This window comes from Anomaloglossus baeobatrachus, chromosome 9, assembly GCF_048569485.1.
Source record: "Anomaloglossus baeobatrachus isolate aAnoBae1 chromosome 9, aAnoBae1.hap1, whole genome shotgun sequence".
Lineage (NCBI taxonomy): Eukaryota > Metazoa > Chordata > Amphibia > Anura > Aromobatidae > Anomaloglossus > Anomaloglossus baeobatrachus.
Window position 1 is genome coordinate 194,236,196 of NC_134361.1, and position 143,504 is coordinate 194,379,699.

Genomic DNA, 143,504 nt, shown 5'->3' on the forward strand with positions numbered 1-143,504 from the left:
GTCATTTTTAATACACAAAAAATGTAATAACGAAACCCAAAAATGATGGCGGAATTAGGCTCCCCCCTCCGTTTACTGGTAATGTAAATGAAAGTTAAAAAGAAAAAAAAAGGTAAAAAAAATTCTCTTTTGACTGTAGATGTATATAATAATAATGATGATAATAATAATAATAATAATAATAATAATAATAATAATAATAAAGTTATACTTTTTGGAAGAAAGGGAAAAGAAAACAAAAGCAAAAAAGGGATTTAAACAGAATCGAATGAAATTATTTGCTTTACTGACAATTTGGTGCAACTGGTAAATCTGAATAATGAGATGGTCATAACCTAGATAGTTTGGGGATAATGGCTGATAATGTGACGCCCTGGACCCCCGGGGTCACAGTATAACACCATACACATACACACACACCCTTCCCTGGTAGGGAACACCCGTCAACCAAAAACCCTTGTTGCCTCCCTCCAGGTTCTGATGTCCACACCAGGTGGGGCGGAGCCAGGCGGTTGGCCCCACCCACCGAGGAGTTCACAGGCCTGGAGGCGGGGAAAAGCAGTGAGTTGAGTGGGCAGTGGAGAGGAGTGAAGTTCGGTTTTGGAGTGGAGTTGGAGTTGAGGAGTGAAGTGGAGACTGTGTGTGTCTGGGTCGGAGCCCAGGCACCATCAGCAAGGTCGGCAGACGGTGGTGGCCATCTGCAGGAGTTAGTGGACGTCTGCGGAACCGTAGGACCGGGGTCGGGCGTTGGCCCGCCGGTACCGAACCGGGGAGCGGAGTGAAGCTAAGCACCAAGGCAGGGTACTCAGACCCCGACTAGGCTCGAAAGCCGCCGTAACGGTCAAATTACCTGATTGCGGTCTGGACCTCAGGGGTTCATTCCCACCCAAGTCCCATCAGAAGGCAACAGCCCAACCCGTCCGGATAAGAGCCACCGCCAAGGGCCAGAGATCCAAGGGCCAGCACCTGCGGGTAAAACGGGCTCTCCCGACACATACAAGCTGGGGAGCGGACCACCCGTGGGAATCCATAGGGGTCAAACACTTACACACAGGTGCAGGGAAAGACAGCCGCCACCAACCCGTCCAGGGAAAGGTGAAGAAACCACAGCCGACTGCGGGCCCCGTCCATCCAGCCGTTTGGTTTACCAGAGACTCTGTCATTGACTACCTGAGTGAGTACACCAGTGCCATCCGGCACAGCGCTGCACTGCTGCCCTGCATCCGCTGCTCCCCGCCGTCGCTCCCGGGTCCGGCCCCGTGCTCGAGCCACCGAGGAGCAGGAGCACCGGACCCGAGCGCCAGCGATTCCCAGGCGAGTGGCGTTCCCAACCCCTCCGCCCGCGACAATAACATGGAACAATAGCTTGCATTGTGCAGAGTCCCCTAAGCGGCTGTCATGTCTCCTCCCATCCAGCAGGTGGCGCTGTGGTGACGTCTCCTCCCATCCAGCAGGTGGCGCTGTGGTGACGTCTCCTCCTTCCCAGCAGGTGGCGCTGTGGTGACATCTCCTCCCTCCCAGCAGGGGGCGCTGTGCTGACGTCTCCTCCCTCCCAGCAGGTGGCGCTGTGTTTACATCTCCTCCCTCACAGCAGGTGGCGCTGTGGTGACGTCTCCTCCCTCCCAGCAGATGGTGCTGAGTTGACGTCTCCTCCCTCCCAGCAGGTGGCGCTGTGGTGACATCTCCTCCCTCCCAGCAGGTGGCGCTGAGGTGACGTCTCCTCCCTCCTGGCAGATGGCACTGAGGTGACGTCTCCTCCCTCCTGGCAGACGGTGCTGTGGTGACATCTCCTCCCTACCAGCAGGTGGCGCTGTGGTGACGTCTCCTCCCTCCCAGCAGATGGCGCTGTGGTGACGTCTCCTCCCTCCCAGCAGGTGTCGCTGAGGTGACGTCTCCTCTCTCCCAGCAGGTGGCGCTGTGGTTCTGTCTCCTGCCTCCCAGCAGGTGTCCCTGAGGTGACGTCTCCTCTCTCCCAGTAGGTGGCGCTGTGGTGACGTCTCCTCCCTCCCAGCAGGTGGCGCTGTGGTGACGTCTCCTCCCTCCCAGCAGGTGGCGCTGTGTTGACATCTCCTCCCTCCCAGCAGGTGGCGCTGAGGTGACGTCTCGTCCCTCCCAGCAGTTGGTGCTGTGGTGACGTCTCCTCCCTCCCAGCAGGTGGCGCTGTGGTGACGTCTCCTCCCTCCCAGGAGGTGGCGCTGTGTTGACGTCTCCTCCCAGCAGATGGCGCTGTGGTGACGTCTCCTCCCTCCCAGCAGATGGCGCTGTGGTGCCGTCTCCTCCCTCCCAGCAGGTGGCGCTGAGGTGATGTCTCCTCCCTCCCAGCAGATGGCGCTGTGGTGACGTCTCCTCCCTCCCAGTAGGTGGCGCTGAGGTGACGTCTCCTCCCTCCCAGTAGGTGGCGCTGTGGTGACGTCTCCTCCCTCCCAGCATGTGGCGCTGTGGTGACGTCTCCTCCCTCCCAGCAGGTGGCGCTGTGGTGACGTCTCCTCCCTCCCAGTAGGTGGCGCTGAGGTGACGTCTCCTCCCTCCCAGTAGGTGGCGCTGTGGTGACGTCTCCTCCCTCCCAGCATGTGGCGCTCAGGTGACGTCTCCTCCCTCCAAGCAGATGGCGCTGTGGTGACGTCTCCTCCCTCCCAGCATGTGGCGCTCAGGTGACGTCTCCTCCCTCCAAGCAGATGGCACTGAGGTGACGTCTCCTCCCTCCCAGCAAGTGGCGCTGTGTTGACATCTCCTCCCTCCCAGCAGATGGCGCTGTAGTGACGTCTCCTCCCTCCCAGCAGATGGCGCCGAGGTGATGTCTCCTCCCTCCCAGCAGATGGCGCTGTTGTGACGTCTCCTCCCTCCCAGCAGGTGGCGCTGTGGTGACGTCTCCTCCCTCCCAGCAGATGGCGCTGTTGTGACGTCTCCTCCCTCCCAGCAGGTGGCGCTGTGGTGACGTCTCCTCCCTCCCAGCAGATGGCGCTGTTGTGACGTCTCCTCCCTCCCAGCAGATGGCGCTGTAGTGACGTCTCCTCCCTCCCAGCAGATGGCGCCGAGGTGATGTCTCCTCCCTCCCAGCAGATGGCGCTGTTGTGACGTCTCCTCCCTCCCAGCAGGTGGCGCTGTGGTGACGTCTCCTCCCTCCCAGCAGATGGCGCTGTTGTGACGTCTCCTCCCTCCCAGCAGGTGGCGCTGTGGTGACGTCTCCTCCCTCCCAGCAGATGGCGCTGTTGTGACGTCTCCTCCCTCCCAGCAGGTGGCGCTGTGTTGACATCTCCTCCCTCCCAGCAGATGGCGCTGTAGTGACGTCTCCTCCCTCCCAGCAGATGGCGCCGAGGTGATGTCTCCTCCCTCCCAGCAGATGGCGCTGTTGTGACGTCTCCTCCCTCCCGGCAGGTGGCGCTGTGGTGCCGTCTCCTCCCTCCCAGCAGGTGGCGCTGTGGTGACGTCTCCTCCCTCCCAGCAGGTGGCGCTGTGGTGCCGTCTCCTCCCTCCCAGCAGGTGGCGCTGTGGTGACGTCTCCTCCCTCCCAGCAGGTGGCGCTGTGGTGACGTTTCCTCCCTCCCAGCAGGTGGCGCTGTGGTGACGTCTCCTCCCTCCCAGCAGGTGGCGCTGTGGTGCCGTCTCCTCCCTCCCAGCAGGTGGCGCTGTGGTGACGTCTCCTCCCTCCCAGCAGGTGGCGCTGTGGTGACGTTTCCTCCCTCCCAGCAGGTGGCGCTGTGGTGACGTCTCCTCCCTCCCAGCAGGTGGCGCTGTGGTGACGTTTCCTCCCTCCCAGCAGGTGGCGCTGTGGTGACGTCTCCTCCCTCCCAGCAGGTGGCGCTGTGGTGACGTCTCCTCCCTCCCAGCAGGTGGCGCTGTGGTGCCGTCTCCGCTGCTCCCAGCAGGTGGCGCTGTGGTGACGTCTGCTCCCTCCCAGCAGGTGGCGCTGTGGTGACGTCTCCTCCCTCCCAGCAGGTGGCGCTGTGGTGCCGTCTCCGCTGCTCCCAGCAGGTGGCGCTGTGGTGACGTCTCCTCCCTCCCAGCAGGTGGCGCTGTGGTGACGTCTCCTCCCTCCCAGCAGGTGGCGCTGTGGTGACGTCTCCTCCCTCCCAGCAGGTGGCGCTGTGGTGCCGTCTCCGCTGCTCCCAGCAGGTGGCGCTGTGGTGACGTCTCCTCCCTCCCAGCAGGTGGCGCTGTGGTGCCGTCTCCGCTGCTCCCGGCAGGTGGCGCTGTGGTGCCGTCTCCGCTGCTCCCGGCCTCCTCTCCCGTCCTCCGCTCCCACCTCTCCTGACGTCTCTTTTGCCGCCCGGCGGGGTCTCCTCACGGTGCAGCTGTCTCTCGGGCGTCGCTCTCCGCTGGCAGCTGCTGGCCTCCTCCTCCGGCCTCCTGTCTCTCCTCGCCCAGCATGTCCGCCTCTGCAGCCCTGACATGAGCTCCAAGAAAGGTGAGGACCCCGGGAGGACGGCTGAGACCCCCAAACTCAGCATGGGGAAGGGAGTGTGTGTGTGTATATATATATATATATATATATATATATATATATATAGATATTACATTATATAAATAAGGCATTGCCAGTCTTGTACTTGTAACCTCCAGGCCATTATATCCTGTATCTGTAATGTTCCTCTATATAGCCCATTAACCCCATCCTGCGTTATCTTACCACCCGTCAGCATATTCTGCTCCATATATACGGCTGACAGCGCATACATATATATTTATACACATTTGTAAAGTTTCCTCAATCTTTTTTAACCCTTTGCTGGACTGGGTGCTGATTTACCCTTTTACTCTCTAGTTTCAGGTAACAGTTCAGGAAAAAAGAGCAAAAAGAAGCAAAAAAAGCAGAAGAGAGCGACCGAGCGGGAGATCACGGCAGCTCCGGAGGCTCGAAGCCCCAGCATAGACAGCCAGAGCGGGTACGTGCCCCCCGGCAGCTGGGAAAGGCTTCTCTATCATGTGTATAGAAATACCAGCCATGAATGGAATTTACATATGTATATGTGTGTGTGTGTATATATGTGTGTGTGTGTATATATATACACACACACATGTGCACACATATACATATATAAACACACACATATATATTACATATATACACACACACACACATATTATATACACACACTGTGGTGTAAAAGTAGGTATACTTTAGATGATACTTGAATTCTGATCATGTTGACAACTGTTACTTGTTTTATTGAAGACTCCTATCATATCTTTAATAAGTCCCCAATATATATATATATATATATATATATATATATATATATATATATATATATATATATATGAGACAAGATAGATAGAGATAGATATATTATATCTCTATCTCTATCTTGTCTTATATGAGTACCTGCAGTTTATATGAATATGTGCTTGTACGTATGTAATCTGCAGCTGTGTGTGTTTGTATGTGTGTATATAATGTATGTGTGTGTATATATGTAATATATGTGTGTGTGTATGTATGTATATGTGTATATATGTGTGTATGTATGTATGTATGTATATATATATATATATATATATATATATATATATATATATTTCTTCTCTATATGAGTGCCTGTGGTTTGTGAATGTGTTTATAGGTATGTAATCACACACACACTCTATTACTCAGTAACATCTACTATTAAATCCTTCCCCCAATGGTTTGTGCACCACCCAGCCTCCTACCTTGATGTCACATATTGCTAGACATCATTACATGTTCTGCATTTTGTCTGATGTACCCTAAGCCCTCCACTTCCAGGGGGACATGTCTCAATAACCTGCTCCCCACAGCTGTCCATTAGTCCCCTCCCAACTCCTTACAGATTTGGGTAATAGCAAGCGTGCCACTGAGAAGAAAGGTACCAAGCCACTGTTCCACTCCGTGGCGGGCACTTTCGGGTGCAGAGGTTTATTTGGGGGGTAACCCTCGTATAGTCCTCTTGGAGCAGGCGGTATATAGAGGTAATGCCGCCAGCACGCTGACTTGGTAACTGACACATGGGTTGTGGGTTCTCCAGGCTTCGCACGCTGGATCCCAGCCCCCACAGGAGGACGGCAGCTGCGGGGTATTTATAACCCTGATGCTGCTGCCAATCTATGTGCGAGCTGTGAAATCATCACCCACCCATTCAAAGCCAGGAAATACATTGCAGTGATTTCTGCGTGCACGGCTGGGATACAGTAGACCTACAATATCATGACCTGTCAGTGCAGCGTGTGTGTACATATATATGGATAACATGACGTGTGGAGGAGGCAGGGGGGGATGAATCTTATCCAGCTATAGATGTGACTGCACAGTGATGATCCTGGTATTTGCAGATTGCTTAACTAGAAATTGCTTTTCGGAGCAATTGTAATATTCATATGTAGTTCTGAGGGGTAATTTAAAGGGACTCTGTCAGCACTGTTCAAACTAAGCACAAGCGCTCTGTGTATCATAACATGGCCAAACATTTACCAGCACCTTCCCACCTACTTGTTTTTCTCTCTCCCCCCTCCCACCCCTTTTCTTTGATTGACAGCTTTGGTTTCACTGAGCCAGAGAAAGGTAGAGACAGGGGAAGGTGCACTGAAATATTTGGCTGTGGCATGATGCACGAATTGCCTGTGCTTGGTTTGAGCAGTCATCCTGTACTGATAGTCCCTTTAAAGGGATACTTAGGATAGGTCCTCAGTGTTTGATTGGCAGGACCTTACATTTCAGGATAAGTGGTGCATAGCGCCTCTTTCACGATTTGGTCACATTGGTTCTGTCAAATATAAAAGGCTATCCCCATGAGAACAATCCGCTACATTGGTAGAGGTATGATTGCTGAGATCTCAACTCTTCACTTTGCGGGGGAAGGGGGGGGGGGTTTGACCTCAGCTTCGTTCGTTTGGAGGACACTGTACATTTGTCAGTCCCATAGAGATGAAAGGAGCGCATATAATTGACTGTTTTCCATACTGAGGACAGAAGTCTCCTATGGTGGCAATCGTGGGGGTCTCGGCAATCGGACCACCACCGACTACATCGCCTGTAGATGGGTGATCACCGGTTCTTAGATGACCAATGTTTTCTCCACATCTCCTGTAGATGGCTGATCACCAGTTCCTAGATGACCAATGTTTTCTCCACATCTCCTGTACATAGGTGATTACCGGTTCTTAGATGACCAATGTTTTCTCCACATCTCCTGTACATAGGTGATCACCGGTTCTTAGATGACCAATGTTTTCTTCACATCTCCTGTAGACGGCTGATCACCAGTTCCTAGATGACCAATGTTTTCTCCACATCTCCTGTAGATGGCTGATCACCAGTTCCTAGATGACCAATGTTTTCTCCACATCTCCTGTACATAGGTGATTACCGGTTCTTAGATGACCAATGTTTTCTCCACATCTCCTGTACATAGGTGATCACCGGTTCTTAGATGACCAATGTTTTCTCCACATCTCCTGTAGACGGCTGATCACCAGTTCCTAGATGACCAATGTTTTCTCCACATCTCCTGTACATAGGTGATCACCGGTTCTTAGATGACCAATGTTTTCTCCACATCTCCTGTAGATGGCTAATCACCAGTTCCTAGATGACCAATGTTTTCTGCTGATCCCTTTGTGTGCTGGGGTATTTTGCAGTCTGTATTTTGACCACAAGTTGTCATAAAATAGCTGTAAACTGGGTGTTCTAAACTCAGACTGACTTCTGTCATCGAATACTTTCCTGTTTTCCACTTTTATTAGCCTGACCACAAAGGATTGGACATGTCGATATCCAGCATGCCTGATCCCTCTTTTTTTTTTTTTATTTTTCCTCCGTCACAACGTGAACCCTCCATCTGGAACAATTGATCTGACAGGCGCAGCTTCTGTAGTGTCATGTAGCTAGTGAAGGCATTGTTCCTGACGGAGGGTCCTATCCATACACTTGGCTGGCTGCTTGGGTTCTGAGGACATTCACCCCAATATATATGGCCTTTAGCTCTCGGGTCACAGAGTAGTCTATGGGAAGACACAAAATATATGGAAATGGGACTGTTGAAGTTGTGGTAATACCACGATTTTACCGCGGCTTGCTCACAGCCAAATGTGGCCACTGTGGAGAGATGACGAAGGGGGCTATCACGTAGGAAAAAGGGGATTTTACAAGTGGAGAGACAAATGATCATCCAAGCTATGGAGGACGAGGATTGTGAGGTTTCTTGTGTTTAATTACAAGAACGATCCTGACCTGCCAAATGCAAATGGACCTCACACCTTGATCAAAGTGAGGAGAGCCTGTGAGATCCGTCCCACTCCCCCCTTTATATACCTTAAAAATAGAAATGTGTTATTGCACCCAAGCACAGAGTGAAGAACTAGTCAGCGTCCAGATGAGCCGTCACGGGACCATCGCTGATCACTATCCGAAATAGCTTTGTCCTAAAGGTGGGGGCAGCTATTTATCAGACTTCACCCCCCACAAAACCATCCTAACTCAGCTGTGTATAAGACTCTTCACACTTGTGTTTGGTGTCTGTGATCTATGGGGGATAACCCAACATTTTGTTCTTTTGCTCCTTCGTACAGTAGACCCTGGCCAAGGGCGGACGACACATTGGTGCAACCTGTGGCCCAAGAGGTCAGGGGGCCCAATTCTACCTCCAAAGCTGGTGTAATTGTGCATTGAGGGGGTATTGGACTGTAAAGGGCCCCTATATTTCTCTCGCACAGGGGCTTCTCCTGTGTCTGTCCACTACTGGTCATGACTTCTGTAGCCACCATGATGGAGATATGAATACAACCAAGGATTTTCTTCTTTGATGGAAAAATTTGATGTGCATTTTCAGTTTGAACTTTGTTGGATCCACAATTGGATAGTGATGGGATCTAGGAAAGTGACCGGGGAGAGCCAACCCTCTACACAAACTGGAAAACTATAGAATTAATGCCCTTGGCTGGGGAGGTAGCTCGACAAGGAGTAAAGTTGGTCCAACCTGCCGATTTCGGCTGATGGTCTGATGTGTATGGGGTCTGGCGACTCTCCCCCCCAACAGAAGGTTCAGGCCTTCTCGTTTCCGATTTATTTATTTTCTTCGGCGCTCCATTGGGAGACCCAGACGATTGGTGTATAGCACTGCCTCCGGAGGCCACACAAAGCAATTACACTAAAAAGTGTAAGGCCCCTCCCCTTCTGGCTATACACCTTCAGTGGGATCACTGGCTCACCAGTTTTCTGCTTTGTGCGAAGGAGGTCAGACATCCACGCATAGCTCCACTGTTTAGTCAGCAGTAGCTGCTGACTATATCGGATGGAAGAAAAGAGGGCCCATATAGGGTCCCCAGCATGCTCCCTTCTTACCCCACTTGTGGTTTGTAAGGTTGAGGTACCCATTGCGGGTACGGAGGCTGGAGCCCACATGCTGTTTTCCTTCCCCATCCCCCTGAGGGGCTCTGAGGAAGTGGGATCTTACCGGCCACCAAGCCCTGAGGCCGGGCTCCATCCACAGACCCATAGAACCTGCTGGATGTGGAGCGGGAGTGCCGTTCAGGGACAAGGCCCTGCAACTTTCAGGTACTCTGTGTCCCCGTATGGCAGGCCACGCACACCCCAGGCTTGCTGGGTGTGCTAGTGCGCCGGGGACTGTAGCGCTGTGCGCTGGGCTTATAGTCCCCGCAGATTACTGGGGGACTTTATGTGTGTGGATCGCCGCGGCGACCGGCCCTGGAGCGGCGGCGCAGCTGCGACTTGTAGTGCGCCGGGGACGCGCCGACCGCGCTTTTACGGCGGCGGCGCTTCTAACTTTAGTCCCCGGTTTTCTGCGGCCTAGCTCCACTTCGTTAACGCCCCCCACCCTGTCAATCAGGGTAGGAGAGAGACGTTGTTCAATCGGCAGCGCCGAGGGCTGGAGCACGATTTACATGCTCCAGCCCTCTCACTGAGCACAGTAGGACACAGGCTTCGCGCTTTTTCTCTGTGCACGCCCTAGGCCCGCCCCCAGGCTTGCAGCTCCCCAGGACGACGGCAGCCATTATACACATGCAGTCTGGCTGGAGAACGGACGCAGGCTCTGGGGGACCCAGGCTAGGGGTTTTTGGCGACCACACACCCGCGCTAAGCGGGCGGTAAGCAGCACATACGTGCGGCCCCACTAGTGCCACAGTGTTATATTTTTCGCTGTACCAGATATATTTATATACTGCACTGTAAGGTCGCTTCTTGGCTGTACACCCTATATTGCTTTGAGGAGACAACAGCATGTCATCCGCAAAACGCAAGGGTGCCAAGGCAGGGCTGTATACACGGCTTGTACAGCATGTGGGGCTAATCTACCAGCAGGCTCCAACGACTCTCATTGTGTGCAATGTTCAGTCCCAGTGGCACTTCGTCAGCCAGAGCCTATTGTGGTGGTAGCCCAGGCAGAGACGCCTGTGAACCCTGCCCCGGTGACGGGGACAGAATTTGCAGTCTTTGCTGATAAAATGTCTGTGACTATGACAAAAATCCTGGAGACCTTGCAGTCCAGGCCAGTTGCTCAGACCATAGACACTGCTGTGTCTATGTTCCCCGGTCCCCCTCAGTTGGAACTAATCCGTACTTCAAGGGGGTCCCAGGCATCACAGGCTGAGGGCTCTGACTCCGATGACAGTCCCAGTCCGCCTAAGCGAGCTCGCTGGGAGAGACCCTCCACGTCATCACGCGGATCAGGGTCTCAGCGAGAAGGGTCCCTATATGATGGTTCAGAGGTGGGTGATCAGGAGTCTTGTCCTGACGCCGCACTCAATTTGGATACGCCAGATGGTGACGCCATGGTAAATGACCTTATAGCGGCCATCAATAGGCTGTTGGATATTTCTCCCCCAGCCCCTTCTGCAGAGGAGGCAGCTGCACAGCAGGAGAAATTCCATTTCCTGTATCCCAAGCGTAAATTGAGTACTTTTCTGGACCACTCTGACTTCAGAGAATCCATCCAGAAACACAATACTTATCCGGACAAGCGTTTTTCTAAACGCCTTAAGGATACACGTTATCCTTTTCCCCCTGACGTGGTCAAACGCTGGACCCAGTGTCCAAAAGTGGATCCTCCAATATCCAGGCTTGCAGCTAGATCCATAGTTGCAGTGGAGGATGGGGTTTCACTTAAAGATGCCAATGACAGACAGATGGACCTTTGGTTGAAATCTGTCTATGAAGCTATTGGCGCGTCGTTTGCTCCAGCATTCGCGGCCGTGTGGGCGCTCCAAGCTATTTCAGCTGGTCTGGCACAGGTGGACTCTCTCATACGTCCAGCAGTGCCGCAAGTGGCGTCCCTAACTACGCAAATGTCTGCGTTTGCGACCTACGCTATCAATGCGGTACTGGACTCTACGAGCCGTACCTCAATGGCATCCGCCAACTCTGTAGTTTTGCGCAGGGCCTTGTGGTTAAAGGAATGGAAAGCAGATTCTGCTTCTAAAAAATGTTTAACCAGCTTGCCATTATCTGGAGACAGACTGTTTGGTGAGCAATTGGCGGAAATCATTAAACAGTCCAAAGGTAAGGACTCCTCCTTACCCCAGCCCAGATCAAGCAAACCTCCACAGAGGAAGTGGCAGTCAAAGTTTCGGTCCTTTCGAGGCTCGGGCAAGCCCCAATTCTCCTCGTCCAAAGGGACTCAGAAAGAGCAAAGGAGCTCTGATTCCTGGCGGGCTCACTCACGCCCCAAGAAAGCAACCGGAGGTACCGCTTCCAAGGCGGCTGCCTCATGACTTTCGGCCGCCTCCCTCCGCATCCTCGGTCGGTGGCAGGCTCTCCCGCTTTTGCGACATTTGGCTGCCACAGGTCAAAGACCGGTGGGTAACAGACATTTTGTCTCACGGGTACAGGATAGAGTTCAGTTCTCGGCCTCCGCCTCGGTTCTTCAGAACTTCCCCACATCCCGACCGAGCAGATGCCCTTCTGCAGGCGGTGACTTCTCTAAGAGCAGATGGAGTGGTGGTCCCTGTTCCTCTTCAGGAACAAGGTCAAGGTTTTTACTCCAATCTCTTTGTGGTGCCAAAAAAGGACGGCTCATTCCGTCCTGTTCTGGACCTAAAACTGCTCAACAAGCATGTGAACGCCAGGCGGTTCCGGATGGAATCCCTCCGCTCAGTCATTGCCTCAATGTCTCAAGGAGATTTCCTAGCATCAATAGACATCAAGGATGCTTATCTCCACGTGCCGATTGCTACAGAGCACCAACGCTTTCTACGCTTCGTGATAGGAGACGACCATCTTCAGTTCGTAGCTCTGCCATTTGGTTTCGCGACAGCCCCACGGGTGTTCACCAAGATCATGGCGGCAGTGGTAGCAGTCTTGCACTCTCAGGGACACTCTGTGATCCCTTACTTGGACGATCTACTGGTCAAGGCACCCTCTCAAGAGGCATGCCAACTCAGCTTGACTGTTGCACTGGAGACTCTCCAGACGTTCGGGTGGATCATCAACTTCTCAAAGTCAAATCTGTCACCGACCCAGTTACTAACGTATCTTGGCATGGAGTTTCATACTCTCTCAGCGATAGTGAAGCTTCCGCTGGACAAGCAGCGGTCTCTACAGACTGGGGTGCAGGCTCTCCTTCAAGATCAGTCGCACTCCTTAAGACGCCTCATGCACTTCCTCGGGAAGATGGTGGCGGCAATGGAGGCGGTTCTGTTTGCGCAGTTTCATCTGTGCCCACTTCAATTGGACATTCTCCGCCAATGGGACGGGAAGTCAAAATCCCTGGACAGGAAAGTCTCCCTTTCCCAGACGGCCAAGGACTCTCTGCAGTGGTGGCTTCTTCCCACCTCATTATCACAGGGAAGATCCTTCCTACCACCGTCTTGGGCGGTGGTCACGACAGACGCGAGTCTGTCAGGGTGGGGAGCAGTGTTTCTCCACCACAGGGCTCAGGGTACGTGGACTCAGCAGGAGTCCACCCTTCAGATCAATGTTCTGGAAATCAGAGCAGTGTATCTTGCCCTACTAGCCTTCCAGCAGTGGCTGGAAGGAAGGCAGATCCGAATTCAGTCGGACAACTCCACAGCGGTGGCATACATCAACCACCAAGGGGGGACACGCAGTCGGCAAGCCTTCCAGGAAGTCCGGCGGATTCTGATGTGGGTGGAAGCCACGGCCTCCACCATATCCGCAGTTCACATCCCCGGCGTAGAAAACTGGGAAGCAGACTTCCTCAGTCGCCAGGGCATGGACGCAGGGGAATGGTCCCTTCACCCAGACGTGTTTCAGGAAATCTGTCGCCGATGGGGAAGGCCGGACGTCGACCTCATGGCGTCCCGGCACAACAACAAGGTCCCAACCTTCATGGCACGGTCTCGCGATCAAAGAGCGCTGGTGGCAGACGCCCTAGTGCAAGATTGGTCGCAGTTCCGGCTCCCTTATGTGTTTCCACCTCTGGCACTCTTGCCCAGAGTGCTACGCAAGATCAGATCCGATTGCAGCCGCGTCATACTCGTCGCTCCAGACTGGCCGAGGAGGGCGTGGTATCCGGATCTGTGGCAGCTCACGGTCGGCCAACCGTGGGCACTACCAGACCGACCAGACTTACTGTCCCAAGGGCCGTTTTTCCATCGGAATTCTGCGGCCCTGAACCTGACTGTGTGGCCATTGAGTCCTGGATCCTAGCGTCTTCAGGATTATCCCAAGGGGTCGTTGCCACCATGAGACAGGCTAGGAAGCCCACGTCCGCTAAGATCTACCACAGAACGTGGAGGATATTCTTATCCTGGTGCTCTGCTCAGGGAGTGTCTCCCTGGCCATTTGCATTGTCTACCTTTCTTTCTTTCCTGCAATCTGGGTTAGAAAAAGGTTTGTCGCTCGGCTCCCTTAAAGGTCAGGTCTCGGCGCTATCCGTCTTTTTTCAGAGGCGTTTGGCACGCCTTCCTAAGGTGCGCACGTTCCTACAGGGGGTTTGCCATATCGTACCCCCGTACAAGCGGCCGTTAGATCCATGGGATCTGAACAGGGTACTAGTTGCCCTCCAGAAGCCGCCCTTCGAGCCTCTGAGGGAGGTTTCACTTTCTAGACTATCACAGAAAGTGGTTTTTCTGGTAGCGATCACATTTCTTCGGAGAGTGTCTGAGCTGGCAGCGCTATCATGCAAGGCTCCCTTCCTGGTCTTCCACCAGGACAAGGTAGTGCTGCGCCCCATTCAGGAGTTTCTCCCGAAGGTGGTATCCTCTTTTCATCTTAATCAGGATATCTCTTTGCCTTCGTTTTGTCCTCATGCAGTTCATCGGTATGAGAAGGATTTACATTTGTTAGATCTGGTGAGAGCACTCAGAATCTACATTTCCCGCACGGCGCCCCTGCGCCGCTCGGATGCACTCTTTGTCCTTGTCGCTGGCAAGCGCAAAGGGTCGCAGGCTTCCAAAGCCACCCTGGCTCGATGGATCAAAGAACCAATTCTTGAAGCCTACCGTTCTGCTGGGCTTCCGGTTCCATCAGGGCTGAAGGCCCATTCTACCAGAGCCGTGGGTGCGTCCTGGGCATTGCGACACCAGGCTACGGCTCAACAGGTGTGCCAGGCAGCTACCTGGTCGAGTCTGCACACTTTCACCAAACATTATCAGGTGCATACCTACGCTTCGGCGGACGCCAGCCTAGGTAGAAGAGTCCTGCAGGCGGCAGTTGCCTCCATATAGGGGAGGGCTGTCTTGCAGCTCTAACATGAGGTATTCTTTACCCACCCAGGGACAGCTTTTGGACGTCCCAATCGTCTGGGTCTCCCAATGGAGCGCCGAAGAAGGGAATTTTGTTACTTACCGTAAATTCCTTTTCTTCTAGCTCCTATTGGGAGACCCAGCACCCGCCCTGTTGTCCTTCGGGATTTTTGGTTGTTTTTCGGGTACACATGTTGTTCATGTTGAACGGTTTTCAGTTCTCCGAGGTTACTTCGGAGTGAATTTGTTTAAACCAGTTATTGGCTTTCCTCCTTCTTGCTTTTGCACTAAAACTGGTGAGCCAGTGATCCCACTGGGGGTGTATAGCCAGAAGGGGAGGGGCCTTACACTTTTTAGTGTAATGCTTTGTGTGGCCTCCGGAGGCAGTGCTATACACCAATCGTCTGGGTCTCCCAATAGGAGCTAGAAGAAAAGGAATTTACGGTAAGTAACAAAATTCCCTTCTTTTTTGTTCTCCCTGGAGAGATGTCCGGCAGCGGCTCTCCCAACCGATCTGAGTGCTTGCGAGTACGGCGGAGTCGCTGGAAAGAGCACTGTCAGCCAAATAATGGTTCGGCCAACAGCTATGTAATGTGTTTCGGGTCTTAGGGGTCTGGGGTTAAAGGGAATATGTCAGCAAGTTTTTGTCACCTCATCGGAGAGCAGCATTATGTAGGCAAAGAGGCCCTGATTCCAGTGATGTATCACTTAGATTAGTGGCTGCAGCTGTTCTAATACAGTGAAAGATATGAGATTGTGTATGTAGCTGAGCTCTGGGAGCTGCCCCCGCTCACACCAGGCATTCAGTGCACATTTCCATAGACAGAAGCTGCTAATCACAAAAGGGGGGCGGAGTCAGACTAGCGCTCACTGCTGCTGAGATCCACTAATGATAAAGATAAGAGGCTTAAGCTAACATATTTCAGGTAAACAAAAAAAGGCTTTGCGATAAGACGCACAGGGCTGAAATCTCTGTTTTAACTATTGCAGCATGCTGTCTTCAGGTTACATTGCAGACATCTGCTGACCGAGTCCCTTAAATCTTTGCTGTGAGTCAAACCGAGCTGTTTAAATTAAAGGGGTTGTCCAGAGAAAACACATCCTCACCTCTCCACAGGATAAGTGATACTGATCGGTGAAGGTCTAAGCACTGAGACCTGCATCTGGGAATTTTTTTTATCATTACAAAATATAGAGACCGGTCTTTTTTTCACCAGACAAACCCTAATAATATTTGGGTTCCCCTTTTGGGTGCTCTGATTTCTTCCTGCACTACAAAACGTGCCGGCTTTCCATTTTATTTCCCATAGAAAGCCCGTGCTTCTAACGAAAAATTATGATGGGTACTGATGTAAGCGAATTCTGCCTTGTACAACACCACGCAATATGTGTGCACTATACAAATACGAGATAATGGAAAATGAACGCAGCCGGAGTTATTTCACCCATACGACTGTTTACTGCTGCGGATTGGCATTAATCTAAGCAAAATTACCGGCTAATCCGGAGGTCTCTTTAATTAGACATTGTTGATTAATGACGTCTGACCGCTCCAGTATTCAGCCGTCTGGTTCAGATAAATCTGGAGACGTTCCATCTCCTTCACTAACTGCAGCCAAAGTGGCTACGGACCAAGGCTCGCAGATAGCGGCCAGAATAGAGATAACTGAGGACGATGACTGGTTTCTGCCTTACTTTGTAAAGTACATGACATAAAACGGGCAGCTAGATCACTCTTCATACTGCAACATATGAATGGAATCTGTCAGGTGATTTTCTAGTACAATACTAATGTTATCTTTAAATTGGGCTTAAGGAGACCTTTTCAGGATCAGTAAGTTTTTTTTATTCTACCTTATCCTGTTATCTTGTTGTAAGTTCCATAGAATTCAGTCTCTCCTGTACACTAGTCAAGTGTATGTAAATACAATTTCCATATTCACTGCTCCCTCATCCCAGTGGATTTACTATCCCTGCTGAGAGGTGGGAGGGAGTATGGGTGGGGGCAACAGTGCAAATTCAGTTCAGCTTTACTATCACTGAAGCCAGCACTGAGAGATGGGAGGGGGAGCAGGGCATATGCAGTTTGTATTTACGTACACTTGACTAGTTACTACTTCACACTGAATTCTACTGAGCTTACAACAAGATAACAGGACAAAGTAGAGCACTAAAACCTATACTGAGCTTACAAGATAACAGGACAAGGTAGAGCACTAAAACTTATACTGTGCTTACAACAAGATAACAGGACAAGGTAGAGCACTAAAACTTATACTGAGCTTACAACAAGATAACAGGACAAGGTAGAGCACTAAAACATACTGAGCTTACAACAAGATAACAGGACAAGGTAGAGCACTAAAACGTATACTGAGCTTACAACAAGATAACAGGACAAGGTAGAGCACTAAAACGTATACTGAGCTTACAAACAAGATAACGGGACAAGGTAGAGCACTAAAACCTATACTGAGCTTACAACAAGATAACAGGACAAGGTAGAGCACTAAAACTTATACTCGGCTTACAAGATAACAGGACAAGGTAGAGCACTAAAACTTATACTCAGCTTACAACAAGATAACAGGACAAGGTAGAGCACTAAGACCTATACTGAGCTTACAACAAGATAACAGGACAAGGTAGTGCACTAAAACGTATACTCAGCTTACAAACAAGATAACAGGACAAGGTAGAGCACTAAGACCTATACTGAGCTTACAAGATAACTGGACAAGGTAGAGCAATAAAACTTACTGATCCTGAAAGGTCTCCTAAAGCCTTATTGAAAGATAACATTAGTATTGTACTAGAAAATAACCTGACAGATTCCCTTTATTGGACTATACCCATGTCTGCTTACTTGACAGAGACTAGTTACAAGGAAAACTCTTTGCATAACTCCCATAGAAATTAATGGATGTTGCAGAAGCCATGTAACAAAGCTACATTGGTAGTTGGTTTCCTAGGCAAATACCTCCTCACTTGCTTTAGAGCTTGTAATAAACTTCTCAGAAGCTGGTCAGATCGCCAGCCAAATTTTGCCCCCGCCCCCCTCCTCCGCAGTTGACTAGGAGGCACAAGACACCTAGTCCTGTAGTGCTAATCTCCTGTTGGTAAAACACTGAATTTAGTGAAACTGCAAAACGCAACCTAGTAAGTGACACGTTGTTTGGGTCTCAGCCCCTACATCATGCTGCTCTCGGATTACCTGACAAATACCTAGTGATGGATTCCCTTTAAGAGATGGGCATAACAGCAGAAATATGCTGACCTTGTAAAGCTTTCTTGTATAATTTGAAGGCATCTTGGGCGTCTCTGGCACTCACTAGGCCCTGCGGTGTCATGCCTCGTCTGATGCTTAGTCACTGGGCCTAACACTGTTATGTCGTATGTCACTGTGGTGTTGCAGGGACTAGTAAGTGCCAAGGATTCTGGGCGCAGACTTGCGGACCAGTTGGCACGGAGGACTGAGTTGGATTTCGGACCAGAACACCATGAGTAGAATTGTCCATCTCTACTAATCCTACTAGGCTCATTCATGGAGGAGATACTGTATATTATGTAGATGGTCAAATAGAAAAGCCTAATGATATTTCTTCTGTTTTCTTACAGCATCATTGACCCCAGCCTACAAGATGTGCCCATGTCCCCAGGACCCCCTCCTACCCCACCGACACCAGTGCTGCCTCCTCCTGGGCCACTGGGCTCTGACAATGAGGAGCAGGAAGATCCCGGAGACTATTGTAGAGGTGAGAGAAGATCTTAACAGGTGGGCTATTGAGAGAGAAAATATCATAAATGGGGGGGGTACCGCACTGGGAACCCTTAATTGAAGGGAATCAGTCAGCAGAAGGTCACGCCCCAAAACTATTTGTAGCTCTTTTAGAGACGAGTACAGCAATACCTCTACATGGCCAGTCCGATCCTCCTGAGAAATCAGTGTTTGTATTGATATGTAAACGAGGCTGAAGAGCTATGGTAGATCTGAAGCCTCCGTCACTCCAGCTCTATTCTCCACCTCCTACTGCATGACTGACATCCTTTATACAGGCAAATCAGCAGTCAGGGAAGCAGGAGGCGGCACCTGATGGGGGAATAGAGCTGGAGTGACGAAGGCTTCAGATCTACCATAGCTCTTCAGCCTCATTTGCATATTAATACAAACGCTGATTTCTCAGTGACGGAGGAGCGGACTGGCCATGTGGAGGTATTGCTGGACTTGTCTTTGAAAGAGCTACATGTGCATATAAAAGGTTTAGGAGAATAAATCCTGCTGACGGATTCCCTTTCTGAAAAAGAGAATCTGTAAGAAGCAGTGGTGTCTTCCCCGGTAGACAGGACAGAGTATGGTACATTTTATTATAAGTGATGTCTTGCTGGGAATTCCCTAACTTGGCAGACCTTATATCAGTTTTATTTATGGTCGCCATAGACAGATACCAATGTTTTGAGAGGTATAATTTGTGTACGCTGTACGATCGGTGTCACATATACCGAATTTTTGTTTTATAAGACGCACCCCCAAATTTACAGGGAAAAAAAAAATGGGTCCGTCTTTTATAATTCAGTGGTGTATTATCGGAGGGGGGGGGCGGCAACAGTGTTAGAGCAGGGTCACACAGAGGCAGGGGCGGTGCTGCCGTCAGTGCAGTGGGTGTCAAATGCTCGCTGCGGACGGCGGCGCTGTGAGGAACATCCAGGAACTGTCAGTGGCGCGGGCTTCAAATAAATGTCGCCCAGAGTCAGTGCATGCGCAGATTGAGCTATCGGGTCAATGACCAGCAGAGAGCTCATCTACGCACGCTCGACCTTCGGGCACCATTTTCCTTAAAGGGAACTTGTCACCAGATTTGGGGCCTATAAGCTGCGGCCACCACCAGTGGGCTCTTATATACAGTATTGTAACATGCTATATAAGAGCCCAGGCCACTGTGTACAACATAAAAAACACTTTATAATACTCACCTAGGAGGTCGCTCCGGTGCACAACAGTCAGATGGGTATTGCCATTCTCTGGGACCGGCGCCTCCTCTTTCGGCCATCTTGGTCCTCTTTCTTCTGAAGCTGGCGTGTATGACGCGCCTCCTCTTTCTGCCATCTTGGTATTCCTTCTTCTGAAGTCGGCGTGCATGACTCGCCTCCTCTTTTGGCCATCTTGGTCCTCTTTCTTCTGAAGCTGACGTGCATGACGCGCCTCCTCTTTCGGCCATCTTGGTCCACTTTCTTCTGAAGCCGGCGTGCATGACGCGCCTCCTCTTTCGGCCATCTTGGTCCTCTTTCTTCTGAAGCCGGCGTACTTGACGCGCCTTCTCTTTCGGCCATCTTGGTCTTCCTTCTTCTGAAGTTGGCGTGCATGACGCGCCTCCTCTTTCGGCCATCTTGGTCCTCTTCTGAAGCTGGCGTGCATGATGCGCCTCCTCTTTCGGCCATCTTGGTCCTCTTTCTTCTGAAGCTGGCGTGCATGACGCGCCTCCTCTTTCGGCCATCTTGGTCCTCTTTCTTCTGAAGCCGGCGTGCATGACGCGCCTCCTCTTTCGGCCATCTTGGTCCTCTTTCTTCTGAAGCCGGCGTGCATGACACGCCTCCTCTTTCGGCCATCTTGGTCTTCCTTCTTCTGAAGTCGGCGTGCATGACGCGCCTCCTCTTTCGGCCATCTTGGTCCCCTTTCTTCTGAAGCCTGGGTGCATGACGCGTCTTACGTCATACACAGTCGCCGGCATCGAGGTGCTGCGCAGGCGCACTTTGATCTGCCCAAAGTATTGTAGTCCGCCTGCTCAGGACCTCAATACCGGCCTGTGAGTATGACATAGGACTCGTCATGCACCGAGACTTCAGAAGAAGGAAGACCAAGCTGGCCGAAAGGGGAGGCACCGGTCCCGGAGAACGGAGACAACCATCCGACTGTTGTACACCAGAGCGACCTCCTAGGTGAGTATTATAAAGTATTTATGTACCACACAGCAGCCTGGGCTCTTATACACAGTATATTAGAATGCTGTACATAAGCTACGGCCACCACCACCGGGCTCTTATAGGCCCCAAATCTGGTGACAGGTTCCCTTTAGGTCCGCTACTGGGAGATCAGTGGGCCAGACAGCACGTGCGCAGATGAGATCTTGAGCTGAGAGCTCCATCTGTGCATGCGCTGACTCAGAGTGCCCTTATTTGAAGCCACACCACTGACATTCAGGATGGTGGACCCTGCCTCCTTAGACCTCTCTCCACCTCCTCTCCGTAAGCTACATTTGGCTCACCAGACGCACCCCTCATTTTCCTCCCACATTTTTGGGAGGAAACGTGCGTCTTATAATCTGACAAACACGATATATATATAATTAGGCCGTGCGTCACACTGGAGGTAGGAGCATCAGTCCAGGGTTCGGTTACTTTCGCTGGCAAGCTACCAAACCACAGGAACCCTCAACGAAACCCTGCACACCTCATTAGTCCGTTGGGCCCATCGGATGCCATTCGGATCCATTGTCGCCTCAAATTTCCAAGGCACCAGATGTCTTTTTACAACATAGCTATTATTTTTTGCCAAGAGAACAGCCGACAGTGCGTCCTCAGAAAAGCCTTTCTAGACTGGATTCATCAGTATGCACTATAGAGCGGTTATAGCAGACTCATTATATGAAAGGGTACAAAAAAAATTGTCCATTTCTGTATTTCAGGAGGCTACTACCCAGTTAAAATTGGGGACCTTTTTAATGGGCGGTACCATGTCGTTCGAAAGCTTGGATGGGGCCACTTCTCCACCGTATGGCTGTGCTGGGACCTTCAGTAAGTTTGTGATAGACATCTGAGTGGTACAGTGTTTGGCTCAAAATTTGCCAAGTGTCATGGCGGCGTCACACTGTTCACACACTCCACACTATGGTTTCTCTGGTGTTTCTGAATTGTACAGACAGGCTTGCGCATCGACCAGCTGGGTGCTCATTTGTGATCGGGCATGCAGGAGTTAATCTCTGCTAGCTTGCTGGTTACCTCAAGGATCACATGTTGCAAGAAACCTATCACAGTTAATCCACGTCTTTTTAAGATGGTGGAATCTGTCTTCCCATGCCAACTATAGCTTTTGCTAAACCGGTCTGTGTGCTGTTGTGTTCCAGTTGCTGGTCATTTATTGTGTTGTTGAAATCGTTTTGTCGTCTGGTTATTTCCTCCCTGCTCTTTATTTCCTCCTTTTCACGTATTGTCTGATACCAGGCGGAAGCGATTCGGAGCTCTCAAAGTGGTGAAGAGCGCCGTGCATTACACGGAGACTGCCATCGACGAGATCAAACTGCTGAAGTGTGTAAGTATCGGGCTGCGTACATCGTGTCACTGATACGCTGCTGACCTGACGTGCCCTGCTCCGGATCAGTCTCTGACGTGGCAGTAAGTCACTGTGCCACCCTCTCCGCTGTCTTCTCAGGTTAGGGACAGTGACCCCAGCGACCCCAAGCGAGAGATGATTGTGCAGCTTATCGATGACTTCAAGATATCCGGGGTGAACGGTGTACGTATCCTTTACAGCAGCCACAGCCACAGTTGGGGGGTGCATTTGTCTAGATGTTTGGGGGGGATAGGTAAACCCCCTCAGGAGGGGTCTTGGTATATTGCCTTAACCAGTTCAGATGTCTGCATGGTGCTGGAGGTGCTGGGACACCAGTTACTGAAGTGGATCATCAAATCTAACTATGAAGGCCTCCCCTTACCGTGTGTGAAGAGCATCATACGTCAGGTAGGTTCTGATCTCCTCCATCGTCCATGGCTGCATCTGGTATCTTTGGGCCGGGGCGATATGGAAACTTTGGTCGTGACACAGGCAACTTTTGGCAATCGTAACGTGGCGCAAGACAAGTGAATGGGGCTCCATTATGACCCCTGGGGTATCCGGACTGTGACAAGTAAGTCGTAAAAACTATTTTTTGGGATGACTTGCTAGTTGTAGTCGTGGACCTTAGGCTTGGCAATGTAACCCTATTCACTTGTATTCCACCACGATTTGGCAACAACATGTAGCAGTCTTTGGCTGCATCACCTGTTATGACATTGAGCAAAATACACTCCTATGTGTAGCGCCCCTGACTACATCAGGGTGCTACAGGGAACTGCATCCTGTCACCCAGGGTGCAGGGCCTACCCCCCGTGGTTCCAGATTCCCATCAACAGTGTCACTGACATCCGCACTACAAATCCCAACCACACCTCACACCAGGGCTGGACAGACACACCAGTGGGTTGGTCAAGTTGGAGCACGGCCGCCCACCTAGGGGTCAGGCAGACTGGTTGGAGGGGAGACAAGGAGTTCAGTGGTAGTCCTCAGAGTGAGGAGCGTGGGAGTTGGAGCTCCCAGGGAGGCGACAGGTTGGTTCGCAGACGGTGGTCCGGGACCACAGGAGTCGGAGACCGGTATTAGGAACACTGGACAGGAGTGTAAGAGATGCAGTCTAGGACTGTTGGCACTGGAAAGCCCAGTCACCTTACCGGTACCGAGCACGGCGGGGTACAGGACCCTAGATCAAGGAAGAGCTTCAAGCGCCTTGGTAATTAACCTGTGGAGGATAGTCTCTTTATGAACTTTCCCCAAGAGCTCAGAGATTGGAGGCATCAGCACAACGCGGGGGATAGGGTTCTCCAAACTGCACAACCCACTGAAATCCCAAGTGCCAGCCATCAAGAGCACAGCTGCCATACACATGGATAGTGGGGCCCCGAAAGCTTCAAGGCAAGGTACCACAACTGTCAGTCAATTTGGCACGGAGGCAGGGCTCCGGACTTGCCAAGTGACACCGGTGGGCGCGGGACCTGGACGGGCTCCCCTCATAGAGACTGCGGTGCCTAGAGACTTTGATTTACCATCTGTGTGAGTGTCTGCTTATTCCACCTGATCCAGCACCACGACTACCCCAGTGAGTAATCTGACCCCTGCTTCCCAAGCCACCCGTTCACCAAATCCCCACTGTCCGGGGCCTTCCCTACCTGCGGAGGGACTGACACCTGGCTGCCCCAACATCTGCCCTGGTACTCCCATCGGCAGCGGCAGTACTCCCCTTTACCGCAACCCGCAGGTGGCATTACGAACATATATCCCCTTAAGTGGCCGCAAGCCCCTGGGTCCGGAGACCCTCAAGCCACAGCAACCCCGGATCCGAGCAGTTCGACTGCTGCAGGGGCAGCACATATGCCTCTTGAACTCAAAATTAATAAGATTTGTTTTACAAGCGCTTAAATCAATACAGCGCACACTTAGTATAGTGTAGTCAAAGAAATCTGCTTTATTTTACACCATGTGAGCAGTTTATATAGTACCGCAAACAAAGAAATAACTCCTTTGAACTTTGCACCAATAAGAGCAGTAGGGGCGTGAACAGAAATGTGAAACTTCCCCGCCCATCAGTGTTATCTGAACCCTATGACATCATTAGTTATAAGACAAGATGGTTTCTTTGAGAAAAAAATATATTCTATTCTCTCACATGGCCAAGGTGTAGCCTCCGATTATCACGTGGTTTTATTTCTTGTGCTTTCGGTCCCTCAGGTATTACAAGGCTTGGATTATCTCCACACCAAATGCAAGATCATCCACACCGATATCAAGCCGGAAAACATCCTCATGTGTGTGGGGGAGGGGTACATCCGACGCCTTGCTGCCGAGGCCACCGTATGGCAGCAGTCCGGAGAGCCTCCACCCTCTGGATCTGCCAGTAAGTGTTCCATCGTCACCCGCGTGGCAGCTTTTCATTAGCAGCAATCCCTTTGAAGATACGTGCGCATGATGAGTATTTTACCTCTATAACTACCGTATAGACTTGAGTATAAGCAGAGGCACCTAAGGTTACCGCAAAAAAATGGGTAAACCTATCGACTCAAGTAAAAGCCTAGGATTATAAGACGCACCCCAAATTTAGAGATGGAAAAATGTTATTGGTAAAATGGGGGTCCGCCTTATAATCTGCTCCCCAGGGCGACGGTGGTGATAGAGCGGCTCAGGAACCTGGGGCGACGATGCTACAGGCTCGGAGGTAGGGGGTGTCTGCAGCTCAGGCGTGTCACAGGATGGAAGGTCAACAAAACGTATGGCTCGGGGGTGTCACTGCTGAACCTGCCGGCGGGCTCCGCTGAACCTGCCGGCGGGCTCCGCTGAACCTGCCGGCGGGCTCCGCTGAACCTGCCGGCGGGCTCCGCTGAACCTGCCGGCGGGCTCCGCTGAACCTGCCGGCGGGCTCCGCTGAACCTGCCGGCGGGCTCCGCTGAACCTGCCGGCGGGCTCCGCTGAACCTGCCGGCGGGCTCCGCTGAACCTGCCGGCGGGCTCCGCTGAACCTGCCGGCGGGCTCCGCTGAACCTGCCGGCGGGCTCCGCTGAACCTGCCGGCGGTTGATGCAATAGACTTCAAGAAAATGATCGTGGAAGCGGTGCATGCACAGATTGATATCTCTGCTCTCCGAGATCTCCGTCTGCGCATGTGCCGATTTCGCGGCCATTTCCTTGGAGTCTATCTCATCAACCGCTGACAGGTTCAATGAGGTCCGCCAGCAGGCTCAATGGCACCCGCCGCGGTACCCTTTAGCTCCCTGTAGTACCGACCCTCCGTGTCCTGTGACTCTGCTCTACGCTGACCCGGTAAGTTTTATCTGGATTATGAGACGCACTCTCATCCCCCCCCCCCTGTTTTGGGGGGGGGGACATGCATCTTATAATCCGGAATTGGGACCCTCACTCGAGTATAAGCCGAGGGGTAACTTTTTCAGCATAGAAAATGTGCTTATACACGAGTATATACGGTATTAGCCAAAATCAGGAGTGGAACAATCAGAGGAAAAGTAAAATAGAAACACGGGCACCTCGTCTGGATTTATCACCCACTCCTGGTTTTGGCTTTAATTACGTAAAAACCTCACCAAATACTCAGTGTGACCGGGGGCGTAGAATATTCCTTGAATAATAATGTTCCTAAACAATGGTATTCCAGAAAATTCTGTCTTAAGCTATGAAAACATTCCGAAAATGATAGCGGCCCCCACTGATCACGCAGGGGCGACGCCGCTCTATATGTTCTTTATGGACTGCTGGGGATATGTTGAACGCTGTCATTTAATCTCTGGCAGTCCTAAAGAGAGAGAGCAGCAGCCCGCATGTGCGACCATTGCGCTCTTCAGACGGGGTCTCCCGCAACCTTTGCCCACACTGTGGTAGTCATTACCTATTCCACAGGGCAGGTGATAGCTTGTAAAAAAAATGGAAAAACACTTTAAATGGGAGTCTGTCTGCGCAAAATGACCGTTCAAACAAAGCACAGACGCTCGGAGCATCCATGACTTGTCACATTTCCACCTTGATTGATAGCTTTGGCTTTACCGGAGGCAGAGCAAGAAGGAGACAGATGGAAAAACAAGTAGTGGGGGAAGGTGCACTGAGCTCCTGTGCTTGGTCTGAATAGTCATATGTGCTTTGACTCCAAAGACCCTGGTCGCCTCCTATTACACCCCATCCACCTTATACTAACTGCATAGATCCCCATGCTGTGTTTTTCTGCAGTGATTCCAAAGAACCTGGTCGCCTGCTATTACTCCCCATCCACCCTAATACAAACTGCACAGATCCCCACGCTGTGTAGACCCTGGTCGCCTGATATTACACCCCATCCACCCTAATACAAACTGCACAGATCTCCACGCTGTGTAGACCCTGGTCGCCTGATATTACACCCCATCCACCCTAATACAAACTGCACAGATCCCCACGCTGTGTAGACCCTGGTCGCCTGATATTACACCCCATCCACCCTAATACAAACTGCACAGATCTCCACGCTGTGTAGACCCTGGTCGCCTGATATTACTCCCCATCCACCCTAATACTAACGGCACAGATCCCCACGCTGTGTAGACCCTGGTCGCCTGATATTACACCCCATCCACCCTAATACAAACTGCACAGATCCCCACGCTGTGTAGACCCTGGTCGCCTGATATTACACCCCATCCACCCTAATACAAACTGCACAGATCTCCACGCTGTGTAGACCCTGGTCGCCTGATATTACACCCCATCCACCCTAATACAAACTGCACAGATCTCCACGCTGTGTAGACCCTGGTCGCCTGATATTACACCCCATCCACCCTAATACAAACTGCACAGATCCCCACGCTGTGTAGACCCTGGTCGCCTGGTATTACACCCCATCCACCCTAATACAAACTGCACAGATCTCCACGCTGTGTAGACCCTGGTCGCCTGATATTACACCCCATCCACCCTAATACAAACAACACAGATCCCCACGCTGTGTAGACCCTGGTCGCCTGCTATTACACCCCATCCACCCTAATACAAACTGCACAGATCCCCACGCTGTGTAGACCCTGGTCGCCTGATATTACACCCCATCCACCCTAATAGAAACTGCACAGATCCCCACGCTGTGTAGACCCTGGTCGCCTGATATTACACCCCATCCACCCTAATACAAACTGCACAGATCCCCACGCTGTGTAGACCCTGGTCACCTGATATTACACCCCATCCACCCTAATACAAACTGCACAGATCTCCACGCTGTGTAGACCCTGGTCGCCTGATATTACACCCCATCCACCCTAATACAAACAACACAGATCCCCACGCTGTGTAGACCCTGGTCGCCTGCTATTACACCCCATCCACCCTAATACTAACTGCACAGATCCCCACGCTGTGTAGACCCTGGTCGCCTGATATTACACCCCATCCACCCTAATACTAACGGCACAGATCCCCACGCTGTGTAGACCCTGGTCGCCTGATATTACACCCCATCCACCCTAATACAAACTGCACAGATCTCCACGCTGTGTAGACCCTGGTCGCCTGCTATTACACCCCATCCACCCTAATACTAACTGCACAGATCCCCATGCTGTGTAGACCCTGGTCGCCTGATATTACACCCCATCCACCCTAATACTAACGGCACAGATCCCCACGCTGTGTAGACCCTGGTCTCCTGCTATTAGACCCCATCCACCCTAATACAAACTGCACAGATCCCCACGCTGTGTAGACCCTGGTCTCCTGCTATTAGACCCCATCCACCCTAATACAAACTGCACAGATCCCCACGCTGTGTAGACCCTGGTCTCCTGCTATTACACCCCATCCACCCTAATACAAACTGCACAGATCCCCACGCTGTGTAGACCCTGGTCGCCTGATATTACAACCCATCCACCCTAATACAAACTGCACAGATCCCCACGCTGTGTAGACCCTGGTCTCCTGCTATTAGACCCCATCCACCCTAATACAAACTGCACAGATCCCCATGCTGTGTAGACCCTGGTCGCCTGATATTACACCCCATCCACCCTAATACTAACGGCACAGATCCCCACGCTGTGTAGACCCTGGTCGCCTGATATTACACCCCATCCACCCTAATACAAACAACACAGATCCCCACGCTGTGTAGACCCTGGTCTCCTGATATTACACCCCATCCACCCTAATACAAACAACACAGATCCCCCACGCTGTGTAGACCCTGGTCGCCTGAACCCTGGTCGCCTGATATTATACCCCATCCACCCTAATACTAACAGCACAGATCCCCACGCTGTGTAGACCCTGGTCTCCTGCTATTACAGCCCATCCACCCTAATACTAACGGCACAGATCCCCACGCTGTGTAGACCCTCGTCTCCTGCTATTACACCCCATCCACCCTAATACTAACTGCACAGATCCCCACGCTGTGTAGACCCTCGTCTCCTGCTATTACACCCCATCCACCCTAATACTAACTGCACAGATCCCTACGCCCTGCCTGCCGCTGTGGCGGGCGCTGTGTCTGCCGCTGTGGCGGGCGCTGTGTCTGCCGCTGTGGCGGGCGCTGTGTCTGCCGCTGTTTTCTTCCTCATTTTCATTGGTACCAGGATAATAACGACTCTCCTAAGTGTCGCTCTCCTTTTCTTTCTCTCTTTGTGTCTTTCTGCTCCTCTCTGCTCCTCTGTCCTATCGGCTGGGTACAGTCAGCTCCGCTCCTCCTCATCACAACATGGTAAGTGCCGAGGATGAAACCTCGTCAGACCTGATGACTTTTTTTTTTTTTATGGAAACATAGCCGCACGACAACTAGTCAGTGTCCCCATGACAACACTTCCTGTCCGGGCAGTTCAGTCTTATCATAGGAACCTTGTTTCATGTTTGTGTATGTCTCAGAACCGCAGATTCCATCACGGAGAAATCTCTCTATTAAAGCTCCCCCTGGTGGTAGGCGGTGAGGATGTGCAGCCTGTCATCACTGAGCTCACACGTGGACGGCCCTGACGTTTTTTTCTGCATGGCACAGGGACTATTTTTAATCACGACAGTGGGTTATGTAATTGCTATTTATGCGATTACCCGATGATGACTTGAAAATGTGACGGCTCCATAAAAAGGCTCCTCGGTCTGTGACGTCTGCGAGTTTTCGGTTGCTGTGCGTGGCTTTGCTGTGGTCTCTTAATCTGGTATTACATGATACGCAATATTGCAAAATATTCTGGAGACATGGCTGATATTAAAGGGGTTGTCCAGTCAACGACAGTCCAACCCCCCCAGATCATAATGGGTTAACACCGATCCCAAACCGCTCATTCTGCTGCCTTCTGGTCTCAAACCGGCAGTGACGGCGCTCCGGCACGAGCATCTAATTACTGCAGTCAATCACTACAGCCATTGATTGACTGCAGCGGTCAGAGACCTCATTGTACAGAGAGCGGGAGCAGTAGGGCATCACTAAGGTGAGTAAATTCTGGGATTATTTTAACCCATTCTGAACTGCTACTTAGGAGCCATGTCGTAGCTGTCACATGTGCATTTTCTCTGTATAACGTGGTGATCTTGTCCTTCTTCACCGTAGAATGAAAAAGTCTCGAAAAACAAGAAGAAAAAGTTAAAAAGGCAACAAAAGCGGCAACAGAAACTTCTGGAAGAGCGACTGCGGGACATCCACAGCATGGAGGAGCTGGGGACTGGCAATGGCCGTCTAGGGACCCCCATCCTAGACCCGTATCAGCAGGGACTTGACGAGCAGTCATGGGGCTCCCAAATAAGCCATGAAGCTGCTGGCAACGGGGAGAGTGAGTATATGCTGCCGGCAACATGAGCAAGGCAATGTGTGTGTCTCTGTCTCTGTCCCATCAAGTCTGTTAAGCTTCCCTGCCCCTGCTGAAGAAAAGCCTCTCCACAGCAGGATGGCTGCCTCCACCATGTCTGATGTCTGACGGTGGGGATGGCGTTTTCAGAGTGATGGGCAGTGTAAGTTTTCTGTCATACTTTTTGTATTTAGCCTAAAAAGTTCTACTTTGGTCTCCTCTGACCAGAGCCCCTTCTTCCACATGCAGTATTCCCTACATAACATGCAGATGTAGATATTTTGGTCAGGTATTTGGAAATCACTTAAATGAATTTGATTGGGGTTTTAAGTTTATGGGTGTAACTTGAAAAAGATATTCAGAAGTGTGTGTGTGTGTGTGTGTGTGTGTGTGTTAGTTATACATGTATATGTATATATACACTACTCACAAAGAGTTAGGAGAAATTTATGGAACATAAAAAGTTCCCGCTACAGTGATATTTTATCCTGTAGGACATTTAGGTAGAAGCAGTAATGGGGATTTCCTCTTCTCAAAACAGTTTATTGAAACAAAAGCAAACAGTGGTGGGTATACCCCTCATCCCCCCCCCCCAAAAAATGTCAGTATCTCAGTAACTTGTCATGTTGCCTTCAGTGTCATTTACAGTTGACTGCTCCTGCTGGTCACAAGTTGAATTATTGTCTGCGGAGGCATGGCAGCCTGCTCTTCTTGAAGGGCGGCCCTCAGGTCATTGAGAATCTGGGGTACAGAGTTACGGCCTCTACACAGCAGCTCAGCTGATCCCATAGGTTTTCTATGGCATTCAGGTCTGGAGAAAGTGCAGCCGCTCCATTTGAGGTCCCCCAGTCTCCAGCAGCCGTTCCCTAATGATGTGACCTCGATGATCTGGAGCATTGTCCTCTATGAAGATGACATTAGGCTGATGTTGTTCATACAGAGGCATAATGACTGGATTAATGTTATTCCAGTAGTAGGGGCTGTCACTGCACCATTCACAAAGTGTAGGGCTGTTCTGTACTGACTAGGCACACCGGCCCACACTGTAACACCACCACCACCACCACCACCAAAGACTTGTCTGATTACCACAGTGGCTGATGCACAGCGCTCTCCTTGACGTCTCCAACATCATTGGTGGCCATCATTTCTGTTCAGCGTGAATAGATTTTAATCAGTGATCAGCACTGAGGCCACTGGTCCATCATCCATTGTAGGTGACGCCTGTGCCTGGTGGTGCGGTCAGGTACCTTGCAGATCCTCTAGCACCCAGGCTACGCTAATGTAAACTGTTTTGAATGCTCTGATGTGACACTTGGGGGTCTCATCTCCCTTATGTGCCTGGAGATGTGCAGCCTTCATCATTTTGGTTCTGAAGGGCATTGTTCACAATGAAGCGGTCATCAGTGTGGGATGTGACCAAAGGATGTCCACTTCTGTCTTTCTGTGACTCTTCCAGTCTCTCTGTGTCTCTGTACAACCTGCTGGTGACACTCTAAGCTCAGTGGCCACTTCCGTCTGAGAACATCCTGCTTGAAGCCTCACAATGGTGCGGTACTGCTGATCAATTGTTAGGTGTCGTCTTGGTCTCATGATGATGAGGACTGTAAATACCAGTTCTAACTAAACCTCCAAATTTATTGGGCGATTCATGGATCAAACACCTGTTGGGAATATTGCCATTAAGCTCCTTGTTAGAGAACAAGTCCTGAAACATTGAACAGTTGGACATGAGCATCCAAAAGATTAGAGAAGGTCACAGTGAGGTCACATGAAAAGGTCAGAGGGCATTTTAGGGTCCTCTTGAAATTTCACCCAAAAGCCAAATATCCCAAACTTTTTGTGAGTATTGTATGTGTGTTACTCCAGAATATCTGTGCAGATGAACACCCCACGTCTATTTTTTACGTCTTTGCGGCTGACCGACGCTAACCAGAGAAAATAAACCCAGCGCGACTCTTAACGGTGGATCACTCGGCTCGCGCGTCGATGAAGAACGCAGCTAGCTGCGAGAATTAGTACTGTATGAAACCAATCGGAGGCCATTTTTTTTTACACACCCCATGTCAGATCCCATCCCGTCCGTCCCTGGGGACAGTGAAGGCGCAGACTCCTCCTTAGGAAGTGGAGGAACCACGTATCTGGCTCAGAGTCCTCAGTCCTCCAGCGCGTACGAGAACTGTAACGGCTACAGCAATGGTCCTCGCGGCATCAGTCCGGACACGCACACGTCTGGTTTCTCCAGCTCGGCCTTCTCCGCCACTTCCGGCTCCGCCATATCTGGACTCTCTGGAGGACGGGAAAGAGGAGGCCTTCTCTCCCCAAATTGTAAGTCCAGCGCCGATAAAACTTCTCTTTTGCCTTCATAAAAGGGAGAAAACCTAGAAAAACCTTTCTCTTCTTACATGTACAGTGTCTATCAAAGCTGCAGATTTCCTCACGAACCCCCTGGACCCACAAAACGCAGATAAAATCTCAGTGAAACTTGCAGATTTGGGCAACGCGTGCTGGGTGGTGAGTATACCAGTTATCTGTGGTGTGCACCGGTGCAGTATACAGATGGATATGACTATGGCGCCACCGTTTCTGGTTTTTTTTTTTTTGCAGCACAAGCACTTCACTGACGACATTCAGACGCGGCAGTACCGTGCCTTGGAGGTTTTAATAGGAGCCGGATATGGAACCCCCGCCGATATTTGGAGCACTGCTTGTATGGTGAGTTAGGAGCCAGGAGGACGACCTAACGGAGCTGTGACTCTACGGATGGAAATGAGGATAGGTCCTAACTAGAGTTGGCGAGAATCGATTCACAGGACCACGTATGTAATCTGTGGCCTTAAAAATCTCCTCTTACCCAACAGCATCCGTAGCTCTTCTATAGGTTTCGTCTGGTGTGACATCACATGTGCATAATGATGACATCACGCCAGGCTGACTAGTCAAGAGCAGATGCCACCAAGAAAGAGGAGGTGTTCAGGGCCATAGATTATGGACATGACTGATGGATCAATTTATACCAGCTCTAGTCCTAGCGTTTGTCTTCCCGTGTATCTCCAGAGGAGAAGTGATACCATACATGAACTCCATTTTTTTTTTTAATTGTTCAATCATTATTTAGCTACCATATTTTTTGGAAATTTAAGATGCACTTTTCCTCTGAAAAATTTGGGAGGAAAATGAGAGGTGCGTCTTTAATAATCAGAATGTAGCTTACCTGGAGGTGGAGAATGGGGGGCTCTGCTGGCGGCGGTGGGGGCGCTGTGCTGGCGGCGGTGGGGGGCTGCTGTGCTGGCTGCTGTGTAGCAGAGCAGTGCGGCGAGTGTCCCAGATGCTCTGTTGGCGGTGTGGGCTTCAAATAATGGTGCCCGGAGTCAGCGTGTGCAGATGGAGCTTTCGGCTCAAAATCTCATCAGCGCATGCACCGCCTCTGGCCCATTGATCTCCCCAGCAGCAGACTTAAGGAAAATAGTGCCTGGAGGTAGCACATGTGCAGATGAGATCTCGGCTTGTCATGGAGCGGATAGCTCAATCTGCGCATGCGCTGACTCTGGGCGCCATTCCTTTCACACCCGCACCGCTGACAGAGCATCTGGGACACCCACCGCTCCACACAGCCAGCACAGTGCCCACCACAGCGCCTACAGCATCACCCTACTCAAATACGGCTCCCCTCCGGTAATAGATGACCGAAGTATAAATCGAACCTTATTACTTTTTTTTTTTTTTAATTTATTTTTTACCTTTTTTAATCTCTAAATTTGTGGTGCGTCTTATAATCCGAAAATAACGAAAAATACAGTAAATGACCCAAAAACACTCACCTTGGTTTCCGTTCTAGGCCTTTGAGCTGGCGACCGGAGATTACCTCTTTGAGCCTCATTCAGGGGAAGATTACACACGTGATGAAGGTAGGCAACGATCCGAAACCTAGGTGGTTGTGAAATGACACTTGGCGTTCTGCTGCAGTATTTAGGGCTTGCATGAATCCTTTCCGTGGGGTCTGCAAATGACATCCAGCTGTCCTCTCCCTGTACAACTTGCGGTGACCCCAGTGAGAGAAGTCTTCACCATGCTATCGCCCCTCAATTCAATAAAGGGGTCTATGTACCCTCAGATGGTCACATTTAGGAAAGGCTCAGTAGTGAGGTAAAAGGTGAGGGCACAGTTAAGCTCCTCACAGTTGAGCTGTTATAGGTTTACCTGCAGTCCTAGGTAAATGAGTTTGCATATCCTCCGTGCGTGTAGATGGGATTCCTCCACTTACCGTATTTTTCGGATTATAAGACTCACTTTTCCTCCCAAAAATTTGGGAGGAAAAGGAGGGGTGCGTCTTAAAATCCGAATGTAGCTTACTGGGGGGGGTTGTGCAGAGGGGTCAAAGGAGACAGGGGAAATACTATGTGGTGTGCTGCTGGTCTGTGCGACGCTGTTCTGTGCATCGGGCAGCGCCGCTCTGCTCTGAGTGGGGCTGTTATGCTCTGCGCTCGCCTGCTCTGTTTTGCTCAATGCTCGCCTGCTCTGTTCTGCTCGGCGGATGGCTGCTCTGTGCGTCGTGTGGTCATTCTGAAGATGTCGGCGGTCAGGGTTTAAAATAATGGCACCTAGGGTCAGCGCATGCGCAGATGGAGCTCTCAGCTCAAGCTCTCATCTGCGCACGCGCTGACTCCAACCGCCATTATTTGAAGCGCTCACCACCAACATCTTTAGAATGGCTGGCGACTCACCGGTGCCTGCGCAGAGGTGAGCGGCGTCACCGGTGCCTGCGCAGAGGTGAGCGGCGTCACCGGTGCCTGCGCAGAGGTGAGCGGCGTCACCGGTGCCTGCGCAGAGGTGAGCGGCGTCACCGGTGCCTGCGCAGAGGTGAGCGGCGTCACCGGTGCCTGCGCAGAGGTGAGCGGCGTCACCGGTGCCTGCGCAGAGGTGAGCGGCGTCACCGGTGCCTGCGCAGAGGTGAGCGGCGTCACCGGTGCCTGCGCAGAGGTGAGCGGCGTCACCGGTGCCTGCGCAGAGGTGAGCGGCGTCACCGGTGCCTGCGCAGAGGTGAGCGGCGTCACCGGTGCCTGCGCAGAGGTGAGCGGCGTCACCGGTGCCTGCGCAGAGGTGAGCGGCGTCACCGGTGCCTGCGCAGAGGTGAGCGGCGTCACCGGTGCCTGCGCAGAGGTGAGCGGCGTCTCCGGTGCCTGCGCAGAGGTGAGCGGCGTCACCGGTGCCCGCGCAGAGCAGCACCCGCAGTGAGTATCTGGGCCCCTCTATACTACTCGCAGTATTTTAGTACTCCAGTACCGCCTCTGACTCCTGTGACTCCTGCTCCGCTGATGCCCCCTCTCCCTGGTAAGACACCACCAGATTATAAAATGGACCCCATATTTTTTTTTGTTTTACCTTTTTTTTTTCCCCTCCAAATTTAGGGTGCGTCTTAAGATCTGGTGCGTCTCATAAAACGAAAAATACGGTATATGTTTACTTCCACAGTCCAAATCCATACTAAGGGCCCCCATCCACATTAGATAGGTGCCAGTAGAACCATTCTCCGGCCAACAGCTATTTTCCCCAGACCCCCATACAGCGGAGCTCTGACTCCTTGGGGGTCGGCTATCTCATCAAAACAAACAACACATCAGCAGTCTGAAATTGGACACGCCGGATCATTAGCTTCATTTGTTGATGAGAGAGTCGGGAGGCTCCCGTACATAGTCTGTCAACCGAGCCCGCCGATATCGGGGAAGTTCGGACGACATCTATGGGGGTCTTATGGAGTGAAAACGCTTCTATGTGATAAGTGTGTGCCCGAGACTGGAAAAATGGAAGACGTAAGTGATTTATAATCTGTGTGCGTCACTACAGAGGATAAAAGCAACGGGAATAAATACAATGTCTTTCCGTTTTGTCTTGTTGCAGATCACATAGCACATATCATTGAGCTTCTAGGAGACATCCCTCCACACTTTGCACTATCAGGTCGTTATTCCCGAGAGTACTTCACAAGGAGAGGTAAGTGACTGATACTCTATTGTTTCTTTGCCATTTAAATGGGTTATTGATGACCTCCCATCAACATCAGATCTTCCTATTGTCTGAGATGTGTAACATTTGTTATGGGGGAACTTCTGACCCGGTAGTGACACCTTTCCCTTCCCGTGAGTCCAGAGGAAGGATCTGCTGCTGATCGATCCTCTGGTTAAAGAAATGCAAGATTTTGCATTTAGTGTCAAAAGCTATAATCCTTCTGTGAAACTCCGGAAAGCAGGGTCACTCTTGGGGGTCCCTGACTTCTTGCATCCCAGCAGTTCTTTGGACTCAATTCCACAACAGGAAATTAGCAGAAGATTAGGTTAGGTGAAAGGAGACTAAGAGGGTATTTAAACCCTTTATGCCCAAGGACTTACTGGTACATCCTTGGTCATATCGCGGTAATCACAGTTGACTGCTGCTGATTTCAACAGCAGACATGTGAGGCTAACAGACGAGTGTGGATCCGCGATCCACCCGTGCCTGCTTGCCTTTTAGATCGCGGTGTCAAAATGTGACAGCACGATTTAAATGGCTGCAGTGAGGATTGCACCGTTCGGCGGCTCCATGACGCGATCACAGGAAACCAATGGTTGTCATATGATGACTCCGGTTGCTATCATGACGTATTTCCTGTTACAGTTGACGGAGTGGTGGCTCACACAGGAACGCTGCATTTCTGCTGATCAGAGCTGTGCAGGAGTGGTGGCTCACACAGGAACGCTGCATTTCTGCTGATCAGAGCTGTGCAGGAGTGGTGGCTCACACAGGAACGCTGCATTTCTGCTGATCAGAGCTGTGCAGGAGTGGTGGCTCACACAGGAACGCTGCATTTCTGCTGATCAGAGCTGTGCAGCTGTGATCAGCAGAAATGCACAAGCGATCAGACTGCTGATCCTTATAGTCCCCTAGTCAGTATAATAAATTTAAAAAAAAATATGAAAAAATAAAACAAAACTCAAATCACCCCCTCATTCACCCCATTGAAAATAAAACCGTTAAAACAAAATGTGTATATATATATATATATATATATATATATATATATATATATATATATAATATATATTTGGTATCGCTACATTCAGAAATGCCCGATCCACAATTTTTTTAAAAAAAATGCAATAACAGGTGATTAAAACATCTTATCCGCACAAAAATGGTATAATTTAAAAACATCAGCTAAAGACGCAAAAAAATAAGTCAGCGCTGAGGGTCTGTGCGGTGCAGACTGGTCGGATGGGTGTCTCCGTTCTCCCGTACCGGCGCCTCCTCTTTCACCCATCTTTGTCCTCCTTCTTCTGAAGCCTGGGTGCATGACGTGTCCTACGTCATCCACACTAGCCGGCATTGAGGTCCTGCGCAAGCGTACTACAATACTTTGATCTAACCTGAGCAGGGCAGATCAAAGTGCAGGACCTCAAAGCCGGCTAGTGTGGATGACGTAGGACGCGTCATGCACCCCGGCTTCAGAAGAAGGAGGACAACGTTGGCCAAAAGAGGAGACACCCATCCGAACAGTCTGCATCGCTCCTTAGGTGAGTATTATAAAGTGTTTTCTTTTTCGCTCCTAATTGGGAGACCCAGACAGTGGGTGTATAGCTACTGCCCTCTGGAGGCCGCACAAAGAACTACACTTAAAAGTGTAAGGCCCCTCCCCTTCTGGCTATACACCCTCCCGTAGGAGTACAGATTCCTCAGTTTTAGCTTTGTGCGCAAGGAGGTCAGACACGCACGCATAGCTCCATTGTTTTTAGTCAGCAGCAGCTGCTGACTATGTCGGATGGAAGAAAAGAGGGCCCATACAGGGCTCCCAGCATGCTCCCTTCTCACCCCACTGTATGTCGGAGGTGTTTGTAAGGTTGAGGTACCCATTGCGGGTACGGCGGCAGGAGCCCACATGCTGATTCCTTCCCCATCCCTTTTTACAGGGCTCTGGGTGAAGTGGGATTTACTGGTCTCCAGGCACTGAGACCGTGCTCCATCTACAGCCCCTGGAGAAGATGCTGGATGGAGCGGAGTACATCAGGGACATGGCCCTGCGTCCTCAAGGTACTCTGTGTCCCCGTGCATTTGGCGCTCACACCGCAGCATGCTGGGTGTTGTAGTGCGCCGGGGGACATCAGCGCTACGGCGCTTGTGCCATGGCCTCATTCAGCTTCGCTGAAGCAGGCACACTTCTAGGAATCGGTCGCGCCGGCCGCTGGGACTGCGGCGCGGCTGGCACTTGTGGTGCGCCGGGGACTTCAGCGCGGCCCGCGCTTTTACGGCGGCCGCGCTGATAACTCGAGTCCCCGGCTTTTGCGGCCTGCTTCCGTTCGTTCCCGCCCCCGGACCTGCCAGTCAGGAGAGGGGCGGGACGCTGGCCACGTCTAGGAATCGGTCATGCCGGCCGCTGGGACTGCGGCGCGGCTGGCACTTGTGGTGCGCCGGGGACTTCAGCGCGGCCCGCGCTTTTACGGCGGCCGCGCTGATAACTCGAGTCCCCGGCTTTTGCGGCCTGCTTCCGTTCGTTCCCGCCCCCAGACCTGCCAGTCAGGAGAGGGGCGGGACGCTGGCCAGTGCATCAGCGCTGAGGGCTGGAGTCGTTTTTACATACTCCAGCCCTCACAATCGGCACAGAGGGGACACTGTTTCCCGCACTTTTGTTTGGGAACTCCCACGGACCGCCCCTCTCCACAGACGCCGGCAGCCATTCCTGCTGACACGCTGAGCTGCAGAGGGGAGCCGGGGAGACCCAGACAAGGAATTCTGCAGCCTCTTACCCGCTATTCAGCGGGCGGTAAGCAGCCCTCAGGGCTCACCCCCTCTTGTGCCAGTAGTATTCTTAGTATTTTGTTTCTACAAATACTTTGTATTGCATAGCGCTGGTCGCCCTTTGGCTATAGACTCTCTCACATTGCAGAGAGCCAGCAGCATGTCGTCCGTAAAACGCAAGGGTGCCAAGGCACAGACATTATATGCTTCCTGCACCGCATGTGGGACTTTTCTACCGGCAGGCTCCACGGACCCCCATTGTGTGCAGTGCTCGGCCCCTGCGGCGCTTGCACAGTCGGGACCTCTGCTGGACGTGACCCAGGGTGTACCACCTGTGAATGCTGTCCAGGTGACAGGAACTGAGTTTGCAGCTTTTGCTGACAGAATGTCTCTCACTATGTCACAAATTCTTGACACATTGCGAGCTAGGCCTGTACTTCAGGCCACGGACACTGTGCAATCATTGCCCCCTGGTCCCCCTCAGCTCCAAGCTCCGGGACGGGCATATACACCTCAGGGTGAAGACTCTGACTCGGACGATGGCCCCGGGCAGCCTAAGCGGGCTCGCTATGACGGGCCTTCACATTCATCTCAATGGTCAGGATCCCAGCGAGATGAATCTATGGGTGATGAGGCGGACGTAACTGATCAGGATTCTGATCCTGGGACCACTCTCAATCTAGATACACCAGATGGTGACGCCATAGTTAATGATCTTATATTTAACATCAATAAGATGTTAAATATTTCCCCACCAGCTCCTCTTGTGGAGGAGTCAGCTTCGCAGCACGAGAGAATCCATTTCAGATACCCTAAGCGTACTTTAAGCACTTTTCTGGACCACGCTGACTTTAGAGACGCAATCCAGAAACCCCACGCTTATCCTGAAAGGCGTTTTCCTAAACGGCTTAAAGATACACGCTATCCTTTTCCCCCTGAGGTGGTCAAGGGTTGGACCCAGTGTCCAAAAGTGGATCCTCCAATTTCCAGGCTTGCAGCTAGATCCTTGGTTGCAGTTGAAGATGGAGCGGCACTTAAAGATGCCACTGACAGGCAGATGGAGCTCTGGCTGAAATCCATCTATGAAGCGATTGGAGCGTCATTAGCGCCTTCTTTTGCAGCCGTATGGGCACTCCAAGCTATCTCAGCCGGGCTTGCGCGAGTTGACTCCGTCACACGTGCATTTGCCCCGCAGGTAGCACCATTGACCTCGCAAATGGCGGCATTCGCGTCGTACGCGATTAATGCTGTTCTTGACGCTACAAGCCGCACGGCAGTGGCGTCAGCCAACTCCGTTGTGTTGCGTAGGGCCCTGTGGTTGAGACATTGGAAAGCAGATTCTCATTCCAAGAAGTGCTTAACCAATTTGCCTTTTTCTCGTGACCGATTGTTTGGAGAGCGTTTGGATGAAATCATCAAACACTCCAAGGGTAAGGACTCATCCTTACCGCAACACAGACAAAACAGACCCCAACAGAGGAAGGGTCAGTCTGGTTATCGGTCCTTTCGAGGACCGGGCAGGTCCCAATTCGCCTCGTCAAAAAAGACTCAAAAAGACCAGAGACGCTCAGATTCTTGGAGGTCTCAGTCACGCCCAAAAAGGACAGCCGGAGGAACCGTTGCCAAGACGGCGTCCTCCTGACTTGCGGTCTCCGATTCCCACACCCGCGGTCGGTGGGAGGCTTTCCCACTTTGGCGACATCTGGCTGTCACACGTCAAAGACCGTTGGGTGAGGGATATTCTGTCTCACGGGTACAGGATAGAGTTCAGTTCTCGTCCGCCAACTCGTTTCTTCAGAACTTCTCCACCACCAGACCGAGCCGATGCTCTGTTGCAGGCGGTGGCCGCTCTAAAGGCGGAAGGAGTGGTGACCTCCGTCCCTCTTCAGGAACAAGGTCACGGTTTTTACTCCAATCTGTTTGTGGTCCCAAAAAAGGACGGATCGTATCGGCCCGTCCTGGATCTAAAGTTGCTCAACAGACACGTAAAAGTCAGGAGGTTCCGGATGGAATCCCTACGCTCCGTCATAGCCTCAATGTCTCAAGGAGATTTTCTAGCATCAATAGATATCAAAGATGCGTATCTCCACGTGCCGATCGCACCAGAGCATCAGCGTTTCCTACGCTTCGTCATACACGACGAACACCTGCAGTTCGTAGCGTTACCTTTCGGTCTGGCAACAGCCCCCCGGGTCTTCACCAAGGTCATGGCAGCAGTAGTAGCTGTTCTGCACTCGCAGGGTCACTCGGTCATCCCGTATCTAGACGACCTGCTTATAAAGGCACCCTCTCAAGAGGCATGCCAACACAGTCTGAAGGTGGCACTAGACACTCTCCAGAGTTTCGGGTGGATTATCAACTTTCCAAAGTCTCATCTAACCCCGACCCAATCTCTGACTTATCTTGGCATGGAGTTTCATACTCTCTCAGCGATAGTGAAGCTTCCACTGGACAAGCAGTGCTCGCTACGGACTGGAGTGCAATCTCTCCTTCAGAGCCAGTCGCACTCACTGAGGCGCCTCATGCATTTCCTAGGAAAGATGGTAGCAGCAATGGAGGCAGTCCCGTTCGCGCAGTTTCATCTGCGCCCTCTACAATGGGACATTCTACGCCAATGGGACGGGAAATCGACGTCCCTCGACAGGACTGTCTCCCTCTCTCAGACTGCCAAGGACTCTCTGCGTTGGTGGCTTCTCCCCACCTCATTGTCACAGGGAAAGTCGTTCCTTCCCCCGTCCTGGGCAGTGGTCACGACGGATGCGAGCCTATCAGGGTGGGGAGCGGTGTATCTCCACCACAGGGCTCAGGGGATGTGGACTCTGGAAGAGTCCACCCTGCAGATCAATGTTCTGGAAATCAGAGCAATCTATCTTGCCCTGCGAGCCTTCCAACAATGGCTGGAAGGCAAGCAGATTCGGATTCAGTCGGACAATTCCACGGCGGTGGCGTACATCAACCACCAAGGGGGAACACGCAGTCGCCAAGCTTTTCAAGAAGTCCAACGGATTTTGACGTGGGTGGAAAGCAGAGCGTCCACCATATCCGCAGTTCACATCCCAGGCGTGGAAAACTGGGAAGCAGACTTTCTCAGTCGCCAGGGCATGGATGCAGGAGAATGGTCCCTTCACCCGGACGTGTTTCAGCAGATCTGTTGCCGCTGGGGGACGCCGGACGTCGATCTGATGGCGTCACGGCACAACAACAAGGTCCCAGTTTTCATGGCACGGTCTCACGATCACCGAGCACTGGCGGCAGACGCCTTGGTTCAGGATTGGTCGCAATTCCGACTCCCCTATGTGTTCCCACCTCTAGCATTGTTACCCAGAGTTCTCCGGAAAATCAGGTCCGACTGCCATCGAGCCATACTCGTCGCTCCAGATTGGCCAAGAAGGTCGTGGTACCCGGATCTGTGGCATCTCACGGTAGGCCAACCGTGGACACTACCAGACCGTCCAGATTTGCTGTCTCAAGGGCCGTTTTTCCATCTGAATTCTGCGGCCCTGAACCTGACTGTGTGGCCATTGAGTCCTGGATCCTAGCGGCCTCAGGTTTATCTCATGAAGTTGTTGCCACAATGAGACAGGCTAGAAAACCATCCTCAGCTAAGATCTATCACAGAACGTGGAAGATATTCTTAGCGTGGTGCTTGGCTCAAGGGTTTTCTCCCTGGCCATTTGCATTGCCAATTTTTCTTTCCTTCCTGCAGTCTGGGTTGGAAAAAGGTTTGTCGCTTAGCTCTCTTAAGGGTCAAGTCTCCGCGCTATCCGTATTCTTTCAGAAGCGCTTGGCACAGCTTTCTAAAGTACGCACGTTTCTCCAAGGAGTTTGTCATATCGTTCCTCCTTACAGACGGCCATTGGAACCCTGGGATCTGAACAAGGTTCTCATTGCTCTCCAGAAGCCGCCTTTCGAGCCTTTGAAAGAGGTTCCCCTTTCTCGGCTTTCACAAAAGGTAGTTTTTCTTGTGGCGGTCACGTCTCTTCGAAGAGTGTCCGAGCTAGCGGCGTTATCTTGCAAATCTCCCTTCCTGGTGTTTCACCAAGACAAGGTAGTACTGCGTCCAATTCCAGAGTTTTCTCCCAAGGTGGTTTCTTCCTTTCATCTCAATCAGGATATCACTTTACCATCTTTGTGTCCGCATCCAGTTCACCAATTTGAAAAGGGTTTACATCTGTTGGACCTGGTGAGAGCACTCAGGATTTACATTTCTCGCACGGCGGCTCTACGCCGTTCTGATGCGCTCTTTGTCCTAGTCGCTGGTCAGCATAAGGGATCGCAAGCTTCCAAATCCACCCTGGCGCGGTGGATCAAGGAACCAATTCTTCACACATACCGTTCTGCTGGGCTTCCGATTCCATCTGGACTGAAGGCCCATTCTACCAGAGCCGTGGGTGCGTCCTGGGCATTGCGGCATCAGGCTACGGCTCAGCAAGTGTGCCAAGCGGCTACCTGGTCGAGTCTGCACACGTTTACCAAACACTATCAAGTGCATACCTACGCTTCGGCAGATGCCAGCCTAGGTAGACAGGTCCTTCAGGCGGCGGTGGCCCACCTGTAGGAAGAGGCTGTCTGACAGCCCGTTCATGTGGTATCTTTTTACCCACCCAGGGACTGCTTTTGGACGTCCCACTGTCTGGGTCTCCCAATTAGGAGCGAAAAAGAAGAAGGGAATTTTGTTTACTTACCGTAAATTCCTTTTCTTCTAGCTCCAATTGGGAGACCCAGCACCCGCCCTATTTGTTCTTAGGGTTTCGTTTTTCGGGTGCACATGTTGTTCATGTTGTTTCTTAAGTTCTCCGATCGTGTTATCGGATTGAATTTGTTTTTGAAACTGTTATTGGCTTTCCTCCTTCTTGCTTTGGTACTAAAACTGAGGAATCTGTACTCCTACGGGAGGGTGTATAGCCAGAAGGGGAGGGGCCTTACACTTTTAAGTGTAGTTCTTTGTGCGGCCTCCAGAGGGCAGTAGCTATACACCCACTGTCTGGGTCTCCCAATTGGAGCTAGAAGAAAAGGAATTTACGGTAAGTAAACAAAATTCCCTTCTTTTATGTTCTACACAGCGGCCTGGGCTCTTATATACAGCATGTTAGAATGCCGTATATAAGAGTCCACTGGTGGTGGCCGCAGCTTATAGGCCCCAAATCTGGTGACTGGTTCCCTTTTAAGGTGAGTACCAAAAATCTTTTGTCTGGTTCCATGCTCTGATGTTTTCCCTCCAGTGATCTTGCCTAATGGGAATCATCCCAGTGCCTCCTATTTACGCAGGGGACCCTTTTTGACTCTTCTACCTTCCATTTTTGCAGGAGACCTCCGGCACATACAGAACCTGAAGCACTGGGGCATGTTCGAGGTCCTGGTGGAGAAGTACGAGTGGTCACTAGAAGAAGCCACTCAGTTCTCAGACTTTCTGCTGCCCATGTTGGATTGTATTCCAGAAAAGAGGGCCACAGCCGCACAGTGCCTGCAGCACCCCTGGCTTAACTCCTAACCCCTGCCGTTCCGGGCCTCGGCACCTCCGCCGGACGTACGTCAGATATAGGACCCAATTCCACAGATGAAAATTTTGATAGGACTAATGGTTAGTGGGTACAGGTCCATCAGTACAAGCCTGGACAATTGCATTTTGCCACCTGGAGACCAGAAATGCCTGATATTAGAAGGGTTCCTTTACTTTTGGATGAGCTCTATGGTCTATATGCTATAAGTATGTGACCCCCCCGCTGTGGAGTAAGACGCTGTGCCTTAGGCTTCAGTTACATCATTAGAGCCCAGTGACGCGAGGTATCTGTGATTGCAGAACTATATACACTTTTATGCAAAAGTTGTGAAAAGCTCAAAGGGGTGGTCTTGAGTTTAAGGGGTCAAAATTACAAAACGCTTGAGGAGAGAAAAAAAAAAAAAAAGCAAGTAACTTTGCAATTTACTGTATTTTTTTTTTATAAGACGCACCCCAAATTTAGAGTTAAAAAAAAAAAAAAATGGTGTCCGTCTTATAATTTCATGGTGTCACAGGAGCGGTGGTGGAGTAAAGAGGTGCAGCGGCTGTCCCAGATCCTCGCTGCGGGCTGTGAGGCAGGAGGAACATCTGGAAACTGTCGGCAGTGCGGGCTTCAAAGAAATGGCGCCCGGAGTCGGCGCATGCGCAGATGGAGCTCTTGACTCAAGATCTCATCTTCGCACGCACCACCTCCTGCCCATTCAGGTCCCAGCAGCGGGTTTAAGGAAAATGGCACCTGGAGTCAGCGCATGCGCAGATGGAGCTCTCGGCTCAAGACCTCATCTCTACACAGGCTGCCAACAGCCCATTGATATCCCAGGAGCGGGCTTAAGGAAACTGGCACCTGGAGTCGGCGCATGCGCAGATTAAGCTATTGCTCAATGACAAGCCAAGATTTCATCTGCGCACGTGCTGACTCCAGGTGCCATTTTCCTTTAAGCCCACTGCTGGGAGATCAATGGGCCAGAGGCGGCGAGTGCGCAAATGAGATCTTGAGCCCGAGAGGTCCATCTGTGCACACGCCATTATCTGAAACCCGCACCGCCAAAATTTTGAGGATGTTGGCCATTGCCTCACAGCCCGCAACACAGCGCACCGTCCCTGCCTCCTGTGATCCCTCCCCACCACCCCTCGGTAAGCTACATTCGGCTCCTAAGACGCACCCCTCATTTTCTTCCTGAATTTTTGAGAGGAAAATTGCGTCTTCTAATCAGAAAAATACGTTACTCCATTCTTGACAATAGAGGTATTTTTGTTTTCTATAGTGTACAGCTCGTTGCCTAGGTTACCGACCACCCTGCGGATTCAGAGTGGCCGGTTGCTTAGGTACAGAGCACGCGCAGATCCGAAGCGGAGCAGCCTCCGTCCCCCTGCGCTTTCCAAGGCGGTCGTGCTACTAGTCCGAGTTCTCAATCTTCAGGAGCAAAGGAAGAAAGCCGGGGGGCCGGAAGCGGAATAAAAGCAGCTGAGACAACCCCCTTTAACTCTCCAGTCAGTCTTGGCCTTTTTGGAATCTAAACGAGGTTACCCCACCCATAGTTATAATTTTAGGTCCCTGGAGTTTGATGGGATGGGGCCGTGTGTCTGATGCTGGTGGTCTCGGTCCCGCAGCCTGGATCTGCCTATACACGGGCGGTGGGGCTATTCCTGGTATTGTACAGGCCGGATGATGGGAAGCAGTACACTAGTTGCAGCATAGGGGGCGCCGTAACAAGCTTGTAAAGCAATATATAGGAAACAAGCTGTGGATATAAGGAGTGTAAAATATGGTGACACCGCTCACCTGAAAAGGTTGTGAAACTCAACTAGTATAGAGACATATAACCGCTGCAGCCGATCCCACGCGCCAAAGGCAGACGCAAAACAAAAACCAGGAGAATTGTGGTGCACTCCGCGCTGCTGTACAAAGAATCACTCCAAATAATAAAGCAATGTGGATGGTTTATTCTACGCGTTTCGAAGAGAGATCCCCTCTTCCTCAGGATCGGTGGATTTTCCTGAGGAAGAGGGGAGATCTCTTCGAAACATTTGCTTTTATTTTTTGGAGTGTTTCTTTCCACAGCAGCGCGGAGTGCACCACAAATCTCCTGGTTTTTGTAAAGCAATATATAGGCACAGGAGTGGTTTTTCTCTTACATTTTGCTTTATCCTAAAGAATATTTTATAATGGGACGACCCCTGTACACTGTATTAGCCATTTCTGTATTTTGCATCAAAAACTGACTTGGATCCACTCGATGGAAGAGATTTCATGATTTTTTTTTTTTTTTTTTTTTTAATACATCATACTCCTTGAAATGATCAAAACACAAAGAAGCCATTGCTTGTTTACTACCATCCCATATAGGCGGGTAAAAAAAGGGTAAAATGACTGGATATTCCCCTTCCAATGACCATGAATGAAAGAAGCCTCATTTAAAGGGAATTTGTCACCAGGTATAAAATAGGGACAGATTACTATTCCGCTGCTGGGTTTACTGCTGTGTTTTGGTTTATTTTCTGCTAGTCCTTTTACTGCTGAGTTTTGTATAACCTCGCCCCTGCCATTGAATGTCAGCTTTCCGTCTACACTGTGCATAGGCAGAAAGCTGGTGGGGATAGCAGGAACGCAGAGTAGAAGCTATTCATTGAGAGAACTAGCAGATAAAAAGTGTTTGGGGTTTCGAATCGAGGTTTCTGCTCCGGTGGGGTGGGGGAGGAGGGGGGGGTCAACAATAACCCATTGATCCTCTTCTTCTTTGACTCCATAGTAGCTGGCTGTATTGTGGAGATTTGCTCTCTGTACATGTTGTATGACCTTAGAGAAACAACACAATAAGGGCGGGCATGGAAATTTATATAGGACTCCACAGCACTCCAATAGGTCATTTGTGGTACTGCAGTTACAAAGGACATAGGAAGACAGTATGGCCAGTGGAGTTTGGTCATCAGAGCGTGAGGCGTGGGCTAAATACCTGATATAAGATCTATTACTACAGACTCTGAGACCTGCAGTTGTGAGGTTACGTGCCGCCGCTCTATGGATATGCTCACAGAGCGCTTGGGCTCTATCCCTTTACATAGGCGAGACAAAGTACAGCAATGTGTGCAGCCATCCTCCAGATCAGCATGGTGGGAGAAAACCTTAGGGACTGGCATGTTCAGATACTGGATTATATCTAATGCTCTGTTTAAATGGAATCTGTCAGCAGGTTTTTGCTATGTAATCTGAGAGCAGCATAATGTAGGGGTAGAGATCCTGATTCCAGTGATGTATCACTTAATGATCATTTTGATACAAGCACTGTTTACTCTGCTGCAGATCTCCCAGTTCTCTGTATGCTGAGCTGTGTATAACCCCACCCACTCCACTGGCAGCTTTCTGTATAACTCCCCCCACACGACTGACAGTTTTGTGTATAGCTCTGCCCACTCCACTGACTGGCAACTTTCTGTATAATCCTGCCTACACTACTGATTGGCAGCTTTGTGTATAACTCCGCCCACACTACTGATTGGCAGCTTTGTGTATAACTCCACCCACTCCTGGCAGCTTTCTGTATAATCCCGCCTACACTGCTGATGTACACAAAGTTGCCAAACTCCGCCCACACCACTGATTGGCAGCTTTGTGTATAACTGCCCACACCACTGATTAGATCTGAAAATAAGGAGCGCTGATAGTGTAACACCAAAGTGATCAGTGGGGTATACCTGGAAAATATACACTCACCTGAATCAGTTGTGACAGTCACAACCACTAGTGCGCATGAGATTATGGCGTCTGCTGCAGCCCCACGTGGATGAGCATACAAGATAGGGCAGAGAAGGGGTTAATGCTGCGCATCAGCCAAATGAAGACGTATAATGTTGATGAAGATGAGTATTCTTTTATTTCTTTGCCACTGATTGGCAGCTTTCTCTGTATAACCCCGCTTACACTACTGATTTGCAGTTTTCTGTATAACCCCGCTTACACTACTGATTGGCAGCTTTCTCTGTATAACCCCGCCCAAACCACAGATTGGCAGCTTTGTGTATAACTCCGCCCACTCCACTGATTGGCAGCTTTCTGTATAATCCTGCCTACGCTACTGATATACACAAAGCTGCCAATCAGTGGAGTAGGCGGCGTTATACACAAAGCTGCCAATCAGTGTAGGTGGGGTTATACAGAAAGTTGCCAAACTCCGCCCACACCACTGGCAACTTTCTGTATAATCCTGCCTACACTACTGATTGGCAGCTTTGTGTATAACTCCGCCTACACCACTGGAAACTTTGTGTATAACTCCGCCCACACCACTGATTGGCAGCTTTCTGTGTACAGGCAGGAATCTGCTAGTCAGTGGTGGCAGCAAAGTTGGACCAGGAGGCAAGACACCTATACTACTGTAGTGATAATCTGCTGATAAAACACTGATTTTATTGAAACCATAACACACATCCCAGTAAGTGCCACATTGCTGGAATCAGGTTCTCAGCCCCTACATCATGCTGTGCTCAGATTACAAACCAAACTCCTGCTGACAGACTCTTTTATATGACTCTTTCAGGGTGGATGAACACAAGTGGGGTTATTTTTTGCCCCTGACAAATTCCAACGTATATACCCCCCCTCCCCCAATTAATTAATTGATTGAGATGTGTGCATTAATGCTCCCATGCAACTGAGGGAGGATCACGCATGTGTATGATCATTTCATCTTGTGAACAGTGGGGTCCCAGACTGTCTGGCCCTATATTTCGTCTGTGAGATGACCCCTTTACTTTAGATGCACAACATTGCAGTACCACCACCAACCTCTGGGAGCGCTGTAATCTACCATACATGCCAATATTGATTATCCATTATAAAGATGCATTCTCTAGTGAGGAACTACAACTCCCATCATGATGCCATCCGGTCACACGGAGCACAGGTTGCAGATGCATCTGTCATTTATATTTGCATTATAGGGCTTCATTACAGGAAATTTGTGCATGAAGACTCAGTAGGCGCCCCCCATGATCATGCACTGGGGGTCTCTTTCAGGAGCGATGTCTTCCACCCCCTGCTAGGATATTAGAACAGTTCTGTATTGGATCCATAGATGTTCTCTTTTATGCCAAGAGATTGTTTGCTTTAATGAATATATTGTGCCATATACATATATTACTGGTTAGAAAGCTTTTCACTCACCGACCTTCAATTGTCATGTATGTTGTTATAAAGAACCTGTGCACCTAAAATCTGAAAACCCATTAGTAACGCTGGTTAACCGTTTACATAGTGCTGCCACTAGATGGCGCTAGCTGCATACATGTATACAAGTAATATGTGATGCTCTGCTCCCTCTAGTGGTTATTTTTGTGTAGTTCCTTGACTGAAGCCAGTGGCCACTGATAGTTTGGGTATTGGGGGGGGTCACACTTCTGGTACTGATTATGGGTGGGCGTGGGGGTCTGAAAAAAAGCAGGGTGACAACGATTATAGGGGCTGTACATGCAAATTAGCTCATTCTCGGAGGGAAAGAAAACTGCTAGTGTCGCCTACAGAGGTTACTGATAGTCACTGTAAGACGCCTTCAAACTAGGAATATGGGGCAAACCAGATGCACATACGCGGACAGCTCTTTTGGGATATTTAAACCCCCCCCTCCCTTCCCTGTGCAGAATTCGGCTGGATAGATGAGATACTCTGGGGATGGGGGCGCGATGGTTTAGGGGGGCTGGCCTGTCCTAGTTCTGTTGCAAGACTTGTAGACAGTTACTTATAGGGTGACTACCACCTATTAGTGGCACTAGCCAGTTTTTCTTTCCTTCCAGGAGAGCTAATTTGCATATTTACCCATTAATCTGAACTTATTTGGCCTCTTTAAATGGTGAGTCCCATCTCTATACCGTATTTTTCGGACTATAAGACGCACCGGACTATAAGACGCACCCTGGTTTTAGAGGAGGAAAATGGGAAAATAAAACTTTAAGCAGAAAATGTGGTCATGACACACTGTTATGGGGCGAGGATCTGCTGCTGACACTGTTATGGGGGTAATGTCCCCAAATTCTCTACTAAGGTACCCCATCCCTTGTAATGATCCTCCTGCCTTGTATATGATCCTGCTATAAACCCCCATCCAGCCTGTTCACATACCCCCCCTTCCCCATCCAGCCTGTTCACATACCCCCCCTTCCCCATCCAGCCTGTTCACATACCCCCCCTTCCCCATCCAGCCTGTTCACATACCCCCCCTTCCCCATCCAGCCTGTTCACATACCCCCCCCTTCCCCATCCAGCCTGTTCACATACCCCCCCCCCCATCCAGCCTGTTCACATACCCCCCCCCCCCATCCAGCCTGTTCACATACCCCCCCCCCCCATCCAGCCTGTTCACATACCCCCCCCCCATCCAGCCTGTTCACATACCCCCCCCATCCAGCCTGTTCACATACCCCCCCCATCCAGCCTGTTCACATGCCCCCCCCCCATCCAGCCTGTTCACATGCCCCCCCCCCATCCAGCCTGTTCACATGCCCCCCCCCATCCAGCCTGTTCACATGCCCCCCCCCATCCAGCCTGTTCACATGCCCCCCCCCCATCCAGCCTGTTCACATACACCCCCCATCCAGCCTGTTCACATACCCCCCCCATCCAGCCTGTTCACATACCCCCCCCATCCAGCCTGTTCACATACCCCCCCCATCCAGCCTGTTCACATACCCCCCCCATCCAGCCTGTTCACATACCCCCCCCCATCCAGCCTGTTCACATACCCCCCCCCATCCAGCCTGTTCACATACCCCCCCCATCCAGCCTGTTCACATACCCCCCCCATCCAGCCTGTTCACATGCCCCCCCCCATCCAGCCTGTTCACATACCCCCCCCATCCAGCCTGTTCACATGCCCCCCCCCCCATCCAGCCTGTTCACATGCCCCCCCCCCCATCCAGCCTGTTCACATGCCCCCCCCCCATCCAGCCTGTTCACATGCCCCCCCCCCCATCCAGCCTGTTCACATGCCCCCCCCCCCATCCAGCCTGTTCACATGCCCCCCCCCCATCCAGCCTGTTCACATACCCCCCCCCCCATCCAGCCTGTTCACATACCCCCCCCCCATCCAGCCTGTTCACATACCCCCCCCCATCCAGCCTGTTCACATGCCCCCCCCCCCATCCAGCCTGTTCACATGCCCCCCCCCCCCCCATCCAGCCTGTTCACATGCCCCCCCCCCCCCATCCAGCCTGTTCACATGCCCCCCCCCCCATCCAGCCTGTTCACATGCCCCCCCCCCCCCCATCCAGCCTGTTCACATGCCCCCCCCCCCCCCCATCCAGCCTGTTCACATGCCCCCCCATCCAGCCTGTTCACATGCCCCCCCCATCCAGCCTGTTCACATGCCCCCCCCATCCAGCCTGTTCACATGCCCCCCCCCATCCAGCCTGTTCACATGCCCCCCCCCATCCAGCCTGTTCACATGCCCCCCCCCCCCATCCAGCCTGTTCACATGCCCCCCCCCCCCCCATCCAGCCTGTTCACATGCCCCCCCCCCATCCAGCCTGTTCACATGCCCCCCCCCCCCATCCAGCCTGTTCACATGCCCCCCCCCCCATCCAGCCTGTTCACATGCCCCCCCCCCCCATCCAGCCTGTTCACATGCCCCCCCCCCCCCATCCAGCCTGTTCACATGCCCCCCCCCCCCATCCAGCCTGTTCACATACCCCCCCCCCCATCCAGCCTGTTCACATACCCCCCCCCCCATCCAGCCTGTTCACATACCCCCCCCCATCCAGCCTGTTCACATACCCCCCCCCCATCCAGCCTGTTCACATGCCCCCCCCCCCCATCCAGCCTGTTCACATGCCCCCCCCCCCCCATCCAGCCTGTTCACATGCCCCCCCCCCCCATCCAGCCTGTTCACATGCCCCCCCCCCCCATCCAGCCTGTTCACATGCCCCCCCCCCCCCCCATCCAGCCTGTTCACATGCCCACCCCCCCCCCATCCAGCCTGTTCACATACCCCCCCCCCCCATCCAGCCTGTTCACATACCCCCCCCCCATCCAGCCTGTTCACATACCCCCCCCCCATCCAGCCTGTTCACATACCCCCCCCCATCCAGCCTGTTCACATACCCCCATCCTGCTATATGCCCCCATCGTGCTCATATACCATCCTGGTATATGGCCTGTATCCTATAGCACAGAGAAAAAAATAAACGTTTATACTCCCCTTTTCCTCACTCCCTGCAGCACCGATCACATCATCCTCTCTGGCACGCTGATCTGTGTGTGTGGAGCCGTTCCCCTGCTGCATCGCGATGTCTTCCTGCCTGTGCCGATCAGCTGACCAGCTCGGCACAGATCAGCTGACCAGCTCGGCACAGATCAGCTGACCGGCACAGACAGGAAGACATCGCGTGCAGCAGGGGGGCGGCTCCACACACGGGGACGGGTGAGTACACTGATTCACTGCACCCCGCGCTGGTAATGACGCGCGGGGGGCAGTGAATACAGCCGCACATGATCACTCCAGGCTGTAATTGCCAGGGGTGATCATGCGGCCGGCTCTTTGCTATGCGCGCGTCCCCGCTCGTCCTCCCGCCCACCTGTCAGTGCCGGCTTCAGCGCTGAGAGATGGGCGGGAGGATGGGCGTGCATATGTAATGAGCGGGCCCACGTGGTCACGGCAGGCGCTGCTGCTGCCTGCTCGTGCCCCCGATGACCTGCAGCACCCTCATTCCCGGCCGCAGCCCTATAGTCAGACCATAAGACGCACCCCCAACTTTCCCCCAACATTTGGGGGAAAAAAAGTGCGTCTTATGGTCCGAAAAATACGGTAAATGGGTATTGATGGACAAGCACTTCTGTATTTTACTGCTAATTAATTAATCTTCAGCCGTTCTTGCGATATAAACATTTTATTTATTGTTTTGTTTAGAGCTGGTTGTCTTGGCGACCGGCCACCTGCTTAAAAGCAGAACATGCACAGTACTTACAAGGTCCTTTCTATTGAAGCTGGCCAGGATCGCTGAATCACAAAGTTACCTCATCCCGGCCAGCTTCAGCGGTGCAGTGCTTACAAGCTGGACCGCAGCGGTGGTCGGTGTCCTAGGCTGCGAGCTGTAAAGCAAAGAAAAGTATTAAATGGATCATGTCAGGTGCAATATGCAGGTAGAGCCACGAGCAGTTCTGGGTGCATATTACTAACCCCTGCCTAACCGTCCCTGTATACACTAGCATAGATAAAGGGATCTTCAGAAAAAGTATTTCTAAAGATCCTTTATCATATGCTAATGAGCACTGGGACTAGTCACAAGGGCATTGCTTCCCTTGGCTAGTCGGCCCCCTTAGCACACCCACGGGTGTACTTACCTGCTAACGAATGCGCAGCGTCATATACATGGTCGCTCTCACCTCTCCTGCTTTTCAGCTCAGTGTAAATGATCAGAACTTCCCCGACCTTCCGGTTATGTGCAGCATGAAGCCAGGCTGTGTACACCCGGCTTCATAGTGTGCATGAATGAAAGTCCGGGACTTCTGATCATGCGCACTGAGCCGAAATCCAGCGTCGGACGCGATAGCAGCGGCGAGGTGAGATTGACCATGACTTTGACGCTTGCGCATTCATCAGCATGTTAGCACCCCACAGGGGCGTATTTACATGCTATGCGGGCCAACTAGCCAAGGGAACTAACACCCTTGTGACTAGTCCCTGTGCTCATTAGCATATCATAAAAGATCTTTAGAAATACTTTTTCTAAAGATCTCTTTATCTATGCTAGTGTATACAGGGACAGTTAGGCAGGGATTAGCAATATGCACCCAGAACTGCTCGTGGTTCTGGTTCCATATTGGACCTGACAGGTTCCCTTTAATAAATATAGAACGGTTGAAAATTTTAGCAAGCGGTAAATTGCAAAATTGCTCGTTTTTACAAGCTCTATCTATGTGCGCAGATAGGTAGTTGTCTGAAAAGAAGTTATTCATGATTTTGGGTGGCCCTAAAGTTGGGAAACAGGCAGGTTAGTAATTGAGGAGGAGGATATGTGAATGTTGATGTAGGGGCTGGAAGAAGCTCCATGGATCCAAGTGTTAGTCACCGGCTATGGTTATATGTAAGTGATGTCAGAGGCAATAAGAGGTGTATGAGTCAGCGACCAGCATACGGGACACATATAACCATTTATATATATAGAAACACCGATATATTTTATCTAGAAGATAAAGTTTGTGATGAGAGAGTGCGGTGTAATGTATCCAGACAGGCGTCTGTGCTCCGATCCTACAGGCATGGAGAATATTTGGGGAGTTTCGCTCCCTGTGCCCCTCTCTTCCACCATTGAGTTGGCCGTAATCAAGATATGAATGTCTTTTAGAGATCTCTAGGGTTGAGTATTGCTAAATACAGTGGAATTTTGGTTTATGAGAACAATCCGTTCTGGAAGTGGCTTGTAAACAAAGTTACAAAATTTCCCATAGGGAATAATGCAAGCGCAGACAATTCGTTCCACAACTTGTTCAATGTCCCATCCTGGTCCCCTATTGTGCCATTCCACACACATATTCTGCTCACCTTACCATTCCATCGCCAGTCTCCTGGTTCTTGTAGTTCGCCAGTACAGGATGTGTATCGGGTAACCAATGCCGGAGCTTCTGCTGCCAGAGCGCTGACGTCAAAGGCAGGAGCCGCTTGCCTCTGATTGGTCAGCGTACTGCCTTTTGAGAAGCAGCTGACAGCGGAAGTTCCTCCCTCGTCGCGATGGTTACCCAATACACATCCTGTACCGGCGAACTACAAGAACCGGGAGGCCGGTGAGGGAACGAAAGGTAAGGTGAGCATAATCTGTGTGTGAGCTTGTGTGGACTGCAAGAGCGGGTCAGAGTGTAGTTAAAGTATGGAACCGGAAGTGTGTGCGGTGAGAATTTGCTCATACAGCAACACTTGCTCGTTAACTGAGTTACAAATTTACAGCAAGCTTTGCTTGTATAGCGAAATACTCGCACACCGTTACCATATTTTTCGGACTATAAGACGCACCTTGGTTTTAGAGGTGGAAAATAAAACTTTAAGCAAAAAAATGTGGTCATGACACACTGTTATGGGGCAAGGATCTGCTGCTGACATTGTTATGGGGGTAATGTCCCCAAATCCTCTACTAAGGTACCCCATCCTGGTAATGATCCTCCTGCCTTGTAGATGATCCTGCTCATATTCCCCCCCATCCATCCTGCTCATATACCCCTATCCTGCTATATGCTCCCATCGTGCTCATATACCATCCTAGTATATGGCCTTTATCCTATAGCACAGAGGAAAAAAAAAATAAACGTTTATACTCACCTTTTCCTCACTCCCTGCAGCCGATCATCTTCCTCTCAGCGGCAATGACCTGTGTGTGTGGAGCCGTTCCCCTACAGCACGCGATGTCTTCCTGTCTGTGCTGATCAGCTGACCGGCACAGACATGAAGACATCGCGTGCTGCGGGGGAACGACTCCACACACTGGGACGGGTGAGTGCACTGATTCACTGCACCCCGCGCTGATGATGACGTGCGGGGGGGCAGTGAATACAGCCGCACATGATCACTCCAGGCTGTAATTGCCAGGGGTGATCAAGCGGACCGGCTCTTTACTATGCGCTCGTCCTCCCGCCCACCTGTCGGCGCCGGCTTCTGCACTGAGAGATGGGCGTGCATATGTAATGAGCGGGACCACGTGGTCACAGCAGGCTGCTACAGCCTGCTCGTGTCTCCGATGACCCGCTCCACCGCAGCCCCCTCATTCCCGGCTGCAGTCCTATAGTCAGACCATAAGACGCACCCCCCACCCCAACATTTGGGAGGGGGGGGGGGGGGAGTGCGTCTTATGGTCCGAAAAATACGGTAATCGTAAACAGAGGTTCCACTGTGTATTAATCAGATCTTCCCCGGATTATGGATAGTGGGAGGAGTAGTGGCCATGGCTGACCAAAGAAGCTTCGAAGGATTGTCCAAAGGCCTAGGAAGTGACCGGTTTGTAATTGCAGCATGCACACAGTAATGTACTGACTTCTAATGTCTCATGCTTGAGCTGGGTTTTAGGCCTCAGACCCCCAACCCATTACCAGGACTATAGTATAAATATATAAGGTGATGGGGCATCCTCCTCCACCACCACCTATGGTGTCCACCATAGACAGAAATTTACAGCATTCACTAAAGGAAATGGAAACTTCCAAAATGGTCCAGCTCCCTTTTTGCGGTGGCCACAAGAAGCAATATCTGGATAAACTGTGACTAAATGACTGAGGGCTACAAGATGCAAGGATGGGCTCCGCCGACGTGGCCTCGTACGTACGGTCAGTGATCAGTGACACCGGTATTCGTCCTGTTCCCCTGTAGCAGCGACGTACATACCTATAAATCCTTTACTTCCAGGGTGGGGAGGACATCGTGTTTGAGTGTCTGCGTGGTTCACAAAGCTGTTGTAATATGACGCCGGTTTTGGATTATATGAAATGTGTGTATGTTGTCATTAAATTGATACAAAAACTATATTCCGGAATATGTGGTGATCATTAAAGACTGGAGATTGTGCTCCAATACAGGTGAGAACATGGCTACAGATTATCTGCCAATATGACATTTTTCCCTCTATGATGCACCCAGGTTTAGCTACAAAACATATTTCCTGCTAATTAAAACTTTTGAGGGCAAAAAAAAGTAGAAAACTCAATATCAGTCATTTTACTGCACTAGGGTAGAATAGCTGTACGGTTAGGAATTCCTGCAATGTATAGACATAGTGTGTCCACTGCCATTAACTTGAGAACGGCAGTAGCTATAGGCATAGAAGTGGTGTCTAGGTATAGTAAAGTAGCCATGCGCTACACAATTAAACCACCTATAGCTCTACCTGGTGGAAAACAACGGAGTTAGCATTTTATCTCAAACGGAACGAGAGAGAAAAAAGTGAGATACAAAGTTGCAGGACATCATCAATTCAATAGGAATCGACACCTTGCATACAGAAATGCTATATGAAACCCATGAGCCCCCCCAAAACATTGAATGCTGGTCACGCATATGGCGCTCATTTAACTTTGATGCTCTTGGTGGCCCCCGTCAGCTGCAATGCACATCTGGACTCTGCACAGCATACTGTATCTTGCTGCACGTTGTGCAATATGGTAGGTGACACGTTTGCACAAGCATCTGTGATACGTCGTTGTAGGTCCTGCAATATTGGTGGAAGGGTCGCATACACCTGCTGTTTGATGTGACCTCACAGAAAGAAGTCCAATGGGGTCAGGTCAGGTGAGCGTGGAGGCCACTCTACACAGCCACCATACCCAATGACTTGTAGGAAGGTCTCCATGAGGTATCGCTTCACGTCCGCAGCCTTGTGAGTTTTACACGTTCTAATCATAGCATTTCTGTATGCAAGGTGTCGATTCGTATTGAATTGATGATGCCCTACAACTTTGTAACTCACTTTTTTTCTTTATCTCGTTCCATTTTCAAGATAAAAATGCTAACTCCGTTGTTTTCTACCAGGTGGCGCTATAGGTGGTTTCATTGTGTAGCGCATGGCTACTTTACTATACCTAGACACCACTTCTATGCCTATAGCTGCCGCCGTTCTCAAGTTAATGACGGTGGACAGGATATGGGTGGACACACTGTATACACATGCTGATGTCAGACAGCTTCAATCCTAAGCCAAGATCACACTATATATACTGCTCTGATTAAAAGGAAAGCACTAGTGATGGGTGAATAGAGCATTTTTCTTGCCTTGACCAATACTGGAATAGTACTCTGTATTCGATAAGCATTGACTGAACAGGCATAGTCACTATTCGCCCATCACTAATGGCCATGCCTATCTAAAATCTGGATTTCTGTTAAGGGCAGTTTCAGATGAGAATTTCAAGGACACATTTGAGCGCCTATAATACAGATGGCAACATTGATATAAGGGCCCAAACGTGGATTTATGAAGCAGCCGGAGGTCGGGTTAGGGCTGACATCTGTAACATGGTTGCACAAATGTGCCCTCAATATGTGACAGAATCAGAATGAAGGGGTTATTTCAAAATTGTAAAAAAATCCCCCTTTTTTGTGCAACAGCATCACTTCTGGTCCTGGTCCATGTCTGGTAGTAAGTTCCGCTCCATTGCTGCAATTCCAAACACAGTTAAGGAGCCAGAGTGTGGTACTGTTCTATAAAGAAAGCAAAAGAAGGGAATTTTGTTACTTACCGTAAATTCCTTTTCTTCTAGCTCCTATTGGGAGACCCAGACGATTGGGTGTATAGCACTGCCTCCGGAGGCCACACAAAGCAATTACACTAAAAAGTGTAAGGCCCCTCCCCTTCTGGCTATACACCCCCAGTGGGATCACTGGCTCACCAGTTTTAGTGCAAAAGCAAGAAGGAGGAAAGCCAATAACTGGTTTAAACAAATTCACTCCGAAGTAACGTCGGAGAACTGAAAACCATTCAACATGAACAACATGTGTACCCGAAAAACAACCAAAAATCCCGAAGGACAACAGGGCGGGTGCTGGGTCTCCCAATAGGAGCTAGAAGAAAAGGAATTTACGGTAAGTAACAAAATTCCCTTCTTCTTCGGCGCTCCATTGGGAGACCCAGACGATTGGGACGTCCAAAAGCTGTCCCTGGGTGGGTACAGAATACCTCATGTTAGAGCTGCGAAGACAGCCCTCCCCTACGGGGAGGCAACTGCCGCCTGCAGGACTCTTCTACCTAGGCTGGCGTCCGCCGAAGCATAGGTATGCACCTGATAATGTTTGGTGAAAGTGTGCAGACTCGACCAGGTAGCTGCCTGGCACACCTGTTGAGCCGTAGCCTGGTGTCGTAATGCCCAGGACGCACCCACGGCTCTGGTAGAATGGGCCTTCAGCCCTGATGGAAACGGAAGCCCAGCAGAACGGTAGGCTTCAAGAATTGGTTCTTTGATCCATCGAGCCAGGGTGGCCTTAGAAGCCTGCGACCCTTTGCGCTTACCAGCGACAAGGACAAAGAGTGCATCCGAACGGCGCAGGGGCGCCGTGCGGGAAATGTAGATTCTGAGTGCTCTCACCAGATCTAACAAATGTAAATCCTTCTCATACCGATGAACTGCATGAGGACAAAAAGAAGGCAAAGAGATATCCTGATTAAGATGAAAAGAGGATACCACCTTCGGGAGAAACTCCTGAATGGGTCGCAGCACTACCTTGTCCTGGTGGAAGACCAGGAAGGGAGCCTTGGATGACAGCGCTGCTAGCTCAGACACTCTCCGAAGAGATGTGATCGCTACCAGAAAAGCCACTTTCTGTGATAGTCTAGAAAGTGAAACCTCCCTCAGAGGCTCGAAGGGCGGCTTCTGGAGGGCAACTAGTACCCTGTTCAGATCCCATGGATCTAACGGCCGCTTGTACGGGGGTACGATATGACAAACCCCCTGCAGGAACGTGCGTACCTTAGAAAGTCGTGCTAGACGCTTCTGAAAAAAGACGGATAGCGCCGAGACTTGCCCTTTAAGGGAGCCGAGCGACAAACCTTTTTCTAACCCAGATTGCAGGAAAGAAAGAAATGTAGGCAATGCAAATGGCCAGGGAGACACTCCCTGAGCAGAGCACCAGGATAAGAATATCCTCCACGTTCTGTGGTAGATCTTAGCGGACGTGGGCTTCCTAGCCTGTCTCATGGTGGCAACGACCCCTTGGGATAATCCTGAAGACGCTAGGATCCAGGACTCAATGGCCACACAGTCAGGTTCAGGGCCGCAGAATTCCGATGGAAAAACGGCCCTTGGGACAGCAAGTCTGGTCGGTCTGGTAGTGCCCACGGTTGGCCGACCGTGAGATGCCACAGATCCGGATACCACGCCCTCCTTGGCCAGTCTGGGGCGACGAGTATGACGCGGCTGCAGTCGGATCTGATCTTGCGTAGCACTCTGGGCAAGAGTGCCAGAGGTGGAAACACATAAGGGAGCCGGAACTGCGACCAATCTTGCACTAAGGCGTCTGCCGCCAGAGCTCTGTGATCGCGAGACCGTGCAATGAAGGTTGGGACCTTGTTGTTGTGCCGGGACGCCATTAGGTCGACGTCCGGCCTTCCCCAGCGGCGACAGATTTCCTGAAACACGTCCGGGTGAAGGGACCATTCCCCTGCGTCCATGCCCTGGCGACTGAGGAAGTCTGCTTCCCAGTTTTCTACGCCGGGGATGTGAACTGCGGATATGGTGGAGGCCGTGGCTTCCACCCACATCAGAATCCGCCGGACGTCCTGGAAGGCTTGCCGACTGCGTGTCCCCCCTTGGTGGTTGATGTATGCCACCGCTGTGGAGTTGTCCGACTGAATTCGGATCTGCCTTCCTTCCAGCCACTGCTGGAAGGCTAGTAGGGCAAGATACACTGCTCTGATTTCCAGAACATTGATCTGAAGGGTGGACTCCTGCTGGGTCCACGTACCCTGAGCCCTGTGGTGGAGAAAAACTGCTCCCCACCCTGACAGACTCGCGTCTGTCGTGACCACCGCCCAGGACGGTGGTAGGAAGGATCTTCCCTGTGATAATGAGGTGGGAAGAAGCCACCACTGCAGAGAGTCCTTGGCCGTCTGGGAAAGGGAGACTTTCCTGTCCAGGGATGTTGACTTCCCGTCCCATTGGCGGAGAATGTCCCATTGAAGAGGGCGCAGATGAAACTGCGCAAACGGAACCGCCTCCATTGCCGCCACCATCTTCCCGAGGAAGTGCATGAGGCGTCTTAAGGAGTGCGACTGACTTTGAAGGAGAGCCTGCACCCCAGTCTGTAGTGACCGCTGCTTGTCCAGCGGAAGCTTCACTATCGCTGAGAGAGTATGAAACTCCATGCCAAGATACGTCAGTGATTGGGTCGGTAACAGAGTTGACTTTGAGAAGTTGATGATCCACCCGAACGTCTGGAGAGTCTCCAGTGCAACATCCAGGCTGAGTTGGCATGCCTCCTGAGAGGGTGCCTTGACAAGTAGATCGTCCAAGTAAGGGATCACAGAGTGTCCCTGAGAGTGCAAGACTGCTACCACTGCCGCCATGACCTTGGTGAACACCCGTGGGGCTGTCGCCAGACCAAATGGCAGAGCTACGAACTGAAGATGGTCGTCTCCCATCACGAAGCGTAGAAAGCGTTGGTGCTCTGTAGCAATCGGCACGTGGAGATAAGCATCTTTGATGTCTATTGATGCTAGGAAATCTCCTTGAGACATTGAGGCAATGACTGAGCGGAGGGATTCCATCCGGAACCGCCTGGCGTTCACATGCTTGTTGAGCAGTTTTAGGTCCAGAACAGGACGGAATGAGCCGTCCTTTTTTGGCACCACAAAGAGATTGGAGTAAAAACCTTGTCCTCGTTCCCGAAGAGGAACAGGGACCACCACTCCTTCTGCTCTTAGAGAATGCACCGCCTGCAGAAGGGCATCTGCTCGGTCGGGGTGTGGGGAAGTTCTGAAGAACCGAGGCGGAGGCCGAGAACTGAACTCTATCCTGTACCCGTGAGACAAAATGTCTGTTACCCACCGGTCTTTGACCTGTGGCAGCCAAATGTCGCAAAAGCGGGAGAGCCTGCCACCGACCGAGGATGCGGAGGGAGGCGGCCGAAAGTCATGAGGTAGCCGCCTTGGAAGCGGTACCTCCGGTTGCTTTCTTGGGGCGTGAGTGAGTCCGCCAGGAATCAGAGCTCCTTTGCTCTTTCTGAGTCCCTTTGGACGAGGAGAATTGGGGCTTGCCCGAGCCTCGAAAGGACCGAAACTTTGACTGCCACTTCCTCTGTTGAGGTTTGTTTGATCTGGGCTGGGGTAAGGAAGAGTCCTTACCTTTGGACTGTTTAATGATTTCCGCCAATTGCTCACCAAACAGTCTGTCTCCAGATAATGGCAAGCTGGTTAAACATTTTTTAGAAGCAGAATCTGCTTTCCATTCTTTTAACCACAAGGCTCTGCGCAAAACTACAGAGTTGGCGGATGCCATTGAGGTACGGCTCGTAGAGTCTAGTACCGCATTGATAGCGTAGGTCGCAAACGCAGTCATTTGCGTAGTTAAGGACGCCACTTGCGGCACTGCTGGACTTAAGAAAGAGTCCACCTGTGCCAGACCAGCTGAAATAGCTTGGAGCGCCCACACGGCCGCGAATGCTGGAGCAAACGACGCGCCAATAGCTTCATAGACAGATTTCAACCAAAGGTTCATCTGTCTGTCATTGGCATCTTTAAGTGAAGCCCCATCCTCCACTGCAACTATGGATCTAGCTGCAAGCCTGGATATTGGAGGGTCCACTTTCGGACACTGGGTCCAGCGCTTGACCACGTCAGGGGGAAAGGGATAACGTGTATCCTTCAGACGTTTGGAAAAACGCTTGTCCGGATAAGCATGGTGTTTCTGGATTGATTCTCTGAAGTCAGAGTGGTCCAGAAAAGTACTCAATTTACGCTTGGGATACAGAAAATGGAATTTCTCCTGCTGGGCAGCTGCCTCCTCTGCTGAAGGGGCTGGGGGAGAAATATCCAACAGCCTATTGATGGCCGCTATAAGGTCATTTACCATGGCGTCACCATCTGGCGTATCCAAATTGAGTGCGGTGTCAGGACCAGACTCCTGATCACCCACCTCTGTCTCATCATATAGAGACCCTTCTCGCTGAGACCCTGACCCGCGTGATGACGTGGAGGGTCTCTCCCAGCGAGTTCGCTTAGGCGGCCTGGGACTGTCGTCAGAGTCAGAGCCCTCAGCCTGTGATGCCTGGGACCCCCTTGAAGTACGGATTAGTTCCAACTGAGGGGGACCGGGGAACATAGACACAGCAGTGTCCATGGTCTGAGCAACTGGCCTGGACTGCAAGGTCTCCAGGATTTTTGTCATGGTCACAGACATTTTGTCAGCAAAGACTGCAAATTCTGTCCCCGTCACCGGGGCAGGGTTCACAGGCGTCTCTGCCTGGGCTACCACCACCATAGACTCTGGCTGACGAAGTGCCACTGGGACTGAACATTGCACACAATGAGAGTCGTTGGAGCCTGCTGGTAGATTAGCCCCACATGCTGTACAAGCAGTGTATACAGCCCGTGCCTTGGCACCCTTGCGTTTTGTGGATGACATGTTGCTGTCTCCTCAGAGCAATATAGGGGTATACAGCCAAGAAGCGACCGTACAGTGCAGTATATATATATATATATATATATATATATATATATATATCTGGTACAGGAAAAAGTACACCAATACAACACTGTGGCACTAGTGGGGCCAGCACTAATGTGCTGCTTACCGCCCACTAAACGCGGGTGTGTGGTCGCCAGAAATCCCTAGTCTGGGTCTCCCAGAGCCTGTGTCCGTCCTCCAGCCAGACTGCATGCAGGAATGGCTGCCGGCGTCCTGTGGAGGGGGGGGCGGGCCCTGGGCGTGCTCAGACCAAAAGCGGGAAACCTGCGTCCCACTGTGCCTAGTGAGAGGGCTGGAGCATGTAAATAAGGCTCCAGCCCTCGGCGCTGACGATTGCACAGCGTCTGTCCCATTCCCTGAGTGACAGGGAGGGGGCGGGAACGAAGCGGAGCTAGGCCGCAAAAGCCGGGGACTAAATTTATAAGCGCCGCCGCCGTAAAAGCGCGGTCGGCGCTAAGTCCCCGGCGCACTACAAGTCCCAGCCGCGCCGCCGCTCCGAGAGTGGCCGGCGCGGTAGTTCCCAGCACATGAAGTCACACAGCTAAGCTGCTGTGACTCAAACCCCAGCGTGCAGCGCTACTGTCCCCGGCGCACTAACACACCCAGCAAGTCTGGCGTGTGCGTGCCTGTCTGTACGGGGACACAGAGTACCTGAAAGTCGCAGGGCCTTGTCCCTGAACGGTACCCAGCTCCGTATCCAGCAGGTTCACTGGGTCTGTGGATGGAGCCCGGCCTCAGGGCTTGGGGGCCGGTAAGATCCCACTTCCTCAGAGCCCCTCAGGGGGATGGGGAAGGAAAACAGCATGTGGGCTCCAGCCTCTGTACCCGCAATGGGTACCTCAACCTTACAAACCACAAGTGGGGTAAGAAGGGAGCATGCTGGGGGCCCCATATGGGCCCTCTTTTCTTCCATCCGACATAGTCAGCAGCTACTGCTGACTAAACAGTGGAGCTATGCGTGGATGTCTGACCTCCTTCGCACAAAGCAGAAAACTGGTGAGCCAGTGATCCCACTGGGGGTGTATAGCCAGAAGGGGAGGGGCCTTACACTTTTTAGTGTAATTGCTTTGTGTGGCCTCCGGAGGCAGTGCTATACACCCAATCGTCTGGGTCTCCCAATGGAGCGCCGAAGAAAAGAGAATTTTGTTACTTACCGTAAATTCTTTTTCTTATAGTTCCGTATTGGGAGACCCATACCATGGGTGTTTAGCTTCTGCCTCCGGAGGACACACAAAGCACTACACTTAAAAGTGTAGCTCCTCCCTCTGACCTTATACACCCCCTGGTATCTAGTCCTAGCCAGTTTATTGCTTTGTGTCAGGAGGCATACATCCACACATGCATTCTCATCTGATTTGTTTGACTTTTGGAAAGAGTTTGAAGAAAAGCGGGTCCATGTCTGGACCCCCGGCATGTCCCTTCTCACCCCACTGTGTCGGCGGTGTTGTTAAGGTTGATTTACAAGGCTGCAGCCTTACATGCCGCGCTCCTTCACCATCCCTTCTGGGCTCTGGCTTGAAGTGGGAGCCAGCACGGTCTCCATGCCTGGCAGGAGTCCGGTCTCCATCCACAGCCCCTTGAGGATTCTGTTGGACCGGAGCACTCATCCCCAGGGACATGGCCCTGCGTCTCAGCAGCTAAGTACCTGAGACGTTTATGTTGGGGGTCCCGGTTCTTTATTGTATGGGGAGAGTATGCTGTATGTGATTGTTTTTAACTTTTCCGGCGGGTTCTCCAGCTTTTGCCAGAGAACCGCGCCGATGGTGCCTGCTTGTCGGCCTCGCCAATTAAATTTAGGCCCCGGCTTCGCCAGAGGCCTAGTTTTGTTTTCCTGCCCTCGCATGTCACTCATGCAGAGGGACAGGTTCGGCTCCTCCCGGCGGCCGTTCTACACAGTGGAGGGACACTCCCCACTGCTGGGGCGTCCCTCCTTCCCTGCAGGTCTCTATAGCCCTCCAGTTCCCGCTCTTTTATAGGAACGCCCCATTTCTCAGGCAGAGTTCACTCTGCTCTGGGACATTCTGCATCTCTGCTGAGGTGCTGCGCACTGGGGGACCGGGCTTCGGGATCTGGAGGGCACACAACACCGCGCTCAGCGGTCTGGTAAGCCACAGCCGGTCTCCGGTTGTGGACCTCTGTATATTCTCCCTGGGGTTCATTCTCTGCAAAGCCCCCACTCCAGCAGCATGTCTCACACAAGGAGCAAGGCTCCAAAGCTTTATGCTGCATGCACTGCATGTAAGCTCCTGCTGCCTGAGCCGAGCACCTATCCACATTGTGATGTCTGCTCTAACTTGGCGGTGCCACAGCCTGGAGTCTCACCCCCAGTGGTCTCTCAGGCTGCTGCACCTGTGACTGAACCCCCGGCCTGGGTAGAGTCCTTTTCTAGGTCCATATCCCAGTCATTTGCTGAGTCCATGGGACTTTTGTCCAGGACTTTGATGAATATTCATCAGCCCCCCTCACAGGGTGCCTCTAATACTCTTGACAGAGGACTCCTATCCTCTGACCTCCGTCCATCAGAGCTCACGGAGGATTCATCATCTGATCCCAGACCCCGTCCTTCTAAGAGAAGGCGCAGGGTTTCCTCCCCCTCCCCATCCCACGGCTCTGTCTCAAGAGCTGACTCTCAAGATGAGGAGGATGCCCTCACTGGGGGCTCGGAGGCTATGTATCCCATCGATTTCTCTGAGGGTGACTCAGATCTTAGTGATTTGATTGCTTCTATTAATTCTGTGCTGGATCTCAACCCGCCAGTGTCAGAGGAGCAACTCTCTTTGGCAGAAAAACATCAGTTTACCTCGCCTAAGAGAGTGAAGAGTGTGTTCTTTAACCACTCCAGTTTTCAGACCGCTGTGACCAAACCCAGGGCCTGCCCTGACAAACGCTTTCCAAAGCGTGGTTCTGATGACCGGTTTCCATTTCCACCTGAGGTGGTCAAGGAGTGGTCTCACTCCCCAAAGGTAGACCCTCCGGTGTCTAGGCTATCAGCCCAGACCGTTGTGTCGGTGTCTGACGGCACCTCACTTAAGGATTCCACTGACCGTCAGATTGACCTTCTGGCCAAATCTGTGTATGAAGCTGCGGGGGCCGCATTTTCCCCGACTTTTGCAGCAGTGTGGGCTCTCAAAGCCATCTCTGCTTCTCTAGAGGAGATGCATTCCCTCACCAAGGAATCTATGCCTGAGATGGTTACCTTAACTGCTCAGGCTTCAGATTTTTCATCTTATGCCATGTCTGCCATGTTAGAGGCTGCTCACCGCACTGCGGTGGCTTCAGCTAATTCTCTTGTTATCCGCAGGATTTTGTGGCATCGAGAGTGGAAGGCAGATGCTTCTTCCAAGAAGTTTCTTGCTGGGCTCCCTTTTGCTGGTTCACGGCTGTTTGGTGAACAGCTGGATGAAATCATTAAAGAAGCTACTGGCGGGAAGAGTACTTCCATGCCACAAACCAAGACCAGGAAACCCGCCCAGGGTAGGAATCAATCGAGGTTTCGTTCCTCCAACTGGTCATCCTCTAAGCCTTCCGCCTCGTCCGCTAACTCAGCCAAGGAACAGAAATCCAACTGGCGCCCAAAAGCGCGTCCGCAGAAGACCGCAGGAGGTTCTGCCACTAAGGCAGCTTCCTCATGACTCTCGGCCCGCTCCAACCACGTCCTTAGTCGGTGGCAGCACCCAAAGGAACGATAAAGAAAATGTGAGCATCATGGGAAAATGCTACAGGAGGCGCTACCACTGGTTATATGTAACATAAGCATTGATAGAAATCCTCCACAGAAGACGCCAGACACTGGTTTATAAATCTTTTATTTAAGATGGGAACACGAGCGTAAATGAGGCAAGTGCACAGGCGCTGACCCGGGAATGTACATATTCCTGCACCTCCATAGAGGGCTATGTGCCACGAGAGCAGAGAGTGATGCACTGACAGAAAACAGACTGGTCTGAACCCAGCCGTAGGTACAGCATGGAGCCGATCAAACACAGAACTCCGGAGTGTAAATGCAGCGATTATACCACGAGCTCAGAGCGATGGACTGCAGCGAGAAGAGGAGCCGAGGGCTGGAAAGAGAGAAGTCAGGGCACCTGGAACACAAGAGGAGGACAATATCCAGCAAAAACTAAGAGGATCATGCAAACCATAAGAGTATCTTTCACAAGGGTGGCCAATTTTTGGTCTGATTTTATACAGGGTGTTTTGGATATTCAGTTTGTGCTCTTTTATATCCATACGGGTCCAGAGGTCCCGGCCTTTTTTTAGTGCTATTTTATAGGGTCTTAAAATGGCCAGTGCCCTTAGGATAATTATGTAGAGCAGCCTAAAGCCACGCCCCAGAGGATTCTGTAAGCCAGAAACCCATTTAGAGGCCAATTCAGGCCATAAAATGTTAGATTCCTCATTACAGACAATTCCCTGGGGTCCAATGACCCAAACTTACAATAAAGAAGGATTTTTGTGTACTCACCGTAAAATCTCTTTCTCTGAGTCTTCATTGGGGGACACAGGACCATGGGTTATGCTGCTGTCACTAGGAGGCTGACACTAAGTAAACAGAAAAAGTTAGCTCCTCCCCAGCAGTATAACCCCTGAGCCGGAGGCGGGCTCAATCAGTTTAGTGCACAAGCAGTAGGAGGAGAACCAAACAATCCTGAATAAAACAAGGTAAGAAACTATGACGATCATTCGTGTGACCAGTGACCTGGGAAAACAGGCACTGGGGCAACAGGCATGTCCTATATAACAAAAAACACAAGCAGGGTGGGTGCTGTGTCCCCCAATGAAGACTCAGAGAAAGAGATTTTACGGTGAGTACACAAAAATCCTTCTTTCTCTATCGTTTCATTGGGGGACACAGGACCATGGGACGTCCAAAAGCAGTCCCTGGGTGGGAAGAAAAAACCATCACCGGAGTGGGCTTGACCCAGACCTACAAGCGCCTAATGTTGCAACAGGTGTGCCAATGCCACCCGCAAACCCTACGCCAAGACTGGCCTCTGCCAAGCTCGGGTGTGAACCTGGTAGAAAATAGTCAAGGTATGCCAGCTAGAGCGGGTGGCGGACCAGGGGACCTGGTCGATCTACGACTGGAGTCCAATCTTTCAAGGGTGCCCCCTTGCCCGGTAGACCGCGGCGGAAGTCCGTCCTTCATGCGATAGTCTACACCTATGGAGGAAAAGCTCCATGTGAAATTCTGGCCCTTGGCGCCGGCACACGCTTCTTGGGCAAGGGTGAAAGAAAGTATTGACGACCGGCGTAACCGAAAGATGGTGTCCTGCAGACACGAAAAACTGAGGGCTCGCACTAGCCCTGGAACGAACTATGCCCCTTTGTGGCTGGGAGAGGAGCCTAGAGCCGAAAGACCGAAACCCAAAGTCCTCTGCTGGAAGGAACAGCGAGGTGTCTTGGACAGAAACGAAAGGTTCTGGCTGGAGCCCCCCCTTGTCCTGTTGGCGGAGCCGGAAAATGGGGAAAAAACGACGAGAGGGCTGACCGCCCTGATGCCGTCTGTAACAACCCGATGGCCATGAGGAGCCCACCTATCAAAACAGGTGGTAGCAGGGAAAAAAGGGGAACCTTGAGCGAACCCATCACTGGATTCAGGTCCCACATTTCTAGTGAACGATGAAATAAAATCTTCAAGGAAACTTGATTCCCGGCCCTCTTCAATATCTGCCATCATCTTGCCCACCGTCCTGACGAGCCAGCATCCGGGATCCCCTGATGAGGCTATGTAACTTGGGACTTCTGAGCCCTGGTAGAATAGAGGGGCCCCGACACGGAAGAATTTTGCGGTCTGGAAGGGGCCACGGGGCATTTGCGAGGAGATGAGTAAAATATGTGAAACTATGCTCGCCTGGGTCACTCCCGATCTATCGCTTGCCTTGGTCCATCTTGAGAACCCTTGAGATCATAGGAAGCCGCGGGCAGATGCACGAGAGCCTGAACAGGCTACACGACCGGACTAGGGCGTCGACATCTAGTCCGGAGCAGGTGCATACTCTAAGCACCCTTGACTGAGACTTGGATCGGAAGGCCAAAAATGGTCCACGACCAGAGGTCTTCCTTCGCCAGCGATCTGGCTGGTGATTTCCGCGTTGGAGCCCTTTACCTACGGGAGGTCCATCCTACCGCGGACATCGGCCGTCCAAACGTCCCCGCTAGGGATGTGCTGCCGAGATTAACGAGTGAAGGGACCCGTCCCAGAGCAAGATCTTCTTGGCCTCTTCCCTTGCCATGACACTCACTGCATCTTCCTGGTGGATGATGTAATCACCGCTGTGGCATGGTCCGACTGGAACCTGGCTGGGTCACCGCGACCTAGAGAAGAAATTGTAACTGGCTAACCAGCTGCCTCTGAAGTCCGGAATGTTGAAGGAGAGACGACGCTCTAGGAGTGTCCCTCGGGACCCTGCCGAGGAATGGTGGGATAGCATACCCTAGCACGGGAGGCTGGTGACGGTTGATAATAAGCTCCAGGGGAGGAAAGGAAGCTTTCCAGGGATGGTTGCGAAGACTGGTCCGCTAGGAGGGGATTGACGGGTCACCCGCGAAGACGGAACCTTCCTGTCTCCGTTCCTCAGCGTGCTCCATTGGAGAGTCCGGGATGAAATCTGGTATGTGCACCGTCGCTACCACCGCCACAGGCTGTGAAGGAGCCAAAAAACCGAAGGGAAGAAACGGGCACGGGAGGCAAAAAGCACGTGGGGCTCTGTGTCAGGAGACCGCAGCCATGCCAGGCGGAGATGGCTGTTGTAGGGATAAAGGCTTTCAGACGGGTTTGCGTGAGGGAACGAAACCTGGTGCATCAGGGCCGATGCCGGGAAGGGGATATACCCTTCTCTTACGTAGCCTAGGGGGGAGAGTATCCTACCCTGACGTAGCCTAGGGATAAACTAGACTCGACCTATCTCCGAAAGGGCGTTCCCGAAAGTCGGAAAAAAAGTCAGGGACTTCCTAGATGTCGAATCTGCGTTCCTGATCCCGAGTCAGAGGTCTCGATGGTGGGAACACTGATGCTAGAGGTTCAGGCCGGGTAGTGGGCAGACATCAGCTTTGTGAAAAGAGGGTACTCACTCAAGAGGAGACCCAGCCCTGGGTCGGCATAGGTGAGACGTGGACCGCTGCGTATGGTGTCCGGGAAATCCCTGCGGAGCGGCACGATAGTGACGAGAAGCCCGGAGGAACCCAGGCGGGTCGCATAAAGGGTAGCGTGCCGCTTCCTTTCTGAGCCCCCTTCGAGAAGGGGCAAGACAAATAAACGGACTTACCACTGGGAAAAATCACGTCCGGGGATTATCCATGATCACGTAGTCACCGTGCCAACTGGCTGTCCACTGAAAACAACCGTAGTGGCCCCCACCTTGCTTCCTGCAAAGAGGCATGCCCCCTTTCTCCAGAGCCGTTTGGGGGGATGAAATGACAATAACACGACTTACCACTGGTAAACGCCGTGTCTGGTTGCCGTCTGTGATCATTAGCGACTCCAGTATAGTGTGCCCCTTCTCTTCCGAAATCGCCTTGGAGAAGGGAAAAAAGACAATGACAAGACTTACTGCTGGTCAACTCCGTGTCCGGTAGCTGTCTGTGAGCCCGTGGTAACTCAGCGAGCTCTGGATGCCGTCTGATCACATCAGGGACTGCTTCAAATGTCTTAAGGGAGACCTGCATGCACGGAGAGAAGAGGGCTGTCCGCAGCCTTACGGCTTGACTCACCATTTTTAGCAGGCTATTCGTCATGCGCCAAGACATCTAGGTCTTGCTCGGAATCCAGCAGAGGTGGAAGCCTGGGCCATCACCCGAGATGTCGGAAGACTGCCAGAGGAAGGTCAGTCTGGACCTGGGGGATACGTGGAAACTGGGGAGCCACAAGGACGAGACCTGGTCCACTTCCAGCATAGAAGAAAAAAGACCCTGGTACGGGACTCCCCTCCCCGAGGGGATTGCGCCAGTCCTATGGATGGTATGACCGAACATCGGCCGTAGACGCGGCGCATGCGCACGAACCCGAGGGACGTAGCGAGGGGAGTTGTGGCCTGAGACAGGGCGTTACAAGCCGGCAGGGGTCAAAGCAATCTGACATCTTCTTGAAACTAACTCACAAAAGGGGGGACCGAGTCTTGGGCTTACCAGCCCAAAATCACTAAAAAGTCGAGCTGGAAAAACGCCATGTACTAAAAAACGTGAAAGAAAAAACAAGTGCCCGCATAAGCAATGTAGGAGTCAATGTATGCAAGATCATGCACGTATCTATAATAAAAATCGATCCAATATAAAAAATATACACTACCAAAAAAGTGTGTTCTGTTTTTCCCATAATCTTTTTTTTTTTTTTTTTTTTAAATAAAATGAACACTGAGGGAGCGGGAAAAAAAAAAAAAAATATCCCACACCCCCCTGATGATGCCTGGGGCAGCGCGGGAGGCGGGCCTGGGACGCCGAGGACCAGGCCGAAGCCGGGGGCTAAATTTTTACGCTGCCTCGCGGCCGAGGCAGCGCCGGCGTCCCCGGCCGCGAGGCGGCGGCGTCGCGGCCTAGGACGCCGAGAACCCGGCCGAAGCCGGGGGCTAAATTATGACGCCGCCTCGCGGCCGAGGCAGCGCCGGCGGCCCCGGCCGCGAGGCGGCGGCGTCGCGGCCTAGGACGCCGAGGACCAGGCCGAAGCCGGGGACTAAATTTTGACGCTGCCTCGCGGCCGAGGCGGCGGCGGCGCGGCCTAGGACGCCGAGGACCAGGCCGAAGCCGGGGGCTAAATTTTGACGCTGCCTCGCGGCCGAGGCAGCGCCGGCGGCCCCGGCCGCGAGGCGGCGGCGTCGCGGCCTAGGACGCCGAGGACCCGGCCGAAGCCGGGGGCTAAATTATGACGCTGCCGCGCGCGGTGCCGGCGGATCCGGCCGCGAGGCGGCGGCGTCGCGGCCTAGGACGCCGAGGACCAGGCCGAAGCCGGGGACTAAATTTTGACGCTGCCTCGCGGCCGAGGCAGCGCCGGCGGCCCCGGCCGCGAGGCGGCGGCGTCGCGGCCTAGAACGCCGGGGGCCCGGCCGACGCCGGGGGCTAAAGTCTGACGCTGCCGCGCGGGCAGAGGCAGCGCCGGCGGATCCGGCAGCAAAGCGGCGGCGGCGCAGCCTGGGACGCCCAGTACCAAGCAGAAGCCGGGGAGCGGGGGTGCCCGGCGACTAGGCCCAGACCGGGGCCTAACATTTGTACAGCCGCCCGAGGGGGAGAAGGTAGGAGATGGTGTCCTACCTGATCCTCGGCGCGCTCCAGAGTGCAGGCTGAGACTCTGCACATACTCCTGTGTGCTCCGCTCGCAGAAGGGATGGCTGCGGGCACCAGGGAAACGGCTGAAGAAGGCAGGGAGGTGGACCTGGTGGGGGATAGAAACCCCTAAAAACGTAGCAGCGCTGCGGGCCCCATCCAGATCGAGACGCGCTGTGGTCCAGTCCCTATTTGCCTAGCCCCTTGCGCCCTTTGGGGTGATACCGCAGAGCGGATAGGGGTGCCCAGGAAGATTCTGCCCCGCACGAACACACCAGGGATTGGTACCGCGGGAATGGACGGGGACGAGGGCCCGAAGACTCAAACCTCTGCGACCCTAGGGAGTGGTACCCACCGGGCTGCGAGAGCTGAGGAAGATAAGTACGATACCTGCAGAAACAGAAAAGTACCACAGATGAGAGCGACGAGCGTCGCCGAGAAAAAATGAAAAAAAAAAAAAATACGCAAAAAATCAAGTGGCTGAAGGGGGCCCAGTCGGCCCACATCAGCCTCCTACGACACTAAGCAAAAAACTGATTGAGCCCGCCTCCGGCTCAGGGGTTATACTGCTGGGGAGGAGCTAACTTTTTCTGTTTACTTAGTGTCAGCCTCCTAGTGACAGCAGCATAACCCATGGTCCTGTGTCCCCCAATGAAACGATAGAGAAAGAGGATTTTGTTTACTTACCCTAAATTCTTTTTCTTATAGTTCCGTATTGGGAGACCCAGACCATGGTGTTTAGCTTCTACCTCTGGAGGACACACAAAGTACTACACTTAAAAGTGTAGCTCCTCCCCCTGAGCTTATACACCCCCTGGTGAGCAGACCCAGCCAGTTTAGTGCAAAAGCTGAAGGAGAATAGCCACCCACAAGTAGAACAGAGCAATAGCCGGAACAACCGGAGACTCTGTCCACGACAACAGCCGGTGATAGCACGCGGAACAAGAAAGTGCCAACAGGCAACAGGGAGGGTGCTGGGTCTCCCAATACAGAACTATAAGAAAAAGAATTTACGGTAAGTAAACAAAATTCTCTTTTTCTTTATCGTTCCTATGGGAGACCCAGACCATGGGACGTTCCAAAGCAGTCCCTGGGTGGGAAAAACCGAACAAAGTAAGAAGTAGGCAGAACCTAACTTCACAAATGGGCGACAGCCGCCTGAAGGATGCGTCTGCCCAAGCTCGCATCTGCCGAAGCATGAGCATGCACTTGGTAGTGCTTCGAAAAGGTATGCAGGCTAGTCCAAGTGGCAGCCTGACAGACTTGTTGAGGCGTAGCCTGGTGCCTGAAAGCCCAAGAGGCACCAACAGCTCTGGTCGAATGTGCCTTGATCCCCGGCGGGGGAGGCACCTGAGAACTCTGGTAGGCGTCCGAAATGGTCGATCTAATCCAACGGGCTAAGGTCGGCTTAGAAGCAGAGAGGCCCTTGCGCCGACCTGTGGTTAGCACAAAAAGAGAAGTGCACCGCCTAATAGCAGCGGTGCAAGACACATAGATCCGGAGCACCCGCACCAGATCCAGAGTATGCAGCGCTTTTTCAAAGCAATGAACAGGAGCCGGACAAAAGGAAGGTAGGGTAATGTCCTGGTTAAGGTGGAAAGGAGAGACCACCTTAGGAAGAAAGTCCGGAGTCGGACAGAGAACCACCTTGTCTTGATGAAAAACTAAAAAAGGTGACTCCGAAGAGAGCGCGGCCAAATCAGAGACTCTCCTGAGAGAAGTTATGGCCACCAGAAAAACCACTTTCTGTGAAAGACGATGCAAAGAGACCTCCCTAAGAGGCTCAAAGGAGGGTTTCTGCAAAACCGTGAGAACCAAATTAAGGTCCCAGGGATCCAAGGGCCGCCGGTAAGGCGGAATGATGTGAGACGCGCCTTGCATGAAGGTGCGGACCTGAGCCAGCCGAGCGAGACGCCGCTGGAACAGTACTGACAGAGCTGAGACTTGTCCCTTGAGCGAGTTGAGGGACAGTCCTAGCTGCAGACCGGACTGTAGAAAAGACAGAAGGGTCGGCAAAGAGAATGGCCAAGGGGGATGGTCAGTAGAACGACACCAGGACAGGAACATTTTCCAAGTCCTGTGTAGATCTTAGCGGAGGAAGACTTACGGGCCCGAGTCATAGTGGAGATGACTTCAGGAGGAATACCAGAAGCCGTCAAAATCCAGGACTCAAGAGCCACGCCGTCAATTTGAGAGCCGCAGAATTCGGGCGGAGAAACAGACCTTGCGAGAGTAGCTCTGGACGGTCCGGGAGATGCCACGGCATCTCCACGGACAGTTGGAGCAGGTCCGGATACCAAGCTCGCCTGGGCCAGTCCGGTGCAATGAGGATGACTCGACGGCCCTCCATTCTGATCTTGCGCAGGACTCTGGGCAAGAGAGCTAGAGGGGGAAACACGTAGGACAGACGAAACTGGGACCAATCTTGAACCAGTGCGTCCGCGGCGAATGCCTGAGGGTCGTGGGAGCGAGCCACGTAAACGGGAACCTTGTAGTTGTGACGGGATGCCATTAGGTCCACGTCCGGAGTGCCCCATTTGCGGCAGATTGACTGAAACACTACCGGGTGCAGGGACCACTCGCCACCATCCACAGTTTGACGGCTGAGATAATCTGCCTCCCAGTTTTCCACGCCTGGGATGTGGACTGCGGATATGGTGGACTTGGAGTCCTCCGCCCATTGAAGGATGCGTTGTACCTCCAACATTGCCAGGCGGCTGCGTGTCCCGCCTTGGTGATTGATGTAGGCAACCGCTGTCGCGTTGTCTGACTGGACTCGAATGTGCCTGCCCGCCAACAGGTGGTGAAATGCTAGTAGAGCTAGAAGCACGGCTCTGGTTTCCAGCACATTGATTGAAAGGGCTGACTCGGACGGAGTCCAAGTGCCCTGCGCTCTGTGGTGGAGATATACCGCTCCCCAGCCGGATAGACTGGCATCCGTGGTGAGAATCACCCAGGACGGGGCCAGGAAGGAGCGCCCCTGGGACAGGGAGAGAGGCCGAAGCCACCACTGAAGAGAGCTCCTGGTTTGTGGCGACAGCCACTAACCTGTGTAAGGAGGAAGGCCGCTTGTCCCAACAGCGGAGAATATCCAGCTGCAGGGGACGCAGATGGAACTGGGCAAAGGGAACAGCCTCCATGGACGCCACCATTTGACCCAGCAGCTGCATCAGCCGCCTGAGAGTATAACGGCGGGGCCTCAGCAGAGAGCGCACCGCTAGCTGAAGGGACTGCTGTTTGACTAAGGGCAACTTCACAAGTGCCGTCAAGGTCTCGAACTGCATCCCTAGGTACGTGAGACTCTGGGTCGGCGTCAGAGTGGATTTGGGCAGATTGACCAGCCACCCGAATTGAGCTAGAGTGGAGAGAGTGAGCGAGACACTCCGCTGACAATCTGCGCTGGATGAAGCCTTGACTAGAAGGTCGTCCAGGTAAGGAATCGCTGCCAACCCCTGGAGGTGCAGAACTGCAATCACTGCTGCCATGACCTTGGTGAATACCCGAGGGGCGGTGGCCAACCCGAAGGGGAGAGCCACGAATTGGAAATGATCCTCTCCTACTGCAAAACGTAGCCAACGCTGGTGGGACACTGCAATTGGCACATGCAGATAGGCATCTCTGATGTCGATGGACGCCAGGAAATCCCCTTGGGACATAGAGGCAATGACTGATCGCAGAGACTCCATGCGAAAGCGCCGCACCTGAACATGCTTGTTGAGAAGCTTCAGATCCAGGATGGGCCGGAAGGTACCGTCCTTTTTGGGAACTAGGAAGAGATTTGAGTAGAAACCTCTGAACCGTTCCCGGGCGGGAACCGGTACAATTACTCCATTGGCCTGCAAGGCTGCCACGGCCTGTGAGAAGGCGGCGGCCTTGGAGCAGGGGGGAATTGAGAGAAAAAAAAAAAACTGTTTGGAGGACTGGAAGAGAATTCTATCCTGTAGCCGTGGGAGATGATATCCCGCACCCACTGATCGGAGACGTGTTGAAACCAAGCGTCGCCAAAGTGGGAGAGCCTGCCACCGACAAAGGACGTTGCTGGAGTGGCCAGATAGTCACGAGGAGGCTGCCTTAGTGGCAGCAGCTCCTGCGGTCTTCTGAGGACGCGCTTTTGGGCGCCAGTTGGATTTCTGGTCCTTGGCTGAGTTAGCGGACGAGGCCGAGGGCTTAGAGGACGACCAGTTGGAGGAACGAAAGGAACGAAACCTCGACTGATTCCTACCCTGGGCAGGTTTCCTGGCTTTGGTTTGTGGCATGTAAGTACTCTTCCCGCCGGTAGCTTCCTTAATAATTTCATCCAGCTGTTCTCCGAACAGCCGGGACCCAGCAAAAGGGAGCCCAGCAAGGTACTTCTTTGAAGAAGCATCTGCCTTCCACTCTCGAAGCCACAAGATCCTGCGTATAGCGAGGGAATTAGCCGAAGCCACCGCGGTGCGGTGAGAAGCCTCCAGCATGGCAGACATGGCATAGGATGAAAAGGCTGAAGCTTGGGAAGTTAAGGCATCCATTTCGGGCATAGATTCCCTGGTGAGGGAATGCATCTCCTCTAGAGAAGCAGAGATGGCCTTGAGAGCCCACACTGCTGCAAAAGTTGGAGAAAACGCGGCCCCCGCCGCTTCATACACGGATTTGGCCAGAAGGTCAATCTGGCGGTCAGTGGAATCCTTAAGGGAAGTGCCATCAGCCACCGACACAACGGTCCGGGCTGCGAGCCTAGACACCGGAGGGTCTACCTTAGGGGAGTGAGCCCACTCCTTGACCACCTCAGGTGGAAAGGGAAAACGGTCATCAGAACCACGCTTTGGGAAGCGCTTGTCAGGACATGCCCTGGGCTTGGTCACAGCGGCCTGAAAACTGGAGTGGTTAAAGAACACACTCTTTGCTTTCTTAGGCAAGGTAAACTGGTGCTTTTCTGCCAGAGAGGGTTGCTCCTCTGATACTGGCGGATTGAGATCCAGTCCAGAATTAATAGAAGCAATCAAGTCACTAAGATCTGAGTCACTTTCGGACAGATCAATGGGGTACATGGAGTTAGCCTCCGAGCCCCCTGTAAAGGCATCCTCCTCATCCTGCGAGTCAGCTCTGGAATCGGAGCCACGGGAGGAGGAAGGAGAGGGAACCCTGCACCTTCTCTTAGGAGGACGGGGTCTGGGCCCTGATGATGAATCCTCTGTGAGCTCCGGTCCTGAGAGACCCCTAGCAGCAGAGGCACCCTGTGAAGGGGGCTGATGCATATTCATCAGAGTCCTGGACAGAAGTCCCATGGACTCAGCAAAAGACTCGGAGATAGACCTAGAAAAGGATTCTACCCAAGCCGGGGGTTCAGCCACAGGAGCAGCCTGAGAAACCACTGGGGGTGAGACTCCAGGCTGTGGCACCGCCAAGTTAGAGCAGGCATCACAATGTGGAAAGGTGCTCGGTTCAGGCAGCAGGAGCTTACATGCAGCGCATACAGCATAAAGCTTTGGGGCCTTGCTCCTCGTGTGAGACATGCTGCTGGAGTGGGGGCTCTGCCAGAGAATGAATCCCAGAGAGTATATACAGAGATCCACAACCGGAGACCGGTTGTGGCTTACCAGACCGCTGGAGCGGTGTTGTGTGCCCTCCAGATCCCGAAGCCCGGACCCCAAGCACAGCACCTCAGCAGGGATGCTGCAGACCAGCGCTGCAATGACTGATCGCAGAGAGAATGCTGAGAAAATGGCCGCCGGAGCGAAGAGAGGGGGCGTGACTTGCTTGAGGAGCGGGATCTGGAGGGCCATAGAGACCTACAGGGGAGGGGACACACACTGCAGTGGGGAGTGTCCCTCCCCTGTAAAGAACGGCCGCCGGGAGGAGCCGAGCCTGTCCCTCTGCATGAGTGACATGCGAGGGCAGTGAAACAGAAACTAGGCCTCCGGCGAAGCCGGGGCCTAAATTTGATCGGCGCGGCCGACGAGCAGGCACCATCTGCGCGGTTCTCAGGCGACAGCTAGAGAACCCGCCGCAAATGTCAGTAAACATAATAAGCACACTCTCCCCCAACAATAAAGTACAGGGACCCCGAAATATAAACGTCTCAAGTACTTAGCTGCTGAGACGCAGGGCCAGGTCCCTGGGGTCTCCTCCTAGTGCTCCGGTCTAGCAGGGTCCTGAAGGGCTGCGGATGGAGACCGGTCTCCTGCCAAGCATGGAGACCGTGCTGGCTCCAACTTCAAGCCAGAGCCCAGGAGGGATGGTGAAGGAGCACGGCATGTAAGGCTCCAGCCTAGGAAATCAACCTTACAACACCGCTGACACAGTGGGGTGAGAAGGGACATGCCGGGGGTCCAGACGTGGACCCGCACTTCTTCATCTCGTTCCAAAAGGAAAAAAATCATATGAGAATGCATGTGTGGATGTATGCCTCCTGACACAAAGCGATAAACTGGTTGGGTCTGCTCACCAGGGGGTGTATAAGCTCAGCGGGAGGAGCTACACTTTTAAGTGTAGTACTTTGTGTGTCCTCCAGAGGTAGAAGCTAAACACCATGGTCTGGGTCTCCCATAGGAACGATAAAGAAATCATTGTTATATACAATGCGATAAGTTCGGGTCTTGAGGACCACGGCTGGGTTAAGAATTATGTTCGCAATATCAATGCTAAAATATGCTCAGAATTAACCCCAAGAGGGCGCCATTTCTCATTTAAACCATTACACTGTTTAAGTGACATCATCTGTATATCCACATTACACTGCAAACCTCACACAATATCACCTTACCTCTCATACAGTTACTGCACGGCCATTCTTCACAATAATCTGCCGGCAAATAGACTGGACCACTTCTGAGGTGGTACCCTGACCCCCGATATCTGGAGTGTGCATCTGTCAGGAAAAGATAATCAACTTATCCACAACTTCTGATCATGCAAAATCACCCCCTGCCATTGACAGCAGCCCGTATTCTGCTTATGTTGCAGCCTGTAATAGGGGAAATATCTACCATCTTTGTATCTATAGGTTCATAGTGAAGCGTGCTGGGCACCAGGCATTGGTCGTATACAGGGATGGCACAATGTGGTCCGCCTGATCTGGGGACACCTTAATGACTTACCCGATGCTCATTCATACTGCCCAGGATAGCCTTACGAATGGAGGCCGCGTAACTGTGCAACCTGCCAAGACAACAGCGGCTTAATCACACCATATATGCTGACTATAGGACTGAGCAGTCTAGATAGAATGTAGGCAGGAGGATTAGTAAGGAGCCGCTCGTACTTTAGGTGGTCTAACATCATGCAGCTGGCCAGTAGCATTGCTGTAGGGTTGGCGATGTTCTTGTTGGCTATGCTCTTCCCAGTGTTCCTGGTTGCCTGTAAAATAAGGAATCGGTGATGCAGAAAGTCATTAGAAACCTATTAAGGGGCATAGTGGACTCAGGGGTGCCAAATTCATGTGTTTCCCAGAATGTGGGCACCCAACAAACCATGGCTCGGATCCTAGACCTCCATGGAAGAGCATCTCCTCATTGACATTTGACTTGGAGGGTCAGAGGACTACCTATTCTCCTGCCAGTGACCTTGCCTATATAACATTTATGGCATACCCCGAGACATGGCCATACTCCTTTATCAGGTCCAATCCGATTACTAACAGCCATCTTACCGTTTCAAACACAGCATACACACTGCCATAGTTCGCCCCGGGGACAAGGCCGGGGCCACCGACCAGCCCGGCACAGACGTTATTAACTATGTTCCCGTACAGGTTGGGCATCACCATAACATCAAACTGCTGGGGGTTGGACACGAGCTGCAGAAACAAAGAAGTACATGAATACTATATAGGTAGATGCCCAATAATTCTGTAAAGGCTGGTGCCCATTAAACTACTCCTTTAAGGGTAGCCAAAGGGGTGCCCAACAATAAGCCAAAGACCCATCCACGGGTGACATCCTGTCCACCCACTTTCTGGGGGGTCCACTATGAACTCCCTGGCAAGGATTCAAGAGGTTGTTAATATGGTCCAACGGCTCATACCAAACCCGCCCTGGCACCACTGCCTTTTACCCCGACACTCATCGATGCCGCCACCGTGTTTACCTGCATTGTGGTGTTGTCGACGATCATACTCTCAAAAGTGATATCCGGGTAGCCAGAAGCCACCTCCTTGCAGCATTGGAGGAACAGACCGTCCCCCAGTTTCCTGCAGGGACATTTGAGAAGTCAGAACGACCCTGCGATAAGAACGAAGACTGCCCACTGCCGGAGCCACAACCTACATGATGTTGGCCTTGTGCACGGCCGTGATCTTCTTACGTCCTTGCTCCCGGGCCAGCTTGAAAGCGTAGTCGGCAATGCGCAGCGAGTTAGTCCGGGTGATGATCTTCAGACTCTCCACCACTCCGGACACGCTCTGTAATACAGGGTAACGTATAAAAACACCTTCACAAGGGTTAGTTTTATGTTGCCCCTCATATGATTTAACCCCTTCCCCACATAGGACATAAAAATCAATCCTATATTGGATGCCTGAGCCAGCACCATTCCTGGCAGATACAGGCTGGGCTTCACAGCCAGCAGCGATCAGCTCTAGCTCCAATCGCTGCTGTTAATGCCAATGCTAAACTGATATTTATGGGATTTATGGTGCCAGGTCTAGGGGGCAAACTCTCCATACACCCATAGCCGGTGCTAATGGGTAACTCTGACATTCGGGGTGGGGTGTGGTGAAGGCCCCGAAAGCTGCCATGTTGGTCTGCCTGTATTGCAGTATATAAAAAGCGACGACAGTCTCAGGATCAAATCCAATGATAGCTCTTGTAAGAAGGGGAAGGAATGCGGAAAAAAGGGGGGAAAAAAATAAGCTGTACGTGAATGGGGTTAAGGTACTCCCTTCACTATAAAAAGTTGAACTTTCTTTTGAAAAGTCCACAAGTAAAAAGTGTCACCTCGTGCTCCAGGCTGCTGTACTCCCCCTCCGTATTCTCCCGCACGATCAGGATGTCGATGTCCTTGTGCCGGGTTTGCACCCCGGGCAAGCTCTGACAGTGGATCACATTGGCGTAAAGATCTAAGCTGGTACTGAGACATGGGAGACAAATACCAATATTATAGAGAAGTGAGCGGGTAACACAAAAAAAACAAAAACACCCTATAGCTATTATACGCTCGCTACTTTAGCCGGAAAAATTGCTGTAACTTATTTGGACTGTACGTACTTTGGTTCATGAGAAGTGAGAGCGCAACGAACCTCAGAGGCAAGAATCATCCTCACGTCGTGTGACTTGTCCCTCCCCGGTCGTCTCCACTATCAGATAAACTACCAGAAGCGTGCAGCAAGTGTATGTGTGGTGCATGCATTTCACTCCTGGTGACTTCCTTCTTCAATTCTTAATGTACAGATACAGTTTGGGAGGAGCGTGATTTCATTGTGGAAACTGAGTCTTTCAAGGGAATCTGTCAGGTGACTTTCTAGTACAATGCTAATGTTATCTTTAAATAGGTCTTAGGCTAGGTTCACACACTGCGTTTTTTTTACGCTGCGTTTTGCTGCGTTTTTGCTCACTGCATCTTTATGCGGTTTTTATCAGTGAACAGAAAAAAAAAAAGGTCTGATGTCATTTCCTTCTTCAATATGTTCTTCACTCTCCACTAGTGTATGCAGGAGAGCAGACAGCTGCAGAACTACAAGGCTCAGCATACTCCATCCAATAGTGCATGCAGGAGAGCAGACAGCAGCTGCAGAACTACAAGGCTCAGCATGCTCCATCCAGGACTGTATGCTGGGGGCAGAGTCAGGGGGAGCAGAACTACAAGGCTCAGCATCCTCCTTCCAATAGTGTATGCAGGAGAGCAGACAGCAGCTGCAGACCTACAAGGCTCAGCATCCTCCATCCAATAGTGTATGCAGGAGAGCAGACAGCAGCTGTCGAACTATAAGGCTCAGCATCCTCCTTCCAGGACTGTATGCAGGATTTCTTTGCCCCCCCCCAAACAAAAAAAAAATGACGTGGGCTTCGCCATATTTTTGTATGCTAGCCGGGTACAGCAGGCAGGTACGGGCTGCCCCCAACCCCCAGCTGCCTATTTGTACCCGGCTGGGAACCAAAAATATAGAGAAGCCCTTTTTTTTTTTTTTTTTTATTTCATGAATTTCATGAAATAATTAAAAAAAAAAAAAAAAATGACGTGAGCTTCGCCTAATTTTTGTGTCCAGCCGGGTACAACTAGGCAGCTGGGGATTGGAATCCACAGTGCAGGGTGCCCATGCTTTCTGGGCACCCCCGCTGCGAATTGCAGTCCGCAGCCACCCCAGAAAATGGCGCTTTCATAGAAGCGCCATCTTCTGGCGCTGTATCCAACTCTTCCAGTTGCCCTGATGCCGGGTGGCTCACTGGGTAATAATGGGGTTAGGGCTAGGTGTGTATTATCAGCTAGCCCTAAGCCCGAAATTCATGGTGTTACGCCAATATTAGGCATGGCCACCATGAATTTCTAGTAAAGATAAAAAAAACACAACACACAAAAAAATATTTTTATTAGAAATAAAACACAACACAATTAGTGACTCCATCTTTATTGAAATAAAAAAAACCCCTCCGCAGTAATCCTGCGTCAAGGGTCCCGCGCCCTCCAATCCGGATCCAATATCATCTGATCGGTTTGCTGGAAGGCAAAGCGATCAGATGATGTGTCAGGTTCAAGTTCCTGAATCACATCACACATCAGCTGATTGTATAAACGGCTTTTATACAATCAGCAGATGCATCGGTGCAAAAAAAAAAAAAATACTCACTTATGTGCTGATTACCGACAGCTCCTGCAGTGGAGTCTAATCCCGTCTGATCGCTGCAGGAGCTGCCGGTAATCAGGGATGAAGTCTCCTGACGCATCCGCTGACAGGTTAAGCCTGCCGGCCGCTGGCGTCACCCCGAGACTTACGATCAGCTGATGCGTCAGGTGACTGCATCGGGTGATCCATCGCCAGGTCCTGCATCCTGCAGGTATACGTACCCAGGGAGACTGCACACACCCGGAGCGGCGATACCGTGAGAGGATCTGGGAGCGGGCATGGCACCGGGACCCTGCAGACAGGTGAGTATAACTTTTTTTTTTTTCTACTGTTCACTTTTGATTGCCGCTTCCACCTCCCGCCCAGACATGGCGCCGCACGGCAGCATACATGCACAGGACTGGAGGTGGAAGCGGCGGTGACGGTACTGGGAGGATTCACGCTTCTGTATTTACTGACAGAAGGAATCCTCTTCCTGTACATGTCACTTTACTACCCACCTCCTGCGTTTATAGCTGCGTTTTTGGTCTTAGAAACGCACCAAAACGCAGCTATTTGCGTTTCTCATTGCGTCTTTCAACATCCCATTGCACTCAATGGATGAAAAGCGCAGTGAAAAACGCGGGAATAATTGACATGCTGCGTTTTTGTGGCACTACAAAAACGCAGCTGAAAAAAAACGCTGTGTGCAGACAGCAAAAATGAAAACTCATACTTTGCTGGGGAAGCAAAGTCATGCAGTTTTCTGAGCAAAAACGCACCCGAAAAACGTGCAAAACCGCCGCGAAAAACGCAGTGTGTGAACTTACCCTTAAGGAGACCTTTCAGGATCAGTAAGTTTTATTGCTCTACCTTATCCTGTTATCTTGTTGTAAGCTCTGTATGACTTAATAACCAGTCAACCATTTGTAAATATGTAAATACAAACCACATATGCCCTGCTCCCCACCTCTCAATACTAGCAACAGTAATAGTAAATCTGAACTGAATTTGCACTCCTGCCCTCACCCTTAAGCGGGCTTTACACGCAGAGATATCGCGAGCGTACCCGCCTCCGTCGGTTGTGCGTCACGGGCAAATCGCTGCCCCTGGCGCACAACATTGCTAACACCCATCACACGTACTTACCTGTCTAGCGACGTCGCTGTGGCCAGCGAACTGCCTCCTTTCTAAGGGGGCGATTTGTACGGCGTCACTAAGCAGCCACCCAATAAAAGCGGAGGGGTGGAGATGAGCGGGACGAACATCCCGCCCACCTTCTTCCTTCCTCATTGCCGGCGGCCGCAGATACGATGTTGTTCCTCGTTCCTGCGGTGTCACATAGCAATGTGTGCTGCCGCAGGAACGAGGAACAACCTGCGTCTTGCAATAGCAACGATAATGGGGATAGGAACGACTGGACAACGATTAGGGATTTGTGATAGTTACCAGTCGTTCCTGCAGTGTCACACGCAACGACGTCGCTAACGAAGACGGATGTGCGTCACGAATTCCGTGAGCCCAACGACATCTCGTTAGCGATGTCGTTGCGTGTAAAGCCCGCTTTACTACCTCCCACCTCTCAGCAGTGATGGTGAATGCACTTAAGGTGGGTGGGGGGATGGGGAGCAGTGAAAATGCAAATTGAATTTACATACACTTGACTAGTCTATACCAAGCACTGAATTCTATGGAGATAACAACAAGATAACAGGATAAGGTAGAGCAATAAAACTTACTGATCCTGAAAGGTCTCCTAAAGCCCTATTTAAAGAGAACACATTAGTATTGTACTACAAAATCACCTGACAGATTCCCTTTAAAGAGGTTCCAAAGTGAGTCTCATTGCAGGTCAAAATCCGCCGTCCAAGTTGTGTATGCTGTCATTGGTGAATAAGCTGAAACCTTCAGCAACATTACTGGGTAGTCATGATGGAGGACGTCCAAAAATGTTTGCGGAAGCCATGCAAGATATGAAACAGTGACGTCTGCCCCGTCCACATAAATGGTTGTATAGTCATGGCCAAAAGTTTTGAGAATGCTACAAATATTAATTTTTACAAAGTCTACTGCTTAAGTTTTTCTAATGGCAATTTGCATATACTCCAGAATGTCATAAAGAGTGATCAGCTTAACAGCAATTACTTGCAAAGTCAATATTGGCTAAAAAAATGAATTTCAACCCCCAAAACACATTTCCACATCATTGCATTCCTGCCTTAAAAGGAGCAGCTAACATTGTTTTAGTGATTGTTCCATTAACACAGGTGTGGGTGGGTGTGCTCTGCACAAAAATGGCCTAACAGGGAAGAGTATCGCAGCTACAAAGATTGCACCTCAGTCAACAATCTATCGCATCATCAAGAACTTCAAGGAGAGCGCTTCCATTGTTGCCAAAAAGGCTCCAGGGCGCCCAAGAAGGACCAGGAAACGCCAGGACCATATCTTAAAACTGTTTCAGCTGCGGGATCGGACTACCAGCAGTGCCGAGCTAGCTCAGCAATGGCAGCAGGCTGGTGTGAGTGCTTCTGCACGCACTGTGAGGCGGAGACTGCTTGAGCAAGGCCTGGTTTCAAGGAGGGCAGCAAAGAAGCCACTTCTCTCCAGAAAAAACATCAGGGACCGACTGATATTCTGCAAAAGGTACAGGGAGTGGACTGCTGAGGACTGGGGTAAAGTCATTTCTCAGATGAATCCCCTTTTCGCTTGTTTGGGACATCTGGAAAACAGCTTATTAGGAGAAGAAGAGGTGAGCGCTACCACCAGTCTTGTCTCATGCCAACTGTTAAGCATCCTGAAACCATTCATGTGTGGGGTTGCTTCTCAGCCAAGGGAATCGGCTCACTCACAGTCTTGCCTAAAAACACAGCCATGAATAAAGAATGGTACCAGAATATCCTCCAAGAGCAACTTCTCCCAACTGGCGAAGAGCAGTTTGGCGCCCAACAATGCCTTTTCCAGCATGATGGAGTACCTTGCCATAAAGCAAAGGTGATCACTAAATGGCTCATGTAACAAAACAGAGGTTTTGGGTCCATGGCCTGGAAACTCCCCAGATCTTAATCCCATTGAGAACTTGTGGGCAATCATCAAGAGACGGGTGGACAAACAAAAACCAACAAATTCTGGCAAAATGCAAGCATTGCTTATGCAAGAATGGACAGCGATCAGTCAGGATTTGGTCCAGAAGTTGATTGAGAGCATGCCAGGGAGAATTGCAGAGGTCCTGAAGAAGAAGGGTCAACACTGCAAATATTGACTTGCTGCATTAACTCATTCTAACTGTCAATATAACCTTTTGGTCTCATAATATGATTGCAATTATATTTCTGTATGTGATGTAAACATCAGACAAACACAATTAAAAACCAGAGGGCAACAGATCATGTGAAAATATCATTTTGGTGTCATTGTCAAAATTTTTGGCCATGACTGTACTGGCTTTCCCTGGAAGCAGGCATGGAGTCTTTCATTTGTCTACTAGCAGTCATTCAAGGTCATGTTCTCCCGTATGGGGGTCACTATTGTCCAGTAATTGAAAGGGCCGATCGAGAGAAAATAATGAGTTGTCAGTGGTTCAAGACCAAAGCATATTGGACTATATATGTTACACTGACCAAGCCTGGTTTCACCTATGTGGCTACGCCAATTCACAAAACACCCTTTGGGCAGGTGACCAACCATATGAATTTTACGAGACGCCGCTTCATCCAGAAAAAGTTGGTGTTTGGTGGCCATTTCCAGGTGCCGCATAATTGGACCCATATTTTCTGAAACAACAGTGACAACAGCGGTTTAGATGGAAATCATCCAAAGCTTCGTCAATCGGCTGGACGATGGGATCTAAGCATGGGAGACTTCCAGGATGGTGGAACGTGTCACACATCGAGGGTCAGCAAGACGGAGATGGAAGCCTTCTGTGATGATAGAGTGATCTCCAAGAGACCTTGGCCACCAAGAGCTCCTGATCTAACACTGCCGGATATTTTCCTTTGGGTCCATTTGAACGGTCGGGTATACAGTAACAAGCCAGGAACATTACAGGCTTTCCCAGAGAACACACAGTGAGAAATTCAGGCGGATACAACCCCAGACGTCCTACGGAATACATTCAACAATATGGAACAGTGCGTGCAGGCTACTATGTAAACGGTTTACATTTTCAACAGCCTTTAAACATCAATTCTTAAGGACCTAAGGTGTGTACATTCCAAATTTCAGCACAATAGATTGACGGCAGCTCCAGTGTTTCATGGAGGAGTTCACAACTCAATGCAACTCTACGAGTGCCTCGTTCTGGCTCTCATAGACTTGTATTGAGCTCTTGTGATGTAACTGTGGTGCCCTGGACACAGGTAACACACACACACACACACACCCCCCAGACAGTAACAATAGCCAGACACGAAATCCTTGTTGCCTCCCTCCAGGGTCTAATGTCCACACCAGGTGGGGTGGGGCCAGGCGGTTGGCCCCACGCACCGAGGAGTTCACAGGCCTGGAGGCGGGAAAAGGAGCAGTTAGAGTTTGGAGTTTAGTCCAGGAGGTTGAAGTGAGAGGAGTAACGTGGAGAGTGTCTGGGTTTGTGGCCCAGGCACTGACAACAAGGTTGGCAGACGGTGGTGGTCATCTGCAGGAGTGGTGGATCAACGCGGAACCGTAGGACCCGGGGTCGGGCGGTGGCCCGCCGGTACCGACCGGGGAGCGAAGTGAAACTAGCACACACAGGCAGGGCCATCGGACCCCGACTAGGCTTGGAGCCGCCATCAACAGTCAAATCCGAGTGTGACAGGAACCCCAGGGGTTTCCTAACTATCCAAGACCCGTCAGAAGGCAACCGTCCGCACCGTGAGGGTATACAGCCACCACCAACGGCTAGAGACCCAAGGGGCCAGCGCCTGCAGGCAAAACGGGCTCCTCCAGCATCCATACACCGGGGAGCGGACTACCGTTGGGGACCCATCGTAGTCAAGACAGTACACAAAGGTGCAGGGAAAGACAGCAGCCATCACCTGTCCGGGAAGAGACACTGCAGCCGGCTGCGGGACCCGTCCATCCAGCCGTTTGGTTTACCGGAGACTTTGTGCATCTCTTGCTGAGTGAGTACACCCGTGCCATCCGGCACCGCGCCGCGCTGTCCCTGCAACCCTGCACCTCACCGACCCTGCCTCCCTGTCACACCACCGGGCCCCGGGACCACCGGGGAAAATAACATCCCAGCTGCTCCCTGCCATCGCTCCTGGGATCCCCGTCACCAGCAGCGGTGGTGCCCATCTTCACCACAACCCGTGTGTGGAGTCACAGACTAAATCCCCAAACAAACCACCCCCTTTTCACTCATGGGCGAGGAGCGCCGCTCGAGTCCCGGATCCGGCCCACCGCTCGAGCCACCGAGCAGCAGCGCCGGACCCGAGTGTTAGCGAGCGCAGCGCTCCGCCGCCCGCGACAACTTGGCGTCACGAACAGGATTGAACCGATCTAATTACCAGTAGAAGTGCGCCTTGTGGTCTCCGCCGGCGGTGTCCGGCCGAAAAATTTTAAGCGCAGCCATCTTTGGCGCGAAGATTTCCCGCTCGAGCGTCTTCCTCAAGCAGGGAAGGTGCAAAAAGCGAAGCCCCGCCCCCAAAGCGGAAGTGCTAAAGAGAACCAAGGGGGGGGAGGGTGAAAGCCTGCCTAATGTAGCTGAGGCCATAAAAGCGGGGATGCCAGGACTCTGCAAACATTTGGTTCCTGGAACGCTGCTGCGCAAGATGTCCCGTCCGTCCGGCACCGCTGAAATCCCAGAGCCCACGCCAGGAACAGCGGCGTGGGTGGAGGTCCGGACCGCGCGGATGTGCAGCCGCCTGCAGGCCCAAGTACAGTCCCGTGTGGAAGAATGGATGGCTGACATGGCGGATGTGGCGGCGGCCGTGCGGAGACGCGAGGTGGAGACGGAGTTGGAGGAGCGGGTAGGTGACCCACGCCCCTGTGTCCCCGAGGGACCGGTCGCTGCGGCTGAGGGGCCCGGTCTACGGCCGCTCACCCTGCTGCCTCCCCCGCTACCCGCTTCGGTTACTGCTGCCCCGCCACTAGGCCCACTACCCCCATCACCGGTAGCGGAGCTCCGGCCGTCCGCCCTGGAGGACCAGCCTGCAAGTGATGTCCGGAGACAACCTGCACCGCTACCGTGGAAGATCCGGCGGGAGGTGCCCGTCCGCGAAGAAGAACCGTCGGCACCGGAAGTGGCCGCACCTAAGTCTGTCCCGGCTCCGATAGTCCGTCCGGTCCAGAAAGAGGCGGAGGTCCAGCCGGTGAGGACCCCTGTTCCCAAACCCCAAACCTCGGGTGAGGCTGCGCCGGGACGCCGCTGCGAGGCAGCACCCCAGGCCATGTCACCGCGGGACCTTCCAAAGAGGGCGCCAGTTGTGGGCAGCGTGAAGGAAGTCCCGCGTGGCCCGACCCGTGCGCGGGGGCATGCAGACGCCCCTTACTGGGACAGGGAGCCGACCCCGCTGGGCCGGGAAATTGCGGAAAGAGAGCGACAAAGAGCCGAAGTGGTGGCCCGCACCATCCGCGAAAAGGACAACCTCCACCATGCTACATTCCGGGTACGGGGCCCGGTGTATGAAGGACAGGTCCGAAGGTTTGACCCCCACCGGGGGTATGGCTTTATTTATGAGCCGGGCCTGGAGGCCGAGGTATTCTTGGCTCGCCGTGACGTGCATGCCCATTTGCCAACGGGCCATCCAGGCCGAGACCTGCTGCCCGGCGACCTCGTGTCCTATACCCAACACTGCGGGGAGAGGGCCAGGTGGAATCCAGTCCCCTCCCCCACCTTGCCAGCAGGATGTCGAGGTGGAGCAGGTCTATGAGGAGGTCGACCTGAAGTAGTAGGTAGCGGTTCACCATTGCGGCCTGTTGTCCCCTGTTTGGACCCTTAGCAAGTTGAACACTAATCAAACCGAAAATCACCTGATTACCGTCCATGAAGAGAACCGTCCCAGTTAGGACTGGAGTTGTCCTTGTTCAGTTAACACACCCCATACCCACATGAGGAACTACTCATGGACATGGCCGAGAACTGGCAGGCCACCCACGAACTAGTGGGCCTGTAAATAGTATTGTGGGATGGAAACCGTTGCCGCCTCCGGAGAGGCAGATTGGAGGAAGGGCCCGCAGCAGAGCAGGCTGGGGCCCGGCCACCACCAGGACCGGTGGCCATCCTCCGGGGGTCAGGGGTCCCCCTTGGACGTGGGGTCCCCTGAAGTGACAGTCGGGTGCGAGTAACCGTACCCGTTCCCGCTCAGGCAGCCTGAACCTGGAGTGCACTTCTTAGGGGCAGCATCAGGGCTAGGTTGCTTGGGTGGGAGAGCTGAAGACATCCGTCCGTCTGTGATTAAAAATGTTTTATATGTGCAACGTTAAAGTGACCTGAAAAGAATGCTTATGTTTTAAATGTTTACTGTTACATGTTATTTATATTTCCACAGTTGAAAAATAAAACCGGTGATGGACGGGCAGCCCACGGACGGTCTGCATTTCACCAAGGGGGAATGTGGCGCCCTGGACTAGCCAGGTCGTCACAGGTAACACACACACACACACACAGCCCCACAGCCCCACACAGTAACATTAGCCAGACACGAAATCCTTGTTGCATCCCTCCAGGGTCTGATGTCCACACCAGGTGGGGCGGAGCCAGGCGGTTGGCCCCACCCACCGAGGAGTTCACAGGCCTGGAGGCGGGAAAAGGAGCAGTTAGAGTTTGGAGTTTAGTCCAGGAGGTTGAAGTGAGAGGAGTAACGTGGAGAGTGTCTAGGTTTGTGGCCCAGGCACTGACAACAAGGTTGGCAGACGGTGGTGGCCATCTGCAGGAGTGGTGGATCAACGCGGAACCGTAGGACCGGCTTCGGGCAGTGGCCCGCCGGTACCGACCGGGGAGCGAAGTGAAGCTAGCACACACAGGCAGGGCCATCGGACCCAAACTAGGCTTGGAGCCGCCGTCAACAGTCAAATCCGAGTGTGACAGGAACCCCAGGGGTTTCCTAACTACCCAAGACCCGTTGGAAGGCAACCGTCCGCACCGTGAGGGTATACAGCCACCGCCAACGGCTAGAGATCCAAGGGCCAGTGCCTGCGGGCAAAACGGGCTCCTCCGGCATCCATACACCGGGGAGCGGACTACCGTTGGGGACCCATCGTAGTCAAGACAGTACATCAAGGTGCAAGGAAAGACAGCCACTATCACCTGTCCGGGGAGAGACACTGCAGCCGGCTGTGGGACCCGTCCATCCAGCCGTTTGGTTTACCGGAGACTTTGTGCATCTCTTGCTGAGTGAGTACACCAGTGCCATCTGGCACCGCGCCGCGCTGTCCCTGCACCTCACCGACCCTGCCTCCCCGTTACACCACCGGGCCCCGGGACCACCATCCCCTACCCACGGAGGGGGAAAACAACATCCCAGCTGCTCCCTACCATCGCTCCCGGGATCCTCGTCATCAGCAGCGGTGGTGCCCATCTTCACCACAACCCGTGGGTGGTGTCACGGACTAAATCCCCAAACAAACCACCCCCTTTTCACTCACGGGCGAGGAGCGCCGCTCGAGTCCCCGGATCCGGCCCACCACTCGAGCCACCGAGCAGCAGTCGCAGCAGCGCCAGACCCGAGCGTTAGCGAGTGCAGCGCCCCGCCGCCTGCGACATAACCTTTCACTTTCGGCTATTCACAAGATGGCATCGAGGGACCGGAGCGAGACTGAAAAAGCATGAAAACAGATGACAAGTATAATACAGGGGGTAGGGGACTTAGAGCGCCACTCCAGTTGTTTAAAGCAAACCTGCCCTTTCACAAAAAACCTGTAGAAATGCTTGACCTTACTGCTCTAATCCCCCACAAGAAGGAAAAACTGCTCTTGGTTCATACCAGTCTATTATGTCCAGGAATAGTCCCAAATTATGAAGTTTTTTATGTTTCTAATAACTATTTGAAGTAGACCATTCTTCAAAATCAGTATTCTGCCAGCACTGTGTGTGCTAGTATTTCCTTACCCATTACTTACTAGTGTGCACTGCTCCTACCATTGTCCAGTGCCCTCCACTTCCTAGACAGACACTGAGACCCACCCTCCGCTTTCTGTACCTGAGACCCACCCTCCGCTTTCTGTACCTGAGACCCACCCTCCGCTTTCTGTACCTGAGACCCACCCTCCGCTTTCTGTACCTGAGACCCACCCTCCGCTTTCTGTACCTGAGACCCACCCTCCGCTTTCTGTACCTGAGACCCACCCTCCGCTTTCTGTACCTGAGACCCACCCTCCGCTTTCTGTACCTGAGACCCACCCTCCGCTTTCTGTACCTGAGACCCACCCTCCGCTTTCTGTACCTGAGACCCACCCTCCGCTTTCTGTACCTGAGACCCACCCTCCGCTTTCTGTACCTGAGACCCACCCTCCGCTTTCTGTACCTGAGACCCACCCTCCGCTTCCTGGACAGACACTGAGACCCACCCTCCGCTTTCTGTACCTGAGACCCACCCTCCGCTTTCTGTACCTGAGACTCACCCTCCGCTTCCTGGACAGAAACTGAGACCCGCCCTTTACTTCCTGGACAGAAACTGAGACCCGCCCTCCACTTCCTGGACAGAAACTGAGACCCACCCTCCACTTCCTGGACAGAAACTGAGACCCGCCCTCCACTTCCTGTACCTGAGACCCACCCTCCACTTCCTGTACCTGAGACCCACCCTCCACTTCCTGGACAGAAACTGAGACCCGTCCTTTACTTCCTGGACAGAAACTGAGACCCACCCTCCACTTCCTGGAAAGAAGCTGAGACCCACCCTCCACTTCCTGGACAGAAACTGAGACCCACCCTCCACTTCCTGGACAGAAACTGAGACCCACCCTCCACTTCCTGGACAGAAACTGAGACCCACCCTCCACTTCCTGGACAGAAACTGAGACTCACCCTCCACTTCCTGGACAGAAACTGAGACCCGCCCTCCACTTCCTGGACAAAAACTGAGACCCGCCCTCCACTTCCTGTACCTGAGACCCACCCTCCACTTCCTGTACCTGAGACCCACCCTCCACTTCCTGTACCTGAGACCCACCCTCCACTTCCTGGACAGAAACCGAGACCCATCCTCCACTTCCTGGACAGAAACTGAGACCCACCCTCCACTTCCTGGAAAGAAACTGAGACCCGCCCTCCATTTCCTGGACAGAAACTGAGACCCGCCCTCCACTTTCTATACAAAGACAAAAAAACAGAAAGGAGCCATTATTTTCAGCACTGGCAAAAACTAAGTCCCCACTTCTTCTACAGAGGCTAAGCCCTACCACCCACTTCCTGTACAGAAACTAAGACCCACCCTCCTCACTTCCCATACAGAAACTAAGACCTGCTGTCCTCACTTCCTGTATTGAGACTAACACCCAGCCTCTACTTTCTGTGTAGAGATTAAGACCCACCCTCCACTTCCTCACTTTTCAGCAGTCTCATTATCATCACAGATACACAGCAATACATCGAAAGGTAACACTTCTATATACATTTACATTTTTACAATAGGGGGATGTCCCAGCTCCGCTCCCCCACCTAGATCAGAGCATGGCCACAACACTCTCCCATAGAAGTCTTTGGACATCTCCAGTTATTATTTCCTATGGCCTATGTGACTTACCGAAGCAGATTGTTGCGAGAGCGGTGAGATGGCGGCATGTTGTGGTTGGTCTCAATGTTACCTGATGAGAAAAAACAGAAAGGAGACATTATTTTCAGCCATAGCAAAAACTATAAACCTATAGGAACCCCTATAGAAAAGTGCGGTACCTTTAAGTGCCACCCTGTTCCTCCGGATGGCCGTTATGGCGTTTTGGATGTCTCCTTCGTCTGTTGTGGTGGAGTTCACATTCACCACTTCGAAATCCACTGGCACACAGGCGTGTCTGTAAGGGGACACAGTGCTGGGTGTTAAAGGGGTAGATTATTAATTTTAACCCCTTAAAGTCACATCAGCTGTGAGGAAATCAGAGCCGCCTCAAGAGCTGAGCCCGCTCTATACAGGGCATCATCCAGTAACAGCAGCGATCAGAGCTGGCTCCGATCATAGCTGTATAATCAGACAATATCATTTTAATGACGTGGCACCATAGAGGGATTTCTTTCACAAATCACCAGAGACCAAGACAGAATAAATTTTTTATATATAAAAAGATATTTGGTATCTTGGCATCTATATAAGTATCAAAATCTAAAAACATTGTCATATGTATATGTACTCTAAAAAGGGTACAATTAAAACCATACGAAAAAAAAAAACCAAAAACACAAGCCCTCACATAACTCTATAGATAAAAAAAGAAAGAAAAAGGGAAAAAAAAAATATGGCTCTAAGAAGATGCAGAGTCTAATATTTATATATTTTTTATTATTTTCTTTTGATTTTTTTTATTGCTTTATTTGTAGGGGAGGGAAGACGGGGGGAGAGGACGGGAGGGAAGACGGAGAGGAGAGGAGAGGACGGGAGGGAAGACGGAGAGGAGAGGAGAGGACGGGAGGGAAGACGGAGAGGAGAGGAGAGGACGGGAGGGAAGACGGAGAGGAGAGGAGAGGACGGGAGGGAAGACGGAGAGGAGAGGAGAGGGCGGGAGGGAAGACGGAGAGGAGAGGAGAGGGCGGGAGGGAAGACGGAGAGGAGAGGAGAGGGCGGGAGGGAAGACGGAGAGGAGAGGAGAGGACGGGAGGGAAGACGGGAGAGGAGAGGAGAGGAGAGGACGGGAGGGAAGACGGGAGAGGAGAGGAGAGGAGAGGACGGGAGGGAGGGCGGGAGAGGAGAGGAGAGGGCGGGAGGGAAGACGGAGAGGAGAGGAGAGGGCGGGAGGGAAGACGGAGAGGAGAGGAGAGGGCGGGAGGGAAGACGGAGAGGAGAGGGCGGGAGGGAGGGCGGGAGAGGAGAGGAGAGGGCGGGAGGGAAGACGGAGAGGAGAGGAGAGGGCGGGAGGGAAGACGGAGAGGAGAGGGCGGGAGGGAAGACGGAGAGGAGAGGGCGGGAGGGAAGACGGAGAGGAGAGGGCGGGAGGGAAGACGGAGAGGAGAGGGCGGGAGGGAAGACGGAGAGGAGAGGGCGGGAGGGAAGACGGAGAGGAGAGGGCGGGAGGGAAGACGGAGAGGAGAGGAGAGGGCGGGAGGGAAGACGGAGAGGAGAGGGCGGGAAGACGGAGAGGAGAGGGCGGGAGGGAAGACGGAGAGGAGAGGGCGGGAGGGAAGACGGAGAGGAGAGGGCGGGAGGGAAGACGGAGAGGAGAGGGCGGGAGGGAAGACGGAGAGGAGATGGCGGGAGGGAAGACGGAGAGGAGAGGGCGGGAGGGAAGACGGAGAGGAGAGGGCGGGAGGGAAGACGGAGAGGAGAGGGCGGGAGGGAAGACGGAGAGGAGAGGGCGGGAGGGAAGACGGAGAGGAGAGGGCGGGAGGGAAGACGGAGAGGAGAGGGCGGGAGGGAAGACGGAGAGGAGAGGGCGGGAGGGAAGACGGAGAGGAGAGGGCGGGAGGGAAGACGGAGAGGAGAGGGCGGGAGGGAAGACGGAGAGGAGAGGGCGGGAGGGAAGACAGAGAGGAGAGGGCGGGAGGGAAGACGGAGAGGAGAGGGCGGGAGGGAAGACGGAGAGGAGAGGGCGGGAGGGAAGACGGAGAGGAGAGGGCGGGAGGGAAGACGGAGAGGAGAGGGCGGGAGGGAAGACGGAGAGGAGAGGGCGGGAGGGAAGACGGAGAGGGCGGGAAGACGGAGAGGGCGGGAAGACGGAGAGGGCGGGAAGACGGAGAGGGCGGGAAGACGGAGAGGGCGGGAAGACGGAGAGGGCGGGAAGACGGAGAGGGCGGGAAGACGGAGAGGGCGGGAAGACGGAGAGGGCGGGAAGACGGAGAGGGCGGGAAGACGGAGAGGGCGGGAAGACGGAGAGGGCGGGAAGACGGAGAGGGCGGGAAGACGGAGAGGGCGGGAAGACGGAGAGGGCGGGAAGACGGAGAGGGCGGGAAGACGGAGAGGGCGGGAAGACGGAGAGGGCGGGAAGACGGAGAGGGCGGGAAGACGGAGAGGGCGGGAAGACGGAGAGGGCGGGAAGACGGAGAGGGCGGGAAGACGGAGAGGGCGGGAAGACGGAGAGGGCGGGAAGACGGAGAGGGCGGGAAGACGGAGAGGGCGGGAAGACGGAGAGGGCGGGAAGACGGAGAGGGCGGGAAGACGGAGAGGGCGGGAAGACGGAGAGGGCGGGAAGACGGAGAGGGCGGGAAGACGGAGAGGGCGGGAAGACGGAGAGGGCGGGAAGACGGAGAGGGCGGGAAGACGGAGAGGGCGGGAAGACGGAGAGGGCGGGAAGACGGAGAGGGCGGGAAGACGGAGAGGAGAGGGCGGGAAGACGGAGAGGAGAGGGCGGGAAGACGGAGAGGAGAGGGCGGGAAGACGGAGAGGAGAGGGCGGGAAGACGGAGAGGAGAGGGCGGGAAGACGGAGAGGAGAGGGCGGGAAGACGGAGAGGAGAGGGCGGGAAGACTGATATGAAAGAATCTCCTCTTGGAAGAGGGAGAGGAAAAAATAAAAAAAGTGCACAAATGAAAATTGTGCGAGGGGGAAAGGGCTTGAAAAATCATAAAACTCCTGAAAGAACAGAAGGAGAGGGGAATCCGATGCACCGACAAGCAGCCTCACCTGAAAATCTCCTTAACATGTAGGAGAGGAGAGGGCGGGAGGGAAGACGGAGAGGAGAGGAGAGGGCGGGAGGGAAGACGGAGAGGAGAGGAGAGGACGGGAGGGAAGACGGGAGAGGAGAGGAGAGGAGAGGACGGGAGGGAAGACGGGAGGGAGGGCGGGAGAGGAGAGGAGAGGAGAGGGCAGGAGGGAAGACGGAGAGGAGAGGAGAGGGCGGGAGGGAAGACGGAGAGGAGAGGGCGGGAGGGAAGACGGAGAGGAGAGGGCGGGAGGGAAGACGGAGAGGAGAGGGCGGGAGGGAAGACGGAGAGGAGAGGGCGGGAGGGAAGACGGAGAGGAGAGGGCGGGAGGGAAGACGGAGAGGAGAGGGCGGGAGGGAAGACAGAGAGGAGAGGGCGGGAGGGAAGACGGAGAGGAGAGGGCGGGAGGGAAGACGGAGAGGAGAGGAGAGGGCGTGAGGGAAGACGGAGAGGAGAGGAGAGGGCGGGAGGGAAGACGGAGAGGAGAGGAGAGGGCGGGAGGGAAGACGGAGAGGAGAGGGCGGGAAGACGGAGAGGAGAGGAGAGGGCGGGAAGACGGAGAGGAGAGGAGAGGGCGGGAAGACGGAGAGGAGAGGAGAGGGCGGGAAGACGGAGAGGAGAGGGCGGGAAGACGGAGAGGAGAGGGCGGGAAGACGGAGAGGAGAGGGCGGGAAGACGGAGAGGAGAGGGCGGGAAGACGGAGAGGAGAGGGCGGGAAGACGGAGAGGAGAGGGCGGGAAGACGGAGAGGAGAGGGCGGGAAGACGGAGAGGAGAGGGCGGGAAGACTGAGAGGGCGGGAAGACGGAGAGGGCGGGAAGACGGAGAGGGCGGGAAGACGGAGAGGGCGGGAAGACTGAGAGGGCGGGAAGACTGAGAGGGCGGGAAGACTGAGAGGGCGGGAAGACTGAGAGGGCGGGAAGACTGAGAGGGCGGGAAGACGGAGAGGGCGGGAAGACGGAGAGGAGAGGGCGGGAAGACGGAGAGGAGAGGGCGGGAAGACGGAGAGGAGAGGGCGGGAAGACTGAGAGGAGAGGGCGGGAAGACTGATATGAAAGAATCTCCTCTTGGAAGAGGGAGAGGAAAAAATAAAAAAAGTGCACAAATGAAAATTGTGCGAGGGGGAAAGGGCTTGAAAAATCATAAAACTCCTGAAAGAACAGAAGGAGAGGGGAATCCGATGCACCGACAAGCAGCCTCACCTGAAAATCTCCTTAACATGTAGGGCAAGTTCTGGGCCGATGCCGTCTCCAGGGATCATAGTCACGGTGTGTCTCCCTCCATACTTTGCAGGAGGCGGCTAGAATCAGACATACAGGTAGAATGTTAGACATTGTAACGTGGGGAACGTTCGACACACCAGTCCCCCAATCTCTATAGACGTAAATTAACAATTAAAGGGGTTGTCTTTTTTTTTTTTTTTAAAAAAAAGGGACATCTCCATTGACCCTTATACCTATGGGTTGTATCCCAGACTACTCCTACCAATTCTGGACAAGCCCTTTAAATAAGATTAGTTGCCTCTTTGCACCTCCTCCAATCACAGGTCCCGCTACCGATGATTATTCTGATAGGCAATAGCGTTAGAGAAGTAAACATGCCCAGCAAAGGGTTACAGAAAACACGTAACGCTACAGACAATGGGGGGAGCGAAAGACATAAAAAGCACAAACACACACAATACTGGGGGGCAAATACTTACTATCAGGGGTTGCTGTTAAGAGATAGAAAAAAGGCAGAGTCAGAGGGATATAGATCAGGAGCTCGGGCGGAGGACGACTTGTTTGTGCCAAGTGATAAGAGCATCCGGATACATGAGAGACGGCGCCGGAGAGCCCCTTTATCACAGAAGTCAGTGGTGGTCCAACGATGATTTGCCGCCAATGCAATAATGAATCGGGTCCTACGTTAGGATTTAGTTTCTAGATGGGGTCCTTCAATTTAAGGCCCTCATCACCTGGCTAAAATGAAGATCGTTTCCAACATCACTCTCTGTAGGACCTGACCAGTTTTGCAGCACACAGACAACATATTGATGAAGATGGACGCTGTGCCCCCTGAGGTGGCACAATAGCGAAACGGATCTCTTACTACCACAGATTTTGTCAGGTGGATGCTTTTGAGATCTGCGCTCCTCCTTCTCAACTCGTCCTTGGCATCTGACCCACTTCAGTTCCAAATGCTCTATACCCTTGTCACAAACTTTGTCATCATCTCCTGGATCACTTCATACCTCTTCAACCACACATTTAGTATCTTCCATTCTCACACTACCCCCTCAACCGGCTCTTTCACTATTGGGGTTCCTTCAAGGCTACATACTGGGAATATATATTCATCAATATTGGATGAATATAAGAAAACACATATAAGTCCCCCCTGAAGAAGCCCACAGGGTGGCGAAACACCTAGGAACTGCTCATACGTCCTGTATTATCAGCATTTATTTATATACATGAATCTTGCTTTATTATTTTTGGTACATGAAGCCATAGTAGACTTTACTACAGGACTGGGAATGATACTCAGAGGATCGAAGGGCGACAGTATCAAAATTAGTTCGAGCCAAACAGAAAATTAGTTCTTGTCTGGATAAAATTCGTCACAAATCAGATTTGTCCCGTAAAGTCTAATTATTTTTTTTTTTTTAACCCCTCCCATTTATTATGCTTTGGGGCCTGGAATGACTTCCGAAGTGAATCTGGATTTTCCGGGGCTGACTAGACTAGACCACTCATGGGGTAAGACATCGATGCTGTGGAACATGTTTCACATGAGTTTTAGTCCAAGTCAGAGGGTCTGGCCCAAAGGCCAACGTGAAGACAAAGAGGAGACAGATCCAAAGCGTGTGGATGACAAGGTGGTCATGATTTGGCCACATCTTCCACATGGATACAAGGTCTTGTTTTTGGCACAAGTTTAGGAGAACTGTTTTGTGAGGTCCCAGTAATGGTGGAAGAAGTTCAGGCTCGTCACTTACCGATGCATAGTCCCTGTGCTGAGTCCATGCCGCAGGCAGCACCTGAGGAGGTAAAGAGATCAGATCAGTTAGGAGAATGGGTGACATCAATACGGGGCATATATGGCGGTGCAGACGGTACAAAGTGGTGGCATCCCCTCAAGGAAGGCTGTGGAGGAACACACATAGGTAGTAGGACACTGTGCCCATGCTGGCCAGCCGTCACCAATGACTCACCGATGCTATGAAGGTCTAAGGTGAGAAGACCCCAATAATGGAGTATTCCAATGTCCACCTGATAGACGATAAGATCAGTGAGGGTCCTACCCTGGGACCCCAAAATGGGGGGAGTCAAGACCACGAACAGGAGTAGTTGAACGATGCAACATTCAAGTCTACAACATTGATTATATCACTCAGTTATCTATGGGTATCTTCAGAGTCATAGCATATACGAGATACTCACCGCTTCACTCAACATCCAACGGGGGACACAAGACTCCCATTACAACTATCGCTGACTGAGGTCCCAGTTCTGAGACACACTGATCTAACAGTGACCACCAGTCATATAGTGTATTGCTAATATCTTATTTAGACTTCACTACCCACTGAACCTCTTCTCACTCCATGAGGAAACTGTGCCACACAGTTCTGGTGCCCACTGTATTACACAGCCAGCATCTGCCTTTAACCACTCTGATCGTTACTATATAGCCATTTAAAAAAGAAATATATATCACATTGATATTTGGTGGCCACCTTTGTCTTCATCCATTCTTCTCGGTCACTTGTACAGTTTCTGAAGGATCTCAGCAGGAGGTTGTTCCAAACATCTTGAAGACCTAGCCGCAGATCTTCTGTGTATGAGGCTTGTCAGGATCCTTCTGTCTCTTCATGGATGATGTGACATCAGGGCTCTGCGGGGGACGGATCATCCATTCTTCTCGTTCATTTGCTCTGACTTTTTGAAGGCTCTCGGCAGGAGGTTGTTCCAACCATCTTGGAGACTTGATCCCAGATCTTCTGTGTATGAGTCTTGTGAGGATCCTCCTGTCTCTTCATAGATGATGTGAAATTGAGACTTTGCAGGGGCTGGGTCATCACTTCTTCTCAGTCACTTGCTCTGAGTTTTTGAAGGATCTCGGCAGGAGATTCTTCCAAACATCTTGGAGACTTGACCACAGATCTTCTGTGTATGAGGCTTATGCGGATCCTTCTGTCTTTTCCCAGACAGACGGGATGATGTGAGTTCAGGGCTCTGTGGGGGCCGGATTATCACTTCCCAGACTCCTTGTTCTTCTCTACGCGTTCTTAGTGGGAGTCTGTCACCCCCAAATGGCATTAAGCTGCCTAAACATCTATATAGGAGCTTGGGGCCCTATCTAAATCATACTAGGCAAGTTTATCTAAACTTAATATATTTAATTAAAAATCTTAATATGCAAATAAGAACACCTTGGTGCACCCGTGGCGTAGCCTAAGCCTTGGTGCACACTGCCGAAAGTTTCATCACTGTCGGTGTGCTCATAATGTCCCTGTAGCTGCAAGGGCTGCGAGTGGTGGCCACAGATAGTCAGCAGCCGGACATCAGAGGACGCCTGCAGACACTGTGTGCTCTCGTACTGAGCGCTGCCCTCATCATGGAGTGTCAGTGTGCAGGCCAGAGGCACAGAGTTTCCTTTGGGCGTTAGAAATGAGTCTATCAATGTAAGGTACTGTTATATGCAAATAATAAGTACATTAAGTTTAGCTATCCTTGCTGGGTATGATATAAATAGGGGATAGGTCCGCTATGTAAATGTTTAGACCTCTTATTTGCATATTTGGGGAGACACACTCCTTTTAATGACATTGGCTGGATGTTTGGGGCCGTTGTTCTGTTGCAGAATAAACTTGGTGCCAATCAGACGGCTCCCTGAAGGTATTGCTATACATTTGTGCCCAGTTGAGTCACTTGACCGTGTTTCTATGCAGAAGGTCTGGTTTTTGGCCACAATTTGTCCATGATGATCACTTCTGGCCAGACTTCAACAGTAGATGGATGTAGCAGGACCCCACTGATTGCTCTGAGCTGATGGCACTGCTGGACATCTGCCGATATTGAAGGACACTAACATGATGCGTCTCATCTGCCGCACTTGGCTAAGCACTGCGCCCATGGTCCTCAATGTTGCCCCATTTTTTGGAGTCCTTAAAGGGAACCCGTCAGTTTCCATATGCGTTCTGACCGACAAGCAGGGTGATGTGTGGCCTAGAAGCCCCTTCCCACCCATCCCTTGGTTGTAATATTGTGTAATATGAATTTTATAAAAAAAAAAAGTTTTATAACTTACATGTTGTGTATGCAAATGAGCAGAGGGACTTGGGCACCGCATCGGCCCGTTTAGTTTGCCCTCTTTCTGTGGTATCACGCCCCTGTTAAGAGTGATACCATGGATTTACATGAGCGACGTCGCTGTCTGCTCCTGTAATATCGTGTGTGCGCACTTCTCATACGCGCAGCCTTCTTATCTGGGTGTTTACTTGCTGACTTTAGACGCACTCTGCGCATGGCCGGAACCGCAAGTCTTCAGAAGATGCGCAGTGCGCTTGTGAAACCAACAAGCAAACGCCCGGATAAGAAGGAAGCGCGAATGAGAGGCCCACACGAGAGGCCCACACGAGAGGCCCACACGAGAGGCCCACACGAGAGGCCCACACGAGAGGCCCACACGAGAAGCCCACACGAGAAGCCCACACGAGAAGCCCACACGAGAAGCCCACACGAGAAGCCCACACGAGAAGCCCACACGAGAAGCCCACACGAGAGGCCCACACGAGAGGCCCAAACGAGAGGCCCACACGAGAGGCCCAAACGAGAAGCCCACACGAGAAGCCCACACGAGAGGCCCACACGAGAGGCCCACACGAGAGGCCCACACGAGAGGCCCACACGAGAGGCCCACACGAGAGGCCCACACGAGAGGCCCACACGAGAGGCCCACACGAGAGGCCCACACGAGAGGCCCACACGAGAGGCCCACACGAGAGGCCCACACGAGAGGCCCACACGAGAGGCCCACACGAGAGGCCCAAACGAGAAGCGCACACACGCGGGATTCCAAGAGCTGACGGTGATGTCGCTCATGTAAATCCATGGTATCACTCAGGGCTGTGGAGTCGGTAAGCCAAACCTTCGACTCCGACTCCGACTCCTCAAATTCTCTTGCACCGACTCCGACTCCGGCTCCGACTCCGACTCCGGCTCCGACTCCGACTCCGGCTCCGACTCCGACTCCGGCTCCGGCTCCGGCTCCTACATATATTGCTTATAGTTAGGTGAAAAATTTATTGTAGTACATGAATATGTGTATGTGAACATCAGACATTTAATAATTTTTATGATACAATAATCAAGATATTTGGATAGAACATAAAATATATTTATTGGAATACAACTTTAGAACACAAAAAACTGTAATAAATTGTAAATATGTAATACACTATGTAATATACAGTAGATTACATATATATCTTGTGTGTGTGTATATACACTGTATATATATATATATATTATATATATTACATATTTACAATTTATTAGTTTTTTTGTGTTCTAAAGTTGTATTCCAATAAATATTTTATGTTCTATCCAAATATCTTGATTATTGTATCATAAAAACAATTAAATGTCTGATGTTCACATTGTACTACAATAAATTTTTCACTTAAATATAAGCATTATACTAAATGTTGTTATTTAGTAAAATATTCAGCACATTCTGCATTGCACTCCTGTCCCCAATTTATTATATATTTTAGGAGTCGGAGTCGGTGCATTTTATACCGACTCCGACTCCGACTCCACCAAAATGAGCTCCGACTCAGACTCCGACTCCACGACTCCGACTCCGACTCCACAGCCCTGGTATCACTCCCACACATCACCCTGCTTGTAGGTTACAAGGCATATGGGACCTGACAGGTTCCCTTTAAAGAAATGGTTCACCCATATTCATTATTGGCCACATCGATATTATGTTGAGAAACAATGTTTCTCTCAAATACCTTGTGTTGCCAATAGTGCCTGTGAGCGGCGCTATTGCGTACCGCCCTTCCCCATCGCCTGACCCTTGGGGCTCTGTGACCTCCAGGATCCGGTGAGGTCACGTCAACTTCCTGTTGACCTGACATCACCGCAGCCAGCTCCAGTCTCCATTAGTCACTGGGCTGTGAGTGGCGTTTCACCGCTCGTCACAGGCAGTATTGGCAACACAAAGTATTTGAGAGGTCTTGTTTCTGATGATGCCGGCCCCCGCAGAGCCCCGGAGCTGATGATGCCGGCCCCCGCAGAGCCCCGGAGCTGATGATGCCGGCCCCCGCAGAGCCCCGGAGCTGATGATGCAGAGCCCCGGAGCTGATGATGCCGAGCCCCGGAGCTGATGATGCAGAGCCCCGGAGCTGATGATGCAGAGCCCCGGAGCTGATGATGCCGGCCCCCGCAGAGCCCCGGAGCTGATGATGCCGGCCCCCGCAGAGCCCTGGAGCTGATGATACCGGCCCCTACAGAGCCCTGGAGCTGATGATACCGGCCCCCACAGAGCCCTGATCTCATATTATCCATGAGCAAACAGAAGGATCCGCACAAGCCTCCTACACAGAAGATCTGGGGTCAGTTCGCCAAGATGTTTGGAACCACCTGCTGCCGAGATCCTTCAGAAACTGTGCACAAGTGATCGAAAAGAATGGATGAAAGCAAAAGCCAGTCACCAAATATCGATATGATTTAGGGTATGTGCCCACGTAGAAGTTGTGTGTGCAGATTGCATGTTTTGGCAGGAAAAAATATGAATTTTTTATTGCGTTTGTTCCATGCGTTTTGTTATTTATGGTGTTCACAGGGGTTCGTGCGCTGTACCCCTGCGATCGCCGCTGAGTCTCCAGCTGATGTTACAAATGAAACCCCGCTCTGTCAGGAGTGGTGCCCACGCCGCTTCTGGCAATTTAACCCCTTAAATGCTGTGATCAATCGTGATTGCAGCATTCAGGAGATAGGGAGAAGAATCTCTTACCTCTCCCTGGAGATTGGGTTGCTGACCCCGGGTTACTAAGCTACGAATAGCCTCACATACCATGCCAGATGCATGTTGAGCAAGGCGAAGTGTCAGTGCTGTGAGTGCAGCACCGACAGGTCTAATTCATTCCTCAGATCGAGCACTGCAGTGGATTATATCAGACGCAGGAGAAAATGACATTCTATAGATTTTTTTTCTGCACCAAAATCTGCAACATGTGCACAGCAATTCAGGATTCTCAAACCTTGCTGGCATGCGTTTATCCTTGCAGCATTGTTTAAAGGGAACCTGTCGCCAGATTTGGCGACTATAAGCTGTGGCCACCACCAGTGGGCTCTTATATACAGTATCCTGGAGAGCTGCATATAAGAGCCCACTGGTGGTGGCCGCAGCTTATAGTCACCAAATCTGGTGACAGGTTCCCTTTAAAATCTGCAAGAAAAAAAGCGTGCGCACATGGCCTTAGATTTCTCTATTGTTCATTGATAAATAATGAACTAAATTAACTCTTCCATTTCTGAAACCATTCTTCCATTGCAGAATTATTTTCCACCTGTCTAAAACTTTTTGTACAGTATAAAAAAAAAAAAATTATATATATATTAAATAATAATAATAAATTATATTAATAATATTATTATTATTATTATTATTAATAATAATAATAATAATAATAAAAAATAAATCCACACAAAACTATTTGGTGCAACTTTTCACCCTGAAAAATATAAATTAAATATAAATAATAATAATAAATAATAATAATAAATAATACAAGAAACATTCAATCCATAAACATCCAAACTGTGAAATTATTAAAACCACAAGGTAAATGGCAAAAAAATAAAAAAAAATATATGTAAACATCAAAACTGCCGTTTTTGTCACCGAATGTCCCACAATGTCAATAAAAACTACAAAAAAAAAAAAACATAAAAGCTACATAATCAGAAAATTAAAAAAGTATTAGCAGCAGAAAATTGTGATTTTTTTTAAATTTCTTTTTTAGCTAGCACAAAATAAAAATAAAATTGTTATTTTTATTTTGTACTACCTAAAAAAAAATGTAAGAAAACCCACAAAAAACAATGTTTTGCCGCTAATACTTTTTTAATTATTCTGCTTATGTAGCTTTTATGTGTTTGTTTTTTTTTGTAGTTTTCATTAGTCCCATTTTCATCACATTGTGGGACGTGTGGTGACAAAAACGGCAGTTTTGATGTTTTATAATATATATATTTTTTAATTTTTTTGCCATTTATCTTGCGGTTTTAGAATTTCATAGTTTGATTTGATGTTTATGGACTGAATGTTTCTTGTTTTATTATTATTATTAATAATAATAATAATAATAATAAATAAATAAAAATAAAAAACAGTTTTGTTTAGACCTGCAGAATCTGAGTCTCAAAACTACAAATCCCAGCATGCTACGACGACCGCAGACAGTCAGGGCATGCTGGGAGATGTAGTTGTATAACGGCAGCAGCAGAACCAAAGTCTTTGACATTGAAAACACCTGAACACACATGTGCTCCACACAGCACCCCAAAACTAAGGTTCCAGGAGCCCCCAGAACCCGGGCACTACCTGCTGCCTGATGCCAGCCTTCCCAGGGAGAGGAGACAGGAGGAGCCTGCGAGCTGCGGACACCGAACGAGCCGCCATTGTGGAGGTGGGAACGTCGCAGCTTGACAGGTAATACTCTTGCGCATGCCCATAGACCTTCTTCAAACTGCGCATGCGCCCCAACCGAACTTTACTGAGCATGCACAAACGTTGACGTTTCCAATCCAGTGACTAGTAGGACGCCATATTTGATACTGGCATTAATACATTTATAATTCTTTACATATTAGAAGTTGTACAATATTGTGCTGACATTTTGATACATATAATATTGATATTATATAATATGGTTTAAAAATAGGCTCGGCCATTAAAGGATGCCCTCAGTAAAGATGGCGTCCTCTAAAATATATCCCAGAGTGCATTGCGTTTGAAGCTGAGGTGGCCCAATTTGGCTCCTCCTTCCTCTTTGAAAGGATTCCTGCTGCGGAGCTGTGTCGTGTCTCTGGTGGTGTTATGGCAGGAGCGGTGCGTGTGCTGTGTCGGCTATTGGCGGCTCTGCTGCTGGCGGTGTCGTCCTGTACAGGTGAGGAATGGCCTGTACCAAGTGTGTGCTGCGGACGGGGGAGCTCCGGCACTCTCTAGTGACGGATATTAGCGGGGGAGGTCTGCAGTGTGGCTGGTGGCTCAGTGGTAACGTGTCTGCCCCTAAGCGCGGAGGTCCCGAGTTCGAATCCAGTCAGTGATAGTTGTGTTAGCATGGAAATGGATTTATGGTGGGATGTGATCAGTGATCCCCTCATAGTGTACCCCATGCCACAGAGACCGCTGCCCCTAACCATTGGCCGGCCCCAGCACCATGGGCCTGACCACTGAAGCGGGCAGTACAGGAAATGTTTTATTATGCCACCTGGTACCTAGTGTGGAAGCAGTGCCACCAGGGAGCGGGCGTGGGCGCGTGTGCTGGTACTATCCTGCTTCACATGCCCTTCTGGAGGGGGTGTGTGAGGGGTCCGTACCCCCCCCCCCGGAGGAGAGGAGAGGCGCGTGAGCGGTCCGTGCCCCCCCCCCCCCGGAGGAGAAGAGAGGCGCGCGCGTGAGCGGTCCGTGCCCCCCCCCCCCCCCGGAGGAGAAGAGAGGCGCGCGCGCGAGCGGTCCGTGCCCTCCCGGAGGAGAAGAGAGGCGCGCGCGCGAGCGGTCCGTGCCCTCCCGGAGGAGAAGAGAGGCGCGCGCGCGAGCGGTCCGTGCCCTCCCGGAGGAGAAGAGAGGCGCGCGCGCGAGCGGTCCGTGCCCTCCCGGAGGAGAAGAGAGGCGCGCGCGCGAGCGGTCCGTGCCCTCCCGGAGGAGAAGAGAGGCGCGCGCGCGAGCGGTCCGTGCCCTCCCGGAGGAGAAGAGAGGCGCGCGCGCGCGAGCGGTCCGTGCCCTCCCGGAGGAGAAGAGAGGCGCGCGTGAGCGGTCCGTGCCCTCCCGGCCTGGAGGAGAGGTGCGTGATGCGGAGAGGCAAGCGGGCGGCCCGTGGCCTTCGAAGGAGAGGTGCACAGGTGGCCGTGCCTTTCCAGAGGACTGGGCAGGCGGCCCGTGCTCTTCCAGGGGAGGGGGGGTGGAGGCGCGTTGTAAATCTGTGCCTTTCTAGAAGAGAGGAGAGGCGCGTAGCTAGTCAGTGTCCTCCAGGAGGCTGTCCACACCTTCTAACACTCTCCATGTTCTCTTTCAGCTGAGACCTGCACAGAGCCGGTCATCGTGCCGTCCTACTACACCACCTCAGACGCCGTCATCTCCTCCGAAGTGGTCTTCATTGTGGAGATTTCTCTGACGTGCACGAATGGCGCACAGGTGACTATACCGCGACACCATCCCCTGGCACTAGCATGGCTATGGATTTATGGTGGGGTCCTTACAATGATCCCCCCCCCGTAGTGTACCCCATGCGAGACAAAACTGCCTCTCCGAACCATTGGCCGGCCTGTGCTCGTGGGCCGTGACCACTGAAGAGAGCGGCACAGTCAGTGTTCACCAGCCTGCCATTCTCAGGATTATATGAAACCTCATTTTTAATGAAGCCCAGATGAATTTTATTTTTATTTTTTTGGCCCCACATATATGCACTTAAGTGAAGAGTTAAGGAAATTGTCCCCCAAAGGTGGAGACCTCCTCTGTGACGTCCAGGGGTTATGACTGCAGCAGATGCAGTTTCTGTGGGTGGTGGACGTGTCCTGATCTTCTTCTTCTCTTTTCTAGAACGTTGCACTTTATGCCGACGTAAATGGGAAACAATTTCCAGTGACCAGAGGTCAGGACGTCGGAAGATATCAGGTAGGAGTCCTACCGGACCTGCACATCCTGGCCCGGCTCGCCTGCATATTAAGCTTTTTACGGATTATCTGATTGGACCATTACAGTTCTATAGGGCCGATATTTCGTTGAAATCTTTCATTATTGCTGTGTGGGGAGATAAGAAACCAGATGGAATTGCTGCCATGTAAACAAAAGGCTGGACGCAGCCTGGTGCCGACCCAGCATTGCTCTGTCCCAGGATAGTCCTGTCTGAAAGTTGGATTACTAGGTGGTCATGGCCTGACAGCCGTCTTCTATGTAGCTGGCAGTAATGTCCTCTGCAATTATAAGTTGCCATGTGCTGCGCCCAGTGGTCTTTCTCCCTTCCTTTTCCTTTGCCTCAGTCTCCCTTTTCCTTTCCTTTTTGCCCCCGTCTCCCTTTTTACTTTCCTTTCCTTTTTGCCCCGTCTCCCTTTCCTTTCCTTTCCTTTCCTTTTTGCCCCATCTCCCTTTTCCTTTCCTTTCCTTTTCTTTCTGCTCCTGTCTCCCTTTTCCTTTCCTTTCCTTTCTGCTCCCTTTTCCTTTCCTTTCCTTTTCTTTCTGCTCCTGTCTCCCTTTTCCTTTCCTTTCCTTTCTGCTCCCTTTTCCTTTCCTTTCATTTCCTTTCCTTTCTGCTCCCGTCTCCCTTTTCCTTTCCTTTCTGCTCCCGTCTCCCTTTTCCTTTCCTTTCTGCTCCCGTCTCCCTTTTCCTTTCCTTTCTGCTCCCGTCTCCCTTTTCCTTTCCTTTCTGCTCCCGTCTCCCTTTTCCTTTCCTTTCTGCTCCCGTCTCCCTTTTCCTTTCCTTTCATTTTTGCCCCCGTCTCCCTTTTTTCCTTTCCTTTCCTTTTTGCCCCGTCTCCCTTTTTTCCTTTCCTTTCATTTTTGCCCCCGTCTCCCTTTTTCCTTTCCTTTCCTTTTTGCCCCCGTCTCCCTTTTTACTTTCCTTTCCTTTTTGCCCCGTCTCCCTTTTACTTTCCTTTCCTTTTTGCCCCGTCTCCCTTTCCTTTCCTTTTTGCCCCGTCTCCCTTTTCCTTTCCTTTCCTTTTCTTTCTGCTCCTGTCTCCCTTTTCCTTTCCTTTCCTTTCTGCTCCCGTCTCCCTTTTCCTTTCCTTTCTGCTCCCGTCTCCCTTTTCCTTTCCTTTCATTTTTGCCCCCGTCTCCCTTTTTTCCTTTCCTTTCCTTTCCTTTTTGCCCCGTCTCCCTTTTTCCTTTCCTTTCATTTTTGCCCCCGTCTCCCTTTTTCCTTTCCTTTCCTTTCCTTTCCTTTTTGCCCCCGTCTCCCTTTTTCCTTTCCTTTCCTTTCCTTTCCTTTTTGCCCCGTCTCCCTTTTTCCTTTCCTTTCCTTTCCTTTCCTTTTTGCCCCGTCTCCCTTTTTCCTTTCCTTTCCTTTCCTTTTTGCCCTGTCTCCCTTTTTCCTTTCCTTTCCTTTTTGCCCTGTCTCCCTTTTTCCTTTCCTTTCCTTTCTGCTCCCGTCTCCCTTTTTCCTTTCCTTTCCTTTCCTTTCTGCTCCCGTCTCCCTTTTTCCTTTCCTTTCCTTTCCTTTCTGCTCCCGTCTCCCTTTTTCCTTTCCTTTCCTTTCCTTTCTGCTCCCGTCTCCCTTTTTCCTTTCCTTTCCTTTCTGCTCCCGTCTCCCTTTTTCCTTTCCTTTCCTTTCTGCTCCCGTCTCCCTTTTTCCTTTCCTTTCCTTTCTGCTCCCGTCTCCCTTTTTCCTTTCCTTTCCTTTCTGCTCCCGTCTCCCTTTTTCCTTTCCTTTCCTTTCTGCTCCCGTCTCCCTTTTTCCTTTCCTTTCCTTTCTGCTCCCGTCTCCCTTTTTCCTTTCCTTTCCTTTCTGCTCCCGTCTCCCTTTTTCCTTTCCTTTCCTTTCTGCTCCCGTCTCCCTTTTTCCTTTCCTTTCCTTTCTGCTCCCGTCTCCCTTTTTCCTTTCCTTTCCTTTCTGCTCCCGTCTCCCTTTTTCCTTTCCTTTCCTTTCTGCTCCCGTCTCCCTTTTTCCTTTCCTTTCCTTTCCTTTCCTTTCTGCTCCCGTCTCCCTTTTTCCTTTCCTTTCCTTTCTGCTCCCGTCTCCCTTTTCCTTTCCTTTCCTTTCTGCTCCCGTCTCCCTTTTCCTTTCCTTTCCTTTCCTTTCTGCTCCCGTCTCCCTTTTCCTTTCCTTTTTGCCCCCGTCTCCCTTTTCCTTTCCTTTCTTTTCCTTTTCCTTTTCCTTTTCCTTTTCCTTTTCCTTTTCCTTTTCCTTTTCCTTTTCCTTTCCTTTCCTTTCTGCTCCCGTCTCCCTTTTCCTTTCCTTTCTTTTCCTTTTCCTTTTCCTTTTCCTTTCCTTTCCTTTCCTTTCCTTTCTGCTCCCGTCTCCCTTTTCCTTTCCTTTCCTTTCCTTTCCTTTCTGCTCCCGTCTCCCTTTTCCTTTCCTTTCCGCTCCCGTCTCCCTTTTCCTTTCCTTTCCTTTCTGCTCCCGTCTCCCTTTTCCTTTCCTTTCCTTTCTGCTCCCGTCTCCCTTTTCCTTTCCTTTCCTTTCATTTTTGCCCCCGTCTCCCTTTTCCTTCTCCCTACTGGAGGAGGGCAGTGCACTCCTGAAGATTGATCAGGTCAGTAGTCGCACTGCTGGCACTCTCCAGTGCTGCAAGCAAAGATGGCATAGGACATAAGGGCAGGGGCACTGAAGCCGGCTAATACCAGCCAACATCCTAGGTGCGCTTTGCAAGCTCTAAATGATCGATCATAAATGAAGATTGCACTGCATGCCTAGGAGGCCTTCCACCTGCCTAGTCCAGTAGTGATAAGCTCCGGCTGATAAAACACTATTTTTATTGAAACAATAAGTGACACATCCCTACATTGTGGGTCTTTGCCCCTACATTATGCTGCTTTTAGATTACATAGTAAGTCCTGGGGACAGATTCCCTTTAATAAGATGAGAGCACTGCTTTAACCACATGATCCCACACTGATAAAGGCTTATGTACACTGCAGATATAGTATCTAATAGTCTTGTATTGCCTTTTTTACCAGGTCTCCTGGAGTCTGGAGCACAAGAACGCTCACTCCGGCACTTATGAAGTGAAGTTCTTTGATGAAGAGTCTTACAGTCTCCTGAGAAAGGTCAGCAGGGGGCGGGGTTGTGTCAGCTTTTTATCTGTGCGGTGTTCTGTGTCCTCATGACTACGTCTTCTTCTCTAGGCCCAGAGGAACAATGAAGACATCTCTGCCATCAAGCCTCTCTTCACCGTCAATGTTGATCACCGGGTAAGGTCACCACACATTGATCGACGCCGCACTGGACCTTGGTTGTCAGCTCCTAGGAAGAACTTTATCTGTAGCACCTGTATGTAGAAGTGCCTTTTTTAGGTGGCCAGATGAAAACTATGAATGTTCTAGAAGTGGTCCTACTGTAGAGCCCTTAGGTCAGTAGGCCTAATTAGGGTTCGTCCATTTTCAACAGTCATCTTATGATTTAGGGCCTCTTTCCACTTTATTATACACTAGGACATCACGATGCAGGGTGTCTGGAGTGGGCGCAGGAGCTGAGCCCACTCCCCCAAGACCTATGCCGGCTGTGTTCCACAGCCAGAATCAATAGAAACTTTTTTTATATATTCCATATGTGCCAATTTATGCTGCCAGCCTTGTACTGTGCGGCACCAGCAATGACTGAATAACATAGGAGATGATATCCACTTAAAAAAAGGGGCTGGCTTGGGAAGGGGGTGGGGAAATCACCCAGCACGGTCCGGACCTGCCCACTGGACTGTTGTGAGCTGATCTATCCTACAGAATCTGATAGAACTTGGTATATAGTAACTCTTATTCTTCTGCTTCCAGGGCGCATGGAACGGTCCTTGGGTTTCCACAGAAGTGTTGGCCGGACTGATCGGTATATTACTATACTACACGGCATACACCGCAAAGAGCAATATCCAGGCGTGAGAAAGACTGTCTGGTCTTGGTGTAAAAAGTGGTCATGTTTTTGTCATTAATGAAAATAAAACTTTTCTATACAACTAAAAAAATACATTTTTTTTGTTTGATCCCCCTCTATACTCAGAAAACAACTGCAGCTCAGTTTTTGTTCAAGTGAATAGAAGCTAAATTGACGTTCTTGGCCACCAAATGGTGCACGGCGCCGCTCTGTTCTGCTCCGTACACCGAGCTCAGAGCAGCTGATTAGTGGGGGTGCCGGGTGTAAGACTACCACTCATCTCATATTGATGGGTCATCAATATCAAAGTAGTGGAAAACCCCTTTTAATGTGCAGTATACCCTGATGTGCTCCAATCTCATACACTGTGCAGAATTATTAGGCAAATCAGTATTTTGATCACATGATACTTTTTATACATGTCGTCCTACTCCAGGCTGTATAGGCTGAGAGCCAACTACCAATTAAGTAAATCAGGTGATGTGCATCTCTGTAATGAGGAGGGGTGCGGTGTAATGACATCAACACCCTATATAAGGTGTGCTTACTTATTAGGCAACTTCCTTTCCTTTGGCAAAATGGGTCAGAAGAGAGATTTGACGGGCTCTGAAAAGTCCAAAATTGTGAGATGTCTTGCAGAGGGATGCAGCAGTCATGAAATTGCCAAACTTTTGAAGCGTGATCACCGAACAATCAAGCGTTTCATGGCAAATGGCCAACAGGGTTGCAAGAAGCGTGTTGGGCAAAAAAGGCACAAAATAACTGCCCATGAATTGAGGAAAATCAAGCGTGAAGCTGCCAAAAAGCCATTTGCCACCAGTTTGGCCATATTTCAGAGCTGCAACGTTACTGGAGTATCAAAAAGAACAAGGTGTGCCATACTCAGGGACATGGCCAAGGTAAGGAAGGCTGAAAAACCACCACCTCTGAACAAGAAACATAAGATAAAACGTCAAGACTGGGTCAAGAAATATATTAAGACTGATTTTTCAAAGGTTTTATGGACTGATGAAATGAGTGACTCTGGATGGGCAGATGGATGGGCCAGAGGCTGGATCAGTAAAGGGCAGAGAGCTCCACTCCGACTCAGATGCCAGCAAGGTGGAGGTGGGGTACTGGTATGGGCTGGTATCATCAAAGATCAACTTGTGGGACCTTTTCGGGTTGAAGATGGAGCGAAGCTCAACTCCCAGACCTACTGCCAGTTTCTGGAAGACAACTTCTTCAAGCAGTGGCACAGGAAGAAGTCGGTATCGTTCAAGAAAAACATGATTTTCATGCAAGACATGCTCCATCACATGCATCCAACTACTCCACAGCGTGGCTGGCCAGGAAAAGGTCTAGAAGATGAAAAATAATGACATGGCCCCCTTGTTCACCTGATCTGAACCCCATAGAGAACCTGTGGTCCCTCATAAAATGTGAGATCTACAGGGAGGGAAAATAGTCCACTTTTGGGTTCAGTGTCTGGAGGCTGTGGTGGCTGCTGCACGCAATGTTGATCGTAAACAGATCAAGCACCTGACAGAATCTATGGATGGTCGGCTGCTGAGTGTCATCAGAAAGAAAGAGGGCTATATTGGTCACTAATTTTTTTTGGGTTTTGTTTTTGCATGTCAGAAATGTTTATTTCTAAATTTTGTGCAGTTATATTGGTTTACCTGGTGACAAACAAGTGAGATGGGAATATATTTGTTTTTTATTAAGTTGCCTAATAATTCTGCACAGTAATAGTTACCTGCACATACAGATATCCTCCTAAGATAGCCAAATCTAAAAAAAAAAAACCACTCCAACTGCCAAAAATATTAAGCTTTGATATTTGAGTCTTTTGGGTTGATTGAGAACATAGTCGTTGATCAATAATAAAAAAAAATCCTCTAAAATACAACTTGCCTAATAATTCTGCACACAGCGTAGTGCCTCGGTTGTGTAATGTTTCCCCCATACTGGGGTCTATGCGTCCTGGTGTGTATGTATGTGTATCTAATATATAAACCTCAGTGTATGTATGTGTATGTCCGCTAAAGGAATCCGCACCGTCTCATGTACAATCATGAAATTTTGCAGAGACGCTCCAGCTCCATGTGACTCGGGGAATGTCATAAACTGGGGGGGAAATTTAACCCCGTGCTTTCCAGTTACTCTACAAAAATCCTGCAGTCATTCAACTGAATGGAGGTGGGAGCTCCAGGCTATAAATAGCAACTGTCAGTGGTTGCTATAGGAACAAAATAAACTGTTAGTATAAGAAGCTTATGTGTGAGGTAAAAAGATGTCGGTGGTGAGACGGATGAAGAGAGACACAGACAGAGACAGACTGGAAGAGACAGCCCTGGAAAGACAGACCTGCAAAGAGACAGAGCGGGAGAGAGACAGACCTAGAAACAGCCCGGCACAGAGACAGACGGGGAAAGAGACAGACGGATGCAGAGAATGAGACAGATTGATGCAAATACAGAGAGAGAGAGAAAGAGACAGACAGTGAGACAGAGACTGGGAGAGAGACAGTTACTATCCCGGGCAATGCTGGGTACTACAGCTAAGGTTATATATATATATATATATATATAATTTATTTATTTATATATATCCCATAATGGCAAATAATTTAAATACAGATCAAAGAAAATGGATTTTAAGAGTATTGGAAATCTCAAAATGCTGAAACTGTTAGAGCAAATTGGGTTGAAACATTTGGTCCTCAAGCCCCAAAGAGACAAACCATTTACCGCATTTGTGACAAATTCGATGCCACTGGCTCCATCCTTAATGCTCCAAAAACTGGTCAACCCAAAACAGCCTGTACAGAAAATAATAAACCACTTGTTGCTGAAACATTTGTTCAGAGTCCAAAAAAGTCCCCAGAAGAGTCTCTTTAGAATTGGGAATTTCACGATCTTCTATCATGCGAATCCTGAAATCTATTGGGTGTAAAGCTTATCCTCCACGTCTAATTCATGGTTTATTGGAGGATGATCCAGACCGGCGGCTGCAATTTAGTGAGATTGTGCTTAACGAAATTGAAGAAAATCCAGTAATTTTAGATAACATTATGTGGAGTGATGAAGCTTCTTTCAAATTATCCGGCCATAGTAACAGATGTAATTGTATTTACTGGTGTAATGAGAACATGCATTAAACATTAGAGCAACAACTAAATGAGCCCGGTGTCAATGTTTGGGGGGTATTTCAAGTTTTGGTGGTTTAGGGCCAATATTTTTTGATGGAACAGTCACAGGAGATAAGTATCTCGAAATTCTAATGAATCAAGTTGTTCCCCAGTTACAGCAACAGCCTAATTCAGGTGACCTTTATTTCCAACAAGATGTGGCCCCTCCACATTATTCAAGAGTAGTCCGCGAGTATCCCGAGGAAATATTTCCTAATAAATCTTTTGGCCGAAGAGGCCCACTTGATTGGCCAGCACCTTCACCAGACTTGACTCCAATGGATTTTTTCTTTTGGGGAGATCTCAAGGACAAAGTTTATAGTCAAAAACCAGAAAGTGTCAGTGATTTAAAAAATTACATAAGATGCATTTCAAGAACTTACCGTAATACCCAAAGAGACTTTTGCAAAAATGTTTGTCAAAGTGTAAGAGGCAGACTTCAAAGCTGTGCAAATTGTAATGAAAAACAGTGTGAGCACCCGCGTTGATAAAATTTAAGGGCTTTTGTATTGTTGGTCAGAATAAAATGTAATCGTCAATGTTATGCTTGTGTTATAGTGATGGGTAGTCCGGCTCTTTTTGGTGATCCGATTCCCATGGCTCCGTTTAACAAAAAAAGCCGGCTCTTTCAGCTCGTTCTCGGCTCTGCCCACCCGCTGCTAAACCCCGCCCACTTACAAGCGGCCAATTAGATTGCTGAGTAGGCAGCGTTTAGCTGCGGGTGGGTGGGGTTTGACGGCGAAAAGAGCCGTTTAGATATTTTTAGTGGCTCACATTAGTGATCCGGCTCCTGTCGTTCACAGCAGGGAGCCGGATCTTTGTGTCGGATCGTTCGCGACCGACACATTACTATTGTGTTACTAAATATAATCTAATATATAAAGCTGAGTGTCTGTATGTGTGTGTGTATGAATATGTATTGTATGTATGTGTGTGTGTATGTCCGCCAAAGGAATCCGCACCGTCGCATTTACAATCACAAAATTTTGCACAGACTCCTCATGTGACTCAGGGAACGTCAGACTATGTTTTGACAAGAAAATGTAACCCCGCGCTTTAGTTACACTCCAAAAAACCTGCCTCCATTAAAGTGAATGGAGCTGCAAGCTATAGGTTATTAATAGGAGCTGTGATTGGCTGCTATAGGAACAAAGGACATTGATAGTATAAGAAGCTCATGTGTGAGGTAATATGATGTCGGTGGAGAGACGAACACAGACCGAGAGACAGACAGGGAAAGAGACAGAGAAACTCAGACAGTGAAAGGGACAGAGAGACAGACAAAGACAGACAGGGGAAGACTGAGAAAAGCAGACATGGAAAGAGACACAACTGGAAAGAGACAGATTGGTAAAGAGACAGACCGCAAGAGAGACAGACAGGATAAGACGGGGAAAGAGACAGACGGAGAAAGAAGATGGGGAAAGAGAGATGGAGACAGACCAGGGAAAGAGACAAACAGATGGGGAAAGAGTCAGACAGAGAGTGAGACACAGAGATAGAGAGACTGATACAGAGACAGACAGAGAGACACACAGAGACAGACCGGGAAAGAGACAGACAGCGACTTGGAGACAGTTACTATTACCACAGCTAGTTTTATATATAAATCAAAATAAATATTTTCTGTCCATCTACTTTTGGACCACCCTGTATATATATTTTTTACTATATATATGTGTGGGTGTGCGCGTGTGTTTGTTTGCGTATATATTATATACAATTTTTATATATAAATATATATTTTTATATATTTTTTCATATATATTTAAAGGTAAAATATGTAATAAAAAATAAATTAAAATAATAAAATAAACATTTTAAAGTGTTATATAAAAATGTTTATATATAATTAAAAATATATAATATATATTTAAAATTAGATTTAATTCATTACATTTAATTAAAAAAAATATATTTTTTTTCTTTAGTCCTAGAAAAAAGTTGGACATGTGCACTGCCTCACTGAATAACATTAGTGCTAGTGCGATCTTATGTTTTGTTGGCTCGTACTCTGCCCAAAAATATAGCATAACCCTTAAGAACGGAGACCTCTGGTGGACATTTATAGGAAGTGCATGAGCTTACAGGTTATATACACCACATAATAACTTTTTCTATAGCGCCAACATATTCCACAGCACTTTTACATTTTTTTTTAAAGGGTATGTCTACAGACAATAAAGACATAGCAAAGTAAACACAATTCCATTGATATCAAGAGGAGTGAGGCTCTGGCTCGCAAGCTATAAACTTTGAGGAAATAGAGAAGATATAAAAGGTGAATGATAAAAAGTGGTTGAATCGCTTGGTCTGGCTATCAATATAATAGGGGTTTCACAGCGTTGGATGAACCGATCACCAGTAGTATATGTACAGGTACAGAGGGCTATTAGGTGCATGGAGGGTGTAAACAGATAAAAAGGACCAGATTTGGAAATAAAATATTGTACCGAGAATAGTAGTGAGTAGTAGTGAGGTGAGGTAATAGGCCGATCTAAAGAAATAAAAACTGGGTATGGGAAATTAATCGAATTTTCCCAGGTAGTGTGTTCCAGAGAATTGGTGCAGCTCGTGAGAAGTCTTGGAAACGGCAGTGGGAGGTTTGGATTATGGCGGATGTCAGTCTTAGGTCATTAGCGGAATGGAAGGCACGGGTAGAGAGATAGCAATGAGGAGATCTAGGGCAGTGAAGAACTTTGTGGGTCAGAGTGATCATTTATACTGTACTATGTAGTGGATGTGTTGAGGATAAGAATTGAGTAAGCTGAAATACTTAATTCAGCCATTTCATAGACCCAAATATATAGTTTAGTTGATGTAGCCTAACACATATTTATGAATGCTTTTGTTTCTTACTAAAACGTATATATATATATATAAATATATATATATATATATATATATATATATATAGTCAATGATTTTCCTTAATACAATATATAAGCACATGTAACTTAAAGATGACTGCCACATCCTGTCTACACCCAATATGATGAACAAAGGAGAATTCCTAAAGTTTGGACTGACCAATCCAGCAGAGGTTATGCTAATTCCTATACGTCTTGAAGCCCCGACCTGCGATACTTGATTGGACTATACTTTTGTATACACCCTTACTATAAAAGCTTTGTCCGAGGAAAATAAAGTTCAGTAAGCGTCTATCATGGAGATAGTTATAACTGACTCGAAGTCCATTATTTTAGTTTCGTGTGCACTCATGACATTATAATTTGGAACAGCAGTCAGATCCCGAGAGACTGCTTGAGTCTCATCATCATCTCAACAGATGGACAACCAGTGCAATGACTGGCACAGTGTGGAGGCATCGGTGTAGCAGCTGGAGAGGAAAATGATCTTGACTGCTGCATGTAAAATCCACCATTGTCACTACAATCTGGTCTATATTTTTGCCTCTTTCTGAAGGCAGAATATGTTGTGGTTGTAAATAGGGTACAATTATAAATTGGTGTAACAAGCAGGGGTATCAATGTATTCGTAAACGTCCGATCTATCAAAATATATATATATTATTTTGATCTGTAAACAGCATAACAAGAAAAAAATCAAAACTCCAGAATTGTGGATTTTCAACTTCTGATACCATAAAAAAAATGTAACATCTTATCTACTTAAGATGATATCAATAAAAAATGGATTAGGGTGCAAAAAAAGTCACCTCTCTATATTCTGAAAATTGAAAATGTAGCGGCTCCTGGAAAATGTCAACAAAAGCATATATATTTTTTTTTCTTTCTTTTTTATTTTTTATATATATATATATATATATATATATATATATATATATATATATATATACAGTGCCTACAAGTAGTATTCAACCCCCTGCAGATTTAGCAGGTTTGATAAGATGCAAATAAGTTAGAGCCTGCAAACTTCAAACAAGAGCAGGATTTATTGACAGATGCATAAATCTTACAAACCAACAAGTTATGTTGCTCAGTTAAATTTTAATAAATTTTCAACATAAAAGTGTGGGTCAATTATTATTCAACCCCTAGGTTTAATATTTTGTGGAATAACCCTTGTTTGCAATTACAGCTAATAATCGTCTTTTATAAGACCTGATCAGGCCGGCACAGGTCTCTGGAGTTATCTTGGCCCACTCCTCCATGCAGATCTTCTCCAAGTTATCTAGGTTCTTTGGGTGTCTCATGTGGACTTTAATCTTGAGCTCCTTCCACAAGTTTTCAATTGGGTTAAGGTCAGGAGACTGACTAGGCCACTGCAACACCTTGATTTTTTCTCTCTTGAACCAGGCCTTGGTTTTCTTGGCTGTGTGCTTTGGGTTGTTGTCTTGTTGGAAGATGAAATGACGACCCATCTTAAGATCCTTGATGGAGGAGCGGAGGTTCTTGGCCAAAATCTCCAGGTAGGCCGTGCTATCCATCTTCCCATGGATGCGGACCAGATGGCCAGGCCCCTTGGCTGAGAAACAGCCCCACAGCATGATGCTGCCACCACCATGCTTGACTGTAGGGATGGTATTCTTGGGGTCGTATGCAGTGCCATCCAGTCTCCAAACGTCACGTGTGTGGTTGGCACCAAAGATCTCGATCTTGGTCTCATCAGACCAGAGAACCTTGAACCAGTCTGTCTCAGAGTCCTCCAAGTGATCATGAGCAAACTGTAGACGAGCCTTGACATGACGCTTTCAAAGTAAAGGTACCTTACGGGCTCGTCTGGAACGGAGACCATTGCGGTGGAGTACGTTACTTATGGTATTGACTGAAACCAATGTCCCCACTGCCATGAGATCTTCCCAGAGCTCCTTCCTTGTTGTCCTTGGGTTAGCCTTGACTCTTCGGACAAGCCTGACCTCGGCACGGGTGGAAACTTTCAAAGGCTGTCCAGGCCGTGGAAGGCTAACAGTAATTCCATAAGCCTTCCACTTCCGGATGATGCTCCCAACAGTGGAGACAGGTAGGCCCAACTCCTTGGAAAGGGTTTTGTACCCCTTGCCAGCCTTGTGACCCTCCACGATCTTGTCTCTGATGGCCTTGGAATGCTCCTTTGTCTTTCCCATGTTGACTATGTATGAGTGCTGTTCACAAGTTTGGGGAGGGTCTTAATTAGTCAGAAAAGGCTGGAAAAAGAGACAATTAATCCAAACATGTGAAGCTCATTGTTCTTTGTGCCTGAAATACTTCTTAATACTTTAGGGGAACCAAACAGAATTCTGGTGGTTTGAGGGGTTGAATAATAAATGACCCTCTGAATAAACTTTTCACAATTTAAAAAAAAAAAAAAAAAAAAAAAAAATAACATTCTTTTTTGCTGCAGTGCATTTCACACTTCCAGGCTGATCTACAGTCCAAATGTCACAATGCCAAGTTAATTCCGAATGTGTAAACCTGCTAAATCTGCAGGGGGTTGAATACTACTTGTAGGCACTGTATATATATATATATATATATATATATATATATATATATATATATATTTTATTTTTTTTTTAAGTAAATGAAAAACTATACATATTTGGTATCTGCTTATTCATAATGAGCTGGAAAATCCTACTGTCAGGTCAGTTTTATGATAAAATGAAATTGGCAAATAAAATAACCCAAAAGAACAAATGCGGATTTGTGCTTTTTTATGCTATTTCGCCACTTCTATTACATCATATGATATGGTGTTATTGAAAAGTGCAACTAGTCCTGCAAAAAACAAGCTCTCACTCGGCTATGTCGATGGAAAAATAAAAATGCTATGGCTCTTGGAACAAAAGGAGGAAAAAACGGAAGCGCAACAACAAAAAATCGCCAGATCCTTAAGGGCATACACTTTTGTTAACAAATCCATCAAGTTTATGTAACTACTCAATAGTTCCAGTGTTGACTTATTTTTCTCCAGACTTCTGACCTTTGCCCTGACATGCTGGATATCAGCTCTAGGCCAAATGGATGGATGACCCGCTGCTGTCTAATCAGTGCGTGGTAGTGATGAGCGGGCACTACCATGCTCAGGTGCTCAGTACTCGTAACTAGTGATGAGCGGGCACTAGCATGCTCAGGTGCTCAGTACTAGTAACTAGTGATGAGCGAGCACTACCATGCTCAGGTGCTCAGTACTGGTAACTAGTGATGAGGGAGCACTACCATGCTCGGGTGCTCAGTACTCGTAACTAGTAGTGATGAGCGAGTATGCTTGTTACTACTCGGTACTCGCACGAGTATCACTGTACTCGGGCTACTCGGCGGGTACCGAGTAATTTCGCGATACTCGTGCTGTACTCGTGGTCTTCATCCCTGCATGTTGGCGCTCTTTTGAGAGCCAGCCCTCATGCAGGGATTGGCTGGCAGACCACTGCAATACCACAGCCCTGTTAGCTGTGGAATTGCAGTGATTGGCCGGCCTGCACAGCGTGACCGAGCCTTTATACCGGCGGGCGCGCTGTGCTCTGCTCACAGCCATCTCATATTCCCTGCTTTCCCCGCCCACAGACGCCTATGATTGGTTGCAGTGAGACACGCCCCCACGCTGAGTGACAGGTGTCTCACTGCACCCAATCACAACAGCCAGTGGGAGTGTCTATACTGTGCAGTAAAATAAATAAATAAATAATTAAAAAAAACGGCGTGCGGTTCCCCCAATTTTAATACCAGCCAGATAAAGCCATACAGCTGAAGGCTGGTATTCTCAGGATGGGGAGCCCTACGTTATGGGGAGCCCCCCAGCCTAACAATATCAGTCAGCAGCCGCCCAGAATTGCCGCATACATTATATGCGACAGTTCTGGGACTGTACCCGGCTCTTCCCGATTTACCCTAGTGCGTTGGCAAATCGGGGTAATAAGGAGTTAATGGCAGCCCATCGCTGCCACTAAATCCTAGATTAATCATGTCAGGCGTCTCCCGGAGAAACCTTCCATGATTAATCTGTAAATTACAGTTAAAAAACACACACACACGAAAAATCCTTTATTAGAAATAAAAAACACTAACAAAGTCCCTCATCACCAATTTATTAACCCCGACAAACCCTCCATGTCCGGCGTACTCCACAGTCCTCCAGCGTCGCGTCCAGCTCTGCTGCATGCAGGTGACAGGAGCTGCAGAATACACCAGCCTTCAGCCGTATGGCTTTATCTGGCTGGTATTAAAAATTGGGGGGGACCGCACGCCGTTTTTTTTAATTATTTAATTATTTATTTCACTGCACAGTATAGACACACCCACCGGCTGCTGTGATTGGGTGCAGTGTGACACCTGTCACTCAGCGTGGGGGGCGTGTCTCACTGCAACCAATCATAGGCGCCGAAAAGCAGGAAAGCAGGGAATACGAGATGGTTTAATGAGCGGCCGGCTTTTTCAAAAGAGGAAAAGCCGCCGGAGTTTAGTGAACAGCTGTGCAGCACCGCGGCAGTGATCGGGGAACGGTAAGTAAGAGAGAGGGGGGAGAATGACCGACAGACTGTGAGAGGGAGACAGACAAGACAGAGAGAGACAGACAGAGCGAGACCGACCGACGGGAGATAGAATGAAAAAAAAAATGACCGACATCGCTAGTAAAAAGCACAAAACGTGCGTTTTGGACATCGGAGTGCCACACAATGTTTTACGTAAAATCTTTCATGTATTAATCTCAAAAAGTAACATACACCAGCTCTATCTCACTATTGGGTATGTGCCCTTAACATTTCCGCCATGAAAATTCATTTTGGTGTCATTTTGGAAGGTTTTCTGGTGAGTCCGTAAAAATGGCGTAAAACTCGGACAAAATTGTTCACAGCTGTGACTTTTGAGTGATAAATGCTTCAAGGGGTCTTCCCCATGCTGTTGCCATGTCATTTGAGCACTCTTCTGAGACTTTTGTGACATTTTTAGGGTTTCTCCATGCTGCCGGGGGTCATTTCAGAAAAATACTCGGGTCTCCCATAGGATAACATCGGGCTCGGTGCTCGGGCCGAGTACACGAGTATCTTGGGATGCTCGGCCGGAGCCTCGAGCACCCGAGCTTTTTGGTACTCGCTCATCACTAGTAACTAGTGATGAGCAGGCACTACCATGCTCGGGTGCTCAGTACTCGTAACTAGTGATGAGCGGGCACTACCATGCTCAGGTGCTCAGTACTCGTAACTAGTGATGAGCAAGCACTACCATGCATAGGTACTCGGTACTGGTAACTAGTGATGAGCGGGCACTACCATGCTCGAGTGCTCGGTACTGGTAACTAGTGATGAGCGAGCACTACCATACTTGGTGGCTCAGTTCTTGTAATGAGCAGTTGGACTTTCGGACGGGCTCGACTCGTATGCTTAGTATAATGGGAGTCAATGGGGAACTCAAGAATTTTTCTTGGAATTCGAAATATTGTAGTAGGTGACAAACTGGAAAGTGCAGGTTCCACCTGCAACACAGAGTATTTCAGGGGTATGATAATTCATTTTCTTTCTATGTATCTCTCCCCATCTCTCTCTGCAGACCTCCCGAGAGCCCTCCCCAGACCTGATCAAGTACCCCATTGACTTCCATTATACTCAGGTACTCAGGTCGTGCCCGTCTGCGCACCAACTGCTAGTTACGAGTACAGAGCACCCGAGCATGGTAGTGCTCACTCATCACTAGTTACGAGTACTGAGCACCCGAGCATGGTAGTGCTCACTCATCACTAGTTACGAGTACTGAGCACCCGAGCATGGTAGTGGTCACTCATCACTAATTACAAGTAATGAGCACCCGAGCATGTGACCGCTCCTCACTAGTTAAGAGTACTGAGCACCCGAGCATGGTAGTGCCCGCTCATCACTAGATACGAGTACTGAGCACCCGAGCATGGTAGTGCCCGCTCATCACTAGTTACGAGTACTGAGCATGGTAGTGCCCGCTCATCACTAGATATGAGTACTGAGCACCCGAGCATGGTAGTGCCCGCTCATCACTAGTTACGAGTACTGAGCATGGTAGTGCCCGCTCATCACTAATTATGGGTACCGAGCACCCAAGCATGGTAGTGCTCGCTCATCACTAATTATGAGTACTGAGCACCCGAGCATGGTAGTGTCCGCTCATCATTAGTTACGAGTACTGAGCACCCGAGCATGTGTCACGCTCCCCGGGTCCTCACCCCCGTTCCCCGGCTCACCTGCCACGCTCTCCGCTCCCCAGTCACCGGATTCCGTCCGTCCCAGGGCTCCGGGCCCCCGATCCCGGCGCCCGACAGCTTCCCTGGACCTGGCCGGCTCCCCTGCGTCCTCCTCGCAGCCTCCTTCCCTGGCTTCTGGCACCCGGGCGGCGCGCATGCGCATTAGGGCGCGCGCGCGGTCACTGACCCTTTCTTAAAGGGCCAGCGTCCATTAACAGGAAATGAGGTTGCACAGGTACAGGGTATATAGGGGGTCATTGTCCAAGGGGGCGGGGCCTGATCTTCGTGTTCCCTGAGCTAGGAGTCAGGTCTCTTGGTGTTTATGTGCCTGTACTCACCTATCTGTCTTTGTAGAGCCGTACCTGCCTCGCCATCCAGTCTGCCGTGTCCTGATCCCCGCACGCTGTCCGTCTGCCATCTGACAGTCCGTACCATCCCGGATCCCTGCGGTGACCCGTCATCTTGCTCCAGAGGTTCCGGACCCCGCCTGATATCACCTCGGCCTCCGAACCTGAGCTACGTCACCAAGACCACCTTCTGTGACTCCGTGGTCCCTGGGACTCCTCCGCTGCCTTCACTTGCACGGACTGTTCTACTGCCCATCAGTGCTTCAGCTGCCGGACTCCCTACCACCATCTCAGAGAGTTCGGTCCAGTGGATCCACCTCCTGGGTCTGCCCGACCGCCCGGCCGTGACAGTAAGATCAGGCAATGGATCCCGCTGCAGCACTCATGGCTCTGCAAGAGGAACTCCAACGCCAGCGTGAAGTCCAGACCCGCATGCTGCAATTCATGACCTCCGTGGACACCCGCCTGTACACATTACAAGCATCAATGACGCCTGCGGCACCCAGGTCCCCCGCCAGGCAAGCCATGGCCCCCGCACCAGTGGCAACCTCGTCAGATGCTTCCCGACTCCGATTGGCGTCACCTCCTCGTTATGCTGGAGATCCCAAGACCTGCAGGGGCTTCATAAATCAATGTTCCCTTCATTTCACGCAGCTGCCACATCTGTTCGCCTCCGACCAAGCCAAGGTCGCCTTTATAATGTCCCACCTAGAGGGCGAGGCGCTGGCGTGGATGAACCCCTTGTGGGAGAAGGAGGACCCCATGACCAAGGATCTTCAACAGTTCCTGCAGGCATTCCGCAGCACCTTTGACGAGCCGGGACGCGCTTCTGCCTCTGCTTCATCACTCCTCCGCCTACGTCAAGGAACACTGACGGTGGGCCAATACGCCATCCGTTTTCGCACTTTGGCTTCAGAACTCGGGTGGAATAATGAGGCCCTAACAGCCGCCTTCTGGGAGGGACTCTCGAGTCGCATCAAGGATGAGTTGGCGGGTCGGGACGTGCCCTCCACCCTAGATGCCCTGATTGCCCTAGCAACTCGTGTGGACATACGTTTTCAGGAGCGCTCCAAAGAGCTATCTCGTGAGAGACGCCCGTTACGGCATTCATCTCCTCCTCAGAAGCCCTCCGTACCTCAGTCATCAACAGCTGGGAGTCCCGTCCACGAGCCCATGCAGATTGACCGAGTGCGTCAGTCTGCACAACGTAGAGCAGAGCGGCTTGCCCAGGGTCTCTGCTTTTACTGCGGTGAGGGCACACACCTCCTCCGTTCCTGTCCGGAAAGGCCGGGAAACTCCAAAGCCTAGGGTTGGTAGGAGAGGCCACCCTAGGTGCTGGGACTCTCTCTGATCCGGTCACATGGACCGTGCAAGTGACAACGGGAGAGACGCGGTTCACGGCTGAGGCCTATCTTGATTCCGGGGCAGCAGGCAATTTCATCCAGCAAGCCACCGTGGACAAATACCAGGTGCCTGTTATCCCACTCAACAAGCCCCTGGTGATTGCCTCTGTGGATGGGAGACCCCTTTCTGACACCATCTCCTGGACCACCAGGCCGGTTGAACTGCGCATCGGTGCTCTTCACACCGAGAACATCGCCTTCTACGTCCTTCCGCACATGTCCCATCAGATCCTGCTGGGCCTTCCATGGTTACGGACTCACGAACCATCAGTCAGCTGGGGCACTGGCGAAATCACCCGCTGGGGTGCTTCGTGTCATGAGAGATGCCTAAAATCCACACAACCCATCCGACGACCTCCGGTTCCTGAGAACCTACCGGGGCTGCCCTCGGCTTATTGGTCCTTTGCTGATGTCTTTGATAAAAAAGAATCCGAGGTACTGCCGCCACATCGCCCCTACGATTGTGCCATCGACCTGCTCCCTGGAACAACGCCACCACGAGGACGGATATATCCTTTATCTCCAGCCGAAACAAGGGCTATGTCGACTTACATCTCAGAGAGCCTGGCTAGGGGATTCATTCGGAGATCCTCCTCTCCTGCTGGAGCAGGTTTCTTCTTTGTCAAGAAAAAAGAGGGCGATTTACGTCCCTGCATCGACTACCGGGGTCTGAATCAGATCACTGTTAAGAACAAGTACCCTCTGCCGCTCATCCCCGAATTGTTTGACCGGCTTAGAGGAGCTCGTCTGTTCACCAAGCTGGATCTTCGGGGTGCTTACAATCTGGTGCGCATCCGCTCTGGTGACGAATGGAAGACCGCGTTTAATACGCGCGATGGACATTATGAGTACTGCGTGATGCCCTTCGGCCTGTGTAACGCCCCTGCCGTCTTCCAAGAACTGGTGAACGACGTGTTCCGAGACCTCCTCTACACCTGTGTGGTAGTATATCTAGATGACATCCTTGTCTTCTCTCCGGACCTCCCAACCCACAGAGAGCACGTACAGCTGGTTCTACGACGACTAAGAGAGAACCGTCTGTACGCAAAGTATGAGAAGTGTGTCTTTGAGCAGTCTTCTCTCCCCTTTCTGGGGTACATCATCTCTGAGACTGGACTGCAGATGGATCCCAAGAAGGTCTCCGCCATTCTCAACTGGCCTCCCCCTTCTGGACTGAAGGCAATCCAACGCTTCCTGGGATTCGCCAACTACTACCGCCAATTCGTCCCTCACTTCTCTGCTCTGACTGCTCCACTTTCCGCTTTGACTAAGAAAGAGGCAAATCCAAAGGACTGGTCGCCTGCGGCCGACGCCGCGTTTGGCTCTTTGAAGCGGGCTTTTGCTTCCTCGCCTGTACTTCACCGTCCGGAGTTGAACCGCCAGTTCACCTTGGAGGTGGATGCCTCCTCCTCAGGAGCCGGAGCAGTGCTCATGCAGAAGTCCTCCTCCGGGAAGATGGTGACTTGCGGATTCTTCTCCAAGGGCTTCTCAGCGCCTGAACGCAACTATACCATCGGGGACCGAGAGCTCTTGGCAGTCAAACTGGCACTGGAGGAATGGCGCTACCTCCTGGAAGGTGCAGTGTATCCCGTGATCATCTACACGGACCACAAGAACCTAGAATACCTGCGGTCCGCTCAGCGACTGAACCCACGGCAAGCCAGGTGGTCCTTATTCTTTGCCAGGTTCGACTTTCAGCTTCACTTCCGACCCGCGGACAAGAATGTACGCGCTGATGCCTTGTCCAGGTCTTTCATGCCCATGGAGCAGGAGGAAGAGACTACCCAACCCATCATCTGTCCTAGCAACATCATTCCGGTGGCCCCTGTTACCCTAGCCCAGATACCGCCCGGGAAGACCTATGTCTCCGATACCGACAGGAAAAAAGTGTTACACTGGGGTCATGCCTCAAAAACAGCCGGGCATGCTGGTCAGAGGAGAACATGGGGTGCGATTGTACGCCATTACTGGTGGCCATCCCTTCGCACGGACGTCGCTGCTTTTGTCTCTGCCTGCTCCTCCTGTGCCAGGAACAAGACGCCCAAACACTTGCCCCATGGCCGTCTTCTGCCTTTACCGATACCCTCAGTCCCGTGGCAACACATAGCAATGGACTTTATTACGGACTTGCCATTATCCTCCGGGCACACAGTCATATGGGTCGTGGTTGATCGATTCTCCAAAATGGCCCACTTCGTTCCTATGGCCGGACTGCCCTCTGCTCAGGAACTCGCGGAAGCCTATATACAGCACATCTTCCGCTTGCATGGCTTTCCATCCCACATAGTGTCCGACAGAGGAACTCAGTTCACCTCCCGCTTCTGGAGGGCTCTATGCAAACATCTGGGAGTGACTCTGGACTTTTCTTCTTCTTACCATCCTCAGTCTAACGGCCAAGTGGAGAGGGTCAATCAAATCGTGACCTCATACCTACGTCACTATGTCAACGCCCATCACGACGACTGGTCCTCGCTTCTGCCTTGGGCTGAATTCTCCCATAACCACCACGTCAGTGAGTCATCCTCCGAATCTCCCTTCCATGTTGTTTACGGACTCCAGCCCGCCGTCCCATTGCCTATATCCCCTTCATCGGATGTCCCGGCTGCTGATACTGCAGTTCGTGACTTTGCTACCATTTGGGACTCTGTCAAAGCGTCCCTTGGGCGCGCTTCCCAGCGGATGAAGAAACACGCTGACAAGAGACGTCTGGATCCTCCGTGTTTCTCTCCTGGTGACCTGGTCTGGCTTGCTTCCCAGTACATCCGATTGAAGATACCTTCCTACAAGCTGGGTCCTCGCTACATCGGGCCGTTTAAGGTCCTCAGCAAGATCAATGAGGTATCCTACAAGCTACAGCTCCCGGCCACGATGAGGATACCCAACTCCTTCCACGTCTCTCTGCTCAAGCCGGTTGTCCTTGGTCCCTTCTCCGCTGCTGCCAGTCCGGCCCCTCCTCCTATTGCCGATGATGACATCTATGCGGTAAGGGATATCGTGGCCATGAAGACCGTACGAGGTCGACAGTTCTTCCTGGTGGACTGGGAAGGGTATGGTCCTGAGGATAGGTCTTGGGAGCCCAGGGAGAACGTGGGCACTCCTCTTATCCGTGCCTTCATGTCCCGGTTGCGGGGAGGGGGGCGTGGGGGGGGGGGTACTGTCACGCTCCCCGGGTCCTCACCCCCGTTCCCCGGCTCACCTGCCACGCTCTCCGCTCCCCAGTCACCGGATTCCGTCCGTCCCAGGGCTCCGGGCCCCCGATCCCGGCGCCCGACAGCTTCCCTGGACCTGGCCGGCTCCCCTGCGTCCTCCTCGCAGCCTCCTTCCCTGGCTTCTGGCACCCGGGCGGCGCGCATGCGCATTAGGGCGCGCGCGCGGTCACTGACCCTTTCTTAAAGGGCCAGCGTCCATTAACAGGAAATGAGGTTGCACAGGTACAGGGTATATAGGGGGTCATTGTCCAAGGGGGCGGGGCCTGATCTTCGTGTTCCCTGAGCTAGGAGTCAGGTCTCTTGGTGTTTATGTGCCTGTACTCACCTATCTGTCTTTGTAGAGCCGTACCTGCCTCGCCATCCAGTCTGCCGTGTCCTGATCCCCGCACGCTGTCCGTCTGCCATCTGACAGTCCGTACCATCCCGGATCCCTGCGGTGACCCGTCATCTTGCTCCAGAGGTTCCGGACCCCGCCTGATATCACCTCGGCCTCCGAACCTGAGCTACGTCACCAAGACCACCTTCTGTGACTCCGTGGTCCCTGGGACTCCTCCGCTGCCTTCACTTGCACGGACTGTTCTACTGCCCATCAGTGCTTCAGCTGCCGGACTCCCTACCACCATCTCAGAGAGTTCGGTCCAGTGGATCCACCTCCTGGGTCTGCCCGACCGCCCGGCCGTGACAGCATGGTAGTGCCCGCTCATCACTAGTTACAAGTACCAAGCACCCGAGCATGGTAGTGCCCGCTCATCACTAGATACGAGTACTGAGCACCTGAGCATGGTAGTGCCCGCTCATCACTAGTTACAAGTACCAAGCACCCGAGCATGGTAGTGCCCGCTCATCACTAGATACGAGTACTGAGCACCTGAGCATGGTAGTGCCCCCGCTCATCACTAGTTACGAGTACTGAGCACCCGAGCATGGTAGTGCCCGCTCATCACTAGTGCTTGGAGTGATGGAGTGACCCCCAGACTTAGGGACAGGAACACTACAGGGGGTAATTACCTACAGACAATACAATGTACACACAAGCAATACAAATAATGGATTGTGAGCCAAGCGTAAAATACGAACCTACACAGCATGATACACAGTACACCATATCCCACCATCACACAAGTCTACACCTCTGTCCTGTTCTTGGTGCCCCATAATTTGATTGTGCACTATTACAATGCCTGCAAATGCCCCTCGGGATGCTCTCGGTGCCCTTATGACAAATCTCTTCTGTATTTACCATGCAAGGCAGGAAAATAAATGAATTCAGCCCCTAGAATTGCCGTAATTAGGAGCTAATGAATTGTGACTGTGCTACGTCTTGTTTAATAGATAATGAAGACTGTACCTCTCCTAAACAAGTGCAATATGTTAGATAATTAAGAGTCTCATTAGTTTGATCGGATCTGGCCTTCTGTGGCCTGCACTGTATTTATGGCCGCCATCATTTCACTTTTAGGATTATTATTGCTTCTGCTCTGAATTTTTATCATTTATTAATTTTTATGTCAATCTGGCATCAAGTATAAGTATAATGTCAGCTGCTCGCTGTTCCAAGCCCTGAGCGTCCGCATCTATGTCCAGCCCCAGCCACATGGCCATATTGGATGAGATGAGATCTGGCTGTCCTCTGTCTAGTTTGTACACTCGGAAATTTTCCAGAATTTTTAGCAATATAACTTCCAAGCTTTACTCTATTCATATCATATATATATTTGAGGGTGCTGGATTCGTGTGTCCCCCCCCCCCCCCCTCCGTCCCTGAAGACCTCAGTCGATGTGGAGAATATTGGACATATTGTTGTATATGTTGATGTTGCACATGTGGCCACCCAGTGGCTGGTTTCAGGTACTGCGCCTTGGCAAAATGTTAAACGGTTGACTAGCGATAGGAGTAGCCATACAGAGAATGAGACAGGGACCCTAACCTAATATCATGCCTCTCCCAGGCTAAAATCCTACACATTTGAGGGCAGGTAGGATCCACCACTAATTTAAAACCCCCTGGGGCTGATAGAGCATAGTGAGAAAAGGAGACAGTCTACACCTCCAATATATACTGCTAAAAACCATGACTAGCACCTCCTCCAAATAGAATCAAATAGTCAGTTTGGGTCCTCAATGCTCAATGCAAAGTCATCAATGCTTTTCTATTCCCAATTCAGAAGTGGGTAGCGGCAAACAATCATTTAAGTGCAGTCTTTAGCAGCAGAGATACGATGGGTTACATGTAGTGGGAGGGGGGTCTTCTTCACTCTGCTCCAGCTTTCCTATCAAACTGCAAACAAGCATAACAGAGAGGTGGCTTTCAGGGACAGGCTAGCCATTGGAGCATGGCAGATGCAGTGCATGATGGGAAAAGAGGAAAAAGATGTTCAAGAACATATAGTGCTGGCAGAACTTTGATGACGAGGAACCACCCACTCAAAAAAAGTGAATGGTAATGCATCCTAGATATACAGTCCCTGACAGAAGGTCTGTCGCTTATGCATGTTATGTAAATGAAAGCTTATAACCTGACTTTAAATTCATCCATTGGTTTTATAAATTACTCTTTTGAAAGCTGAAACCCTCCCAAATTTGGTTTAGGTTATGAAAATAAAGTTGCTGCAAAGCTGAAATATTGATCATTTAGTGAACACAGAAAGGTCAGATTTTGGCAAGACAAACGTTTTGTCGCCTTGTCATATAATGCCCCAATCCTAGTTTACATCCTCACCTGTGCTCACTAAATGATCGGTTAATTATTGGGTGTGTATAAAAAGAAACCCAGCACCCCAGACCTTCACTTGAACTGCAACTTGACCTCTGACAACATGCCAAAAATCCACACTGCGACCAAAGCTTTGATTATCAAGAGGCTGAAGACCAGATCCACTGCAGAGGTGGCTGGCACCTTTAATGTGTCTCAGCGTCAAGTACAAAGAATTAAAAAAAGATTTGAAGAGACTGGAGATGTTTTTGACAAGCCCAGGTCTGGCAGACCCTGCAAGACAACTGCTCAGGAGGAACGTTTGTTGGTAGAAAATCCAAATCTAGCCCCTCTCCCACTGCAGCAGAGCTCCAACAGGCCTGGTCACCTCAAGTCCCTCAAGTCCCTGTGTCAACTAGAACAGTTTGTAGGATTCTGTCTCGAAATGGCCTCCATAGTCAAATCAGTGCCCAGAAGCCAGCACTAACCAAAAGGAAATTAAAAAACCATGTGGCATTTGCCAATTCCCACAGCCTGCTAAACAGATGGACGCTGGAAAAGTGGCAGAAGGTGGATTTCTCTGATGAATATTCCGTTGAATTACACCACAGCCCCCGCAAATTCTGCAGGAGACCTACTGGAGCCCATATGGATCCAGAAAATAGTTAAGTTTGGTGGTGGAAAGATCATGGTCTGGGGTTACATTCAGTATGGAGGTGTGCAAAACATTTGCAAGGTGGAAGGCAATATCAATAGCCTAAAATATCAAGAAGCATTAGCTACCTCTTACATTCCCAATCATAAAAGGTGTCAAATTCTGTAGCAGGTTAGTGCTGCATCTCATACATCCATCTCTACAACAAAGTTCCTCCTGGCAAAGAAGATCAAGGTGCTCAAGGACTGGCCAGCCCAGTGACCAGACATGAACATCATTGAGCATGTTTGGGGTAGGATGAAAGAGGAAGCTTGGAAGACAAAACCCAAGAATCTAGATGAACACTGGGAGGCATGTGAGATGCATTCTCTGCTATTCCTGATGACTTCATCAATAAATTGTATGAATCATTGTTGAACCGCATGGATGCAGTCCTTCAAGCTCATGGAAGTCACATAAAATATTAAATATGGCTCTAATAGCACCACAACTTCATTCACCAATGTTATGCAACATATCTTTGTATTAGAAGTTAATTATTTGTTTGAATTTCACATTACTTTCTGTGGGCGACAAAACTTTTGTCTTGCCAAAATCTGACCTTTCTGTGTTCATTAAATGATCAATATTTCAGCTTCGCAGCAACTTTATTTTCATAACCTAAACCAAATTTGGCAGGGTTTCAGCTTTCAAAAGAGTAATTTATGAAACCAATGGATGAATTTAAAGTCAAGTTATAAGCTTTTATTTACATAATATGGATAAGCGACAGAACTTCTGTCAGGGACTGTATTAGAATGAGGTGTGCACTAAGAAGGCGAGGAGAGCAAGGCCATGTTTTACTACAGGTTTGTGTGAAAGGATGAGTGCGCTACATTTTGGTGCAAATTTTGCATACAATCGGAAAAAAAATAAAGGGTGATATTTTATAAGATAAAAAAATAGCCCCATCTCGCTAGGTTCTCAGGGATAGTTTTCATAATTATGCAGTGAAACTTTTCTGGTAATTACACATTTGTTGGTTTTTTTTATTATAGGGGAAAAATAACATTTATATTAAAATTTATATTATATTAATTATAGTTTACATTAATAAATTATTATAAATATGTGTATTTTTTATTTGTTTCATCATCATCATAATCATCATAATCATTATTATTATTATTATTATTATTATTGATGAAGATGATAATGATGAAACATAAAAAAATAAAAAATAAATTATTATTATTAATAATAATAATAATAATAATAACAACAAAGTTACAATATTAAAAGTAATAATTATAATAATAAATAGTACAATTTATAAAAGTAATTATAATAAATAGCAATAAATAGCAATATTTATTGTAATTATTATTTGTATTATTATTGTTACTTTATTATTATTATTATTATTATTATTATTATTATTATTATTATTATTATTGTTGTTGTTATTATAATTATTGTATTTTTTATTTTTTCATTATTATTATTATTAATGATACTATTTATTATTGTCATTATTATTACTTTCAGCATTATTATTTATTATTATTAATATTACTATTACTTTTATTTTATAATCATTATTATTATTGTTACTTTATTCTTATTTATTATTGTTACTTTTTATTATTATTATTGTTATTATTATTATTCAATTTTGTTCATTACTATTAATTTTATTATTATTATTACTGTTATCATTATGATTTATTATTAATATCATTGTTACGTTATTGTTATTTTATTAACATTATTTATTGTCATTATTATGAATTTTATTTATTATTGTTATTCATTATTATTCTTACTATTACTTTTGTTATTTATTATTGTTACTTTTTTATTATTATTATTATTATTATTATTATTATTATTATTATTATTGTTATTACTATTTGTGTTTTATTTTTATTTTTTTTTCTGCTTGCACCATTAGGGATAAATATTAGGATAATTTCTGCTGAGGATTGCAGTTTCTGAATCTGATATTTACTGGAAATAAATAATCTATAATGTTTTTAAAAAATAAAATTACGGAAGATCATTATCCTAAAGATGGCCAGAATGGCTAATAATGGCCGGTAAACTAATAAGTGCATCTGTGTGCTCCTGTGAGAGACGCTGCGGTCATAGATGAATGGTTTTCATAAAGGAGAGAGACAGGCGATGCAATAACTCGGGTCGTATTTCGTAGGTCAGATAGTTAAAGCCTCAATGGTCAGAGACATAAACTGCTAATCAGAGTCACAATTAGTTTATGTGTCGGTGTAGCTTTTGTTTATTTTATATGTATGTAAACCATTCTTGACTTTTATGAATCATTCCTGGAAATATGCGATGCACTTAGCAGATTTTTTTTGCAAACCTCTCCTATAAGTGCTAAGGACACTAATCCGAAACGCGTTTCTGTTATCGAACGCTCCAAAGGTTTTCATTCCCTCTAGAGTACTATTACTGCGACTTTTTAATACTTTTTTTTTTAATGAAAGTGTTTTTTATGAAGTTTTGGATGCTGGAATTCTTCCTAAGAATTTCACATCTTCTCTGTGTTCCACACCCAAGTCACAAAATAAAAACCGCCTCTTTAGGCTCCAAAAAACGGCACAAAAGTTCCCCGAAAATGAGAAAGACTCTTCCTTCCCATTCATGTTAATTCTCGTGCTTTTCATATCGTTTTGGGTTTTTTTTGTTTTTATTTAGTGGTTTTTTTTTACATTTTAGTCTCTGGAAAAAAACACTGATGGAGAAATAGAAAGTTTGTGCCTCTTCTTTGAAACCGATCCTGATGAAATCTGCTCCAAACTAGGCACGGTCCAATCAAAAGGCTGCAAAAACACCCCTAAGAACTGGGCTTCTGTCATGCAATGTTCTGCTCTGCACACACTTGGTGGCACAGTAGTGTTGGACTCTGTCCACACTACAAAGTCTGAAAAGCAACCTGATGCTTCAAAGTTGTTCAGCTGGAGCCGGGTGTTGGCTGATTTAGGTTCACTGGTCTTCAGCCCTGCAGGACTTTATTCCTGCAAACTAGTGAGCAGGGACTAGGAGCTCAGGTTGCTAATTGCAGTGTGCAGCTGCCTCCTCCCTATTTAAGGTTTATGGGTTCTTCCAGTAAGCGCCGATAATAGTTTCAGCTTAGCTTCAGTGAATCCGGTCTTGATGGTGATCCATTTCATTGTGATCTGTTCCTATTTTGTGAGGTGTGGACGTTCCCCTGTTATGCATTACTTACTCCCCTTTTTGTTGTTCCCCGGTACACATGTTGTCTCTCCTTTTTGTTTGAGTGCAGTGTGTATGAGTTTTCATTCTCGCTTGTCCATGTAGTTTCTGTGGGGTTTGTTACTGTGTTTCCGGCCCACACCCAGGGTGGGGAAGAGTAATATCAGGGCTTGGACAGGAGTCAGGATCACGCTGGGGGCTCAGACCTGGCTACCAACAAGCCTACCTCTGAGTTAAGGGACGGTGCAGGGTCTCGAGTCTGAGGGCCAGCCTAGAGATCCCTAGTCTGACATTTCATACCCTGTAAGACAAAACAATTTCTGTGCCGAGACTCCTAACAGAGGCTCCACGGACCTTTCTTGATTTGCATACTTCCCAGGGGGCAATGCATCTAGGATTTCACTGTGTTGAGCGCCTTTGCTGGCTGCCGGCAGTGTTTTCTCTGGCTGGTCTCCCCAAGATCAGTGATTGTTTTGTCTTGCTGGTCTACTAGGCATTGTTCCCACCTGGCCAGAACCCTACTCCACACTGATGAGGAGCAGTACCCCGAAACACCTGTCTGTGGATGGATACCTGGCCTTGGTATTTCCCTTGTCATATCTTTAAACTCATCAAAGAGTTGGATATTGACTAAAAGGGCCACTTAATATGGTGGTTATGGTGGTCGCCTTAAAAAGAGCCATTCCTTGGCTAGGTCCTTCCCGGAGGGATATCTGGCTATTTTCTGTGTCGAGACTCCTAACAGAGGCTCCAAGGACCTTTTTTTATTTCATAGCCTGTGACAGCTTCAATTACCTACCCTGGGTCCAGTGCCTAGCTTCTGCCGCTACTCCTGGTGGTTATGATTGTCTGCAGCGCTGACATCATATAGACAGCACTACAGCCAATCATTGAGTTCAGCAGCTCTGCTTGAGTTGATGGTGCAAGCCGGTCAGAGCCTCTGAACTCACTGATCAGCTGCAGCGCTGTAGACGTGACGTCAGGGCTGCATACGTCAGACACCGAGAGAGCAGTGGCGGAGACTCAACACTTGATCTGGGGAGAGTGAGTAAAGCACAGATTATTTACTTTGCAGCTCGGGAAAACCAAAACACTCCTTTCATAGGCCTTCCGTCATGACCTAGGATATTACCCAAACCGGAGACACTACTTGGACTTTGTCGGGGAAGAGCATGGCACTGATTGACAGCTGTCGGGGTTCTGACTGTGGGATTGTTTTTTCTGCCACTCCATGAAGCATTACCTGGCCAAAAAGTTTCCAACTGGTGGTGTTCGTGTCATTCTAGTTCTACCATGGCACTTGAACAACCTGTTTTCTGTATGCAGATCTTCTCAGGCCGCTAATAAGTTACTGTTGAAGTAGTTTTTTATTACTTCCGAAGTTTCAGGGATTCAATCAGTGCTGGCGAGAACTCAAAGCGTTGTAAATTCAAACTCTCTGTGAAAATCTCCAATCCCCAAAGGGTGGACTCTTTTTTTATATACTACATATGAATCATGCATAAATGTATGTGTTTCTAGAATAGTAACAAATAGCAGAATACATAACAGCATAGTAATTACAGACACTCCCAGCATCCACCAAGCTTAACCACAACCCTTCAACAATTCTCTGTTTCAAAAGTGGAATCCCATCTGTTTTTTAAACTATACTTTGAGAGGTGTAAAGATTTTAACTCCTTCCTTACTTTAACAGTTACCACCTGAGTTGTTGGCTTGGAAAGCATGGTAATAGCTGAACATTGAGCATGTTAGAGGGGAGGCCCTTTTGTGTACCTCTTTTGGGTATAAATGACCCAAACGATCAGCAATTTAAAGAGATTACATGATAATAAAAAAAAATCAGTGCTACTGTTGCCTAATGGCTGTGTCTGGTATTGCAGCTCATCCTTAGTTACTTCTATGAAGCTGAGGTGCAGTACCACACGCAGCCCTGTGACAAGAGGGGTGTTGTTAGACAGCTCCCCTTCTTTTGGTTACCAATGTATTTGTCAGAGCACCCCCACACCATTTCTTGATACTGGGGCTATTAACCCACTCCTTGCTTACTACAGTTAAGCAGATGATATGATATTTAATGGGAAATATGCCTCTCGACCTGGACAGGAGATCCCAGAAGACAACATATCATTGTTCAACGTGTTCATTAAGCAATTAAAACCCTGAGCCCTTTGCTGGATGTTAATCCTGTAAGTGCGGCTGTGAATTGCTTCTCTTGCCCCTGATTAACATGGGGTGAAGCGGGCGACGTGCCTGTTGTCACTTGGCATCTCAGCCATGTAAATGACGACAGGCCTAGACCTCCGTTGTTGACCTCAGTCTTCTCCAAGTGACACATTAAAAGCTTTGCATTAGCGACGGCGGTCTCCGTGGTTTATAAGAACCAATATGGACACGTTTAGCTTAATGCATCGCAAAGGCTGAGGTGTATATAATGCAATTTTCATCCATTATCAGCCCAGGAATGCTGTGTATTTGGGATTATATCATTGTAATGGATGAACGCATGCAAGTCATGACTGACACATTTATTACTGGAGTGGGACCATCTCTCACATAGCGGAGCTCATTTATTAGTACAGGAGCAGGTGACCCTCCACATGTATCAGGATTATACAAAATGGCCGCCACCTTCCCTTTATGATGCACTTTTACATATTAGACTCAATGAGGAAGATTTCTTTAAAAAAGTGTCTTTCATTGCCCATAGCAACCAATCACAGAGCAGCTTTCATTTTCTCAGACCTGTTTGAAAAACACAAGCTCAGCTCTGATTGGTTGCTACGGGCAACAAAGAGTTTTTCTTTTAGGGCCCTGTGATAACTGAGGCCTATTGTAATATAAAATATACAGAAAAAGTATGTGCCCCCTCCACTGTACTGGAGTTTTAATGGCTTCCCATTCTACATCCATAGACATTAATATAGAGTAGTCCCCCCATTAATAAAATAATAGCTTTTATTGGGGAACAGAAATGGGCCTTCCCCAACCTCTTCCCACAAAGCTGGAAGCTACAATTGTCCACAATGTCTTGTATGCTAAAGCATTAAGAATCCCCACTTGAACTAAGAGCGCATTTATTTTCCTCACTTACATGGTGCTACTAGCTGTAGAGCCCAACATTGCCCGGGATAGTAACTAAGTGTCTCCCTGTCTCTCTGTCTCTCTCTGTCTCTCTCTGTCTGTCTCTCTCCATCTCTCTTTTTCTCTCTGTCTCTTTCTGGCACGTTCCCACCGGAGCCCGCTCCTGCGACTTCTGCTCCGATCGCCAGGTGACGCCATGTTCCCACCATGGATAGTGCTGGTGATGGAAGAGGAGTCAGTGCCCGTGGCTCTGCGGAGCACAGGCTCCGCTCATCCACTAGGCTGGGTTTCCCTGGAACCTGCAGTACCACTGGCTGACTGTAGGTGGCGTGTGTCTTCCAGCTGAAGCTGCCAACATTCACCTGAGTCAATGGGAAGACACCACACCCTTCTTATTCCCCCTCCTGTCACATGACCACTGCCGGAGATAGTTCTGTACTCCTGGTTCATGTGCTGTTTGTATGTTGATTCCTGTGCGCTGACCTTTGCTTTGTTTTTTTGACTACCCTCCTGCCTGTCGTTTTTCTACCTTGCTGCCAGTTCCGGATTTGACCTCTGCTTTGTCTCCTCACTACGCCCTTGCCTGCCAATTCGGTTCCTGGTTTGCATCTCCTGGTTTTTGACCCTGCCTGACCACCATGGACTACAGCCTGCCACAGGTAGTGATCTCTGGGGCTCTGTGTAATTCCAAATCCCTGTACAGGGGTTAAAGGGTTGCAGAGTTCTTGGGGTCCTGCTTTGTGAGCGGCTTTTCTCTAGACTCCCCTTACAGCCAGTCTGACTCTGTGGCTCCAATCAGGCATTACACTTTCTATCTGTCTCTGTCTGTCTCTTTGTCTCTCTCTATCTGTCTGTCTTTCTCTATCCGTCTCTCTCTGTGTGTCTGTCTTTCTCTATCCGTCTCTCTCTCTGTCTGTCTCTATCTGTCTGTCTCTGTGTCTCTCTCTCTGTCTCTGTTGTCTCTGTGTCTCTCTCTCTGTCTTTTTCTATCCGTCTCTCTCTGCCTCTCTCTATCCGTCTCTCTCTCTGTCTGTCTCTATCTGTCTGTCTCTGTGTCTCTCTCTCTGTCTCTGTTGTCTCTGTGTCTCTCTCTGTCTTTTTCTATCCGTCTCTCTCTGCCTCTCTCTATCCATCTCTCTCTCTGTCTGTCTCTATCTGTCTGTCTCTGTGTCTCTGTCTCTGTGTCTCTCTGTCTGTCTCTATCTCTCTGTCTGTCTCTCGATCTGTCTGTCTCTGTCTCTATGTCTCTCTATCTGTGTCTCTCTCTGTCTGTCTCTATCTGTCTGTCTCTGTGTCTCTGTGTCTCTCTGTCTGTCTCTATCTCTCTGTCTGTCTCTCGATCTGTCTGTCTCTATGTCTCTCTATCTGTGTCTCTCTGCCTATCTCTCTGTCTCTCCCTCTCTCTTTTTCTCTCTATGTCTTTGTCTCTCTGTCTGTCTCTCTATTTCTCTGTCTGTCTCTCTCTCTGTCTCTCTTCCTCTCCACCAATATCATATTACCTCACACATAAGCTTCTTATACTATGCATGTCCTTAATTGCCTATAGCAACCAATCACAGCTCCTGTTTATAACCTGTAGCTCCCAGCTCCATTGACTTTAATGTAAGCAGGCTTTTTGGCGAATAACTCTAAAGCATCAGGGTACATTTTCCCCTCAGAACATAGTTCTCTGACTGAAATGGGGTGGCTGTGCAAAATTTCTGGCTTGTAAATGCGACGGTGCGGATTCCTTTAGCGGACATACACATACACATATTCATATATACATACGCACATACACACACATACACACATACACACTCAGCTTTATATATTAGATTAATTCCACAGCACTAGATATTATCATCACTGTCCCCATTGGAGCTCACAATCTAAATTCCCTATCAGTATGTCTTTGTAGTCTGGGAAAAAATCAGAGAACCCAGACGAAACCCACGCAAATACGGGTAGAACATACAAACTCCTTTCAGACCTTGTTCTTGATGGGATTTGAACCCAGGATCCCAGCGAAGCAACAGTGCTAACCACTGAGCCACCATGCTGCCCATCAGTGGCGTAACTAGAGTTGGATGGGCCCCGGTGCAAAGTTTAGACCTGGGCCCCCCCTCCACATACACAGACACTTGGGGTAAGGCATACCTCCCAACTTTTAAAGAAGGAAAAGAAGGACAAATTTTTAGGCCACGCCCCCTAACCACACCCATTTCACAGTCACGCCCATATCCACTCCCCATCCACACCCATTCAGCATGGACACGCAGGCAGCCGGCGGGCCTCCAGCATGGACACGCAGGCAGCCGGCGGGCCTCCAGCATGGACACGCAGGCAGCCGGCGGGCCTCCAGCATGGACACGCAGGCAGCCGGCGGGCCTCCAGCATGGACACGCAGGCAGCCGGCGGGCCTCCAGCATGGACACGCAGGCAGCCGGCGGGCCTCCAGCATGGACACGCAGGCAGCCGGCGGGCCTCCAGCATGGACACGCAGGCAGCCGGCGGGCCTCCAGCATGGACACGCAGGCAGCCGGCGGGCCTCCAGCATGGACACGCAGGCAGCCGGCGGGCCTCCAGCATGGACACGCAGGCAGCCGGCGGGCCTCCAGCATGGACACGCAGGCAGCCGGCGGGCCTCCAGCATGGACACGCAGGCAGCCGGCGGGCCTCCAGCATGGACACGCAGGCAGCCGGCGGGCCTCCAGCATGGACACGCAGGCAGCCGGCGGGCCTCCAGCATGGACACGCAGGCAGCCGGCGGGCCTCCAGCATGGACACGCAGGCAGCCGGCGGGCCTCCAGCATGGACACGCAGGCAGCCGGCGGGCCTCCAGCATGGACACGCAGGCAGCCGGCGGGCCTCCAGCATGGACACGCAGGCAGCCGGCGGGCCTCCAGCATGGACACGCAGGGAGCCACAGTGAGGCGACCGGTCGCCTTCACAGACAGGTGGCAGGGGGGCGCCCGCACAGACAGGCGGCAGGGGGGCGCCCGCACAGACAGGCGGCAGGGGGGCGCCCGCACAGACAGGCGGCCGGGGGGCGCCCGCACAGACAGGCGGCAGGGGGGCGCCCGCACAGACAGGCGGCCGGGGGGCGCCCGCACAGACAGGCGGCAGGGGGGCGCCCGCACAGACAGGCGGCCGGGGGGCGCCCGCACAGACAGGCGGCCGGCCGACCGCACAGACAGGCGGCCGGCCGACCGCACAGACAGGCGGCCGGCCGACCGCACAGACAGGCGGCCGGCCGACCGCACAGAGAGGCTCCGGCCGGGATGAGGGGGGGGGAGGGAGGGAAAATCAGCGCTGGGGAGATTTTACTGTACCAGCAGCAGCACAGGCAGCGCTCCTCTCTGTTATGCCACGTCTACTGGGATGGTAGGAGGGAAAAGCAGGGAGGCGGAGAGAGAGTGGGTGGGCGGAGCCCGGGAGCCGGCCGTCCCGATCGTGGCAACGGGACAAACAACGTAAAGCGTGAAAGTCCCGCTGTATCCGGGACGGTTGGGAGGTATGGGGTAAGGGATAATGACACTGACACTCGGGGTACAGGATAATGACGCTGACACTTGGCTCTCACCCACAGCACCCTGAAATCCCTCTATCAGCACCCAGCTTTCCTATGTTCTGATATTTATCTTGTCCTCAGCACCCAGCTTTCCCATATCAGAGCATGAGAAAGCTGGGTGCTGAGAGATGTATATCAGAACATGGGAAAGCTGGGTGCTGAGAGATGTATATCAGAACATGGGAAAGCTGGGTGCTGAGAGATGTATAGCAGAGCATGGGAAAGTTGGCTGCTGAGGGAAAGAGCCTTTTTCCCTCAGCACAAAACATTTCCATCCCATACTTGTATCTTTGTACCCCCTGTATAAAGTTCTCAAAATACTATAACAGCCCCCACATAGCCTTCCAAATAATTGTATAAAGGGTCTCACATAACCCTTCATATATTAGAATGCAGATACATAGCCCTCCATATATTATAATGCACCCCCATAATCC

General features: G+C 50.5%; 3 protein-coding genes and 2 non-coding genes across 6 annotated transcripts; 4 read left to right on the forward strand and 1 right to left on the reverse strand.

Moving 5' to 3' along the window:
• Nucleotides 1-4,239: 4,239 nt before the first annotated feature.
• SRPK3 (SRSF protein kinase 3) lies at nt 4,240-46,265 on the forward strand. Its single transcript, XM_075324165.1, has 16 exons — nt 4,240-4,405; nt 4,763-4,883; nt 18,235-18,371; nt 21,297-21,405; nt 21,832-21,919; nt 22,040-22,127; nt 22,242-22,348; nt 24,149-24,314; nt 28,622-28,650; nt 29,494-29,713; nt 31,799-32,056; nt 32,142-32,242; nt 32,336-32,443; nt 33,567-33,636; nt 35,627-35,719; nt 43,801-46,265. Exons 1-16 carry the CDS (start codon nt 4,390-4,392, stop codon nt 43,983-43,985), a joined length of 1,896 nt encoding a protein of 631 aa, XP_075180280.1. The 5' UTR covers nt 4,240-4,389; the 3' UTR covers nt 43,986-46,265.
• Nucleotides 46,266-66,921: 20,656 nt separating this feature from the next.
• Nucleotides 66,922-106,562, reverse strand: IDH3G (isocitrate dehydrogenase (NAD(+)) 3 non-catalytic subunit gamma). Of its 2 annotated transcripts, XM_075324167.1 has the most exons (14): nt 106,431-106,562; nt 99,805-99,846; nt 98,527-98,538; nt 98,027-98,124; nt 93,936-94,051; nt 93,787-93,847; nt 81,300-81,432; nt 80,631-80,764; nt 80,452-80,554; nt 80,015-80,161; nt 79,628-79,722; nt 79,464-79,524; nt 79,130-79,234; nt 66,922-67,217 (listed from the first exon to the last, which is right to left on the reverse strand). In XM_075324167.1, exons 1-13 carry the CDS (start codon nt 106,506-106,508, stop codon nt 79,133-79,135), a joined length of 1,182 nt encoding a protein of 393 aa, XP_075180282.1. In that variant the 5' UTR covers nt 106,509-106,562; the 3' UTR covers nt 66,922-67,217; nt 79,130-79,132. The 2 variants fall into 2 exon arrangements, with proteins under 2 accessions (XP_075180282.1, XP_075180283.1); XM_075324168.1 differs by lacking the exon at nt 98,527-98,538.
• A 290-nt stretch (nt 106,563-106,852) lies between these two features.
• Nucleotides 106,853-112,720, forward strand: SSR4 (signal sequence receptor subunit 4). Its single transcript, XM_075324169.1, has 6 exons — nt 106,853-106,995; nt 108,124-108,242; nt 108,648-108,722; nt 111,723-111,812; nt 111,891-111,956; nt 112,533-112,720. Exons 1-6 carry the CDS (start codon nt 106,926-106,928, stop codon nt 112,635-112,637), a joined length of 525 nt encoding a protein of 174 aa, XP_075180284.1. The 5' UTR covers nt 106,853-106,925; the 3' UTR covers nt 112,638-112,720.
• LOC142253841 (small nucleolar RNA SNORA42/SNORA80 family) lies at nt 107,167-107,301 on the forward strand. The gene has a single exon (XR_012726872.1). It is a non-coding gene; the product is annotated as a small nucleolar RNA SNORA42/SNORA80 family (small nucleolar RNA).
• On the forward strand, nt 108,276-108,414 carry LOC142253840 (small nucleolar RNA SNORA42/SNORA80 family). Its single transcript, XR_012726871.1, has one exon. It is a non-coding gene; the product is annotated as a small nucleolar RNA SNORA42/SNORA80 family (small nucleolar RNA).
• Nucleotides 112,721-143,504: the final 30,784 nt, after the last annotated feature.

Excerpts from the sequence above, each read along its gene's own strand:
- SRPK3 (XM_075324165.1), top strand. Across the intron at positions 21,920-22,039 it reads AGATCAAACTGCTGAAGTGT|GTTAGGGACAGTGACCCCAG; the intron begins GTAAGTATCGGG and ends CTGTCTTCTCAG. Across the intron at positions 35,720-43,800 it reads AGAGTACTTCACAAGGAGAG|GAGACCTCCGGCACATACAG; the intron begins GTAAGTGACTGA and ends CCATTTTTGCAG.
- IDH3G (XM_075324167.1), bottom strand. The coding sequence starts at position 106,508 with ATGGCGGCTCGTTCGGTGTCCGCAGCTCGCAGGCTCCTCCTGTCTCCT. Across the intron at positions 99,847-106,430 it reads AGGCTGGCATCAGGCAGCAG|GTGCTGCCTGCGGCATGGAC; the intron begins GTAGTGCCCGGG and ends TTACCTCCTCAG. Across the intron at positions 81,433-93,786 it reads TCTCGCAACAATCTGCTTCG|TACCAGCTTAGATCTTTACG; the intron begins GTAAGTCACATA and ends CCCATGTCTCAG.
- SSR4 (XM_075324169.1), top strand. The coding sequence starts at position 106,926 with ATGGCAGGAGCGGTGCGTGTGCTGTGTCGGCTATTGGCGGCTCTGCTG. Across the intron at positions 108,723-111,722 it reads AGGACGTCGGAAGATATCAG|GTCTCCTGGAGTCTGGAGCA; the intron begins GTAGGAGTCCTA and ends CTTTTTTACCAG. Across the intron at positions 111,957-112,532 it reads CCGTCAATGTTGATCACCGG|GGCGCATGGAACGGTCCTTG; the intron begins GTAAGGTCACCA and ends TTCTGCTTCCAG.